At 43.6% G+C, this 144,179-nt stretch overlaps 4 protein-coding genes and 9 non-coding genes across 18 annotated transcripts; 3 read left to right on the top strand and 10 right to left on the bottom strand.

Moving 5' to 3' along the window:
* Positions 1 to 44: 44 nt before the first annotated feature.
* slc17a6a (solute carrier family 17 member 6a) lies at positions 45 to 21,926 on the top strand. Its single transcript, XM_014170322.3, has 11 exons — positions 45 to 725; positions 2,554 to 2,809; positions 3,389 to 3,507; positions 4,741 to 4,855; positions 12,793 to 12,967; positions 13,329 to 13,471; positions 13,565 to 13,714; positions 14,850 to 14,982; positions 17,997 to 18,107; positions 19,057 to 19,184; positions 19,452 to 21,926. The coding sequence occupies exons 1-11, from the start codon at positions 628 to 630 to the stop codon at positions 19,776 to 19,778; spliced, it is 1,755 nt and encodes a 584-aa protein (XP_014025797.1). The 5' UTR covers positions 45 to 627; the 3' UTR covers positions 19,779 to 21,926.
* A 20,103-nt stretch (positions 21,927 to 42,029) lies between these two features.
* Positions 42,030 to 43,740, bottom strand: LOC106584771 (FA complementation group F). Its single transcript, XM_014170323.3, has one exon. It carries the CDS (start codon positions 43,565 to 43,567, stop codon positions 42,500 to 42,502), a length of 1,068 nt encoding a protein of 355 aa, XP_014025798.1. The 5' UTR covers positions 43,568 to 43,740; the 3' UTR covers positions 42,030 to 42,499.
* Positions 43,741 to 43,862: 122 nt separating this feature from the next.
* Positions 43,863 to 103,454, top strand: LOC106584757 (growth arrest-specific protein 2). The gene is made up of 8 exons (XM_045706300.2): positions 43,863 to 44,399; positions 49,451 to 49,619; positions 66,732 to 66,874; positions 82,910 to 83,051; positions 85,721 to 85,784; positions 88,312 to 88,546; positions 91,349 to 91,456; positions 100,917 to 103,454. The coding sequence occupies exons 2-8, from the start codon at positions 49,475 to 49,477 to the stop codon at positions 101,091 to 101,093; spliced, it is 1,014 nt and encodes a 337-aa protein (XP_045562256.2). The 5' UTR covers positions 43,863 to 44,399; positions 49,451 to 49,474; the 3' UTR covers positions 101,094 to 103,454.
* trnat-ugu (transfer RNA threonine (anticodon UGU)) lies at positions 85,001 to 85,077 on the top strand. The gene has a single exon. It is a non-coding gene; the product is annotated as a tRNA-Thr (tRNA).
* A 1,738-nt stretch (positions 103,455 to 105,192) lies between the features above and the next one.
* On the bottom strand, positions 105,193 to 126,795 carry svip (small VCP interacting protein). 6 transcript variants are annotated; one of them, XM_082967824.1, is made up of 11 exons: positions 126,777 to 126,795; positions 126,337 to 126,400; positions 125,697 to 125,747; positions 122,953 to 124,023; positions 119,257 to 122,722; positions 118,656 to 118,744; positions 118,172 to 118,252; positions 117,735 to 117,810; positions 107,100 to 107,180; positions 106,671 to 106,739; positions 105,193 to 106,423 (listed from the first exon to the last, which is right to left on the bottom strand). In XM_082967824.1, exons 2-4 carry the CDS (start codon positions 126,397 to 126,399, stop codon positions 123,889 to 123,891), a joined length of 249 nt encoding a protein of 82 aa, XP_082823950.1. In that variant the 5' UTR covers position 126,400; positions 126,777 to 126,795; the 3' UTR covers positions 105,193 to 106,423; positions 106,671 to 106,739; positions 107,100 to 107,180; positions 117,735 to 117,810; positions 118,172 to 118,252; positions 118,656 to 118,744; positions 119,257 to 122,722; positions 122,953 to 123,888.
* Positions 106,518 to 106,606, bottom strand: LOC123729974 (small nucleolar RNA SNORD60). The gene has a single exon (XR_006761668.1). It is a non-coding gene; the product is annotated as a small nucleolar RNA SNORD60 (small nucleolar RNA).
* On the bottom strand, positions 106,939 to 107,008 carry LOC123729970 (small nucleolar RNA SNORD38). Its single transcript, XR_006761664.1, has one exon. It is a non-coding gene; the product is annotated as a small nucleolar RNA SNORD38 (small nucleolar RNA).
* Positions 107,405 to 107,493, bottom strand: LOC123729973 (small nucleolar RNA SNORD60). The gene has a single exon (XR_006761667.1). It is a non-coding gene; the product is annotated as a small nucleolar RNA SNORD60 (small nucleolar RNA).
* Positions 107,809 to 107,878, bottom strand: LOC123729971 (small nucleolar RNA SNORD38). The gene has a single exon (XR_006761665.1). It is a non-coding gene; the product is annotated as a small nucleolar RNA SNORD38 (small nucleolar RNA).
* On the bottom strand, positions 117,582 to 117,670 carry LOC123729975 (small nucleolar RNA SNORD60). Its single transcript, XR_006761669.1, has one exon. It is a non-coding gene; the product is annotated as a small nucleolar RNA SNORD60 (small nucleolar RNA).
* Positions 118,010 to 118,080, bottom strand: LOC123729969 (small nucleolar RNA SNORD38). The gene has a single exon (XR_006761663.2). It is a non-coding gene; the product is annotated as a small nucleolar RNA SNORD38 (small nucleolar RNA).
* Positions 118,501 to 118,589, bottom strand: LOC123729972 (small nucleolar RNA SNORD60). The gene has a single exon (XR_006761666.2). It is a non-coding gene; the product is annotated as a small nucleolar RNA SNORD60 (small nucleolar RNA).
* LOC123729968 (small nucleolar RNA SNORD38) lies at positions 118,865 to 118,934 on the bottom strand. The gene has a single exon (XR_006761662.1). It is a non-coding gene; the product is annotated as a small nucleolar RNA SNORD38 (small nucleolar RNA).
* Positions 126,796 to 144,179: the final 17,384 nt, after the last annotated feature.

Raw genomic sequence — 144,179 nt, 5'->3', positions numbered from 1 at the left:
GCATGTGTTGTGTATCGCGCGCCACGGAGCGGAGCTGTCGACAGGTACATGACACAGCTGACTGGGCGCGCGCAGCCGTTCGCTCTCCGTGGTGCTGAATGTTCTCCTAACCGCTACCTGCCTCACTGTAGATCGTCACGAAAGATAAGGGAGAGTGGAGCTTCTTCCGCTGGAAAATAGCCATACAATTTTGACCTTTTCCGCATAATCATCGACGTTGTTTCTCTCATGATCTTATCATATTATGGACACATTTCAAACGTTATCAAGAGGGTGATTTTATTTTTTTATTTTTTTATTTTAGCAATTGACTGGGATCTGTAGCCTACAAGATGGCACTGAATGGATGTACATTGCATAAGGCAAAGGAAGATTTATCAGACTGTTTTGTGACTGTGAAACCATACCATATCAGATTGGTCGCCTAATTCTGCAATATAATCGTTTTTTTTTTCTCAGCTCATTCAACACACCTGGCATTGGATGTCTAAACCTCGATTTTCTACCGAGAAAGAGGCACATCATTCGGATTCACATTTTACCGAATATGTTTAGCAATATTTCATATTTGAATTATTTATCGTAATATAAAAGAAATCGAGCAGAAATCAAGAAGAATTTGGAATCATGGAATCCGATCCCGAACCCGTTAAGCATCGGGCTTTCCCGCCCAGTAAAGAAGTGCTGAAGAATTTGGCAGGAAAGACCTTCGGCCATCTGTACAGGTAAAATAAGTAGCTGGAACCCTTCCCCCTTCTCTCTGTCTGCTTTTCACCTCGGATTACGCTAAAACAAATACAAAATAAAAAATAAAAAGCGTAAATAGGGAATTTAAATGTTAAAATCTATATCCATATGTAATGCAGGTGTGAATTGCTTCCTGTCTCATCCAGGCAATGAGAGAAAAAAAATCTCACTAACACCCAAACCCCATGAGAAATAAAATCTCACTTGCAAATTGGTTGCTGTGATTCTGGACTAAATTCAAAAGAGAAAAAAAAAACCACATATTTTTAGATTAATTATCAACAGGACAGGAAGTGGAAATGCACAATAATATCAGAGTGGTCGAATATTTAAGGATCAGATAGTTCCCGGGAGAGTGAGGGTTGTGTTTTAAATAATTAATGCATCAGAACGCGTCGTGACATAAGGGGTCGGCGATATCTGTTACGTTATATATTCATCAGTATTAACCAAGATCGATCTGTTAGATAGCAACTGTCATTCTTTGTGGTCGTGTAAAATGCGACACTGCATTGGAATCAGGGAATGGATTTTGATAGGAAAATTGTAGGCTACTCCGATGACGGAAAATACTCGATATATATATAGGCTACCATGGTGATCACATTACTTGTTTCTAAATTCAGGTTTTGATCGAATAATTTTAAAATGATAGAAAAACATGATCATTCTAAATTGTCAGGGTTTGAAACACGTGACTTTCCAAAAGCATTATTTAGGCTAATTAATTTCGTTTTTCGTGACTGAAAATAATGTGCTTTTCACTATAAAGATTGATGATTGATTGAAACAAATTTGTAAAACACATATACAATTGTAAGAGCTAATAAAAATGTTTTACATTGCATTTTATTAGCAATCTATTTTTTGAAACATCTATTTTTTTTCTGTCATGGTTTATTCATTATAGTGTTTCTATTCCCTGTGGTTGGAGGTGTTAACCATTCCACTGAATAGTAATGCCGTGATACATCACACAATACAATGTTGGCAGAAGACTCTTGGTTTTCCTATGCAATCTTATTTTATCACATCTGTCGAATTTAGTAGCCTATAATTTGTTATGATACGTCTTACATTTTAATCTAATAAAATGCAAAACTCGATCTTAATACATTTAATTGGTTATCTTACTGAGCTCTCAGTATACCGACACAGACAGTCTATATGTAGCATACATGTAAGTTCAGTGCTGTCTGTGTACTGCTGCAATGCGGTACGAAGGTCCTTTTATTGTATTCATTTAGCCAAGCTGTCGTTCTTAGAACAGGTGGAATTTAAACACTGAACGGAACATTGAACGGTAAAAATGTTATAGTTTCACAAATAACATCAGCATTCTAACTCTTGATTTGCACTTCAGAATACAATTACTACAAATTTCCATGCTATTTTAAATTATGTTTCAATATTTGAAGAACGAGTAAAAATATATATATATTTTTAAAGAAAAATATGAATAAAAGAGACAAACAGAAGGTGATTCAGTTTAATTTAGAGAATAAACACTTTTTTCACACCAATCCGAATGATCTTCCAGAATTTCCTTCAAAACATTCAAAATAAGTGCATATATCCTTATTCTTTACCTTATAATACAACGAAATGTCCCCACTTTCTCGCCGTAGCCATCATCTATCTGGTGTTAATTAGCTTAGCCTATAGGCCTATTCAATTTAAAAGCCAAACTGTTTGCCATGTAACTTTTAAATAAGCCTGATAATTACAAGAATAGACAAATATTTATTTTTTAAGGAAATACAGGATGTTATTAATAGTCCTACGGGTGCCTGTTTGGTCTAAAAGGGTGGTGGAGAAACGTCAGAAGACAGGTGAGGTGATCGAGTTAACGGAGGACGGACGGCCTTCGGAGCAGCAGGAGAAGAAACCGCCTTTATGTGACTGCACGTGCTTCGGCCTCCCTCGCCGTTACATCATCGCCATCATGAGCGGCCTCGGTTTCTGCATCTCCTTCGGTATCCGGTGTAACCTGGGCGTGGCTATCGTGGGCATGGTCAATAACAGTACCATACACAAGGACGGCAAGATCATCATCACAGAGGTGCCTGCCGTATTTTAGCTGCGTCCCAAATGACACCCTATTCCATACATAGTGAACTGGTTTTTACCAGAACCCTAGGGGCCCTCAAATGGAACACTACTTCCTATGGGACCTGGTCAAAAGCAGTGCACTATATAAGCGGTGAATTGGTTGCCAATAGGAATGGGAACGATATGACCCAGTCCCCCGCCCGCTCTTCTTCTGCATCTGAGATAGCAAAGGCACGATTTCAGTTGAATGAGTCATCCAACAAACAGACACCATAGCCCACATAAGCCCTGCAGTCATCACGACTTTTTATCATTAGACATAAAGTCTGCAAACTTAAATTAGCAAATGAATAGAGTTGGAATTCCAACTTTGATCCTTTTTCCCCATCCCTTTCTGTTGGCCCAAGCAACATTTTCTTGTTGAAATGGCCTTATAAGAATCCAAAGCCTGTATTAATACCTTTCACACAATTTTACTTGATAATGTTTATTTTCAGAAAAAAAAGAGGACAATCAGGACATTGTTATGCATATGGTTCATTAATAACTCATCTGGTGTTTCTATGTGTTATTGTTTGGTTATGGGAAGAAAGCGAAGTTCAACTGGGATCCAGAGACGGTGGGGATGATCCACGGTTCCTTCTTCTGGGGCTACATAGTCACTCAAATACCCGGAGGGTGGATATGCTCACGACTGGCAGCAAACAGGTAAATATCATCCCATTTTTTGGGGTATTTTAACCATATTAAATAGTATAACATGTATCTATACTGAAGTTTTCTTTGGGAAAAAAATAAAGTAGGCGTAACACAGTTAATATATTATATTATATTCCTTTCTGTTCTATTCTAGCTGCGCTGAAACTTCACCACAGTTCAGTTCTGTTACTTTTTTGGTTGACATCTACCTGTGAGATGTATAACCAGAGTCACACCGTTTCAGTTTAAAGCAGACACTTGTTAAATCCAGATGTATAACCAGAGTAACACCGTTTCAGTTTAAAGCAGACACTTGTTAAATCCAGATGTGTGTCAGACGGGTGGATTTAGCTGGTATCACGGAGGAGGACTCTGACCTCCCGCCAGATATTGGGGATTCTATTACCGGCTCGAGGCGTGCCTCCTCGTGCCTCCTCGTGATAATGAGCTCCCACGGGACTACCGTTTCGGATCTTTTTTTATTTTTTATTTTTAACTCGGTGGGAGGCATGGCAACGGGCACTAGTAATGCCAGACATGTTATTTGCGCTCAAGTGTTCACAGATAGGACGAGATAAAAATGAACAAATAGGCCTATCATTTTTATTTCCCAATTGTTGCTTTAAAATAAAAATGTTCGCGTTTCATTAGACAACATTATAGGCTATATACACAACCATACAAAATCATTCCTGTGGAAATAGGCGATATTCTATTCTATTCTGTAAATCGCCCTGGATAAGAGCGTCTGCTAAATGACTAAAATATCCATGTATTTTATTATATTCCTATCCACGTTGAGACAGGATTGAGATGATAAGAGATGGTTTAGTGTAATTCAGCAGGGACCGTCTCTAGTCTGTCCCAGCTGAGCGCCTTCTGCCGTAACAGACTGTCCTCACCTTGTCATTTCACCCCTAAACGAAGCTTCCGCTGAAATGAACACGTTTTATTTTGTTCTTTCTTTTCTCATATCTTGATTCTTTTTATGTTTTAAATGTCCAGCATGATAGTTAGAACACATAGAGAGAAAATATGATTATTTTAGCTGTACATGAAATATGAAAATAATGAAAGCATTTTGTTGAACATAATTCCATGTCGGTCCATGTACAGTATTTTATGTCCACTTTGGTTTACAGCACAGTATTCATTCAATTGATATGCTAGGGCCAGCTAATGTATGGGATTGTGATTGGATGGATTACAAATAGTATTTCCGTTGTTTCTCTTTGTTCGCAGAGTGTTTGGGCTAGCCATCTTCCTCACGTCCACCCTCAACATGCTCATCCCCTCCGCTGCCCGGGTGGACTATCGCTGCGTCATCTGTGTTCGGATACTACAAGGTCTGGTGGAGGTAAGACTGTGGGCTGCTGATTGGTTGGTTTGCTCCTATATCACACACGTTGTTTAACCTTCCATTGAGGTCAGAACACTTCTTTCCCGAGGGAGACCTTGTCATTAATTATGCATATCAGCATTAAAATAAACCAATAGGTGTGAGACCTTAATAACATGAGAAAGGTCCACAAGACACATCTACTGCTAACAAATCTGCCTTTTCTGCTTCTCGTTGTGCATCAGTATTATGGCAGTGTTTATTTCTAGACTTTTGGTGTTCATTCAAGATCATCACAGAGATCATAGGATTGGAATACCATATCACTAAAGCACTAGTGTAAGTGGAAGCATTATATCTGTGTACACAGTTACACAGAAAATGCATTTGAAAATATGTACACTTTAAAACTGCAGCGTCATTCTATCTGTGTACCTGCATTCAATGTACTGTATGCTGTTTTTGTGAGGAAGCTCTTAGACTCTGTCATGCCTGACCCTGAGCTTTAGAGAAAACAAGAAACATACCTGGGAAATGTGGGGGGAGAGGTGTAGGGTTGCTCACCTTTAAAGACAAATAAACTAAAGAAAGGAAACCCACGTGACGCCATCATCAAATCAAATCACACCAAATAGAGAAGGAAAAGGAGGATGTAGCAGCGGTGAAATACCACTATCAGACTGAAATACCACTATCAGACTGAAATACCACTATCAGACTGAAATACCACTATCAGACTGAAGGACCACTATCAGACTGAAATACCACTATCAGACTGAAATACCACTATCAGACTGAAATACCACTATCAGACTGAAATACCACTATCAGACTGAAATACCACTATCAGACTGAAATACCACTATCAGACTGAAATACCACTATCAGACTGAAGGACCACTATCAGACTGAAATACCACTATCAGACTGAAATACCACTATCAGACTGAAATACCACTATCAGACTGAAATACCACTATCAGACTGAAATACCACTATCAGACTGAAATACCGTTATCAGACTGAAATACCACTATCAGACTGAAATACCGCTATCAGACTGAAGGACCACTATCAGACTGAAATACGACTATCAGACTGAAATACCACTATCAGACTGAAATACCACTATCAGACTGAAATACCACTATCAGACTGAAATACCACTATCAGACTGAAGGACCACTATCAGACTGAAATACCACTATCAGACTGAAATACCACTATCAGACTGAAATACCACTATCAGACTGAAGGACCACTATCAGACTGAAATACCGCTATCATACTGAAGGACCACTATCAGACTGAAATACCACTATCAGACTGAAATACCGCTATCAGACTGAAGGACCACTATCAGACTGAAGGACCACTATCAGACTGAAGGACCACTATCAGACTGAAGGACCACTATCAGACTGAAATACCACTCTCAGACTGAAATACCACTATCAGACTGAAATACCGCTATCAGACTGAAGGACCACTATCAGACTGAAATACCACTATCAGACTGAAATACCACTATCAGACTGAAATACCACTATCAGACTGAAATACCACTATCAGACTGAAGGACCACTATCAGACTGAAATACCGCTATCAGACTGAAATACCGCTATCAGACTGAAATACCACTATCAGATTGAAATACCGCTATCAGACTGAAGGACCGCTATCAGACTGAAATACCACTATCAGACTGAAATACCACTATCAGACTGAAATACCACTATCAGACAGAAATACCACTATCAAACTGAAATACCGCTATCAGACTGAAATACCGTTATCAGACTGAAATACCACTATCAGACTGAAATACCGCTATCAGACTGAAGGACCACTATCAGACTGAAATACGACTATCAGACTGAAATACCACTATCAGACTGAAATACCACTATCAGACTGAAATACCGCTATCAGACTGAAGAACCGCTATCAGACTGAAATACCACTATCAGACTGAAATACCACTATCAGACTGAAATACCACTATCAGACTGAAATACCACTATCAGACTGAAATACCGCTATCAGACTGAAATACCGCTATCAGACTGAAATACCACTATCAGACTGAAATACCACTATCAGACTGAAGGACCACTATCAGACTGAAATACCGCTATCAGACTGAAATACCACTATCAGACTGAAATACCACTATCAGACTGAAATACCACTATCAGACAGAAATACCACTATCAGACTGAAATACCACTATCAGACTGAAATACCACTATCAGACTGAAATACCACTATCAGACTGAAGGACCACTATCAGACTGAAATACCGCTATCAGACTGAAATACCGCTATCAGACTGAAATACCGCTATCAGACTGAAATACCACTATCAGACTGAAGGACCGCTATCAGACTGAAATACCACTATCAGACTGAAATACCGCTATCAGACTGAAATACCACTATCAGACTGAAATACCACTATCAGACTGAAATACCGTTATCAGACTGAAACACCACTATCAGACTGAAATACCGCTATCAGACTGAAATACCGCTATCAGACTGAAATACCGCTATCAGACTGAAATACCACTATCAGACTGAAATACCGCTATCAGACTGAAATACCGCTATCAGACTGAAATACCGCTATCAGACTGAAATACCACTATCAGACTGAAATACCACTATCAGACTGAAATACCGCTATCAGACTGAAATACCGCTATCAGACTGAAATACCGCTATCAGACTGAAATACCGGTATCAGACTGAAATACCACTATCAGACTGAAATACCGCTATCAGACTGAAGGACCGCTATCAGACTGAAGAACCACTATCAGACTGAAATACCACTATCAGACTGAAGGACCACTATCAGACTGAAATACCACTATCAGACTGAAATACCACTATCAGACTGAAATACCACTATCAGACTGAAGGACCACTATCAGACTGAAATACCGCTATCAGACTGAAATACCGCTATCAGACTGAAATACCACTATCAGACTGAAAGACCACTATCAGACTGAAGGACCAGTATCAGACTGAAGGACCACTATCAGACTGAAGCACCGCTATCAGACTGAAGGACCACTATCAGACTGAAATACCACTATCAGACTGAAATACCGCTATCAGACTGAAGGACCGCTATCAGACTGAAGGACCGCTATCAGACTGAAATACCGCTATCAGACTGAAATACCACTATCAGACTGAAATACCACTATCAGACTGAAATACCGCTATCAGACTGAAATACTGCTATCAGACTGAAGGACCGCTATCAGACTGAAGGACCACTATCAGACTGAAATACCACTATCAGACTGAAATACCGCTATCAGACTGAAATACCACTATCAGACTGAAATACCACTATCAGACTGAAATACCACTATCAGACTGAAGGACCACTATCAGACTGAAATACCGCTATCAGACTGAAATACCACTATCAGACTGAAATACCGCTATCAGACTGAAATACCACTATCAGACTGAAGGACCGCTATCAGACTGAAATACCACTATCAGACTGAAATACCACTATCAGACTGAAATACCACTATCAGACTGAAATACCACTATCAGACTGAAATACCGCTATCAGACTGAAATACCGCTATCAGACTGAAGGACCACTATCAGACTGAAGGACCGCTATCAGACTGAAATACCACTATCAGACTGAAATACCACTATCAGACTGAAATACCGCTATCAGACTGAAGGACCGCTATCAGACTGAAGGACCGCTATCAGACTGAAATACCACTATCAGACTGAAATACCGCTATCAGACTGAAGGACCGCTATCAGACTGAAATACCACTATCAGACTGAAATACCGATATCAGTCTGAAGGACCACTATCAGACTGAAATACCACTATCAGACTGAAATACCGCTATCAGACTGAAATACCACTATCAGACTGAAATACCGATATCAGTCTGAAGGACCACTATCAGACTGAAATACCACTATCAGACTGAAGAACCACTATCAGACTGAAGGCCCACTATCAGACTGAAGGACCACTATCAGACTGAAGGACCACTATCAGACTGAAATACCACTATCAGACTGAAATACCACTATCAGACTGAAATACCGCTATCAGACTGAAATACCGCTATCAGACTGAAATACCACTATCAGACTGAAATACCACTATCAGACTGAAATACCACTATCAGACTGAAATACCACTATCAGACTGAAATACCACTATCAGACTGAAATACCGCTATCAGACTGAAATACCACTATCAGACTGAAATACCGATATCAGTCTGAAGGACCACTATCAGACTGAAATACCACTATCAGACTGAAGAACCACTATCAGACTGAAGGCCCACTATCAGACTGAAGGACCACTATCAGACTGAAGGACCACTATCAGACTGAAATACCACTATCAGACTGAAATACCACTATCAGACTGAAATACCGCTATCAGACTGAAATACCGCTATCAGACTGAAATACCACTATCAGACTGAAATACCACTATCAGACTGAAGGACCACTATCAGACTGAAGGACCACTATCAGACTGAAATACCACTATCAGACTGAAATACCACTATCAGACTGAAATACCACTATCAGACTGAAGGACCACTATCAGACTGAAATACCACTATCAGACTGAAGGACCACTATCAGACTGAAATACCACTATCAGACTGAAGAACCACTATCAGACTGAAGGACCACTATCAGACTGAAGGACCACTATCAGACTGAAATACCACTATCAGACTGAAATACCACTATCAGACTGAAGAACCACTATCAGACTGAAATACCGCTATCAGACTGAAATACCGCTATCAGACTGAAATACCACTATCAGACTGAAATACCACTATCAGACTGAAATACCACTATCAGACTGAAATACCACTATCAGACTGAAGGACCACTATCAGACTGAAGGACCACTATCAGACTGAAATACCACTATCAGACTGAAATACCACTATCAGACTGAAATACCACTATCAGACTGAAGGACCACTATCAGACTGAAATACCACTATCAGACTGAAATACCACTATCAGACTGAAATACCACTATCAGACTGAAATACCACTATCAGACTGAAATACCACTATCAGACTGAAGGACCACTATCAGACTGAAATACCGCTATCAGACTGAAATACCACTATCAGACTGAAGGTCATCTTTCCTTTATTATTTTTGTTCATTTTTTAATCCTCCTGTCCTATGAATAGAAGCCTCCTACCCTCCATCCTTCTATCTCTCCATCCCTCCATCTATCCATCCCTCCATCTATCCATCCCTCCATCTCTCTATCCCTCCATCTCTCCATCCTTCCATCTCTCCATCCCTCCATCTCTCTATCCCTCCATCTCTCCATCCTTCCATCTCTCCATCTCTCCATCCCTCCATCTCTCTATCCCTCCATCTCTCCATCCTTCCATCTCTCCATCCCTCCAGCTCTCCATCCCTCCATCCCTCTATCCCTCCAGCTCTCTATCCCTCATCCCTCTATCTCTCCATCCCTCCAGCTCTCTATCCATCCATTTCTCCATCTCTCCATCCCTCCATCCCTCCAGCTCTCCATCCCTCCATCTCTCCATCCCTCCAGCTCTCTATCCCTCCATCTCTCCATCCCTCCATCCCTCTATCTATCCATCCTTCCATCCCTCCATCCCTCCATCCCTCAATGGAGAAACAGAAGCAATCTGTGTCTGAGCTCCGTCCTCCCTTGTGCATCGACTTCTTACTGCAAATTAAACATTAGCATTTCAGGGTGACTCCCACAGCAAGCCCAAGCAATTTGTGTCTATCAATAGTTGATTGTGTGCCACTTAGTGAGTAATTGAAAATTTATGGGAGCAATTCTCTTTTTGTGGCGTAGTAGGATCGTTAGCTTGAATCTGCCCTGGCTGACTCAGTCTCAGGTCGTGTCTCAAATGGCGCCCTATTCCATATATAGTCTGAAATGGTACTCTATTCCATATATAGTCTCAAATGGCCCTCTATTCCATATATAGTCTCAAATGGCACCCTATTCCATATATAGTCTCAAATGGTACTCTATTCCATATATAGTCTCAAATGGTACTCTATTTCATATATAGTCTCAAATGGTACTCTATTCCATATATAGTCTCAAATGGCCCTCTATTCCAATGATAGTCTCAAATGGCACCCTATTCCATATATAGTCTCAAATGGCACCCTATTCCATATATAGTCTCAAATGGCACCCTATTCCGTATATAGTCTCAAATGGTACTCTATTCCATATATAGTCTCAAATGGCATTCTATTTCATATATAGTCTGTAATGGTACTCTATTTCATATATAGTCTCAAATGGCACCCTATTCCATATATATAGTCTCAAATGACACCTGATTCCATATATATATTATTCCCTAAGCAGTGCACTACTTTTGACCAGGGTCGAATAGGCTGCCATTTGACACAGCCGCAGTCCCACCTCAACCCATTTATCCAGAGTAGGAAAGTTCAGCTCAGATGTGTCGTGTCAGTTTGTTTTTGATAAGACATGATAATCTTGCTTGTATTTGACTAATGAGAAGAACTGGCTGCTCAGTTGTCAGTGCCCTTTACAAACACTGACTCATCCCAATCTGATTTATTACTGAATATTTGTTTGATGATATTAAATCCTATTTGGTTAAGTCATTTGGAAATTGTCTGCGTCATTTTAAGGTCAGGATATAAGAGGGAAATGAATGCAGGACTGAATTACATGACCCACTCTGTCAGTCGGTCGGTTTGTACGTTTCTCTGTCAGTCTGTCTGTTCAACAGACAGGTACAACGCTGTGTACTACTCCCTTCACAGAACAGCGCAAACTGGCTCTAACCAGAATAGAAAGAGGAGTGGGAGGCCCCGGTGCACAACTGAGCAAGAGGACAAGTACATTAGAGTGTCTAGTTTAAGAAACAGACGCCACACAAGTCCTCAACTGGCAGCTTCATTAAATAGTACCCGCAAAACAGCAGTCTCAATGTCAACAGTGAAGAGGCGGCTCCAGGATGCTGGCCTTCTAGGCAGAGTTGCAAAGGAAAAGCCATATCTCAGACTGACCAATAAAATGAAAAGATTAAGATGGGCAAAAGAACACATACACTGGACAGAGGAACTCTGCCTAGAAGGCCAGCATCCTGGAGTCGCCTCTTCACTGTTGACATTGAGACTGGTGTTTTGTGTGTACTATTTAATGAAGCTGCCAGTTGAGGACTTGTGAGGCGTCTGTTTCTCAAACTAGACACTCTAATGTACTTGTCCTCTTGCTCAGTTGTGCACCGGGGCCTCCCACTCCTCTTTCTATTCTGGTTAGTCAGGTTGCGCTGTTCTGTGAAGGGAGTAGTACACAGCGTTGTACCAGATCTTCAGTTTCTTGACAATTTCTCACATGGGATAGCCTTCCTTTCTCAGAACAAGAATAGACTGACGAGTTTCAGAAGAAAGTTAATTGTTTCTGGCCATTTTGAGCCTGTAATCGAACCCACAAATGCTGACGCTCCAGATACTCAACTAGTCTAAAGAAGGCCAGTTTTATTGCTTCTTTAATCAGAACTACAGTTTTCAGCTGTACTAACATAATTACAAAAGGGTTTTCTAATGATAAATTAGCCTTTTAAATGATACATTTGGATTAGCTAACACAACATGCCATTGGAACACAGGAGTGATGGTTGCTGATAATGGGTCTCTGTACGCCTATGTAGATATTCCATTAAAAATCTGCCATTTCCAGCTACAATAGTCATTAACAACATTAACAATGTCTACACTGTATTTCTGATCAATTTGATGTTATTTCAATGGACAATTTTTAAAATTTTCTTTCAAAACAAGGACATTTCTAAGTGACCCCAAACCTTTGAACAGTAGTGTATGTATAATATAATATATCATATACTATGTGTTCCTCCATAGGGAGTGACCTACCCAGCCTGTCATGGCATCTGGAGTAAGTGGGCCCCACCACTGGAGAGGAGCCGTCTGGCCACCACCTCATTCTGTGGATCATATGCTGGTGCCGTGATAGCCATGCCTCTGGCTGGGATCTTGGTCCAGTACTCTGGCTGGTCCTCCGTCTTCTATCTGTACGGTAGGTTCATCACCTGGAAAACAGTGGCACTTGTTACTGAGTGGACTATCCTGGCTAAATCACCGTCCATAGTTATTCTTAGAGTAGCTATATCTGTCCTAGGGGGATCCTTTTTGAGACAAGATTGTCTATTTGACTTTATTTGTGTCTGTTGACTAAAAAACTAAATCTGGAATAACCCATAAATATACATATACCTCATATTTTATGAATCAGATTTACAGTAATATAACTCTCTCTCTTTCTCACTCTCTCTTTCCTCTCTCTCTCTCTGTCTGTCTCTCTCTCTCTCTCTGTCTCTCTCTCTCTCTCTCTCTCTCTCTGCCTCTCTCTCTCTCTCTGTCTCTGTCTCTCGCTCTAGGCTGCTTTGGGATGTTCTGGTACATGTTCTGGATCCTGGTGTCCTATGAGAGCCCAGAGGTTCACCCCACCATCACCGCCGAGGAGAGACGTTACATCGAGGAGAGCATCGGAGAGGGTCAAGAACTATTCGGTCCTGCTAGCGTGAGTTCTCTTCCTTCTCCTCCTTCTCCTCCTCTTCTCCACCTATCCAACTAACTGACATGTGCTCTGCTATACACAACTATGGCTCTGCAGAAATACAAGACTCCATGGAGGAAGTTCTTCACCTCAATGCCCGTCTATGCTATCATCGTGGCCAACTTCTGCAGGAGCTGGACCTTTTACCTCCTCCTCATCAGCCAGCCGGCCTACTTCGAGGAGGTGTTCGGCTTCGAGATCAGCAAGGTAAAATGATGAGCCGTTCACTCACAATGCCAGCCAGGTGTGAATAGTTGGCTTGATTTGTGTAAGACGTAACCGGGACAAACAAAACTCATCAGACATTCTAATAAAAAAAAATATCCATTGTGTCAAATGCATTGTACATCACTTGTACGGGGCGTATCAATTGCTTTACTGAGTACCAGTGTTGGATTTCATTTCCATTTCGTAACATTGAGGGTAAAATGTCCTCTAGACACCAAACACAGACACATGCTGGTCTGCGTCCTAAATGGCATCCTATTGGCCCGGCTATCAAAAGTAGTGCACTACGTAGTAAATAGCGTTTCATTTTGGGATGCAGACCTGGCGTTTGAATTAGATCGTTGTTCCCAGGGAGAGTAGTGCCGATATAACTCAGGCTGGTCTGACAGGTGTAATAATTCAGATGCTGGGTGGATCGCTGGCCCTCTTGTGGATCAGGGTGTGAATTATAGCCTTGGTGTGATATTTGGAGTCAGGGGTGGTTAAAGCACGTAGGAAGATGTGTTCTGGGACAATCACTGTTTTTTTTAGGATATACATTTTTTGAGCTGTCATATTTGGGAGGATGGATTTAAGAGGTGTAGCTTGAAAGATGATATCTCTCTTTTCTCCTCCCTCCGCACCCTGCACCATTACTGTTATCATGATACGTCATGACATCATGATACGTCATGACATCATAATACATCATGACATCATGACATCATGACATTATGATACATCATGACATTATGATACATCATGACATCATGATACATGGGAACACGTCAAGGCCATGAATGACAAACTAATCTGCGTTTGAAAGATCTCAACACAGAACAACATAACAAGGAGAAATTGCGCACATGTTGGAAACAGACTTCTGAAATGAAATTTGACACATAATAAATATGTATCTAGATGGGCCATTTCATAGGTTGTCAGTTTTGGCATTGACTGCCATGTCGATGTTAATTACGGTCAACTTGAATGTTGAAATGTTAATGGTTTACTGTATGTGTTGTCAGGTGTGCATGCTGTCAGCACCTCCACACTTACTGAGGACCATCATCAAGCCCCTTAATGTTATTGTTAATGTTTGTATTTATGTTATTGTTGATGTTGATGTTGTCAGGTGGGCATGGTGTCGGCCCTGCCTCACTTGGTGATGACCATCATCGTGCCCATCGGAGGACAGCTGGCTGACTGGCTTCGCACCAGAAACATCCTGTCTACTACCACCGTCAGGAAGATCATGAACTGTGGAGGTGAGGGCTACATAAGGACTTCATAAGGACTTCATAAGGGCTACATAGGGATTTCAAAAGGGCTACATAGAAAACTTTGTAACACATTCATAATCTATACAGATCATCCTGTCAACTTCCACCGTCATGGTCTGGAAGATCATGAACTGTGGAGATAAGGATGAGCTACATCAAATTTCAAATCAAATCAAATTTATTTTTATATAGCCCTTCGTACATCAGCTGATATTCTCAAAGTGCTGTACAGAAACCCAGCCTAAAACCCCAAACAGCAAGCAAAGCATGTGAAAGAAGCACGGTGGCTAGGAAAAACTCCCTAGGAAAAACTCCCTAGAAAGGCCAAAAACCTAGGAAGAAACCTAGAGAGGAACCAGGCTATGAGGGGTGGCCAGTCCTCTTCTGGCTGTGCAGGGTGGATATTATAACAGAACATGGTCAAAATGTTAAAATGTTAAAATGTTCATAAATGACCAGCATGGTCAAATAATAATAATCATAGTAGTTGTCGAGGGTGCAACAAGCACGTCCGGTGAACAGGTCAGGGTTCCATAGCCGCAGGCAGAACAGTTGAAACTGGAGCAGCAGCACGGCCAGGTGGACTGGGGACAGCAAGGAGTCATCATACCAGGTAGTCCTGAGGCATGGTCCTAGGGCTCAGGTCCTCCGAGAGAAAGACAGAAAGAGAGAAAGAGAGAATTAGAGAGAGCATATTTAAATACACACAGGACACCGGATAAGACAAGAGAAATACTCCAGATGTAACAGACTGACCCTAGCCCCCCGACACATAAACTACTGCAGCATAAATACTGGAGGCTGAGACAGGAGGGATCAGAAGACACTGTGGCCCCATCCGATGATACCCCCGGACAGGGCCAAACAGGCAGGATATAACCCCACCCACTTTGCCAAAGCACAGCCCCCACACCACTAGAGGGATGTCTCCAACCACCAACTTACCGTCCTAAGACAAGGCCGAGTATAGCCCACAACGATCTCCGCCATGGCACAACCCAAGGGGGGGGGGGGGCGCCAACCCAGACAGGAAGACCACGTCAGTGACTCAACCCACTCAAGTGACGCACCCCTCCCATGGACGGCATGGAAGAACACCAGTAGGCCAGTGACTCAGCCTCTGTAAAAGGGTTAGAGGCAGAGAATCCCAGTGGAAAGAGGGGAACCGGCAAGGCAGAGACAGCAAGGGTGGTTGGTTGCTCCAGCCTTTCCGTTCACCTTCACACTCCTGGGCCAGACTATACTTAATCATAGGACCTACTGAAGAGATAAGTCTTCAGTAAAGACTTAAAGGTTGAGACTGAGTCTGCGTCTCTCACATTGGTAGGCAGACCATTCCATAAAAATGGAGCTCTATAGGAGAAAGCCCTACCTCCAGCCGTTTGCTTAGAAATTCTAGGGACAATTAGGAGGCCTGCGTCTTGTGACCGTAGCGTACGTGTAGGTATGTACGGCAGGACCAAATCGGAAAGATAGGTAGGAGCAAGCCCATGTAATGCTTTGTAGGTTAGCAGTAAAACCTTGAAATCAGCCCTTGCCTTAACAGGAAGCCAGTGTAGGGAGGCTAACACTGGAGTAATATGATCCAATTTTTTGGTTCTAGTCAGGACTTCATAAGGACTTCATAACACATGCATAACCTATACATAACACATTCCTAACCTGTTCATATCACATTGTAGACTGTAGGTCAACAAGGATAATAACTAGACTGTAGGTCACCAAGGATAATAACTAGACTGTAGGTCACCAAGGATAATAACTAGACTGTAGGTCACCAAGGATAATAACTAGACTGTAGGTCACCAAGGATAATAACTAGGCTGTAGGTCACCAAGGATAATAACTAGGCTGTAGGTCACCAAGGATAATAACTAGACTGTAGGTCACCAAGGATAATAACTAGACTGTAGGTCACCAAGGATAATAACTAGGCTGTAGGTCACCAAGGATAATAACTAGGCTGTAGGTCACCAAGGATAATAACTAGACTGTAGGTCACCAAGGATAATAACTAGACTGTAGGTCACCAAGGATAATAACTAGACTGTAGGTCACCAAGGATAATAACTAGGCTGTAGGTCACCAAGGATAATAACTAGGCTGTAGGTCACCAAGGATAATAACTAGACTGTAGGTCACCAAGGATAATAACTAGACTGTAGGTCACCAAGGATAATAACTAGGCTGTAGGTCACCAAGGATAATAACTAGGCTGTAGGTCACCAAGGATAATAACTAGACTGTAGGTCACCAAGGATAATAACTAGACTGTAGGTCACCAAGGATAATAACTAGGCTGTAGGTCACCAAGGATAATAACTGGGCTGTAGGTCACCAAGGATAATAACTAGACTGTAGGTCACCAAGGATAATAACTAGACTGTAGGTCACCAAGGATAATAACTAGGTTGTAGGTCACCAAGGATAATAACTAGGTTGTAGGTCACCAAGGATAATAACTAGGCTGTAGGTCACAAAGAAGCATACTAACTGTAATAGGGTTTTCCTTTCCTCTTGCTTGCACTGAGTTGGCAGATAGTGACTTGTTTTAAGAGGGTTTTTCACTTGCAAAGGTTGTGATATGAGGTTGTTTTACTATACCTACTGTAGTTGAATGCACTGATTGAAAGTCACTTTGGATAAAGTGTATCTGCTAAGTGACTAAAATGTATTGTTGTTGCCTGTGTGTATGTGTGTATGCCTGTGTGTATGTGTGTGTGTGTGAGAATGTATTGTTGTTGCCTGTGTGTATGTGTGTATGCCTGTGTGTATGTGTGTGTGTGTGAGAATGTATTGTTGTTGCCTGTGTGTATGTGTGTATGCCTGTGTGTATGTGTGTGTGTGTGAGAATGTATTGTTGTTGCCTGTGTGTATGTGTGTATGCCTGTGTGTATGTGTGTGTGTGTGAGAATGTATTGTTGTTGCCTGTGTGTATGTGTGTATGCCTGTGTGTATGTGTGTGTGTGTGAGAATGTATTGTTGTTGCCTGTGTGTAGGGTTTGGAATGGAGGCCACCTTGCTTCTTGTGGTCGGTTTCTCTCACACCAAGGGTGTGGCCATCTCCTTCCTGGTCATGGCTGTGGGCTTCAGTGGCTTCGCTATATCAGGTGAGGGGTAGAACATTTGAAAGATTTTGTAAACAATTAAATGTTCAAGTTGAACACTCTCTTTTAGGCCCGGGATTTAATCATGTTCCGAGCTTTGTCGGCTATGCACCTTTTAAAGGTAATATTTCGGCGTTCACTGTAATAAATAAATAAATAAAAGCCAACTTAAACAATTGCCTAATCAGTGTTATTCTGTGAGTTGAGTGGACAAGAATTTGTGCTAATGTGGTTAGTTTGTTTACTCAACAACCTCTGCTCGAGGTGAGCTAAACTTGAACAAGCTTGTTGAGTAAAATTACAAATTCATCTTTGCTCCAAACCACTCACTTCATTATCCTATTTCCCAGCATAGTCTATTGCAGGTTCATTTTCATAATTGCTTGTTTCAGTAAATGGCTTTCCCAGTTTATATGATTTAGGTAGTCTCAATAGTCAATCTTCCCTACTCCGGCAGTCATTCTCAATGCAGGTTGCGGATGATTAAAACTTAAAATTGTTGGAATTATACACGACTTTGCAAGCCAGCATAATGTTTCTTGCCGGTATGATATGGCCTCTAAAATAGGAGTTTCAGACCATTGTGTTAGGGTGTAACTGAACCCTCAAATAAAGGTATTCTGATATACTGTACAGTATATAATGTTGTGTCATAAACCTTTTAAATATAAAGATAACAACGCTACATATTCACTTGGACACTCGCTTGGTGAACGCTACAGGGCTGAAAGGCACTGAATACAACAACCATGTCTCTGTCACTTAACAAACACATTCAATGTGTAGTAACTATCATTTGCTCGAAAGGCACACTGTAAAATATGCAATTAATAAGGTCGAATAAATTATCTGGTTGAATTGTGTGTTCACTCAACCTAAAATTCTGATTTTAAATCACATATACTGACTGTTTATCTTCTTGACCGTTTTCATAAAACGATGTATTTTGTAGGTTTCAATGTGAACCACCTGGATATCGCCCCTCGCTATGCCAGTATCCTGATGGGTATATCTAACGGTGTGGGAACCCTGTCAGGGATGGTGTGCCCACTCATCGTGGGGGCCATGACCAAAAACAAGGTACACATTCTGTTTCAGGAAGCTAGTTCGTTTTTTGGAGGTGGGTATGTGGTTAACAGCTGGTGACTTAAATGTTCTACAAGTTCCAACTGGTTAACTACAATATACCACTATAATTGTTATGGTTTACCATATAGAGACAAAGTATGTTCCTTCACGCCAACAAAACTTTATGTTCAAGTTTATTTGTCTTGTTATAAACACATTTGAAATCTTACTCACCAGAGCTCCCATTTCCTGTGTTCTGGCATCACTTCCTGTCTCTAGACTCGAGAGGAGTGGCAGTGGGTGTTCCTCATCGCTGCCCTGGTTCACTACGGAGGGGTCATCTTCTACGGGATCTTTGCGTCGGGCGAGAAGCAGCCATGGGCCGACCCGGAGCTGACCAGCGACGAGAAGTGTGGCTTCATCGACGAGGACGAGCTGGCAGAGGAGACGGGTGACATCACACAGGGCTATAGTGGTGGCATGGCGGCAGTAGGCGCAGGGAAGAGTTACGGGGCCACTACAACTGGGCTCAACGGGGGCTGGGTGGCACCAGACAGCTGGGAGAATGTAGAGGAGGAACCAGCTGGACAGACCTGGGCAGATTGAGACTACTCATAGAACAGGGCCGTATGTATCAAGTGTATCAGAGCAGAAGTGCAGATTTTGGATCATGTTTTGCCTTTTATATCATAATGAATAATATTAGGTGGCTGATCCTAGATCAGCTATCCTACTCTGAGACGCTTGATACATACGGCCCCAGATATAATCATGTTATGGCAGCGGTTGGGGTGTTCTAGCCTGGTTTCTAATCTGTTTGTGCTGTCTTGCCAACGCCTACAATGACCATAGACCACTCCTACAATGACCACGGCACAAACAGATTTGGGACCAGGCTAGGGTAGTTCACCCACTAAAAGAGAGAGAGAGAGAGAGAGAGAGAGAGAGAAATGCCATTGTGGTTTGCACAAATTAGCATAAAAAAATTAGATACTGTATGTAAAATATTTACGTATATTGCGAAAAAATAAATAATAATAATAATAAAATCACGCGTTGGTTCCACACAAGCAGGTTAAAATATCAGTGTAAAATATATTTTCAGTTCATCGCAACGCAGTGCAATCTGTAATAGAGTGTGATTATAATCCCCATGTCGCCCATCTAGAGCCTTCGATCCTAGCAGTTTAAGGGCAACGGTAGGTCTAGTTATTATACCTTCAAGGCTCCCTAACCTCATAAAAATGTACTTGAAACAACAAACGAGCCAGATATTGTGAACGTCATAGGTCTATAAAACCCTTGTCTGAAATATCACTTTCTGATTGCACTGATACTGTAAGTATTAAAAAATAAAAATAAAAAAAATAAAAAATAGATATTATTATATTTCTTATCAATGGCGTTTTATGTACTTTATATATACTGTTTCTGTGAGACTATTGTGGATTTGGGTCGTCGATCTGTGTGACAAATTGATGTAAAAAGGCCATATTTTTCACGGACATAATCTTTTCAGGGAGTTGTATGATCCGCTTACAAAACAAAGTCTTGTTCTTGAGCAAGGCCTAAACAACTAAGGAAAAGACTTAAACTAAAGTGTGTGTGTGTGTGTGTGTGTGTGTGTGTGTGTGTGTGTGTGTGTGTGTGTGTGTGTGTGTGTGTGTGAGTGTGTGTGTGCGTGCGTGCGTGCGTGTGTGAAGTGTAAAACTCAGTGTAATATTTATATGTGCGTTGTTGCATGAATTTGCTCAAATAGATGTTTCTGATACAGCTTTTTCATAGCCACTGATAGTCCTCATCCCTTTCACTGCTTTATTTTGAAATAATATGTCTAGTACCATACCAGTGATAACATGGACTTTTATGTTCATATTATGGTATCCATGAGAGATTTAAAAATATATATATAATGATTGCACTATAAGCACAGAATTACACTAGAATGAACATTGGCACCCTGGCATCATGACTACAGGGCGGCCATCTTGGGCTGCTATTGTATTTCTACGTGTGAAGGAGAACTTTTCTCTCAAGGGCATCATTGATTGAGCAACTGTGTTTGATGTGCATTGCAATAATTCCCCCATGCAACGGTTGCTACTATCCATCCAGTTTCTGTTCCGTAAACTACTGTAACACTGGCTTGCTGTATCAAACTAGGTATTTTTTGGGGAGTTGTCATAAAGATAAAGGAGAATATAAAGTGTACGTTTATATGAAATAAATCGCTGCTGTTCTAGGTAAAAAAAAAAAGACCAATTACAACATTGCTTTATAATACAGAGAACAATTATAACATTTTTGCCAGACAAGAAAATCTGAAAATCGAAAACAATTGAATGTTTGTGTTGATCTAGATGTGTCTTCATTTCTTTCGTTGCCAACCTACAGTAAGTGGTCCTTTTTGAAAGTATATGGTATTTGTGTAATAACCCACTGAATTATCATGAATATTCATTGGCTTGAATGAATCTTCGTCAATGGGATGTCCTTTCTTTTCCTTATTGTTTGCTAAAAAGTAATAATAATAAATTCTCTGCAAGGGTGTTTAAAAATATATACAAATACTGAAAAAGTACTGACGAATGTTGCTATATTTGGGCTTTGAGTCCGACGTTTATGTATAAATTATAAATGTGTTTGTATGGCTTCTAATAATATCGTGTTTATTGGAGAGGTTTGCTGATGTCAAAAAAGTGTTATATATATAAATGCTGAAATCATTTTATAAAGAAATAACTACCTAAACAATGGCTTTATCCTTTCTTTTTCTTTCCGTCCATTACTTCCTGTGTTTTTCTCAGCGGGCAATAATGTTTGAAATGACATCATTATAATCAGATGAATATTAATTGGTTGAAATTGTTGTAAACTGGCTGTAATGACATCACTTCAACCAGCTTTGCCCGCTGGGTTAAAGCACTGAATGAAGCTTCAGAACCTTCTCAATAGCTCATCCCACAGAGCCGCTGACTGTCTAAGACACATTAGTCTGAGGGAAGACACATTAGTCTGAGGGAAGACACATTAGTCTGAGGGAAGACACCTTAGTCTGAGGGAAGACACATTAGTCTGAGGGAAGACACATTAGTCTGAGGGAAGACACATTAGTCTGAGGGAAGACATTAGTCTGAGGGAAGACACATTAGTCTGAGGGAAGACACCTTAGTCTGAGGGAAGACACATTAGTCTGAGGGAAGACACATTAGTCTGAGGGAAGACACCTTAGTCTGAGGGAAGACACATTAGTCTGAGGGAAGACACATTAGTCTGAGGGAAGACACATTAGTCTGAGGGAAGACACATTAGTCTGAGGGAAGACACATTAGTCTGAGGGAAGACATATTAGTCTGAGGGAAGACATTAGTCTGAGGGAAGACACATTAGTCTGAGGGAAGACACCTTAGTCTGAGGGAAGACACATTAGTCTGAGGGAAGACACATTAGTCTGAGGGAAGACATTAGTCTGAGGGAAAACATATTAGTCTGAGGAAAGACAGTCTGAGGGAAGACATTAGTCTGAGGGAAGACATATTAGTCTGAGGGAAGACATTAGTCTGAGGGAAGACATATTAGTCTGAGGGAAGACATTAGTCTGAGGGAAGACACATTAGTCTGAGGGAAGACACATTAGTCTGAGGGAAGACATATTAGTCTGAGGGAAGACATTAGTCTGAGGGAAGACATTAGTCTGAGGGAAGACATTAGTCTGAGGGAAGACACATTAGTCTGAGGGAAGACACATTAGTCTGAGGAAAGACATTAGTCTGAGGGAAGACATTAGTCTGAGGGAAGACATATTAGTCTGAGGGAAGACATTAGTCTGAGGGAAGACATATTAGTCTGAGGGAAGACATTAGTCTGAGGGAAGACACATTAGTCTGAGGGAAGACACATTAGTCTGAGGGAAGACATATTAGTCTGAGGGAAGACATATTAGTCTGAGGGAAGACATATTAGTCTGAGGGAAGACATATTAGTCTGAGGGAAGACATTAGTCTGAGGGAAGACATATTAGTCTGAGGGAAGACATTAGTCTGAGGGAAGACACATTAGTCTGAGGGAAGACACATTAGTCTAAGGGAAGACACATTAGTCTGAGGAAAGACACATTAGTCTGAGGGAAGACATTAGTCTGAGGGAAGACACATTAGTCTGAGGGAAGACATTAGTCTGAGGGAAGACACATTAGTCTGAGGGAAGACATATTAGTCTGAGGAAAGACATTAGTCTGAGGGAAGACACATTAGTCTGAGGGAAGACATTAGTCTGAGGGAAGACATATTAGTCTGAGGGAAGACATTAGTCTGAGGGAAGACACATTAGTCTGAGGGAAGACACATTAGTCTGAGGAAAGACAGTCTGAGGGAAGACACATTAGTCTGAGGGAAGACACATTAGTCTGAGGAAAGACATTAGTCTGAGGCAAGACATATTAGTCTGAGGGAAGACAGTCTGAGGGAAGACACATTAGTCTGAGGAAAGACAGTCTGAGGGAAGACACATTAGTCTGAGGGAAGACACATTAGTCTGAGGAAAGACATTAGTCTGAGGCAAGACATATTAGTCTGAGGGAAGACATATTAGTCTGAGGGAAGACATATTAGTCTGGCACTAAGACCACACTCAACAAGTTGTTTAAGCAAACAAGAAACGCTCATCTCGAGGTGGCGTTCCTAGTGACCAGTGATTTTAATGCAGGAAAACTGAAATCCGTCTTATCACATTTCCACCAGTATGCAACGACAGGTGAAAAACCTTTAGATCACCTTAACTCTACACACAGAGATACATTTTACATTTAACATTTTAGTCAGTTAGCAGACGCTCTTATCCAGAGCGACTTACAGTAGTGAATGCATACATTTCATAGATTTTTGTTTTTTCTGTGCTGGCCCCCCGTGGGAAGCGAACCCACAACCCTGGGGTTGCAAACACCATGCTCTACCTACTGAGCTACAGGGAAGGCGTAGAAAGCTCTCTGTCGCCCTCCATTTGGAAAATCTGATCATAACTTTATCATCCTGATTCCTCCTTACAAGCAAAAACTCAAACAGGAAGTACCAGTGACAATACGCTCAATACGGAATAGGTCAGATGAAGCGGATGCTAAGCTATGGGACTGTTTTGCTAGAGCAGACTGGAATATGTTCCGGGATTCATCCAATGGCATTGAGGAGTTTACCACATCAGTCACCGGTTTCATTAGTAAGTGCATCGATGACGTCATCCCCACAGTGACCGTACGTACGTATCCCAACCAGAAGCCATAGATTACAGGCAACATCCGCCCCGAGCTAAAGGCTAGAGCTCCTGCTTTCAAGGAGTGGGACACTAATCCTGGCGCTTATAAGAACTCCCACTACGCCCTCCGATGAACCATTAAACAGTGAATATAGGACTAAGATTGAATCCTACTACACCGGCTCTGACGCTCGTCGGATGTGGCAGGGCTTGTAAAATATCATAGATTACATAGGGAAACCCAACCAGGAGCTTCCCAGTGACGTGAGCCTGACAGACAAGCTAAATGCCTTCTGCGCTCGCTTCGAGTCAAGCAACACTGAACCATGCATGAGAGCACCAGCTGTTCCGGACAACTATGGGATCACGCTTTTCACAGCCGATGTGAGTAAGACCTTTAAACAGGTTAACATTCACAATGCTGAAGAGCCAGACGGATTACCAGGACACATACTCAGAGCATGCGCTGACCAGCTGGCAAGTGTCTTTGCTGATATTTTCAACCTCTCACTGACTCAGTCTGTAATACCTACATGTTCCAAGCAGACCACCATAGTCCCTGTGCCCAAGAACGCCTAGGTAACCTCAACACCAGGGCACCTTAGGGGTGCGTGCTTAATCTCCCCACCTCTCCCCTCCTGTACTCCCTGTTCACCCACCACTGCGTAGCCGTGCACCACTGTAACACCATCATTAAGTTTTCCGACAACACAACAGTGGTAGACCTGATCACCAACGACAATGAGACAGCCTATAGGGAGGAGGCCAGAGACCTGGCAGTATGGTGCCAGAACAACAACCTCTCCTTCAACTTCAGAAAGACAAATGAGCTGATTGTGGACTACAGGAAACGTGAGGACCAAGCACGCCCCCGTTGACATCGACAGGGCTTTAGTGGAGCGGATCGAGAGCTTCAAGTTCCTCTGTGTCCACATCACTAAGGACTTATCATGGTCCAAACACACCAACACAGTCGTAAGGAGGGGACGATAGTGCCTCTTACCCCCTCAGAAGGCCTAAAAGATTTGGCATTGGCCCTCAGATCTTCAAAAAGTTCTACAGCTGCACCATTGAGAGCATCTTGACTGGCTGCATCACCACTTGGTATGACACATGCTTGGCTTCCGACCACAAGGCGCTACAGAGGGTAGTGTGTACAGCCCAGTACGCCACTGGGGCCGAGCTCCCTGTCATCCAGGACCTCTCTATACCAGGCGGTGTCAGAGGAAGTCCCTGTCAAAGACTCCAGACTCCCAAGTCATAGACTGATCTCTCTGGTAATGCACCGCAAGCATTACCGATGCAGTCTGGAACCAACAGGGCACTGAACAGCTTCTACCCCAAGCCATAAGACTGCTAAATAATTAGCTAAATAGTTAACCAAATAGCTACCTGGAATATCTGCATTGACCCTTTTTGCATTTTCTTTGACTTATCACATACACTGCTGCTCTTCTTTATCTTTCACTTTATTCCTAATATGTACATATCTACCTCAATGACCTCGTACCCCTGCAAATCGACTCAGTACTGGATCCCGTTGTATATAGCCAAGTTATCTTTACTCATTGTGTATCAATTATTACTTTTATTATTACTTGTTTTACTTTTCTATTATTTCTCTATTTTCTTTCTCTCTGCATTGTTGGGAAAGGCCCGCGATTAAGCATTTCACTGTTAGTCTACACCTGTAGAAAGCATGTGACGAATACAATTGTATTGTATTTTATTTAATCAATCAGTCTCCTCCGTCTTCAGTTCCTCTCGTTGCTTGTTAGTGGATCAATGGAGGATTTTCCAGAGTGTAGAGTGGACAGGGGAGACTATTGACTGCTGGAGCTGGCACCAATGGAGAATTCTTCAGAGTGTAGAGTGGACAGGGGAGACTATTGACTCAGGGAGTGGTGGGCACTGGACAGCAATCTGAAAGTTATCTGGAGATTACATAACCTGTCATGTACCTTAAGTCTACTGTATGAAAACAATGAATAAAATAATACCTTATGTCTCCGACCTCAAACAGCATTTCTGAGACTGGCCAGAGGTCGATAAATCTATCATGTAACACCTCTGTAACAGACTGAACCGTTTGACCTGAACAAAGGACCTCGTGCTAATCAAACCTAAATGAATTACAGATCAGTAGATCATTTTTCAAACGTTGAGGTTTTCTCCTCTATCCACCAGTAACAACATAAGGTCAGATTTTTTTGCTACTCAACAAGAATGTATACATGGTTGCCCAGCTCTGTGAGATTGTAAGGCATAGATTGCATGATATGCACTAAGATAACTCTGGGGTTCTCAATTTGTATATTGCTTTAGATATCATCGAAATGTTTCAATGGCAATGGACCCTGTCTCATGGACCATATCTCTGTACAGAATGATTTGGCCTAGGACTATGGGAGAAGACACTGAGCTTTCTCCAGTAAGGAGCAGAGATAAACCTCCACCACAATACGCGCTGTGAAACCTATCCACGTGACGCTGTGAAACCTGTCTACCTGACGCTGTGAAACCTGTCTACCTGACACTGTGAAACCTGTCTACCTGACGCTGTGAAACCTGTCTACCTGACACTGTGAAACCTATCCACGAGACGCTGTGAAACCCGTCTACCTGACGCTGTGAAACCCGTCTACCTGACACTGTGAAACCTATCCACGAGACGCTGTGAAACCTGTCTACCTGACACTGTGAAACCTATCTACCTGACGCTGTGAAACCTGTCTACCTGACACTGTGAAACCTGTCTACCTGACACTGTGAAACCTGTCTACCTGACACTGTGAAACCTGTCTACCTGACACTGTGAAACCTGTCTACCTGACGCTGTGAAACCTGTCTACCTGACGCTGTGAAACCTGTCTACCTGACGCTGTGAAACCTGTCTACCTGACGCTGTGAAACCTGTCTACCTGACACTGTGAAACCTGTCTACCTGACACTGTGAAACCTGTCTACCTGACGCTGTGAAACCTGTCTACCTGACGCTGTGAAACCTGTCTACCTGACACTGTGAAACCTGTCTACCTGACGCTGTGAAACCTGTCTACCTGACACTGTGAAACCTATCCACGAGACGCTGTGAAACCCGTCTACCTGACGCTGTGAAACCTGTCTACCTGACACTGTGAAACCTATCCACGAGACGCTGTGAAACCTGTCTACCTGACACTGTGAAACCTATCTACCTGACGCTGTGAAACCTGTCTACCTGACACTGTGAAACCTGTCTACCTGACACTGTGAAACCTGTCTACCTGACACTGTGAAACCTGTCTACCTGACACTGTGAAACCTGTCTACCTGACACTGTGAAACCTGTCTACCTGACGCTGTGAAACCTGTCTACCTGACGCTGTGAAACCTGTCTACCTGACGCTGTGAAACCTGTCTACCTGACGCTGTGAAACCTGTCTACCTGACGCTGTGAAACCTGTCTACCTGACGCTGTGAAACCTGTCTACCTGACGCTGTGAAACCTGTCTACCTGACGCTGTGAAACCTGTCTACCTGACGCTGTGAATCCTGTCTACCTGATGCTGTGAAACCTGTCTACCTGACACTGTGAAACCTATCTACCTGACACTGTGAAACCTGTCTACCTGACGCTGTGAAACCTGTCTACCTGACGCTGTGAATCCTGTCTACCTGACGCTGTGAAACCTGTCTACCTGACACTGTGAAACCTATCTACCTGACGCTGTGAAACCTGTCTACCTGACACTGTGAAACCTGTCTATCTGACGCTGTGAAACCTGCTATATACAGGGGGTACCGGTACAGAGTCAATGTGGAGGCTATATACGGGGGGGGGGGGGTACCGGTACAGAGTCAATGTGGAGGCTATATACAGGGGGTACCGGTACAGAGTCAATGTGGAGGCTATATACGGGGGGGGGGGGGGGGGGGGGTACCGGTCCAGAGTCAATGTGGAGGCTATATACAGGGGGTACCGGTACAGAGTCAATGTAGAGGCTATATACGGGGGGGTACCGGTACAGAGTCAGTGTGGAGGCTATATACGGGGGGGGTACCGGTACAGAGTCAATGTGGAGGCTATATACAGGGGGTACCGGTACAGAGTCAATGTGGAGGCTATATACAGGGTATTACGGTACAGAGTCAATGTGGAGGCTATATACAGGGGGTACCGGTACAGAGTCAATGTGGAGGCTATATACAGGGTGTACCGGTACAGAGTCAATGTGGAGGCTATATACAGGGTGTTACGGTACAGAGTCAATGTGGAGGCTATATACAGGGGGTACCGGTACAGAGTCAATGTGGAGGCTATATACAGGGGGTACCGGTATAGAGTCAATGTGGAGGCTATATACAGGGGGGTACTGGTACAGAGTCAATGTGGAGGCTATATACAGGGTGTTACGGTACAGAGTCAATGTGGAGGCTATATACAGGGTGTTCCGGTACAGAGTCAATGTGGAGGCTATATACAGGGTGTTACGGTACAGAGTCAATGTGGAGGCTATATACAGGGGATACCGGTACAGAGTCAATGTGGAGGCTATATACAGGGTGTTACGGTACAGAGTCAATGTGGAGGCTATATACAGGGTGTTACGGTACAGAGTCAATGTGGAGGCTATATACAGGGTGTTACGGTACAGAGTCAATGTGCGGGGGTGTAACGGCTGTCTTTGGAGAGAGTGGACCAAGGCACAGCGTGGTTAGTGCTCATCATGAATTTATTAAAAGATCGAACACTTTAAACACAAAAAGCAAGAAACCGACAGCCAAACAGTTCTGTCAGGTGCAAAACACTAAACAGAAAATATCTACCCACAAACCCCAAAGGAAAAACAGGCTGCCTATGTATGAGTCCCAATCAGCAACAACAATCTACAGCTGTTCCTGATTGAGAGCCACACACGGCCAAACCAAAGAAACAAACCAACATAGAAAAATAAACATAGAACGCCCACCCATGTAACACCCTGGCCTAACCAAAATAGAGAACCAAAAACCCCTCTCTATGGCCAGGGCGTTACAGGGGGCACCGGTTCGTCGAGGTTATTGAGGTAATATGTACATGCAGGTAGAGTTATTAAAGTGACTATGCATAGATTATAAACAGATAGTAGCAGCAGCGTAAAAGGGGGGAGGCTTGGGGGGGGGGGGCAATGCATATAGTCTGGGAAGCCATTTGATTAGATGTTCAGTATTGTGTGTGTGGCTATGGGTTTGAATACTTTAAATATAGTCAGAGTATGTGTGTAAACGTTGTGCTTATTCATTAACTCATACATGTACTATTGTGTGTATGGTGGGGTGTGTGTGTGTGTGTATCACTAGAAATGAGCTGAGTATAGCCAGTGAGTGTCTGTTTGGACAGACAACAGCCTGTATACATCTATGGGGACAGCAGGTGCTAGTTGGGGTCCTCTGGGACGCCAAAGGAAGAAGGTCTAGAGTGACTATTTGATGCCAAGGGGTCTCCACTACACCCCTGGGACCCTGCCTGACTCTAATTATCCTCCTGATGCACACACACGCACGCACACACACACACACACACACACACACACACACACACACACATACGCACGCACACACACACACGCACACGCAGACGCAGACGCACACACACACACACACCCACACACACGCACACGCACACAAAACTCTCCAGATCAGAACTCATACATAACATAGGTTTGGACTGGCAAAACTGTAGAATGGTTTTTGGTCCCATAACCATATACCTCTCCCAACATATGAAAAAATAAATCATAATATTTGTTGTTAACACATTGATGTCTTCAGATCATAAGCTAGGAGTGGAAGCACTGCAGAACAGGTCTAAACCATAATGAAACCATACTTTATTTTTGGAAAATATCAATACAGTCAATTGAATGAATCGGTTGCTTATTTAGGTGGTATGTTTATCTGTCACATCATATAACGAAATACTTGTAATTAATTTTACTGCATATTTTGTTTGTCATGGTTTCATGCCTCCCGTAAAGTAAAATCCATTTGTAAAGATCCAGCCAGTGGTTTTTAATGACGACCCAGGCCTTCAGAGGCACTAACGCTGTAATTATTATGTTATTACACCCCAAAGCACTACATTACACCACCTCAGGACTATTAGAGTTACACAATGCCCCCTACCCCCTCTCCCCTACCCCCTACCCCTCTCCCCTACTCGTCTCCCCTACCCCTCTCCCCTACCCCTCTCCCCTACCCCTTCCCCCTACCCTTCCCCCCTACCCCTCTCCCCTACTCGTCTCCCCTACCCCTCTCCCCTACCCCTTCCCCCTACCCTTCTCCCCTACCCCCTACCCCTCTCCCCTACCCCTCTCTCCTACCCCCTACCCCTCTCCCCTACCCCTCTCCCCTACCCTTCTCCCCTACCCCCTACCCCTCTCCCCTACTCCTCCCACCTACCCCTCTCCCCTACCCCTTCCCCCTACCCTTCTCCCCTACCCTCTACCCCTCTCCTCCACCCCTCCAACTGTCATTGTCTTGTTAACGTGATATTTGCAACATCAGTCTGTCTGTCACATATCTCATCCACCCCTTTACTATAGTTGAGAGCGCCTCAAATTGAAGTCAAATAATTTTATAATTTGAAATCAATTCATTTGTTGTTGTTGTTGTATTAGATTTGTTAACAATCACTGGTATGTGTTTTTCAGATGGGCTGAGATTTGAACCAAACGCTTAATAACCATTTCCCTTTGCCTTATTGGTTTAAGTTACAAAGAAATGGTATGAAATCCAACACTGTGTTGTAATCTTGAGTATTTTTGCTTGAGATACTTATCATGACTTCACTGATGTAAATGAGAACTTGTTCTCAACTGGCCAACCTGGTTAAATAAAGGTGAAATAAAAATAAATAAAAAGATGTGATATGCAAATGAACCCCATTGCCATGCACTGTAACATATCTCCATCTTGGATCTAAGCTCTCCAGTCATCCATCTCCATCTTGGATCTAAGCTCTCCAGTAATCCATCTCCTTCTTGGATCCAAGCTCTCCAGTGATCGATCTCCATCTTGGATCTAGGCTCCCAACCTCCAATAATCTATCATTGCCATGCACTGTAACATATCTCCATCTTGGATCTAAGCTCTCCAGTAATCCATCTCCATCTTGGATCTAAACTCTCCAGTAATCCATCTCCATCTTGGATCTAAGCTCTCCAGTAATCCATCTCCATCTTGGATCTAGGCTACCAACCTCCAATAATTGATCTCCATCTTGGATCTAGGCTCCCAACCGCTTGCACACAGAAGCACTCCATACTCCGCAAGGCATACTGTGTCCTAAACTGAACCAATGTAATTATGTTCTGAGCAGGCAACATTTGGTGGTCTGGTGGGTTTTTCTGTTTCGTCTGTCTGATGCAGATCTAGGCCAACCGGTTGAAACAGACGAGGTCGGTCTACTGTTGTTGTTGTTGCGATTGGCATGTTAAGAGGGGTTTGGTCCTGATGGTGTTGCCTTCCTGCCTGAGTAGCCAACCCCACTGAGCAGCCGACCCCACTGAGCAGCCGACCCCACAGCACGACAGCATGAGAGCAGCTGACAACATGAGAGCAGCTGACAACATGAGAGCAGCTGACAACATGAGAGCAGCTGACAACATGAGAGCAGCTGACAACGTTAGAGCGAATCGGAAGGCAGCCACTATTGGATGCATCTTCTTCCTCTTCTTCATCATCTTCTTCTTCATCTTCTTCTTTTTTTATATGCTCAGGTTGTCCTTTAGGGGCAGTTGGGCTCTGAGCTTGACCCATCTGAGCAGATTTCTCTCTGTCTTGAGTTTTTGTACAAGGAAAAAGCTATAGACAAAAACTCATTCGACACTCTCTGAAAGCAATGTGAGCAAAGCATTGAAAGCGTTTGCCGAATATAAGGATGCAACCAATATTATTCATTAGGTCTCCATAGAAACCAGTGATGGAGTACAAGTCATATATTTATGACGTCATGTTATGATGCGTTCAGGCTCTGTGAACATTACCGATGCAGTAAGGCCTTATGACATCACAATAGGCTTGTTTTTCAGTCGACAGAAAGGGGAGAGCTGACGATCTGTTTGATTTTCAGTTACCCCAGAAACCAATCCACAGACCAGCATAAATTATTCACACACTTCCGAGATAATCATTTTATCCAAGGATTCAAAGTCCTCAGTCCCTCCCCCTCATCTTCACGATTTCCCAAAGTAGTATTTCTGCAACGACAGCAGCAGCTCACCAAGTCTGACTCTGGTGTAGAACATAACGCTGCAGTGGATACTATACATCATTAGATAGACTAATACCTCCTCATTTATATGGCTACGTACTACATGGCACCCTATGGGCCCTGGTCAAAAGTAGTCCACTAAATAGAGAATAGGGTGCCATTTAGGATGATACACCTCTGTATTCATGCTAGACCAGGTCTTAAGTTCAGTCTACAGATTGGTTGAGACTATGGAGGGACACAGGTGTGTTGTGGACCCTCTCTGCCCATCCAGTCTGACACTGAGCACACACACACACACACACACACACACACACACACACACACACACACACACACACACACAAAGAGAGGACCGTCTGGAGCAGCTTAGGCACGTGCCTGTCAAGGGGCCCAGGGACGTCCCTACACCCCGCACCCCCCCCACGGTGGGCTCTCTATTCAAACCACCAGATGGGGACTGGGGTTTAGTTTTAATGAATACTATCCTTCAACCCCCAACGTACACCCCTCTCACACCCCTCAACCCCCACCCCTCCTCACAGACGCCCCAAAGCATCTCTCGCAGCAATTTGTTTCCCAAATTGAAATCTGACCGAGAGAAACATTGCCTTCATTGATAATACATAACAATAGAATATATGAAAACATGATAGACCTCTAAGGGCTGATATATAAAATAGATACACTAAGTCTACACTGCCTCCCCAGAATGCATCTGTATATATATATATATATGGGACAAAAGATCCAAATCCCTAACCTCTGTGTATTTTATACACCGCAGATATCAAGGTTAGAACAACATCTCCACCAGACGTGATCCCATCTCTCTGTGAGGAAGAATAAAACCCTTAAATCGGATTGGTGTGAGATAACGATGACATCATCGTCAAACATCTCCTGTCTATTGAAAGTACTTGACAGTCGGCATCATGGTAAACACAGTGATTGTGTTCACAGCTTAATAGCACATATTACTCACAATGGTCCCGTGTGGCTCAGTTGGTAGAGCATGGTGTTTGCAATGCCAGGGTTGTGGGTTCGTTTCCCATGGGGGACCAGTACTGAGAAAAAATGTATGGAATGTATGCATTCACTACTGTAAGTCGCTCTGGATAAGAGCGTCTGCTAAATGACTAAAATGTAAATGTACAATAATACCTTTGTGTTGAAACTCCAGTTACATTGGAATTGAGGGAGAAAGGAGGGCTAGCCTAACGCATCACAATTGCACACCAGGAATGGAGATAACAGATTATGTTTAACGTGAGAGTATTGTGACTCCCAGAAGAAGTAATGTCAGCCTCTATTAAAGTAGACCTACTTAATAGTGTAGTAGTACTCGCTCTACCTCAGAACGCCATATGGCCACCACTTCATTATCACCACAGCTATGTAAGCGGCTGACGCTTGCAGGTTCTCCTTCTCACCTCTCTTCTTCACAATATTCATCTCTCGCACCCTCTCTCTTTCTCTCTCCATCTCTCTCTCATCCTCTCTCTCTTTCTTCCAATCTCTCTCTCTCCCTCTCCCCATCTCTCTCTTTCTCACTCCCTCTCCTCCTCTCTCTCTTTCTCACTCCCTCTCTCTCCCTCTCCATCTCACTCTCTCTCATCTCTCTCTCCTCCTCTCTCTCTTTCTTCCCATCTCTCTCTCTCCCTCTCTCCCCATCTCTCTCGTTCTCACCCCTCTCCCTCTCCATATCTCTCTCTTTCTCACTCCCTCTCTCTCCCTCTCCATCTCTCTCTCTCTCATCTCTCTCTCCTCCTCTCTCTCTTTCTTCCCATCTCTCTCTCTCCCTCTCTCCCCATCTCTCTCTTTCTCACCCCTCTCCCTCTCCATCTCTCTCTCTCTCTCTCCCTCCCTCCATCTCTCTCTCCTCCTCTCTCTCTTTCTTCCCATCTCTCTCTCTCCCTCTCTCCCCATCTCTCTCTTTCTCACTCCCTCGCTCTCTCATCTCTCTCTCTCCCTCTCTCCATCTCTTCTGCACAGTATAGCACATAGCTGACAGAACAAGGTAGCAGCCATGGTGATGATTAGTGTGTTGAAGAGGAGCTGTCTCTCTCTGATTCACACCAGGACACACACCAATGAAAGTGTGTAAGCCAAGGCCAAACATCACAGATTCACTGCCACACATTGGCTGCACTTATACAGGCAGCCCAATTGTGATTTTTTTTTCTCCACTAATTGGTCTTTTGACCGATCAGTTCAGCTCTTTTGCCAATTATTGGGCACAATATCAAAATGTGTCTGTCTATGTAAACACAGCCATTAACATCCATGTGTATAACAAGGGTTGGAAGTCAATAAGTTTCAGCCAGTGTATAAATTGAGCCAGCCTGGCTCAATTTATTTTGACTGCACATTTTTCCGTGTTGGAGATGAGTATTGTTTTGATTGCACTCGTTCCAGGGGGATGAGAGTTTTACAAACGTACATTATTTTACCCCTGTTTTTCAAAACGTTTGAGTTTTAAGCAGCTATATAAAAAATATATAATATAAAAAAAAGCAATATATATATTTACAAAAGAAAAGGGATATATATTTACAAAAAAAGGATATATATTTACAAAAAAAGGGATATATATATTTACAAAAAACGGATATATATATTTACAAAAAAAGGGGATATATATATTTACAAAAAAAAGGGGGATATATATATTTACAAAAAAAAGGGGATATATATATATTTACAAAAAAAGGGGGATATATATATTTACAAAAAAAAGGGGATATATATATTTACAAAAAAAGGGGATATATATATTTCCAAAAAATAAGTGGATGTCTTTGTCTTGTGTTTTATGATTGACAGCCAGTTTATATTGGAGAAAGCGACGCATTTAAGTAGCGATGCATTTAAGATAATTATGTTGTGAGATGGAAGTTGTTTTCTGTTAGTGGTGAGCAAACTTGTCCAACAAAAATATAGGATATATTTGTTGTCTTAAGGGGTTGGTGGCACCTCATTAGTCAGTATGTGTTACACCTGTGCTGGTTGCCGTCTTGTTAGCGGGAAGGTGTTTCACCTGTGCTGGTTGCCGTCTCGTTAGCGGGAAGGTGTTACACCTGTGCTGGCCCAGGGGCTATTTGAGAGTGGCTGGCCCAGTGCTCCGGTTGTCGTGATGCAGCTAGTTAACACATTTAGTTCTCTCTCCTTATTTTGATTTCGAGACAAACAATCCTTTATCGGATTTAATTTTGCGTCACCTTTTACTTTGCTTCCTCTCTTTTAAGTTTGGTGTGGGTTTTTCTTTTGTTTGCATCTTTGTGGGCAAATTTAATGGGCGCTCATAGTAGGTGTCTTTCAGGTCCCAGTTGTTGTTGCGATGGAACTTTCAGTGGACACCCCATGAGTGGCTTTTCAGAACCTTTCCTAAAAACCCACCTGTTTCATTTTGGTTGTTGTCAGTGACTCTTTGCTAGTTCCCCCTTCTGTTTGAGTGACAATTTTTGGTTTTCTTGCTGGGGAACGTAACAAAATATAGCAGTGAACTCAAAGACGACATATACGGATATCCCCAACATAACATCGAGATTGCAAAAATCAGCCTGTCCAATTGATTGTTCATAAATGACTTGTAAAGTGAGGAGCAGGTGAAAACGCTATAGGAAACACACTGGGTTTCTGTCACCAGCTCCGTACATATGTTCCTCATAAAGGTGTTAATAAATTGCTTGTGTAACCGCTGCTCCAGACTCACTGACCCTTGTCTCTTCCGTCTCGTCTCTTGCTTTTTCAGTGGCGTGTTCAACGAGCCATGGCCATGTTGCCGTTTCCCTCCACACCCCGCCGTGCCTGTCAGTAATCCGCTGGCTGTTATGTCACACACCAGCCATTGTTCTGGGTTTGATTGAAGAGGCCTGATCTGACTAATTGATCCCAGAGCAGCAGAGGTGATCTGACACACACATGGGAGGTGGGATTTGTGTGTGTGTCACGAGGGCCAGCCAACCAGCTGTGTAGAATCGAGGGTGGGGGCCCAGTTTAGCCTACTCGTGAGGAAGAGAAGGTACACTGCTGGCATGGTGTGTGTGTGTGTAAGAGGGAGAGAGAGAAGGCAAGGGGAGAGAAACAGTGAGATTATTTGAAGAATCTTTTCCATAAAGAATTTGCTTATATGCGGAATTCACATTTTCTACATAATTAAAGGTACATATCAGAAGAATGTTGGATCTTTCTGTTTCTGTCTTTCTCAGTGTCTCATGAAATGAAAGACTGATATACTGTACATGGTTTCCATGGAGACAAAACAGTAAACGATCCGGAAACAAGACAGACAGGTATATAAACTAAATTTATAGACAAAATGTGTAATAAACTACATAAATAAATATGAAACAAGGCATGATTGCTTATTAACATCACAAGCCTATGTGATCTTGTTCGGTGCTATAAACCTGGCCAGGGTGGCTATCAGTGTCGGTTTAAGATGAGGGAGGACATTTTATTTTTATTTTTATGAACATGGCCTTATTTTTATTACAGCATATTGGATGACTGTCATTCATATTCAATTCACCCAGTTCAATGTAACATAAATAGGTTTAGGGTACTAGCTGATACTCTAATTTTCCCTTCATCATGAAGTTGCTACAACCGAGCCTATGAATGAAAGTTTACAATGTAGGTGCACAGGTCGAGAGAAATTAGAGTAATCAAGGTGACAGACATTGACACATTCAATACCGCCTTGTACACTTCTCTGGTCTGCATCTAGCTGATCTAGGGTGGAATCATTAGTCCAACAGTTGCAAACAACAGTTTGGCTCCCAAGTGGCGCAGCGGTCTAAAGGCACTGCATCTCAGTGCTAGAGGCGTCACTACAGTCCCGGGTTTGAATCCAGGCTGTATCACATCCGGCTGTGATTGGGAGCCCCATAGGACGGCACACAATTGGCCCAGCATCGTCCAGGTTTAGACGGGGTAGACCGTCATTATAAATAAGAATTTCTTCTTAACTGACTTGTATGGATAAATTCAGGTCTGTTTATCCTCGTTTCGTTCCATTTGCTTCCGTTCAAGAAACATTTTTCAACAGAATCGGCAGAATGAATACACTCCTGATCACGCGTAAACACTTCACATTCATAGCGGCCACATACAAACAGCATGATCACTTTGATCGTTGTATAATTCCTTCTCGTATCTATGCACTCTCCTCCTCTCACCTTTTCCGTTCTCTTGTGGACACATCAGGCGAAAAAACCTTTCCAAGCCAAATCTTCATACCATAACCACTAACGGCTACATACAGCCTACATCGTTGTCACGATATTAGCTAACGTCATAGTCAACATAGCTAACGCGTTAGTAAACCTGATACAATCATGCAGTACAGTGTACAGTCAGCAAGCAGTTTAGCACTTACAGCTGTGGCAATAAATTAATAAAACCTAAAGCTTGTTAAGAGTTCCAGTTTTGGATAGCCGTAGCCACAAAGCATCTCTCTCTGTTTGAGCCGGGTGTTTGAGTAGGCTAAACTAGCTAGTTGCATTCGTTAGCTAAGTAAGTGAATGTGGGAAAAAAATACAACGAAATATAACTAGCTCTCTCTGTCTCTAACTTCTCCTTCATTTTTGAATGAATGAATTTGTTCAAAACTTTAACTATTGTCTTTCCCTTTGAGTCAACTACTTACCACATTTTATGTACTGCAGTTCTAGCAAGCTGTAGCTTATGCTTTCAGTACTAGATTCATTCTCTGATCCTTTGATTGGGTGGATAACATGTAAGTTCATGCTGCAAGAGCTCTGATAGGTTGTCATAATTACTGTGTAAGTCTATGGAAGAGGGTGAGAACAATGAGCCTCCTAGGTTTTGTATTGAAGTCAATGTCCCCAGAGGAGGACGGAAGCTAGCTGTCCTCTGGCTACACCATGGTGCTACCCTACAGAGTGCTGCTGAGGCCTTCATTGCAAAACAGTGTGTTTTAATCAATTATTTGGTGACGTGAACACATTTAGTAAAGTTTTATACTATACATATTTATGTTTCACAATTTTTATTTTTATGAAATTCACTAAGTAGGATGGTCCTGGCCTGCCTCCTCTGAGGAGCCTCCACCGGTGGCTATGAGGGCCTATGTGAGCCAGCCTGTGAGACAGTCTAATTGTTATTCAGTGTCACTCGAGTCGACAACCTGTCTTGCTACCCGTACTATCACAGAGAGTTAAGGAAATACATAATCCTAAATTCACTGACAATTTCCTTTATCATTTCGTTTAACATTGATTTGTGCTTTTGCACTGATTCAGCTATAACAACAGAAACATACATACATACATACATACATACATACATACATACATACATACATACATACATACATACATACATACATACATACATACCATATAAATATTGCACAATACATTTAGATTTTAGATTCCCACAAAATGTGAGACTGTTAAGGGTTTGTAATTAGATTTTCAAAAGGAGTTTACTAGTCGGGAGCTCAGACAATAAAACAGATGTACACTGAACAAAAATATAAATGCAACATGCAACAATTAAAAATATTTTACTGAGTTACAGTTTATAGAAGGAAATCAGTCAATTGAAATAAATAAATGAGGACCTAATCTATGGATTTCACATGACTGGGAATACAGATATGCATCTGTTGGTCACAGATATGGGGCGTGGATCAGAAAACCAGTCAGTATCTGGTGTGACCACCATTTGCCTCATTGAGCACAACACATCTCCTTTGCATAGAGTTGATCAGGCTGTTGATTGTGGCCTGTGGAATGTTGTCCCACTCCTCTTCGATGGCTGTGCGAAGTTGCTGGATATTGGCGGGAACTGGAACACGCTGTCGTACACACCGATCCAGAGCATCCCAAACATGCTCAATGGGTCGTGACATGTCTGGTGAGTAATCAAGCCATCGAAGAACTGGCACATTTTCAGCTTCCAGGAAATGTGTACAGATCCTTGTGACATGGGGCCGTACATTATCATGCTGAAACATGAGGTGATGGCGGCGAATGAATGGCACGACAAAGGGCCTCAGGATCTCGTCACGATATCTCTGTGCATTCAAATTACCATCGATAAAATGCAGTTGTGTTCGTTGTCCATAGCTTATGCCTGTCCATACCATAACCCCACCACCACCATGGGGCACAACGCTGACATCAACAAACCACATCTACACGATGGCATGCACACTGTCTGCCATATGCCCGGTAGAGTTGAAACTGGGATTCATCGCTTCTCCACACATGGTCTGCGGTTGTGAGGCCGGTTGGACATACTGCCAAATTCTCTAAAACAATGTTGTTTGCGGCTTATGGTAGATAAATTAACATTCAATTAGCTGGCAACATCTCTGGTGGACATTCCTGCCAGTCAGCATGCCAATTGCACACTCCCCCAAAACTTGAGACATCAGTGGCATTGTGTTGTGTGACAAAACTGCACATTTTAGCATGGCCTTTTATTGTCCCCAGCACAAGGTGCACCTGCGTAATGATCATGCATGCTATTTAATCAGTTTATTGATATACCACACCTGTCAGGTGGATGGATTGTCTTGGCAAAGGAGAAATGCTCACTAACAGGGATGTAAACACATTTCTGCACAACATTTTAGAGAAATAAGCTTTTGAGCATATGGAACATTTCTGGAATCTTTTATTTCAGCTGATGAAACATGGGACCAACACTTTGCATGTTGCGTTTATATTTTTGCTCAGTATATTTTCACACATCAGAACCTCTAGAATCATCAAAGACAGGATGACCTTAGAACCTCATCTTAGCTCTCTTCCTCCTCCTCCTCCTCCTCCTCTCCAAACTGCTCTGATAGTGAATGAGAGGCACGGGTCCTTGTGTCCCTGGGGACTCATTTGGAAGGCGCACAACATCCTCTCTCTCTGGCCTTCAGAGTTCAAGCAGTGGTTGCCTGGGCAACGTGTGACGCTACCATCTGTCACTCCTGCTCATTGAGATTTGGATTTCATTAACAAGCTCATTCTGATGTTGGACATACTGCCAAGCAGTAGAATCAGATTAAAATACACCTTATGGAAGAGCAGGGACTGTGAAGAGACACACATATGCACACAAGCACATTGTAATATTGTTGTTCGGTGGTATTGTACATTTTGTATTGTAGATATGTAGTTGTGTAATAATGTTATATGATGTACTGTTTTATATTTTGTTTAATATGTCATGTAAGCGTCTTGATGTGTTTGGAACCCAGGAAGTGTAGCTGCTGCCTTGGCAGGAACTAATGGGGATCCATAATAAACCCCAGGAAGAGTAGCTGCTGCCTTGGCAGGAACTAATGGGGATCCATAATAAACCCCAGGAAGAGTAGCTGCTGCCTTGGCAGGAACTAATGGGGATCCATAATAAACCCCAGGAAGAGTAGCTGCTGCCTTGGCAGGAACTAATGGGGATCCATAATAAACCCCAGGAAGAGTAGCTGCTGCCTTGGCAGGAACTAATGGGGATCCATAATAAACCCCAGGAAGAGTAGCTGCTGCCTTGGCAGGAACTAATGGGGATCCATAATAAACCCCAGGAAGAGTAGCTGCTGCCTTGGCAGGAACTAATGGGGATCCATAATAAACACCAGGAAGAGTAGCTGCTGCCTTGGCAGGAACTAATGGGGAGCCATAATAAATACAAATGTTTCAGTAGCTCGGTGTGTCCAAAAGAAAACAAAAGGGAGGTGACAGTATTATTGCACACTTGAAATAAAAACACATTTGTTTAATGAAAGTCCTCTTTATTCTGCTATTAATACAAACGTATATGAATGTATTGGCACAAAAACATATATCCTTTAACAAATATATTTAAATCAATTGTATCTAACGAGGCCAAACTTCCGCATTTGTCCAACGAACACTGACTGCCAATGACAGGATACTGATGAGGCTACACATGGCTTTGTTCTGCTCAAGAGAGTGGTAAATCCATTTCAATTCGCTTGTTGACAGCTTTCATTTTTATTTAAACTTTCCATACATGTTTGCCTATGGAGGAAGTGGTCAGAAAGTGACTTTTTGGACCTGAATGCCAAAACAGTCAGTAGACAAAAGGTGATCACAGTTGACCTATTCTGCAAACCCCACCGTACCATGAGACATCCATGTCTTCATTACTGGAAAAGATAAACGGTTCATTTAAAAGCTTACAAACAGGGTTGTCAAACTGTTTTACAGTTTATTTTTATTTATATATATATATATTTTTTTTTTTACCTTTAACGTCAATTATCTAAAAACAAGTGAACTCCGATTTTTTTTTTTTTTTCCATTTGTTGTGTCACTCTGTATTCAAGAGCATGTTGTGTCACTCTGTATTCAAGAGCATGTTGTGTCACTCTGTATTCAAGAGCATGTTGTGTCACTCTGTATTCAAGAGCATGTTGTGTCACTCTGTATTCAAGAGCATGTTGTGTCACTCTGTATTCAAGAGCATGTTGTGTCACTCTGTATTCAAGAGCATGTTGTGTCACTGTATTCAAGAGCACGTTGTGTCTCAACTGATGGCAACGGATTATGTTTTACATATTATTAGATCATTAATGTTTCAGGTAAAAAAAAAAGACCACCCCAAACACTCAGACCTTGTTCAGCTCAGAGAGGAGGTCACCCCAAACACTCAGACCTTGTTCAGCTCAGAGAGGAGGTCACCCCAAACACTCAGACCTTGTTCAGCTCAGAGAGGAGATCACCCCAAACACTCAGACCTTGTTCAGCTCAGAGAGGAGGTCACCCCAAACACTCAGACCTTGTTCAGCTCAGAGAGGAGGTCACCCCAAACACTCAGACCTTGTTCAGCTCAGAGAGGAGGTCACCCCAAACACTCAGACCTTGTTCAGCTCAGAGAGGAGGTCACCCCAAACACTCAGACCTCCAACATCAAAGTCCCCATCGGCAACCTTCAGCTCTGTCAGCTCTCTCTCAACGTCCTCCTTTGTTGACGGACAAGCCCCTAGTAGCGACCTATAATGGTCAGACAGGGTCTTGAACGACACCCCGTCGGTAGTATACATTTGAACCCACTCTCCTTCTCCTATGTCATACTCCAACTGTGACCCCCATTGCTTCAATATGTCACGGTAGGTCACTCTAAACCTCACAGACTGCTGGTAGAGGTCCATCAAAAGTCCAATAGGCAACGTGGAACACATATGCTGGAGTAAACTGTGGTGTTGCTGCAGCCAATCCAGGATAAAGTCGAATGAAACTCCTTCTGAAGCCATTTTTGTTGTTGCTGCCGTTTTGTTGTTTTTCCTTGACAGGAGAGCAGCAGCAACGACTCCTGAGAAGTTTTCATTTTCACCACAGGTTTGTAAGATGTTGTCCAATAACTTCTCTGCTAGGCCCACCTTGGACCCGCCAGTAGCTGGAGAGAGCAGGATATCCAATATCTCCATCAGTGTCATGCCTATCACGTCAGCATCAGGACCAGGAAAGGACGTACTGCGTTTCAAATAAATGGCGCTTAAGACTTTACGTGCTGATTTCACTTCTATGAGTTCAGTGCAATGACCGGTGGCGTCCTTATATTTACCTCCAGTCGTTCTGGAACAGGAAGTGTCGAAAAGTAGTTTGATGACTGAGCTCGGAACAGCGGCGTTGCTTAGTAACCCCATGAGCAGCAAGTGTTGACACTGCGACAGGTCAGAAAACGTGATGTCCGTATACCCCTGAAAAGTTGTTCGTAAACTTTCGTTTGTCACCTGTAGTTGTTTTTCCAATATGTCCCTGACGGTTGGATTTGCATGGAACCGTGTGTAGACGTGTTCGCAGTACTGAGCCCACTGGAAGGCTCTGTCCAGGGTTTGTTTGTCCCACCGCCGCACTATCTCTGTCTGCGACACGGCGAGTAGCTCCGTGGTCCGCTCCAAGTTCTTTACAACAGCCTCCATGTGACGCTGCGATCTGCTCTCAGAACATTTGCTAGTGAGTTTGAAAATGTTAAAAATGACGCCTGAAATTACTCCAAAGGTTGTTTGGAAAAGTGACTTTGGTGTTTTAAGCTACTTATTTTCTCCATGTCCTCTCCTCTCCCCCACCAGTTGATGTTGTGAAATGAACTTCCGGGTATGCGAGCGCGTCACAGTCACTTCAAAATAAAAGTTCTCAAGATAAAAGTTGTGTAAATCATAAAACCTAGCGAATAGAACAAATGTATTGTCCTTCGAGAAAATATTTATCCCATTTGAGTTTCACCATCTTTTTTTTTCCTGAATTGGCGATTATGTGTAGATTGTGCAAGAAGAACAAGTCCATCGACTCTTGTCACTTGTATTGGGTTATAGTGATTTATAATCGAGCAATTGCAATACATAAAATTGCACACTGGCTGGGCCAATTAATGCACTTCTGCTTCAGCATCCATCTAATTACAATCTTGCGCACGAACGAGTTTCTCAAATGTCAGATTAGAGAGAGAGGGAGAGGTGGAGGTGGAGAGAACGCAGCATAACATTCCCTCCCAGTCACTCCAGTGTGACTGATCAAAAACTCCCCTCCTATCGGCAGTGCAGCACTAGGCTCCACAACAAAAATATCATCGACAGAGTGAGAGACAGAGATATGCTATGCATTGCCCGAATCTACCCCGGGCAAATGTTTTCGGCAACAGAGCGGTGGGTAGATGAGAGATGGTGAAAAGCAGGCATACAGAACGCACGGAGGAGCAAAGACACTGTACGAGAGGACGGTGACAGTCCGGATAGAAGAGTTGCTTTGCAGAGGGTGAGTGGAAGATGCACCGGGACTGTTGATTGCATGCCTCTGATTGGTCTAGTAGTTTTTTTTTTTTGGTACGATTTATACTGTATGCTTTATCCGCAAATATATTATTGCGTTTGTTGTGAAGTTCTTACATATTTAGAATAAATCAGAATCAAATGATAAGATTTCAATCACTTATTCAACAATACTTCTATTGTTATTTCTGTAGATTAAAAAAAAAAGTTTTAGGAAAAAGCTTGATTATAGAAAGGATGGGCAACTCCAGTCCTCAGGGGCCTGATTGGTGAGGTCACACTTCTCCCCCAGCCGAAGTTAACACACCTCACTCCAATTCTGTTTAGAATGCAACACTCCAGTCCCATAAGCCATGGGTAGATGGCTACACAACTGTAGTCTTATTTCCAAGGTTGGTATGAGAGATATTCTTCTGTATAGTTTAAAGTAAAACTCAAAATATGCTCAATGTCAAATGTTTAGGTAGATTAATTGTTGACGTATGAGACCAAATAACATTTATCTACCAAGCTGCCTGTGTGGAGAATCTAGAGGAGAATCTATTCTTTATCTGCAGCCGAACCTTTTTAATGAAGTTCATATGAATAACTTCAAAAGTTTTATTTTATTATGCTGAATAGCTATGTTTAATTTCATTGGTTTATAGTGGGTGGTCATATTCCCATCTAACTGTTTTCAGACGTTTCTTATTTGTGTGTGTTTTAATGTCATTTTAAATTGGCTGAACATAGACTGTTGTGGTCGGGTTCATAAACTGTTGTGGTCGGGTTCATTTTATGAGTGACAAGAATAAAACCTGAAAATGCATACCCACTGGGCACAGAGGTCAATTCAACATCTATTCCACATTGGTTCAACGTAATTTCACTTGAAATAATGTGGAAACAACATTGATTCAACCAGTGTGTACCCAATGGGTAATGACATGAACACATGCACTGACATAAAAGAGACAAAAACACCCCCTAAAATGCATTTACATAAGCTCACAATCACAAACCTACCTTTTATGCTACTGTGAACTAACTGGGCATACTTCAGTAATAAAAGGCACTGTAGGCTTGTTAACAGAAGGAAAATATATTTGAACTTGTAATTGATTTATTTATAAATGGCTAATATATTTATCATTTTTGGACACATTGAAACCAAATATTTTATCAAGTTGCATACAATTACTATTATTAAAACTCGAATCCTTAGTTGCTACATTAATTTTTTGGACTTATGAGTTAATGATGTACACTACCGTTCAAAAGTTTGGGGTCACATAGAAATGTCCTTGTTTTTTAAAGAAAAGCAAATATCCTTTAAAATAACATCAAATTGATCAGAAATACAGTGTAGACATTGTTAATGTTGTAAATGACTATTGTAGCTGGAAACGGCTGATCTTTTTTATGGAATATCTACAGAGGCCCATTATCAGCAACCATCACTCCTGTGTTCCAATGGCACGTTGTGTTAGCTAATCCAAGTTTATCATTTTAAAAGGCTAATTGATCATTAGAAAACCCTTTTGCAATTATGTTAGCACTGCTGAAAACTGTTGTACTGATTAAAGAAGCAATAAAACTGGCCTTCTTTAGACTAGTTGAGTATCTGGAGCATCAGCATTTGTGGGTTCAATTACAAGCTCAAAATGGCCAGAAACAAAGACCTTTCTTCTGAAACTTGTCAGTCTATTCTTGTTCTGAGAAATTAAGGCTTTTCCATACGAGAAATTGTCAAGAAACTGAAGATCTGGTACAACGCTGTGTAACTGCTCCCTTCACAGAACAGCGCAAACTGGCTCTAACCAGAATAGAAAGAGGAGTGGGAGGCCCCGGTGCACAACTGAGCAAGAGGACAAGTACATTAGAGTGTCTAGTTTGAGAAACAGACGCCTCACAAGTCCTCAACTGGCAGCTTCATTAAATAGTACCCGCAAAACACCAGTCTCAATGTCAACAGTGAAGAGGCGACTCTGGGATGCTGGCCTTCTAGGCAGAGTTCCTCTGTCCAGTGTCTGTGTTCTTTTGCCCGTCTTAATCATTTCTTTTTATTGGCCAGTCTGAGATATGGCTTTTCCTCTGCAACTCTGCCTAGAAGGCCAGCATCTCGGAGTCGCCTCTTCACTGTTGACGTTGAGACTGGTGTTTTGCGGGTACTATTTAATGAAGATGCCAGTATAAATGCCTCATAAGCTTAGTTCATCGGTATCACCTCATCAGAAACCAAAATAGAAGCTTGTTTTACTCCAATGTTTGTAAACATTGTAAATGGTCAGTCCTTGCATCCATAGCTCTGTCAATTAATTTGAGAGTGGTTGCATTTCTCCAGGCCCATCCCTCAACATTTTACCGAAACAGAAGCAGGGTGACGCTTTATTGTTTCAAATAAAGATTCAAGCTTTATTCCAGCTCTGTTTTTGTGTGAAAAAGTTGTTTGGCGATGACCCTGGTGGACCTGTAATTTGGGCCAGGGCGCAGTGAGGGGTCAACCGAGACAGACTGGCATGTGTTGTTTTCCTAATTGAGTGACTCAGCAGCATTCTACAATTCCCCATACGGGGTTGTGTTATGGCTGCACTATCCAGGGTCATCTACAGGCCTCTGTGGGAACGACCGGTAGAGGAGGATGGGAAGGATGGGAAAGGGACCGGTAGAGGAGGATGGAAAGGGACCGGTAGAGGAGGATAGAAAGGGACCGGTAGAGGAGGATGGGAAGGGACCGGTAGAGGAGGATGGGAAGGGACCGGTAGAGGAGGATGGGAAGGGACCGGTAGAGGAGGATGGAAAGGGACCGGTAGAGGAGGATGGAAAGGGACCGGTAGAGGAGGATGGGAAGGGACCGGTAGAGGAGGATGGGAAGGGACCGGTAGAGGAGGATGGGAAGGGACCGGTAGAGGAGGATAGAAAGGGACCGGTAGAGGAGGATGGAAAGGGACCGGTAGAGGAGGATGGAAAGGGACCGGTAGAGGAGGATGGAAAGGGACCGGTAGAGGAGGATGGAAAGGGACCGGTAGAGGAGGATGGAAAGGGACCGGTAGAGGAGGATGGAAAGGGACCGGTAGAGGAGGATGGAAAGGGACCGGTAGAGGAGGATGGAAAGGGACCGGTAGAGGAGGATGGGAAGGGACCGGTAGAGGAGGATGGAAAGGGACCGGTAGAGGAGGATGGGAAAGGGACCGGTAGAGGAGGATGGGAAAGGGACCGGTAGAGGAGGATGGAAAGGGACCGGTAGAGGAGGATGGGAAAGGGACCGGTAGAGGAGGATGGAAAGGGACCGGTAGAGGAGGATAGAAAGGGACCGGTAGAGGAGGATGGAAAGGGACCGGTAGAGGAGGATGGAAAGGGACCGGTAGAGGAGGATGGAAAGGGACCGGTAGAGGAGGATGGAAAGGGACCGGTAGAGGAGGATGGAAAGGGACCGGTAGAGGAGGATGGAAAGGGACCGGTAGAGGAGGATGGGAAGGGACCGGTAGAGGAGGATGGGAAGGGACCGGTAGAGGAGGATGGAAAGGGACCGGTAGAGGAGGATGGGAAGGGACCGGTAGAGGAGGATGGGAAGGGACCGGTAGAGGAGGATGGGAAGGGACCGGTAGAGGAGGATGGGAAAGGGACCGGTAGAGGAGGATGGAAAGGGACCGGTAGAGGAGGATGGAAAGGGACCGGTAGAGGAGGATGGGAAAGGGACCGGTAGAGGAGGATGGAAAGGGACCGGTAGAGGAGGATGGAAAGGGACCGGTAGAGGAGGATGGAAAGGGACCGGTAGAGGAGGATGGAAAGGGACCGGTAGAGGAGGATGGAAAGGGACCGGTAGAGGAGGATGGAAAGGGACCGGTAGAGGAGGATGGAAAGGGACCGGTAGAGGAGGATGGAAAGGGACCGGTAGAGGAGGAAGGAAAGGGACCGGTAGAGGAGGATGGGAAAGGGACCGGTAGAGGAGGATGGGAAGGGACCGGTAGAGGAGGATGGGAAGGGACCGGTAGAGGAGGATGGGAAGGGACCGGTAGAGGAGGATGGAAAGGGACCGGTAGAGGAGGATGGAAAGGGACCGGTAGAGGAGGATGGAAAGGGACCGGTAGAGGAGGATGGGAAGGGACCGGTAGAGGAGGATGGAAAGGGACCGGTAGAGGAGGATGGAAAGGGACCGGTAGAGGAGGAAGGAAAGGGACCGGTAGAGGAGGATGGAAAGGGACCGGTAGAGGAGGATGGAAAGGGACCGGTAGAGGAGGATGGAAAGGGACCGGTAGAGGAGGAAGGAAAGGGACCGGTAGAGGAGGATGGAAAGGGACCGGTAGAGGAGGATGGGAAGGGACCGGTAGAGGAGGATGGAAAGGGACCGGTAGAGGAGTGGAAAGGGACCGGTAGAGGAGGATGGAAAGGGACCGGTAGAGGAGGATGGAAAGGGACCGGTAGAGGAGGATGGAAAGGGACCGGTAGAGGAGGATGGAAAGGGACCGGTAGAGGAGGATGGGAAAGGGACCGGTAGAGGAGGATGGAAAGGGACCGGTAGAGGAGGATGGAAAGGGACCGGTAGAGGAGGATGGAAAGGGACCGGTAGAGGAGGATGGGAAGGGACCGGTAGAGGAGGATGGAAAGGGACCGGTAGAGGAGGATGGAAAGGGACCGGTAGAGGAGGATGGAAAGGGACCGGTAGAGGAGGATGGAAAGGGACCGGTAGAGGAGGATGGAAAGGGACCGGTAGAGGAGGATGGAAAGGGACCGGTAGAGGAGGATGGAAAGGGACCGGTAGAGGAGGATGGGAAGGGACGGTAGAGGAGGATGGGAAGGGACCGGTAGAGGAGGATGGAAAGGGACCGGTAGAGGAGGATGGGAAGGGACCGGTAGAGGAGGATGGGAAGGGACCGGTAGAGGAGGATGGAAAGGGACCGGTAGAGGAGGATGGGAAGGGACGGTAGAGCAGGATGGAAAGGATATATGTGCAGCGGAAGGATGGATAGAAAGAATAAGAATCAGGAGACAGAGTTAGAGAGAGCAGGTCTGTGTCTTGTCTCAGTCTTTGACCCCTCTCCTCCTCTCCTTCTATAGGCCAGTGACGTGGAGGTAACCACGATGTGCAGCTCTCTGAGTCCCAAGCAGGTAATTGGCCCAGGCCTGACGGACATGCAGCAGTACAACCAATGGCTGACCAGCCGCCACGAAGCCAGCCTTCTGCCATTGAAAGAAGACCTGGCCCTGTGGCTCACCAACATACTGGGTAAGGATTGTGGGTTTGATTTCCGCTGGGGCCACCCATAAGAAAATGTATGCACTCACTGTTGTAAGTTGCTTTGGATAAAAGCATCTGCTAAATGAATGTATTATTATTATTATTATTATTATTGACCGCTATGGAGAGCCCTTGACAGGGACTCTAGACAGGACAGGGTCTCTAATCAGGGTCTCTAGACAGGGTCTTTAGACAGGACAGGGTCTCTAGACAGGACAGGGTCTCTAGACAGGACAGGGTCTCTAGACAGGATAGGGACTCTAGACAGGATAGGGACTCTAGACAGGACAGGGTCTCTAGACAGGGTCTCAAGACAGGATAGGGACTCTAACCAGGGTCTCTAACCAGGGTTTCAAGACAGGACAGGGTCTCTAATCAGGGTCTCTAATCAGGGTCTCTAGACAGGGTCTCTAGACAGGACAGGGTCTCTAGACAGGACAGGGTCTCTAGACAGGGTCTCTAGACAGGATAGGGACTCTAACCAGGGTCTCTAACCAGGGTTTCAAGACAGGACAGGGTCTCTAGACAGGACAGGGTCTCTAGACAGGACAGGGACTCTAACCAGGGTCTCTATCAGGGTCTCTAATCAGTGTCTCTAATCAGGGTCTCTAGACAGGACAGGGTCTCTAGACAGGGTCTCTAGACAGGACAGGGTCTCTAACCAGGGTCTCTAACCAGGGTCTCTAGACAGGGTCTCTAGACAGGACAGGGTCTCTAACCAGGGTCTCTAACCAGGGTCTCTAGACAGGGTCTCTAACCAGGGTCTCTAGACAGGGTCTCTAGACAGGACAGGGTCTCTCTAGACAGGGTCTCTAGACAGGACAGGGTCTCTAGACAGGGTCTCTAGACAGGACACAGTCTCTAGGCAGGGTCTCTAGACAGGACACAGTCTCTAGGCAGGGTCTCTAGACAGGGTCTCTAGACAGGACAGGGTCTCTCTAGACAGGGTCTCTAGACAGGACAGGGTCTCTCTAGACAGGGTCTCTAGACAGGACAGGGTCTCTAGACAGGGTCTCTAGACAGGACACAGTCTCTAGGCAGGGTCTCTAGACAGGACAGGGTCTCTAGGCAGGGTCTCTAGACAGGACAGGGTCTCTAGACAGGGTCTCTAACCAGGGTCTCTAGACAGGGTCTCTAGACAGGGTCTCTAGACAGGACACGGTCTCTAGGCAGGGTCTCTAGACAGGGTCCCCTCACACGTTCCCCGCAGCCGGACAACTTTCTCATGGCTTCTGGAGGGAAATGCTGTAGGAATGCTCAACCGGTGTCGCTGTTTGGGGTTTTAGGCTGGGTTTCTTTCTGTACAGCACTTTGAGATATCAGCTGATGTAAGAAGGGCTATAAAAATTGATTTGATTTGATTAATAAGCATCTGTGTTAAGTAAACATGTCAGATAGATGAAAGTGAAGAAAAAAAAGTCTGGTTCAGGCAGACCAGTTAATTAGTCTGCTGGCTGTTTCAGGCAGACCAGTTAGTCTGCTGGCTGTTTCAGGCAGACCAGTTAATTAGTCTGCAGGCTGTTTCAGGTAGACCAGTTAGTCTGCTGGCTGTTTCAGGCAGACCAGTTAGTTAGTCTGCAGGCTTTTTCAGGCAGACCAGTTAGTTAGTCTGCAGGCTGTTTCAGGCAGACCAGTTAGTTAGTCTGCAGGCTGTTTCAGGCAGACCAGTTAGTTAGTCTGCAGGCTGTTTCAGGCAGACCAGTTAGTTAGACTGCAGGCTGTTTCAGGCAGACCAGTTAGTTAGACTGCAGGCTGTTTCAGGCAGACCAGTTAGTTAGCCTGCAGGCTATTTCAGGCAGACCAGTTAGTTAGTCTGCAGGCTGTTTCAGGCAGACCAGTTAGTCTGCGGGCTGTTTCAGGCAGACCAGTTAGTTAGACTGCAGGCTGTTTCAGGCAGACCAGTTAGTTAGTCTGCAGGCTGTTTCAGGCAGACCAGTTAGTCTGCGGGCTGTTTCAGGCAGACCAGTTAGTCAGACTGCAGGCTTTTTCAGGCAGACCAGTTAGTTAGTCTGCAGGCTGTTTCAGGCAGACCAGTTAGTTAGTCTGCGGGCTGTTTCAGGCAGACCAGTTAGTTAGACTGCAGGCTGTTTCAGGCAGACCAGTTAGTTAGTCTGCAGGCTGTTTCAGGCAGACCAGTTAGTTAGACTGCAGGCTGTTTCAGGCAGACCAGTTAGTTAGACTGCAGGCTGTTTCAGGCAGACCAGTTAGTTAGCCTGCAGGCTATTTCAGGCAGACCAGTTAGTTAGTCTGCAGGCTGTTTCAGGCAGACCAGTTAGTTAGACTGCAGGCTGTTTCAGGCAGACCAGTTAGTTAGACTGCAGGCTGTTTCAGGCAGACCAGTTAGTTAGTCTGCGGGCTGTTTCAGGCAGACCAGTTAGTTAGTCTGCAGGCTTTTTCAGGCAGACCAGTTAGTTAGTCTGCAGGCTGTTTCAGGCAGACCAGTTAGTTAGTCTGCAGGCTGTTTCAGGCAGACCAGTTAGTTAGACTGCAGGCTGTTTCAGGCAGACCAGTTAGTTAGACTGCAGGCTGTTTCAGGCAGACCAGTTAGTTAGCCTGCAGGCTATTTCAGGCAGACCAGTTAGTTAGTCTGCAGGCTGTTTCAGGCAGACCAGTTAGTTAGACTGCAGGCTGTTTCAGGCAGACCAGTTAGTTAGTCTGCAGGCTGTTTCAGGCAGACCAGTTAGTTAGACTGCAGGCTGGTTCAGTCATGGGGTTGTGACTGAGCATAGTTCAGGAAGCAGTTTGATGTTGCTGTCTGATTTGCAAAGCCGTCCATAGCATATCCTATTCATACTGGTTGAAATACATGGACACATTGAACAGAAAACCATCTGTGTTACATCATAGTGTATACTAAGTTTCACCTTAAGGCGTATCTGAAATATTGTTTAAACATGCAAATTAGCTGATATCTCATTCCGGACACTGGATGAAGTCAGCCTAAATATTTTGTTTTCATTTTGTTTTAAGACACTGGACTTATACATAGCAGATTGTGACTTTCGGGAAATGGCAGTTAAAGACAAGTAAACTGAATTTAGATGACCAAACACCCATTTGGACCCAATCAACATCTATCTCTTCAAAGTAAGTTACAAGCTACATATTGTGCAGTTTGTAACATTCTCTATGAAATTAGCTGTATGTCCATGTTAAAGTGGTTACAATTAATGAATTGTACTATGATAAAGAAATGAAAATAGACTTTCACAGATTTTCATCAACTTTTTATTTGTACTTTTTGAAAATACTAATATTAATGGACCAAAATACCAATAAAAATCTGAAGATTTTGAAATGGATTAAACATTTTTTGTAGAGCTTGGTGCTTGCAATGCGAAGGTTGTGGGGTTCGATTCCCACAGGGACCAGTACGGAGAAAAATAGTGTGAAAATGTACTCACTGTAAGTGGCTCTGGAGCGGCTGGTAGCTTAGTGGTTAGAGCGTTGGGCCAGTAACCGAAAGGTTGCTAGATCGAATCCCCGAGCTGACAAGGTACAATTTGTCGTTCTGCCCCTGAACAAGGCTGTTAACCCACTGTTCCTAGGCCGTAATTGTAAATAAGGATTTGTTCTTAACTGACTTGCCTAGTTAAACAAAAGTGAAATAAAGAAATACAATTAAAATAAGAGCGTCTGCTAAATGACTCACTACTTACTGTAAGTGGCTCTGGATAAGAGAGTCTGCTAAATGACTCACTACTGTAAGTGGCTCTGGATAAGAGAGTCTGCTAAATGACTCACTACTGTAAGTGGCTCTGGATAAGAGAGTCTGCTAAATGACTCAGTACTGTAAGTGGCTCTGGATAAGAGAGTCTGCTAAATGACTCACTACTTACTGTAAGTGGCTCTAGATAAGAGCGTCTGCTAAATGACTCACTACTATAAGTGGCTCTGAATCAGAGCGTCTGCTAAATGACTCACTACTGTAAGTGGCTCTGAATCAGAGCGTCTGCTAAATGACTCACTACTGTAAGTGGCTCTGAATCAGAGCGTCTGCTAAATGACTCACTACTGTAAGTGGCTCTGAATCAGAGCGTCTGCTAACCCTGTGGTACCTGGTCTTAAACACTGGGGATGAACTGTGGAGTAAAGGCCTGTTTGCTGTCTGAGTTTAACGCGCAAATACCTTTTGTAGCCTATTCAGCTTCAGCCATTATTCATTATTCCCTTTAATTTGTATGGATTCTCCAGGGTCTTCCTGTTTTTCCTGTTGATCTGGAGGCCGTTAACAAACATTAACGAGGCTGGAATGGAGAGTGGGGTCACACACGCTTTGAAACCTTCTCCTCCTAATTGAATAATTGTTATTATTAGCATCTTTAGTTGCCTAATGTACGACGTACGATAGGAAGAAGTTCAGTTGTAGACTACTGTGTAATCCATCACTGTGGGAGTTGTTTTGCATGATAATTGTTCCGTATATCAGCAGCCTCCTTATTCCAGGAAGTGCATGTAATCAGTATATTATGTTTCATCCAATCTGACCCTATAGAAGACCCATCTACTTATCTGTCAGGCCATATCTGTTAGCTGTGTGTGTGTGTGTGTACGTCGGGCCCTATCTGTTAGCTGTGTGTGTGCGTGCACTTGTGTGTCAGGCCCTATCTGTTGGCATAGGGTAGCCAGCTGAGGTGTGGCTTCTCTGAGGTGTGGCTTCTCTGAGGTGTGGCTTCTCTGAGGTGTGGTTAGCCTGGGGGTGGTTAGCCTGGGGGTGGAGGGTGAGAGGAGACTAGAGTAAAAAGACACATCACACTGTTTATCTAGCTTTGCTTGTGGCGTGCTAGCCTTGTGGGGCGCTAGCCTTGTGGGGCGCTAGCCTTGTGGGGCGCTAGGCTTGTGGGGCGCTAGCCTTGTGGGGCGCTAGCCTTGTGGCGCTAGCCATTTGCAAATAGCCTTTTACTGTTGATGATATTTTCCTTCATGATTGACTACAATGCAGAATGTTCATCTGCAGGCTAGACGGCACAGTGCATAAAAAAAGAGTAATTTGTCTCTAAAAACTGTACATGTCAGATCCTCAATGAGAGAGGGGAAGGGGACTGAGAATAAGGCAGGAGTTTATAGAGGGTATTACCCTCTCTCTCTGTCTCTGTGTCTTTGTGTCTCTCTCTCTCTCTGTCTCTGTCTCTCTCTGCGTCTCTCTCTGTGCTCAATTACCACATTTGGAACTCATTAAAACTCTGGAACTCCTTCCTTTACCCAAAGAGATGAAGACAGAAATCCCCCTGGTTAGTTTTCCACAGTTAGACACCCCACTGCCACCTCCTATTGCGGTCAGAATGATCTAACTGAGAGGGAATGGTCGTCTGGACGCCAGTCAACTAGAAAGACCATATGTTGATCACTGTTCTATCTCTGCTGCACTGTGTGTGTGTGTTCTGTGTGGGAAGTGTGAGTGTTCTCTGTGAAGGATAACGAGGCGTTACTATGCAACATGCCAGCTCTGGCTTGTTCAAACTTTGTCTTTGTCTGCTCTTATGTTTTCAGATGTTGTAGGAACTATGGGCTACTATTAGATCAGTGGGCTACTATTCGAACAGTGGGCTACTATTAGAACTATAGAACTATGGGCTACTATTAGAACTATGGGCTAGTATTAGAACTATAGGCTACTATTAGAACTATGGGCTACTGTTAGAACTATGGGCTACTATTATAACTATGGGCTACTATTAGAAATATGGGCTACTATTAGAAATATGGGCTACTATTAGAACTATGGGCTACTATTAGAATTATATAACTATAGGCTACTATTAGAACTATAGAACTATGGGCTACTATTGGAACTATTGGCTACTATTAGAACTATAGGCTACTATTAGAACTATGGGCTACTGTTAGAACTATGGGCTACTGTTAGAACTATGGGCTACTGTTAGAACTATGGGCTACTGTTAGAACTATGGGCTACTATTGGAACTATGGGCTACTATTAGAACTATAGGCTACTATTAGAACTATAGAACTATAGGCTACCATTAGAACAATAGGGCACTATTATAACCATGGGCTACTTTAGGCTATTAGTAGAACTATGGGCTACTATTAGAACTCTAGGCTAGTATTAGAACTATGGGCTACTATTATAAATATGGGCTACTATTAGAATTATGGGCTACTATTAGAATTATATAACTATAGGCTACTATTAGAACTATAGGCTACTATTAGAACTATGGGTTACTATTTGAACTATGGGCTACTATTAGAACTATAGACCTATAGGCTACTAATAGAACTATGGGCTAATATTAGAACTATGGGCTACTATTAGAATTATATAACTATAGGCTACTTTTAGATCTATGGGCTACTATTAGAACTATAGAACTATAAGCTTCGATTAGAACTATAGGCTACTATTAGACCTATGGGTTACTATTAGAACTATGGGCTACTATTAGGACTATGGGCTACTATTAGAACTATGGGCTACTATTAGAACTATAGACCTATAGGCTACTGTTAGAACTGTGGGCTACTGTTAGAACTATGGGCTACTATTATAACTATGGGCTACTATTAGAACTATAGAACTATAGGCTACTATTAGACCTATGGGCTACTATTAGAACTATAGAACTATAGGCTACTATTAGAACTATGGGCTACTATTAGAACTATGCGCTACTATTAGAGCTATGGGCTACTATTAGAACTATAGGCTACTATTAGAACTATGGGCTACTATTAGAACTATGGGCTAGTTCTAACTATTATAACTATAGGCTGTTATTAGAACTATGGATTACTATTAGAACTTTGGGCTACTATTACAACTATAGTACTATAGGCTACTATTAGAACTCTAGGCTGCTATTAGAACTATGGGCTACTATTTCAACTATGGGCTACTATTAGAATTATATAGCTATAGGCTACTATTAGAACTATAGAACTATGGGCTACTATTGGAACTATTGGCTACTATTAGAACTATAGGCTACTATTAGAACTATGGGCTACTGTTAGAACTATGGGCTACTGTTAGAACTATGGGCTACTGTTAGAACTATGGGCTACTGTTAGAACTATGGGCTACTATTGGAACTATGGGCTACTATTAGAACTATAGGCTACTATTAGAACTATAGAACTATAGGCTACCATTAGAACAATAGGGCACTATTATAACCATGGGCTACTTTAGGCTATTAGTAGAACTATGGGCTACTATTAGAACTATGGGCTACTATTTGAACTATGGGCTACTATTAGAACTCTAGGCTAGTATTAGAACTATGGGCTACTATTATAAATATGGGCTACTATTAGAATTATGGGCTACTATTAGAATTATATAACTATAGGCTACTATTAGAACTATAGGCTACTATTAGAACTATGGGTTACTATTTGAACTATGGGCTACTATTAGAACTATAGACCTATAGGCTACTAATAGAACTATGGGCTAATATTAGAACTATGGGCTACTATTATAATTATATAACTATAGGCTACTTTTAGATCTATGGGCTACTATTAGAACTATAGAACTATAAGCTTCGATTAGAACTATAGGCTACTATTAGACCTATGGGTTACTATTAGAACTATGGGCTACTATTAGGACTATGGGCTACTATTAGAACTATGGGCTACTATTAGAACTATAGACCTATAGGCTACTGTTAGAACTGTGGGCTACTGTTAGAACTATGGGCTACTATTATAACTATGGGCTACTATTAGAACTATAGAACTATAGGCTACTATTAGACCTATAGGCTACTATTAGAACTATAGAACTATAGGCTACTATTAGAACTATGGGCTACTATTAGAACTATGCGCTACTATTAGAGCTATGGGCTACTATTAGAACTATAGGCTACTATTAGAACTGTGGGCTACTATTAGAACTATGGGCTAGTTCTAACTATTATAACTATAGGCTGTTATTAGAACTATGGATTACTATTAGAACTTTGGGCTACTATTACAACTATAGTACTATAGGCTACTATTAGAACTCTAGGCTGCTATTAGAACTATGGGCTACTATTTCAACTATGGGCTACTATTAGAATTATATAACTATAGGCTACTATTAGAACTATGGGCTACTATTAGAACTATAGAACTATAGGCTACTATTAGAACTATAGGCTACTATTATAACTATGGGCTACTATTAGAACTATGGGCTAGTTCTAACTATTATAACTATGGGCTACTATTAGAACTATAGAACTATAGGCTACTTTTAGAACTATAGCCTACTATTAGAACTATAGGCTACTATTAGAACTATGGGCTACTATTAGAACTATGGGCTACTATTAGAGCTATGGGTTACTATTAGAACTATGGGCTACTTTTAGAACTGTAGGCTACTATTAGAACTATGGGCCACTATTAGAACTGTTGGCCACTATTAGAACTATAGACCTATAGGCTACTGTTAGAACTATGGGCAACTGTTAGAACTATGGGCTACTGTTAGAACTATGGGCTACTATTGGAACTATGGGCTACTATTAGAACTATGGGCTACTATTAGAACTATAGGCTACTATTAGAACTATAGAACTATAGGCTACCATTAGAACAATAGGGCACTATTATAACCATGGGCTACTTTAGGCTATTAGTAGAACTATGGGCTACTATTAGAACTATGGGCTACTATTAGAACTATGGGCTACTATTTGAACTATGGGCTACTATTAGAACTCTAGGCTAGTATTAGAACTATGGGCTACTATTATAAATATGGGCTACTATTAGAACTATGGGCTACTATTTCAACTATGGGCTACTATTAGAATTATATAACTATAGGCTACTATTAGAACTATGGGCTACTATTAGAACTATATAACTATAGGCTACTATTAGAACTATGGGCTACTATTAGAACTATGGGCTACTATTAGAATTATATAACTATAGAACTATAAGCTTCTATTAGAACTATAGGCTACTATTAGACCTATGGGTTACTATTAGAACTATGGGCTACTATTAGGACTATGGGCTACTATTAGAACTATGGGCTACTATTAGAACTATGGGCTACTATTAGAACTATAGACCTATAGGCTACTGTTAGAACTATGGGCTACTATTAGAACTATGGGCTACTATTAAAACTATGGGCTACTATTAGAACTATAGAACTATAGGCTACTATTAGACCTATGGGCTACTATTAGAACTATAGAACTATAGGCTACTATTAGAACTATGGGCTACTATTAGAACTATGGGCTAGTTCTAACTATTATAACTATAGGCTGTTATTAGAACTATGGATTACTATTAGAACTTTGGGCTACTATTAGAACTATAGGCTACTATTAGAACTCTAGGCTGCTATTAGAACTATGGGCTACTATTTCAACTATGGGCTACTATTAGAATTATATAACTATAGGCTACTATTAGAACTATGGGCTACTATTAGAACTATACAACTATAGGCTACTATTAGAACTATAGGCTACTATTAGAACTATGGGCTAGTTCTAACTATTATAACTATGGGCTACTATTAGAACTATAGGCTACTTTTAGAACTATAGCCTACTATTAGAACTATAGGCTACTATTAGAACTATGGGCTACTATTAGAACTATGGGCTACTATTAGAACTATAGACCTATAGGCTACTGTTAGAACTGTGGGCTACTGTTAGAACTATGGGCTACTATTAGAACTATGGGCTACTATTAGAACTATAGAACTATAGGCTACTATTAGACCTATAGAACTATAGGCTACTATTAGACCTATGGGCTACTATTAGAACTATAGAACTATAGGCTACTATTAGAACTATGGGCTACTATTAGAACTATGCGCTACTATTAGAGCTACGGGCTACTATTAGAACTATAGGCTACTATTAGAACTATGGGCTACTATTAGAACTATGGGCTAGTTCTAACTATTATAACTATAGGCTGTTATTAGAACTATGGATTACTATTAGAACTTTGGGCTACTATTACAACTATAGTACTATAGGCTACTATTAGAACTCTAGGCTGCTATTAGAACTATGGGCTACTATTTCAACTATGGGCTACTATTAGAATTATATAACTATAGGCTACTATTAGAACTATGGGCTACTATTAGAACTATAGAACTATAGGCTACTATTAGAACTATAGGCTACTATTAGAACTATGGGCTACTATTAGAACTATGGGCTAGTTCTAACTATTATAACTATGGGCTACTATTAGAACTATAGAACTATAGGCTACTTTTAGAACTATAGCCTACTATTAGAACTATAGGCTACTATTAGAACTATGGGCTACTATTAGAACTATGGGCTACTATTAGAGCTATGGGTTACTATTAGAACTGTAGGCTACTATTAGAACTATGGGCCACTATTAGAACTGTGGGCCACTATTAGAACTATAGACCTATAGGCTACTGTTAGAACTATGGGCAACTGTTAGAACTATGGGCTACTGTTAGAACTATGGGCTACTATTGGAACTATGGGCTACTATTAGAACTATGGGCTACTATTAGAACTATAGGCTACTATTAGAACTATAGAACTATGGGCTACCATTAGAACAATAGGGCACTATTATAACCATGGGCTACTTTAGGCTATTAGTAGAACTATGGGCTACTATTAGAACTATGGGCTACTATTAGAACTATGGGCTACTATTTGAACTATGGGCTACTATTAGAACTCTAGGCTAGTATTAGAACTATGGGCTACTATTATAAATATGGGCTACTATTAGAATTATGGGCTACTATTAGAATTATATAACTATAGGCTACTATTAGAACTATAGGCTACTATTAGAACTATGGGTTACTATTTGAACTATGGGCTACTATTAGAACTATAGACCTATAGGCTACTAATAGAACTATGGGCTACTATTAGAACTATGGGCTACTATTAGAATTATATAACTATAGAACTATAAGCTTCTATTAGAACTATAGGCTACTATTAGACCTATGGGTTACTATTAGAACTATGGGCTACTATTAGGACTATGGGCTACTATTAGAACTATGGGCTACTATTAGAACTATGGGCTACTATTAGAACTATAGACCTATAGGCTACTGTTAGAAATATGGGCTACTATTAGAACTATGGGCTACTATTAGAACTATGGGCTACTATTAGAACTATAGAACTATAGGCTACTATTAGACCTATTGGCTACTATTAGAACTATAGAACTATAGGCTACTATTAGAACTATGGGCTACTATTAGAACTATGGGCTAGTTCTAACTATTATAACTATAGGCTGTTATTAGAACTATGGATTACTATTAGAACTTTGGGCTACTATTAGAACTATAGGCTACTATTAGAACTCTAGGCTGCTATTAGAACTATGGGCTACTATTTCAACTATGGGCTACTATTAGAATTATATAACTATAGGCTACTATTAGAACTATGGGCTACTATTAGAACTATACAACTATAGGCTACTATTAGAACTATAGGCTACTATTAGAACTATGGGCTACTATTAGAACTATGGGCTAGTTCTAACTATTATAACTATGGGCTACTATTAGAACTATAGAACTATAGGCTACTTTTAGAACTATAGCCTACTATTAGAACTATAGGCTACTATTAGAACTATGGGCTACTATTAGAACTATGGGCTACTATTAGAACTATGGGTTACTATTAGAACTATGGGCTACTTTTAGAACTGTAGGCTACTATTAGAACTATGGGCCACTATTAGAACTGTGGGCCACTATTAGAACTATAGACCTATAGGCTACTGTTAGAACTATGGGCAACTGTTAGAACTGTGGGGTACTGTTAGAACTATGCGCTACTATTAGAGCTATGGGCTACTTTTAGAACAAAAGGCTAGTTCTAACTATTAGAACTATAGGCTGTTATTAGAACTATGGATTACTATTAGAACTATGGGCTACTATTAGAACTATAGAACTATAGGCTACTATTAGAACTATGGGCTACTATTAGAACTATGGCCTACTATTAGGACTATGGGCTACTATTAGAATAATAGAACTATAGGCTACTATTAGAACTATGGGCTACTATTAGAACTATAGAACAATAGGCTACTATTAGAACTATAAGCTTCAATTAGAACTATGGGCTACTATTAGAACTGGGCTAGTTATAACTATTATAACTATAGGCTACTATTAGAACTATGGGCTACTATTAGAACTATGGGCTACTATTAGAACTATAGAACTATAGACTACTATTAGAACTATAGGCTACTATTATAACTATTAGGCTACTATTATAACTATTGGCTACTATTAGAACTATGGGCTACTATTAGAGCTATGGGCTACTATTAGAACAGAAGGCTAGTTCTAACTATTAGAACAAAAGGCTAGTTCTATCTATTAGAAATATGGGCTTCTATTAGAACTATGGGCTACTATTAGAACAATGGGCTACTATTAGAACAATGGGCTACTATTAGAACTATGGTCTAGTATTATGTCACACTTGTCGTAGTGATGAGACCAAAACGCAGCAGGGAAATGTATACTCATCTTCTTTAATATAAGGAAAGAAGGCAAACCCAAAATAAACATGTATACAAAAAGAAACACACCGACAATAAGCAGTCCTGTAAGGCTTGATGCTATACACGGAACAATCTCCCACAAATGACAAACACAAACACACCCTAATATATGGGACTCTCAATCAAAGGCAAATAGACAACACCTGCCTTCAACTGAGAGTCCCAACCCCAATTAACCAAACATAGAAACAGACACACTAGACTAAACATAGAATACATGAAAATCAAACAGTGCCCAAAAACCCCCGGAATACTTAAATCAAATGCCCTTCTAGAAAAACACCACCCTGAACCACATAAAACAAATACCCACTGCCACGTCCTGACCAAACTACAATAACAATTAACCCTTATACTGGCCAGGACGTGACATATTAGAACTACTGGCTACTATTAGAATTATATAACTATAGGCTACTATTAGAACTATGGGCTACTATTTCAACTATAGGACTATAGGCTACTATTAGAACTATAGGCTACTATTACAACTATGGGCTACTATTAGAACTATGGGCTACTCTTAGAACTATGGGCTAGTTCTAACTATTATAATTATAGGCTACTATTAGAACTATATAACTATTGGCTACTATTAGAACTATGGGCTACTGTTAGAACTATGGGCTACTATTGGGACTATGGGCTACTATTAGAACTACTATTAGAACAAAAGGCTAGTTCTAACTATTAGAACTATGGGCTAATATTAGAACTATGGGCTACTATTAGAACTATGGGCAACTATTACAACGTTGGGCTACTATTAGAACTATGGGCTACTGTTAGAACTATGGGCTACTGTTAGAACTACGGGCTACTATTAGAACAAAAGGCTAGTTCTAACTATTAGAACTATGGGCTACTATTAGAACTATGGGCTACTATTAGAACTATGGGCTACTTTTAGAACTATGGGCTAATATTAGAACTATGGGCTACTATTAGAACTATGGGCTACTGTTAGAACTATGGGCTACTGTTAGAACTATGGGCTACTGTTAGAACTATGGGCTACTATTAGAACTATGGGCTACTATTAGAACAAAAGGCTAGTTCTGACTATTAGAACTATGGGCTACTATTAGAACTATGGGCTACTATTAGAGCTATGGGCTACTATTAGAACTATGGGCTACTATTAGAACTATGGGCTACTGTTAGAACTATGGGCTACTGTTAGAACTATGGGCTACTATTGGGACTATGGGCTACTATTAGAACTACTATTAGAACAAAAGGCTAGTTCTAACTATTACAACTATGGGCTACTATTAGAACTATGGGCTACTATTAGAACTGCTATTAGAACAAAAGGCTAGTTCTAACTATTACAACTGTGGGCTACTATTAGAACTATGGGCTACTATTAGAACTATGGGCTACTATTAGAACTATGGGCTACTATTAGAACTATGGGCTACTGTTGGAACTATGGACTACTATTAGAACTATGGGCTACTATTAGAACAAAAGGCTAGTTCTAACTATTAGAACTATGGGCTACTATTAGAACTGTGGGCTACTATTAGAACTATAGCCTACTATTAGAACTATGGGCTACTATTAGAACTATGGGCTACTATTAGGACTATGGGCTACTATTAGAACTATAGGCTACTGTTAGAACTATGGGCTACTGTTAGAACTATGGGCTACTATTGGGACTATGGGCTACTATTAGAACTACTATTAGAACAAAAGGCTAGTTCTAACTATTAGAACTATGGGCTACTATTAGAACTATGGGCTACTATTAGAACTGCTATTAGAACAAAAGGCTAGTTCTAACTATTACAACTGTGGGCTACTATTAGAACTATGGGCTACTATTAGAACTATGGGCTACTATTAGAACTATGGGCTACTATTAGAACTATGGGCTACTGTTGGAACTATGGACTACTATTAGAACTATGGGCTACTATTAGAACAAAAGGCTAGTTCTAACTATTAGAACTATGGGCTACTATTAGAACTGTGGGCTACTATTAGAACTATAGCCTACTATTAGAACTATGGGCTACTATTAGAACTATGGGCTACTATTAGAACTATGGGCTACTATTAGAACTATAGGCTACTGTTAGAACTATGGGCTACTGTTAGAACTATGGGCTACTGTTAGAACTATGGGCTACTATTAGAACCATGGGCTACTATTAGAACTATAGGCTACTGTTAGAACTTTGGGCTACTGTTAGAACTATGGGCTACTGTTAGAACTATGGGCTACTATTAGAACCATGGGCTACTATTAGAACTATGGGCTACTATTAGAACTATGGGCTACTATTAGAACCATGGGCTACTATTAGAACTATAGGCTACTGTTAGAACTATGGGCTTCTGTTAGAACTATGGGCTACTGTTAGAACTATGGGCTACTGTTAGAACCATGGGCTACTATTAGAGCTATGGGCTACTATTAGAACTATGGGCTACTATTAGAACTATGGGCTACTATTAGAACTATGGGCTACTATTAGAACTATGGGCTACTGTTAGAACTATGGGCTACTATTAGAACTATGGGCTACTATTAGAACAAAAGGCTAGTTCTAACTATTAGAACTATGGGCTACTATTAGAACTATGGGCTACTATTAGAACTATAGGCTACTGTTAGAACTATGGGCTACTATTAGAACTGCTATTAGAACAAAAGGCTAGTTCTAACTATTACAACTGTGGGCTACTATTAGAACTATGGGCTACTATTAGAACTATGGGCTACTATTAGAACTATGGGCTACTATTAGAACTATGGGCTACTGTTGGAACTATGGACTACTATTAGAACTATGGGCTACTATTAGAACAAAAGGCTAGTTCTAACTATTAGAACTATTGGCTACTATTAGAACTGTGGGCTACTATTAGAACTATAGCCTACTATTAGAACTATGGGCTACTATTAGAACTATGGGCTACTATTAGAACTATGGGCTACTATTAGAACTATAGGCTACTGTTAGAACTATGGGCTACTGTTAGAACTATGGGCTACTGTTAGAACTATGGGCTACTATTAGAACCATGGGCTACTATTAGAACTATAGGCTACTGTTAGAACTTTGGGCTACTGTTAGAACTATGGGCTACTGTTAGAACTATGGGCAACTATTAGAACCATGGGCTACTATTAGAGCTATGGGCTACTATTAGAACTATGGGCTACTATTAGAACCATGGGCTACTATTAGAACTATAGGCTACTGTTAGAACTATGGGCTACTGTTAGAACTATGGGCTACTGTTAGAACTATGGGCTACTGTTAGAACCATGGGCTACTATTAGAGCTATGGGCTACTATAAGAACTATGGGCTACTATTAGAACTATGGGCTACTATTAGAACTATGGGCTACTATTAGAACTATGGGCTACTGTTAGAACTATGGGCTACTATTAGAACTATGGGCTACTATTAGAACAAAAGGCTAGTTCTAACTATTAGAACTATGGGCTACTATTAGAACTATGGGCTACTATTAGAACTATGGGCTACTATTAGAACTATAGGCTACTGTTAGAACTATGGGCTACTGTTAGATCTATGGGTTACTATTAGAACTCTGGGCTAGTTATAATTATTAGAACTACAGGCTACTATTAGAATTATGGGCTACTGTTTGAACTATAGGCTACTATTAGAACTATAAGTTACTATTAGAGCTATAGAACTATAGGCTACTATTAGAACTCCATAAACTATTAGGACCTCATTTAATAGGCCAATATATTAACTGCATGGCATACCAGCGATTCTCAATTATCTCTGTATTTTTTATTGAACTCAGGCTTTAGAATTTTGTGTACATATATTTAGAATTTAGTACACATATTACACAGTTGGCTTAACTCACTTTATTTTCTATGTCAATTTCTATCCTTTCATACAGTTTTAAGCAGAAGAACAAGAAGTTATGAGACTAGCGTCATGATGCAACATGATAGAATCACCACGAGGCAAGAAGGGAGAGGACAGGGGAGAGGAGAAGATCAGGGGAAAGGACAGGGAGGGGAGAGGAGGAGAGGACAGGTGACGAGGAGGACAGGGAGAGGACGGGGGGTGGACAGGACAGGGAGGGGAGAGTACAGGGAGGAGAGACGACAGGGACGGGACTCCCCTCCCTGTCCTCTCCCCTCTCTGTCCTTTCTCCTCCCTCTCCTCTCCCTTCCCTGTCCTGTCCTCTCCCCTGTCCTCTCCCCTATCCTCCTCTTCTCTTCTCCTGTCCTCTCCTCCTCTCCCCTCCCTGACCTCTCCTCCTCTCCTCTCCCTGTCGTCTCCCCTCCCTGTACTCTCCCCTCCCTGTCCTGTCCTTTCCCGTCCTCTCCCTGTCCTCCTCTTCACCTGTCCTCTCCTCCTCTCCCCACCCTGTCCTTTCCCCTGATCTTCTCCTCTCCCCTGTCCTCTCCCTTCTTGCCTCGTTAAATAAAGGTTAAATTCTCCTCTTCTCTTCTCCTCTCCTCTCCCCTGTCCTCCCCCATGTCCTTTCCCCTCCCTCCGTTGCCCTCCTCTCCTCTCCTCCCCAGGTCTGGAGATCACAGCAGAGAACTTCATGGAGCGTTTGGACAACGGCTTCCTGCTGTGCCAGCTGGCTGAGACACTACAGGAGAAGTTCAAGCAGAACCAAACCAAGAACCATGGAGAGGTGCCTGGCGCTGGCCACAGAAAGGTACTGGCTGGGAAACCTTCACCGCAGCAAGCTAGAACCAAGGCAGGGATCATATAGCCTGGTTCCCGTTGGCCCGTGTTCAAAAACAAGGGGGACCTGATCTTAGATCAGCACTGTTACTGAGAAACCTTTATAATACGGTCCCAGATCTGTTTGTGCTGTATTACCAACTCCTGTGGTTGGTTGGTTGGTTGGTTGGCATGACAAGACCGCACAGACAGATCTGAGACCAGACTAAGGATCATTGTGGGAAAAGGAGGATATCTAGTCAGTTAAATTCTACTGTATTATTATTGATTGTATGTTTGTTTTTTCCATGTGTAACTCTGTGTTGTTGTATGTGTCGAACTGCTTTGCTTTATCTTGGCCAGGTCGCAGTTGCAAATGAGAACTTGTTCTTAACTAGCCTACCTGGTTAAATAAAGAAAATACAACTGAATGCATTCAAACCGAAATGTGTCTTAATCGATATCATCAGCGCCCGGGGAGCAGTTGTTGTTGGGGGTTAACTGCCTTGATCAAGGGCAGAATGACTGATTCAAAAAAAAAAATCTTGGCACCTTGCCAGTTCGGGTATTCGAACCAACAACCTTTCGGTTACTGGCCCAACACTCTAACTGCTAGGCTGGAGGTAATCACCAGACTGATTTTGTTGTTGAGGATCGGGTTTTGCCCCATGCAGTGCTAATCATAATAATGACGTAGACTTGTCAGCAAAATACCCTCTCAGGTATATCTGGGAAATGTGAATTATTTTGTCTCGTTGTTTTTGTTGTCTTTGAATTCAATGCTACCACTGAATAAGTAAATATCTCATGGTCTTACTGCAACCATGGAATTATGACTCAGAATACCTAGCATTAGGCATCTCAAGGACTAAGAATTATTTTACATAGAATATTAGGAATGCCAAGTAACGCAACCCAACCCTGTATTCTGGCTGTTAAAACAACCTCTGAATTCCCCCAGATTGACAGACAGGATTTGACTTTAGAGGTGAAGAAAATCACCCCCACACCCCTCTAGGATTGTGTTATAATTTAGCCTATTTATGGTTCCACAGGAATCTGAAAACAGGCATAATATTAGTCTGTGGCTAGACAGATGGTCTCACATACATGCCGCATTTGAAAGAAACTGAAGTTATCAGTATTCCTACTTCAATGATAGCTGACTTCCTTCTTGTTAAGAAGGCATCTGTTGATTGGATGGTACAATGCTTTGATGTTTTCATATTAAGACAGTCTAATCACCAAATTGAGACTTGAAGACATCAGATTCCCAGTCATTTTGTGTTCTTAAAATGGATTTCCTAAGATATTCTAGCAAAGTCTGTTTCTGCAAGGTCTTTGGCATGTCATGCCATGGCTGTAGTGAGCTGTTGGTACAAGCTTTCCCCCTCTTGCGGCCCCATATTTGAGTAGAGGCCATGTGCACGATGTTGGACTGAGTAGCACTGTATGGGAAGGTACTGTATAGCTTGTTACACTGTATGGGAAGGTACTGTATAGCTTGTTACACTGTATAGGAAGGTACTGTATAGCTTGTTACACTGTATGGGAAGGTACTGTATAGCTTGTTACACTGTATGGGAAGGTACTGTATAGCTTGTTACACTGTATGGGAAGGTACTGTATAGCTTGTTAAACTGTATGGGAAGGTACTGTATAGCTTGTTACACTGTATGGGAAGGTACTGTATAGCTTGTTAAACTGTATGGGAAGGTACTGTATAGCTTGTTACACTGTATGGGAAGGTACTGTATAGCTTGTTACACTGTATGGGAAGGTACTGTATAGCTTGTTACACTGTATGGGAAGGTACTGTATAGCTTGTTACACTGTATAGGAAGGTACTGTATAGCTTGTTACACTGTATAGGAAGGTACTGTATAGCTTGTTACACTGTATGGGAAGGTACTGTATAGCTTGTTAAACTGTATGGGAAGATACTGTATAGCTTGTTACACTGTATGGGAAGGTACTGTATAGCTTGTTAAACGCTGACTGTGCTGTTTTATACGACCAGTCTAATGACAGAAACGGGTTGTTCACTTTGATAGAATCCTTGATGTTAAATACACCAAGCACTAAGTTTACCTTGTAAATTAAAGAGAATTTTTTGCTTGTTTTGGCCGTGAGCCCAACTGTAAAGTAATGTACCCGTCTCCATCCTGGGAACAGTGGGTTAACTGCCTTGTTCAGGGGGGCAGAACGACAGATTTTTACCATGTCAGTTTAGGGATTTGATCCAGCAACCTTTGGGTTGCTAGTCCAACACTCTAACCACTAGGCTACCTCCCGCCTCTACACTCTAACCACTAGGCTACCTCCCGCCTCTACACTCTAACCACTAGGCTACACTTTAACCACTAGGCTACCTCCCTCCTCTACACTCTAACCACTAGGCTACCTCCCGCCTCTACACTCTAACCACTGGGCTAACAGATGATATTCTGATTCTCTTGTGCCACGGCCCACTTTTGGTGCACCACACATCATGCCTGAAATCTAGTTTGCTGATCGGGTTTGTCAGCAGTTACGCTACCTAGCTACCTACCTACCTACTTACTTACTTCATGTCTATTACAACATAAGACCTCTCCACTTCTGTCCATCAAAAGCCTGTTAGCAGCCTGGCCCCAGTTCAGCCTGGTTTTCCTCAGCAGTGATGCTGACTGGCTGTGTCATTGGGACCTCATCGATTTTTAGAATGCGGCCAAGAAATCAGAAATAGAGAGGGATTGTGTGTGTGTGTGTGGGGGGGGGGGGATTGTGGGGGGAAGAGAGAGAGAGGGATTGTGGGGGAGAGAGAGAGAGAGAGAGAGAGAGAGAGAGAGAGAGAGAGAGAGAAATTGGTTGGGGAGAGAGAGAGAGAGAAATGGGTTGGAGAGAGAGAGAGGGAGAAATGGGTTGGAGAGAGAGAGAGAGAGAGAGAGAGGGAGATGGATGGAGGAGAGAAAGAGGGAGAGAGAGGGATGGATGGAGGAGAGAAAGAGGGAGAAATAGGTTGGAGAGAGAGAGAAAGAGAGAGAGAGAGAGAGAGAGAGAGAGGGAGAAATGGGTTGGGGAGAGAGAGGAAGAGAGAGAGAGACATAGATGGAAGAGAGAAAGAGGGAGAAATAGGTTGGAGAGAGGGAGATAGGGAGAAATGGGTTGGGGGAGAGAGAGAGAGATGGGTTGGGGAGAGAGAGAGTGAGAAATGGGTTGGGGAGAGAGAGAGGGATGGGTTGGGGAGAGAGAGAGGGAGAAATGGGTTGGGGAGAGAGAGAGGGATGGGTTGGGGAGAGAGAGAGAGGGATGGGTTGGGGAGAGAGAGAGAGAGAGGGAGAAATGGGTTGGGGGAGAGAGAGAGAGATGGGTTGGGGAGAGAGAGAGGGAAATAGGTTTGGGAGAGAGAGAGAGAGAGAGAGAGAGAGAGATGGATGGATGGAGAAGAGAAAGAGCGAGAAATAGGTTGGAGAGAGAAGAAGGCAACAAAACGGGTCATAGTGTCAATGTCAAATCTCTGAAAGCAATTCTGCATCACTAACTATAATGTTGTTCCACAGAAACTATGGATGTGAATAGATTCTTGAGGGCATTTAGCTTCAAAGTCAAAAACAAGGGAAACTGTTTTTGAGAAAGTTGATATATATATATATGGTAATAATTTTAATGCTTTCAGGCCCTAAGTGCTATTGCTGTTTAATTATACCATTGGGCTGGAGCGTTGCATTGCAATGCAATAATTTTACTGAGGGAATGACCAAGAGGGGCCAATCGGCTCTTTTGTTTTGCTTTGAGCGAGAGTTTCTCTGGGTTTGCTAGAAGACATCAGAGTGTTGCTGCTATCAGAACTGGGTTCAAATAGTATTTGAAATCATTTTGCTGGGCTTTATTGAGCTTGCCTGGCGCAATGGAACCAACGGAACCCTACGGAATAGAAGACTGTAAACCTTGACCCTCTGGCACTTCTGGCAGGGTAAAAGTATTGTCTGTTACAGAGCTGCTGGTGTGGGTCTCCTGATGCTGGTGTGGGTCTGTTACAGAGCTGCTGGTGTGGGTCTGTTACAGAGCTGGGGATGGTGGGTCTCCTGATGCTGGTGTGGGTCTGTTACAGAGCTGCTGGTGTGGGTCTGTTACAGAGCTGTTGATGGTGGGTCTCCTGATGCTGGTGTGGGTCTGTTACAGAGCTGGGGATGGTGGGTCTCCTGATGCTGGTGTGGGTCTGTTACAGAGCTGGGGATGGTGGGTCTCCTGATGCTGGTGTGGGTCTGTTACAGAGCTGCTGGTGTGGGTCTGTTACAGAGCTGGGGATGGTGGGTCTCCTGATGCTGGTGTGGGTCTGTTACAGAGCTGGGGATGGTGGGTCTCCTGATGCTGGTGTGGGTCTGTTACAGAGCTGGGGATGGTGGGTCTCCTGATGCTGGTGTGGGTCTGTTACAGAGCTGCTGGTGTGGGTCTCCTGATGCTGGTGTGGGTCTGTTACAGAGCTGCTGGTGTGGGTCTCCTGATGCTGGTGTGGGTCTGTTACAGAGCTGCTGGTGTGGGTCTGTTACAGAGCTGGGGATGGTGGGTCTCCTGATGCTGGTGTGGGTCTGTTACAGAGCTGTTGATGGTGGGTCTCCTGATGCTTTTGTGGGTCTGTTACAGAGCTGATGCTGGTGTGGGTCTGTTACAGAGCTGATGCTGGTGTGGGTCTGTTACAGAGCTGCTGGTGTGGGTCTCCTGATACTGGTGTGGGTCTGTTACAGAGCTGGGGATGGTGGGTCTCCTGATGCTGGTGTGGGTCTGTTACAGAGCTTTTGATGGTGGGTCTCCTGATGCTGGTGTGGGTCTGTTACAGAGCTGTTGATGGTGGGTCTCCTGATGCTGGTGTGGGTCTGTTACAGAGCTGCTGGTGTGGGTCTGTTACAGAGCTGGGGATGGTGGGTCTCCTGATGCTGGTATGTTACAGAGCTGATGCTGGTGTGGGTCTGTTACAGAGCTGGGGATGGTGGGTCTGTTACAGAGCTGCTTGTGTGGGGCTGTTACAGAGCTGCAGCTTACTGTTAATTTTGTTTGATAGTTTAATTCACTTTTGTTTTATCTATTTCACTTGTTTTGGCAATATAAACATGTTTCCCCATGCCAATAAAGCCCCTTTGAATTTAACTGAAACTAAATAAAGCCCTTATGAATTGACCGGAGAGAGGCAGGATGTGGAGAAGAGGAGAACGAGCTACTGAGACTCTGGAGAAAGTGGTATGGTGTTTCAGCTTGTCTGACCTGGAAACCTGTTCACTCTCCCTAAAAGAAGATAAGGGGAAAGTGAACCCATATTTATCTCTGAGCTCAATAGGTCATGTTTGTAGAGACTGGGCTTGAAAGATGGTCAGTCAGTTAGGCAGACTGTTACAGTATTACTTCTCAGGACTTATTACCTTTCCCATGTCTTTTTTTTCTTCCTACTCTCAGGTCTTACTAAGCAGGTTATTTCATGAGAGATTGAACATGGCACTCGCTGCTTAATATACCTGGGGCCAATTTCTCCACAATACTTTAGTCAATTAACAGACCTGCCAGCCGCAATGAAACCTACAGCCGGATTAATACACGCTCTTCCGTTTCAGTGGCTCCTGCGACGTGTTCTGACCAGCAACTGTCTACTCGCAGAGAAATTGAAAAATATTTGTTTCAAACTGATCATTGATCGCATGGTGCAAGAATGAATGCAATCAATTGATTATTGAATGTTATCGATAGACATAGCTTTGTAGAATTTAAATATACACCGGCTGCCTCCTGCTCAACGCTTAAACTCGGTAACAAATATTTTGAATGGCTCTCGCAGTTTGCGAATTATAGGTCTATTTGGGGCAAATCTCCCGGAATCTCCCATTCCGCTAAGAGTCGTTCACAATCTATTCCAGTTGCGCCTGCAACCAGACCTCGTTTTCAAAATGTATCAAAATATAATCTTATATATATGCCTAGCAATCACAAATGTACATTGTTTGAAGCACAGTTTTAGAAGTTTCAGTCACACTTGACAGCTCCGATAAGCCCCCCAAATGGTGAACTAGATGGTTTTTAGAATCATGATTTCTTCCAAGTTTTTTTGTTCATCGTTCATGGGTAGGGAGTCCTGCGTGCCCTTGGCATTACTGACTCAAATGAACAGAATGAGTCGAAAGATGAGTTATTTTGACTGAACGAGTCGAACAGATCAGATTCTGTAAAAACAGACAAACTTTCCATGAAAGTATTCAGACCCCTTTTAGAGTTTTTCCCACATTTTAAAACGTTACAGCCTTATACTAAAATTGATTAAATTAAATGTTCTAAACACAATAAATCAATCTACACACAATACCCCATAATAACAAAGCGAAAAACAAGTTTAGACATTTTTGCAAATGTATTTAAAAAAAAAAAAAAAAAAAACAGATACCTTATTTACATAAGTATTCAAACCATTTGCTATGACACTCAAAATTGAGCTCAGGTGAATCCTGTTTCCATTGATCATCCTTGAGATGTTTCTACAACTTGATTGGAGTCCACCTGTGGTAAATTCAATTGACTGGACATGATTTGGGAAGGCACACACCTCTCTATATAAGGTCCCACAGTTGACAGTGCGTGTCAGAGCAAAACCCAAGCCATGAGGTCGAAGGAATTGTCCGTAGAGTGCCGAGACAGGATTGTGTCGAGGTACAGATCTGGGGAAGGGTACGAAAAAATATCTGCAGCATTGAAGGTCCCCAAGAACACAGTGGCCTCCATCATTCTTAAATGGAAGAAGTTTGGAACCACCAAGACTCTTCCTAGAGCTGGCCACCCGGCCAAACTGAGCAATTGGGGGAGAAGGGCCTTGGTCAGTGAGGTGACCAAGAACCCGATGGTCACTCTGACAGAGCTCCAGAGTTCCTCTGTGGAGATGGGAGAACCTTCCAGAAGGACAACCATCTCTGCAGCACTCCACCAATCAGGCATTTATGGTAGAGTGGCCAGACGGAAGCCACTCCTCAGTAAAAGGCACATGAAAGCCTGCTTGGAGTTTGCCAAAAGGCCCCTAAAGGACTCAGACTATGATAAACAAGATTCTCTGGTCTGATGAAACCAAGATTGAACTCTTTGGCCTGAATGCCACAAACAGTGGTACAACAGTGGTGTGCGGAACGGCATCTCGGAACGCACAACTTGTCAATCTTTGTCATGGATGGGTTATTACAGCAGACGACCACACCAGGTTCCACTCCTATCAGCTAAAAACAAGAAGAAGTGGCTCCAGTGGACACGTCATCACCAACACTGGACAAATGAGGAGTGGAAAAACATTACCCGGTCTGACGAATACCAGTTCCTCTTACGTCATGCTGATGGCAGAGTCAGGATTTGACATAAACAGCATTAGTCCATGGAGCCATCCTACCTGGTACACAATGGTGTTGGGAATGTTTTTCCTGGCACACGTTAGGTCCCGTAATACCAGTTGAGCAGCAAACATTTCAGGTACCTTGTACAATCTATGCCCAAAGAATTCCGTTCTGGAGACAAAGGGGGATCCGAGCCGGTACTAAATAAAGTGCCATGAGCAATACATTAACAAAAGTATGTGGACAGCCGTTCGTCGAAAATCTCATTCCAAAATCGTAAGCATTAATATGGAGTTGGTCCCCCCTTTGCTGCTATAACAGCCTCCACTCTTCTGGGAAGGCTTTCCACTAGATGTTGGAACATTGCTGCGGGGACTTGCTTCCATTCAGCCACGAGCGTTAATGAGGTCGGCCACTGATGTTGGGCAATGGCTCGCATTTGGCGTTCCAATTCATCCCAAAGGTGTTCGATGGAGTTGAGGTCAGGGCTCGGTGCAGGCCAGTCAAGATCTTCCACACTGATCTCGACAAACCCTTTCTGTATGGACCTCACTTTTGTTCTGAAACAGGAAAGGGCCTTCCCCAAACTGTTGCCACAAAGTTGAAAGCCCAGAATCGTCTAGAATGTCATTGTATGCTGTAGCGTTAAAATTTCCCTTCACTGGAACTAAGGAACCTAGCCCGAACCATGAACAACAGCCCCTGACCATTATTCCTTCTCCACCAAACTTTACACCTTGCACTATGCATTCGGGCAGGTAGCTTTCTCCTGGCATACGCCAAACCCAGATTCATCCGTCAGACTGCCAGATGATGAAGCGTGATTCATCACTCCAGAGAATGCGTTTCCTTTGCGCCAGAGTCCAATGGCGGCGAGCTTTACACCACTCCAGCCGACGCTTGGCATTGCGCATGGTGATCGTATGCATATGTGCGGCTGCTCGGCCATGGAAACCATGGAAACCCATTTAATGAAGATCCCGATGAACAGTTCTTGTGCTGACGTTGCTTCCAGAGGCAGTTTGGAACTTGGTAGTGAGTGTTGCAACTGAGGACAGATGATCGGTGGTTCCGTTCTGTGAGCTTGTGTGGGACCTACCACTTCGTGGCTCAGCCGTTGTTGTTCCTAGACGTTTCCACTTCACAATAACAGCACTTACAGTTAACCAGGGAAGAAATTTGAAGAACTGACTTGTTAGAAATGTGGCATCCTATGACGGTGCCACGTTGAAAGTCACAGAGCTCTTCAGTAAGGCCATTCTACTGCCAATGTTTGTCTATGGAGATTGCATGGCTGTGTGGTGCTCAATTTTATACACCTGTCAGCAATGGGTAGGGCTGTAAAAGCCGAATCCACTAATTTGAAGGGGTGTCCACATACTTTTGTGTGTATATATAGTGTACTCACCGGACAGTTTATTAGGTACAGTAGTCTAGCACTACAATATTTTTTTATAAATATTTTTGGGTTATTTAATTGCACTTGGAGCTAGAAACATTAGGATTGCGCTGCTCTTGCAATGACATCTGTGTACGCGACCAGCTTTGATTTGATTGGCTGTCTCACACTTGTGTTCAACCCCATGGTTTTACCAACTTAAGCAGTTCATAAACGATTCATGAAGTGATCGATAGACTTCGTGGTCACTATTTTATTGTTTCCTAGCAGAATACTTCAAGATGTTTGCTTTCTAGACTTGGAATTATTGGTTCCCATCTCCCTTCACCCATGACGCTAACTATACAGGTTACAACCAGACAGGCGAGGAGGGTTCTGCAGGTGGTTACAGGAGAGGAGGGTTCTGCAGGTGGTTACAGGAGAGGAGGGTTCTGCAGGTGGTTACAGGAGAGGAGGGTTCTGCAGGTGGTTACAGGAGAGGAGGGTTCTGCAGGTGGTTACAGGAGAGGAGGGTTCTGCAGGTGGTTACAGGAGAGGAGGGTTCTGCAGGTGGTTACAGGAGAGGAGGGTTCTGCAGGTGGTTACAGGAGAGGAGGGTTCTGCAGGTGGTTACAGGAGAGGAGGGTTCTGCAGGTAGTTACAGGAGAGGAGGGTTCTGCAGGTGGTTACAGGAGAGGAGGGTTCTGCAGGTGGTTACAGGAGAGGAGGGTTCTGCAGGTGGTTACAGGAGAGGAGGGTTCTGCAGGTGGTTACAGGAGAGGAGGGTTCTGCAGGTGGTTACAGGAGAGGAGGGTTCTGCAGGTGGTTACAGGAGAGGAGGGTTCTGCAGGTGGTTACAGGAGAGGAGGGTTCTGCAGGTAGTTACAGGAGAGGAGGAGAGGAGGGTTCTGCAGGTAGTTACAGGAGAGGAGGAGAGGAGGGTTCTGCAGGTGGTTACAGGAGAGGAGGAGAGGAGGGTTCTGCAGGTAGTTACATGAGAGGAGGAGAGGAGGGTTCTGCAGGTAGTTACAGGAGAGGAGGAGAGGAGGGTTCTGCAGGTAGTTACAGGAGAGGAGGAGAGGAGGGTTCTGCAGGTAGTTACATGAGAGGAGGAGAGGAGGGTTCTGCAGGTGGTTACAGGAGAGGACGGTTCTGCAGGTAGTTACAGGAGATGAGACCTGAAACATGGGTTCAAATACTATTTGTTTTTGTTCAAATAAGCATTAAGCATTTGCTTTAGCCTTCCTGGAGTCCTTGATGGACGAGGTCTGCACTTTTGGGACTATTTCATTGATTCCATTAAGCCAGACAAATTCAATCAAGCACAAATATACTACTTGAAGATATGTTCAAATAGTATTTGAACCCAGGTTTGGTGGGGGGCTGCTGCCTGCATGTAGCCTGCAGTGTCATTTGATATTCAAATCAGACCATACCAGACCTGGTGGAGTAGTAGGCTAGCCATCCTCCCCTCCACCCCTCTCTACCAGACCAGACCTGGTGTAGTAGTAGGCTAGCCCTCCTCCCCTCCACCCCTCTCTACCAGACCAGACCAGACCTGGTGTAGTAGTAGGCTAGCCATCCTCCCCTCCATCCCTCTCTACCAGACCAGACCTGGTGTAGTAGTACGCTAGCCCTCCTCCCCTCTCTACCAGACCAGACCAGACCTGGTGGAGTAGTAGGCTAGCCCTCCTCCCCTCTCTACCAGACCAGACCTGGTGTAGTAGTAGGCTAGCCATCCTCCCCTCTCTACCAGACCAGACCTGGTATAGTAGTAGGCTAGCCATCCTCCCCTCCACCCCTCTCTACCAGACCAGACCAGACCTGGTGTAGTAGTAGGCTAGCCATCCTCCCCTCCACCCCTCTCTACCAGACCAGACCAGACCTGGTGTAGTAGTAGGCTAGCCCTCCTCCCCTCTCTACCAGACCAGACCTGGTGGAGTAGTAGGCTAGCCATCCTCCCCTCTCTACCAAACCAGACCTGGTGGAGTAGTAGGCTAGCCATCCTCCCCTCCATCCCTCTCTACCAGACCAGACCAGACCTGGTATAGTAGTAGGCTAGCCATCCTCCCCTCTCTACCAGACCAGACCTGGTGGAGTAGTAGGCTAGCCCTCCTCCCCTCCACCCCTCTCTACCAGACCAGACCTGGTGGAGTAGTAGGCTAGCCATCCTCCCCTCCATCCCTCTCTACCAGACCAGACCTGGTGGAGTAGTAGGCTAGCCCTCCTCCCCTCTCTACCAGACCAGACCTGGTATAGTAGTAGGCTAGCCATCCTCCCCTCTCTACCAGACCAGACCTGGTGGAGTAGTAGGCTAGCCATCCTCCCCTCTCTACCAGACCAGACCTGGTATAGTAGTAGGCTAGCCATCCTCCCCTCTCTACCAGACCAGACCTGGTGGAGTAGTAGGCTAGCCCTCCTCCCCTCTCTACCAGACCAGACCTGGTATAGTAGTAGGCTAGCCATCCTCCCCTCTCTACCAGACCAGACCTGGTGGAGTAGTAGGCTAGCCATCCTCCCCTCTCTACCAGACCAGACCTGGTATAGTAGTAGGCTAGCCATCCTCCCCTCTCTACCAGACCAGACCTGGTGGAGTAGTAGGCTAGCCATCCTCCCCTCCACCCCTCTCTACCAGACCAGACCTGGTGGAGTAGTAGGCTAGCCATCCTCCCCTCTCTACCAGACCAGACCTGGTATAGTAGTAGGCTAGCCATCCTCCCCTCCACCCCTCTCTACCAGACCAGACCTGGTGTAGTAGTAGGCTAGCCATCCTCCCCTCCACCCCTCTCTACCAGACCAGACCAGACCTGGTGTAGTAGTAGGCTAGCCATCCTCCCCTCTCTACCAGACCAGACCAGACCTGGTGTAGTAGTAGGCTAGCAATCCTCCCCTCTCTACCAGACCAGACCTGGTGTAGTAGTAGGCTAGCCATCCTCCCCTCCACCCCTCTCTACCAGACCAGACCTGGTGGAGTAGTAGGCTAGCCATCCTCCCCTCCATCCCGCTCTACCAGACCAGACCTGGTGGAGTAGTAGGCTAGCCCTCCTCCCCTCTCTACCAGACCAGACCTGGTATAGTAGTAGGCTAGCCATCCTCCCCTCTCTACCAGACCAGACCTGGTATAGTAGTAGGCTAGCCATCCTCCCCTCTCTACCAGACCAGACCTGGTATAGTAGTAGGCTAGCCATCCTCCCCTCTCTACCAGACCAGACCTGGTATAGTAGTAGGCTAGCCATCCTCCCCTCCACCCCTCTCTACCAGACCAGACCTGGTGTAGTAGTAGGCTAGCCATCCTCCCCTCCACCCCTCTCTACCAGACCAGACCTGGTGGAGTAGTAGGCTAGCCATCCTCCCCTCTCTACCAGACCAGACCTGGTATAGTAGTAGGCTAGCCATCCTCCCCTCCACCCCTCTCTACCAGACCAGACCAGACCTGGTGTAGTAGTAGGCTAGCCATCCTCCCCTCCACCCCTCTCTACCAGACCAGACCAGACCTGGTGTAGTAGTAGGCTAGCCCTCCTCCCCTCTCTACCAGACCAGACCTAGTGGAGTAGTAGGCTAGCCATCCTCCCCTCCATCCCTCTCTACCAGACCAGACCAGACCTGGTGTAGTAGCAGGCTAGCCATCCTCCCCTCCACCCCTCTCTACCAGACCAGACCTGGTGGAGTAGTAGGCTAGCCATCCTCCCCTCCATCCCTCTCTACCAGACCAGACCTGGTGGAGTAGTAGGCTAGCCCTCCTCCCCTCCATCCCGCTCTACCAGACCAGACCTGGTGGAGTAGTAGGCTAGCCATCCTCCCCTCCATCCCTCTCTACCAGACCAGACCTGGTGGAGTAGTAGGCTAGCCATCCTCCCCTCCATCCCGCTCTACCAGACCAGACCTGGTATAGTAGTAGGCTAGCCATCCTCCCCTCCATCCCTCTCTACCAGACCAGACCTGGTGGAGTAGTAGGCTAGCCATCCTCCCCTCCATCCCGCTCTACCAGACCAGACCTGGTATAGTAGTAGGCTAGCCCTCCTCCCCTCTCTACCAGACCAGACCTGGTATAGTAGTAGGCTAGCCATCCTCCCCTCCATCCCTCTCTACCAGACCAGACCTGGTGGAGTTGTGGCCTTGCCCTCTTCCCCTCCGCCTCTCCATCCGTCTCTCCCTTGCTCGGTTTCCCTCCCAGCCACCATCTACAACAAGAGCTGAAACCAGAGATGGAGAAGAGATCTGAAATCGGTGCAGACGGCAGATATACTAGGGGGTATATTCGGACTGAAACTGAGTTAAGAAGGAATGGCTTTTCTCTGAAAGGAGCAATGAAGCTCGATCAGATTCTGATGAGCCTGAGGGACTGCAGTATGTCATTTAGCTATGTGGTCACTGTCTGAAAGACTAGCTATGTGGTCACTGTCTGAAAATCTAGCTATGTGGTCACTGTCTGAAAGTCTAGCTATGTGGTCACTGTCTGAAAAACTAGCTATGTGGTCACTGTCTGAAAAACTAGCTATGTGGTCACTGTCTGAAAATCTAGCTATGTGGTCACTGTCTGAAAGTCTAGCTATGTGGTCACTGTCTGAAAAACTAGCTATGTGGTCACTGTCTGAAAAACTAGCTATGTGGTCACTGTCTGAAAGTCTAGCTATGTGGTCACTGTCTGAAAGACTAGCTATGTGGTCACTGTCTGAAAATCTAGCTATGTGGTCACTGTCTGAAAGTCTAGCTATGTGGTCACTGTCTGGAAAACTAGCTATGTGGTCACTGTCTGAAAGTCTAGCTATGTGGTCACTGTCTGAAAATTTTAACGCTTGTCCAGGTTATTGTCTATGCGTGGTGGACTGACTGGTGGGATGCAAAGCGAGAGATACAGATATCTCTAAGATCAGTCTGTTTGACTGGTGGGATGCAGAGAGAGAGAGAGATAAAGATATCTCTTAGATAATTCTTTGGGGAAGGATCATTACACTATGACGTCATAACGGATGACACACCCTTGCCGTTCTGTTAAGGATAGAATAGATACAGCTGAAGTTTACATACACCTTAGCCAAATACATTTAAACTCAGTATTTCACAATTCCTGACATTTAATCCTAGTAAAAATTCCCTGTTTTAGGTCAGTTAGGATCACCACTTTATTTTAAGAATGTGAAATGTCAGAATAATAGTAGAGAATGATTTAGTTCAGCTTTTCTTTCTTTCATCACATTCCCAGTGGGTCAGAAGTTTACATACACTCAATTAGTATTTGGTAGCATTGCCTTTAAATTGTTTAACTTGGGTCAAACGTTTCCGGTAGCATCCACAAGCTTCCCACAATAAATTGGGTGAATTTTGGCCCATTCCTCCAGACAGAGCTGGTGTAACTGAGTCAGGTTTGTAGGCCTCCTTGCTCGCATACGCTTTTTCAGTTATGCCCACAAATTTTATATGGGATTGAGGTCAGGGCTTTGTGATGACCACTCCAATACCTTGACTTTGTTGTCCTTAAGCCATTTTGCCACAACTTTGGAAGTATGCTTGGGGTCATTGTCCATTTGGAAGACCCATTTGCGACCAAGCTTTAACTTCCTGACTGATGTCTTGAGATGTTGCTTCAATATATCTACATAATTTTCCTACCTCATGATGCCATCTATTTTGTGAAGTGCACCAGTCCCTCCTGCAGCAAAGCACCCCCACACAACATGATGCTGCCACCCCCGTGCTTCACGGTTGGGATGGTGTTCTTCGGCTTGCAAGCCATCCCCTTTTTCCTCCAAATATAACGATTGTCATTATGGCCAAACAGTTGTATTTTTGTTTCATCAGACCAGAGGACATTTCTCCAAAAAGTACAATCTTTGTTCCCATGTGCAGTTGCAAACCGTAGTCTGGCTTTTTTATGGCGGTTTTGGAGCAATGGCTTCTTCCTTGCTGAGAGGCCTTTCAGGTTATGTCGATATAGGACTCATTTTACTGTGGATATAGATACTTTTGTTCCTGTTTCCTCCAGCATCTTCACAAGGTCCTTTGCTGTTGTTCTGGGATTGATTTGCACTTTTCGCACCAAAGTACTTTCATCTTTAGGAGACAGAACGCGTCTCCTTCCTGAGCGGTATGACGGCTGCGTGGTCCCATGGTGTTTATACTTGCGTACTATTGTTTGTACAGATGAACGTGGTACCTTCAGGCATTTGGAAATTGCTCCCAAGGATGAACCAGACTTGTAGAGGTCTACAATTGTTTTTCTGAGGTCTTGGCTGATTTCTTTTGATTTTCCCATGATGTCAAGCAAAGAGGCACTGAGTTTGAAGGTAGGCCTTGAAATACATCCACAGGTACACCTCCAATTGACTCAAATTATGTCAATTAGCCTATCAGAAGATTCTAAAGCCATGACCTAATTTTCTGGAATTTTCCATGCCGTTTTAAGGCACAGTCAACTTAGTGAATGTAAACTTCTGACCTACTGGAATTGTGATACGGTGAATTATAAGTGAAATAATCTGTCTGTAAACAATTGTTGGAAAAATTACTTGCGTCATGCACAAAGTAGATGTCCTAACCGGCTTTCTAAAACTATAGTTTGTTAAGAATACATTTGTGGAGTGGTTGAAAAACGAGTTTTAATGACTCCAACCTAAGTATATGCAAACTTCCGACTTCAACTGTACTTGGTTGGAACAGAAATGAATCTTCTGTCTTTCTCCCAACATAAGACACACATTGAGAAACACAGAGTCAGCACCACTGGATGAAGATCTAGTGGATGACCTGACAAACTTTTGTTTTGTAACCTTAACCTCTCTCCCTAACCTCTCTCCCTCTAACCTTAACCTCTCTCCCTCTAATCCTAACCTCTCTCCATCTAATCCTAACCTCTCGCCATCTAATCCTAACCTCTCTCCCTAACCTCTCTCCATCTAATCCTAATCTCTGTCCCTAACCTCTCTCCCTAACCTCTCTCCATCTAATCCTAACCTCTCTCCATCTAATCCTAACCTCTCGCCATCTAATCCTAACCTCTCTCCCTCTAATCCTAACCTCTCTCCCTCTAATCCTAACCTCTCTCCCTCTAATCCTAACCTCTCTCCCTAACCTCTCACCCTCTAATCCTAACCTCTCTCCCTCTAATCCTAACCTCTCGCCCTCTAATCCTAACCTCTCTCCCTCTAATCCCAACCTCTCTCCATCTAATCCTAACCTCTCTCCCTCTAATCCTAACCTCTCTCCATCTAATCCTAACCTCTCGCCCTCTAATCCTAACCTCTCTCCCTCTAATCCTAACCTCTCTCCCTCTAATCCTAACCTCTCTCCATCTAATCCTAACCTCTCTCTCTCTCAGGCCATCCCGTGTTGGAGGATCCCGTGTCGTGCCAGTGCTCCCTCCGGTTCCTTCTTTGCTAGGGACAACACAGCTAACTTCCTGACCTGGTGTCGTCAGGTGGGGGTGGGAGAGACCTGCCTGTTTGAGTCTGAGGGACTGGGTGAGTACAGATGCATGTCCATTTGCCTTAATGCTCTGTATTGATTATTTCAAGCTACAAGGCAACTGACCAAATCGCAGATCTCAGTTGCCTCTCATTAGGTTCTAGAACAATGCATCTGAACGTTTCCTGAATTCACTGAAGTGAAATGAAATTAACCTCAAACCTGGCGAGAAGAGTACATTTCCTCTGATCACAGTCGGTCAGGTTTCCCCCTCTCTCTCCACCCGTGTCCCCCTCCCTCTCTCCACCCCTGTCCCACTCTCTCCCCTCCTGTCCCACTCTCTCCCCACCCATCCCCCTCTCTCCCCACCCCTGTCCCACTCTCTCCCTACCCCTGTCCCACTCTCTCCCCACCCCTGTCCCACTCTCTCCCCACCCCTGTCCCACTCTCTCCCCACCCCTGTCCCACTCTCTCCCCAGTCCTGTCCCCCTCTCTCCCCAGTCCTGTCCCCCTCTCTCCCCAGTCCTGTCCCCCTCTCTCCCCAGTCCTGTCCCACTCTCTCCCCAGTCCTGTCCCACTCTCTCCCCAGTCCTGTCCCCCTCTCTCCCCAGTCCTGTCCCCCTCTCTCCCCAGTCCTGTTCCACTCTCTCCCCACCCTGTCCCACTCTCTCCCGACCCCTGTCCCACTCTCTCCCCACCCCTGTCCCCCTCTCTCCCTACCCCTGTCCCCCTCTCTCCCCACCCCTGTCCCACTCTCTCCCCAGTCCTGTCCCACTCTCTCCCCACCCATCCTCCTCTCTCCCCAGTCCTGTCCCACTCTCTCCCCAGTCCTGTCCCCCTCTCTCCCCAGTCCTGTCCCACTCTCTCCCCACCCATCCTCCTCTCTCCCCAGTCCTGTCCCACTCTCTCCCCACCCCTGTCCCACTCTCTCCCCACCCCTGTCCCCCTCTCTCCCCACCCCTGTCCCACTCTCTCCCCACCCCTGTCCCACTCTCTCCCCAGTCCTGTCCCACTCTCTCCCTACCCCTGTCCCACTCTCTCCCCAGTCCTGTCCCACTCTCTCCCCAGTCCTGTCCCACTCTCTCCCCAGTCCTGTCCCCCTCTCTCCCCAGTCCTGTCCTCCTCTCTTGGATGGCTGCAGATGAAATAGCCGAGAATATCGAATCGGCTGTTAGCACTGTTGTGACCAAACTACGCATGAAAGGTTCATTGATTAAGACCAGCTATCCCCTCCTCTCCATTCCTCTCCATTCCTCTCCATTCCTCTCCCTCTCTACACAAGCTCCTCTTCTGTTGTCCACAGACTCCATCCACAATAGCCTGACTTCACACAATACCCATTTGGACAGCAGACTGTCCTGAGACTCCTGTGACTGCCTTGGCTTACCAAATGACTTATATGAACTGTAATGTGTATTTTAAACAGTCGTTCACTGTACAGAACGTCCCAGGAAACACAGAGTAAGAGAAGACAGACAGTGGGGAGTTAGCTGGCTGGCTGGAGAGAGAATATTATGTAAATATTTCACTCAGTATGAGTTTCACTCAGTTGTACAGAGGGGAGTTTCGTGTTGCTCTCTTCTATGCTGTTAAAGTCTACGTCAGTTCCTAGGTTCTGCATTATGTGTCTATGTCCCAAATGGCACCCTATTCCCTATATAGTGCACTGCTTTGAATCAGAGCCCTATGGCATGGTCAAAAGTAGTGCCCTATATAGGGAATAGTGTTCCATTTGGAACACAAGTCTGAATTTAATGTGAAGATGATCTCAGATCATGTCTTGAAATATGCATGAGAATAAACCTGATTGATGTAGGCCACGTCAGCGGTAGAGGTGCAGACGATTCTCATGTTTTTTCTCTCTCTCCTGGTCGGTTTTCTGGCTGACGATTGGTTTATTCCTCTCTGTTTTCAACCCCAGCCAGCTACGCTCCTAGACATTTTATTATTCAGTGAAGAAAAAAAATCTGGATCATTTAGGACTAGAATGGAATAGAACTTCATTGTCCTTCCCTGTAGCTCAGTTGGTAGAGCATGGTGTTTGTAACGCCAGGGTTGTGGGTTCGATTCCCACGGGGGGCCAGCACAGAAAAAAATCAAATAAAAAAAGATGTTTAGAAATGAAATGTATGCATTCACTACTGTAAGTCGCTCTGGATAAGAGCGTCTGCTAAATGACGTAAATGTTGTCCACTGTGGTCACAACCACAGTGCGTTACAACAGGGTAGCTAACTGTCCTGTTCTTTCTCCTTCTGGCCTTCTTTTCCCTGTGATGGATTGAATAGTGTATCATCACGGTGTAGCTGTACGACAACAGGTTTGGAGAGCTATTGCTGCCATGATGCATGGTGTGCTGTGTCACACGTCATTATTCCCATCGATCCTCCCACTGTCTGTCACTGTGTTCGTGGAAATCTAGTTTTAGTCTAGAAATTCCTGTTTTGTCGATCTCCCCCCCCCCCCCCCCCAAAAACAATATTTCCTGTAGCTGTTTTAAGCCCCACACTCATGTTCACCTTAAGCTACCACACCAATATTAAAAAGGCAATCTTTAACAAACAACACTTCTCATTTCCTCTCATACCCATTGGCATGTGCGTATAGGAGTTTTAAACCACTTTAACACAGTTTCAATGAGATAATATTACCACCTGGTCAATTGAGATGTGTTGCAAGGAAGATCATTCACTTAATTAATTCATTTATATTGATTTCTCCTATTAGTTCTTCACAAACAGCCACGGGAAGTGTGTCTGTGTCTCCTCCAGCTGGGAAGGATAGCATCTCGGTAAGAAAGAATTGATGAGGGATTTTCCCTTTTTTATTAAAAATGATTCAATTAAAATGCCTTCAATATCAATTGAATTTGTATGTATGTGTAACGGCCGTCGTCAGAATTAGACCAAGGTGCAGCGGAGGATGTGTTCATCATTAGAATTTTAATTGAAAAAGAGAACGCTACAAAAATAAACAAAAGACGACAGCAAAACAGTCCTGTCAGGATTAACTCTACACAGAAAACAATCACCCACAAAAACCCAAAGGAAAACCAGGCTACTTATGTGTGACTCCCAATCAGCAACAACGAACTACAGCTGTGCCTGATTGGGATCCACACACGGCCCAAAACAAAGAAATACAAAAACATAGAAAAATTAACATAGAACGCCCACCCAATGTAACACCCTGGCCTAACCAAAATAAAGAACAAAAACCCCTCTCTATGGCCAGGGCGTTACAGTATGTTTATATATTATATACATGTGTATTAAAATAAAGTTTGATTATCCTTTTGATTACATCCTCTCAGAAATGATTATCCCTCAGTCTGTAAAAATATCAAATCTAAAGGAGTGAGGCAGTCCCACTCCTAAAATATATATTTTTTAAATTGGATTGAGAGAGTGATGAAATGGCAGTGGTATATATAATCTGTGTGCTGAAATGGCTGTGGGCCAGATTCAACCCCATGCTGCAGTGGTATATATAATCTGTGTGCTGAAATGGCAGTGGTATATATAATCTGTGTGCTGAAATGGGAGTGGGCCAGATTCAACCCCATGCTGCAGTGGTATATATAATCTGTGTGCTGAAATGGCAGTGGGCCAGATTCAACCCCATGCTGCAGTGGTATATATAATCTGTGTGCTGAAATGGCAGTGGGCCAGATTCAACCCCATGCTGCAGTGGTATATATAATCTGTGTGCTGAAATGGCTGTGGGCCAGATTCAACCCCATGCTGCAGTGGTATATATAATCTGTGTGCTGAAATGGCAGTGGGCCAGATTCAACCCCATGCTGCAGTGGTATATATAATCTGTGTGCTGAAATGGCAGTGGGCCAGATTCAACCCCATGCTGCAGTGGTATATATAATCTGTGTGCTGAAATGGCTGTGGGCCAGATTCAACCCCATGCTGCAGTGGTATATATAATCTGTGTGCTGAAATGGCTGTGGGCCAGATTCAACCCCATGCTGCAGTGGTATATATAATCTGTGTGCTGAAATGGCAGTGGGCCAGATTCAACCCCATGCTGCAGTGGTATATAGATCTAAAAGACAATGGCTTTGACTGCCAGACCACCCTAGGCCACTTTAAACCATTGCATTGTTGAATACTTGTTTTTGATTGGCTCGAAGGGCATTCTAGAGCGTAATTTTCCTATAACACACAGTATATTTTCACGGTAGAATTAAAAAGGCTATGGTTCTTAAATGTTCTATGTTTGAGCTGCTTTTGAAAAGCAAAAGTCAAATTGAAAATATTATTGGCATTGTTGTATTCGATTTTCGTAATAGCAAGCTATGACTGATGGTTTGGTTAGCCACACTAGCAAGTCGGTTTGGTTACCACGGCAACTACTGTAGCTTAACTTGTTAGCTACTTCAGTGGCTGTTGTACACATTTCTAGCGGAAAATGTGTTAAATTATAGCCATGGTATAAAAGAGATGGAAAATAATGCAACTCTGTGAAAGGTCATTTCTACTCAGCTGGTGCGTTGTGGAACACACCTTCCATGTTGTTTATTATTCTCTGCTGAGGAACACACCTTCCATGTTGTTTATTATTCTCTGCTGAGGAACACACCTTCCATGTTGTTTATTATTCTCTGCTGAGGAACACACCTTCCATGTTGTTTATTATTCTCTGCTGAGGAACACACCTTCCATGTTGTTAATTATTCTCTGCTGAGGAACACACCTTCCATGTTGTTAATTATTCTCTGCTGAGGAACACACCTTCCATGTTGTTTATTATTCTCTGCTGAGGAACACACCTTCCATGTTGTTTATTATTCTCTGCTGAGGAACACACCTTCCATGTTGTTTATTATTCTCTGCTGAGGAACACACCTTCCATGTTGTTTATTATTCTCTGCTGAGGAACACACCTTCCATGTTGTTTATTATTCTCTGCTGAGGAACACACCTTCCATGTTGTTTATTATTCTCTGCTGAGGAACACATCTTCCATGTTGTTTATTATTCTCTGCTGAGGAACACATCTTCCATGTTGTTTATTATTCTCTGCTGAGGAACACACCTTCCATGTTGTTTATTATTCTCTGCTGAGGCGTTGTGAAACACACCTTCCATGTTGTTTATTATTCTCTGCTGAGGAACACTCCTTCCATGTTGTTTATTATTCTCTGCTGAGGAACACACCTTCCATGTTGTTTATTATTCTCTGCTGAGGAACACTCCTTCCACGTTGTTAATGATTTTCCATAGAATGCGTAGCCCCTCGTTGATTATCCCTTAAGTAATGTATACCTTAATGTAAACTGATTTTCCCATTGTCTCTTTCTTTAGGTACAACGTGGAGCCTCCAGGGCTTATCAAGCTGGAGAAGGAGATAGAACAGGAGGAGTTAGCACCTCTACCTTCACCTGTCTCCCTCTCTCCATCCCCCTCATCCCCCTCTCCAACCCCCTCTCCATCCCCCTCTCCAAACCCCCCATTCCCCTCTCCAAACCCCCCATCCCCCTCTCCTACCAAGTGCTCGTCGTCTAGCCAGAAGAGCACAGGGAAGCTGTTGGATGATGCAGTGAGTTGGGTTGTAAAATTCCCTGAATTTCAAGAAATACTGAACTTTTCCATGGATATTTCTGGGAATTTCTGAGGATTACCAGTAATTTGTGGTGGTTTTAGACCCTTATTGACCTCCCTACTAATCTGGTGTTTAACTATAACAGAAATCTCCACAAGAATAGTAAACAAACAAGACACTTGACCAACTGGGGATATTGTGTTAGTCCCCACAAGGTGAAATGCTATTTCTAGAGGGTTAAGGGTTATGTTTAGAATGATGGTTAATGTTGTTGGAGGCCAGAGAGAGGTGCTGATTCAGGAGGTAGGCTGTTCCAGAGAGAGGTGCTGATTCAGGAAGTAGGCTGTTCCAGAGAGAGGTGCTGATTCAGGAGGTAGGCTGTTCCAGAGAGAGGTGCTGATTCTGGAGGTAGGCTGTTCACATGACTGTTACATGGAGCAGATATTTTCTGACAAGATGCTTATATACCAGCCCCTCATCACACCTTAACAGACCTTTTCTGAGGAGATGCTTCAATACCAGCCCCTCATCACACCTGAACAGCCTTGGATATCAGTGTAGGCTTGCTGTGGCGATATTGGGAAGTCTGGGTCACGTTAAACAGGCTGACTGTACCTGGCCTTCAGATAGCAGTCTGGGCCATGTTTACACGCTGACTGTACCTGGCCTTCAGATAGCAGTCTGGGTCATGTTTACACGCTGACTGTACCTGGCCTTCAGATAGGAGTCTGGGTCATGTTTACACGCAGACTGTACCTGGCCTTCAGATAGCAGTCTGGGTCATGTTTACACGCAGACTGTACCTGGCCTTCAGATAGCAGTCTGGGTCATGTTTACACGCTGACTGTACCTGGCCTTCAGATAGCAGTCTGGGTCATGTTTACACGCTGACTGTACCTGGCCTTCAGATAGCAGTCTGGGCCATGTTTACACGCAGACTGTACCTGGCCTTCAGATAGCAGTCTGGGTCATGTTTACACGCTGACTGTACCTGGCCTTCAGATAACAGGCCTACATAAGATGAGGATAGAGAGGTACTGCTCTGTATCAGCAGTCATGGCAGCCTTGCTGTGTGGAGGAGAAGGTGCTGTCTGTTTCCCCAGGGGTTCAGATGGTGCTATCTGTTTCCCCAGGGTTCCAGAAGGTGCTGTCTGTTTCCCCAGGGTTCCAGAAGGTGCTGTCTGTTTCCCCAGGGTTCCAGAAGGTGCTGTCTGTTTCCCCAGGGGTTCAGATGGTGCTATCTGTTTCCCCAGGGTTCCAGAAGGTGCTGTCTGTTTCCCCAGGGTTCCAGAAGGTGATGTCTGTTTCCCCAGGGGTTCAGATGGTGCTATCTGTTTCCCCAGGGTTCCAGAAGGTGCTGTCTGTTTCCCCAGGGTTCCAGAAGGTGCTGTCTGTTTCCCCAGGGTTCCAGAAGGTGCTGTCTGTTTCCCCAGGGGTTCAGATGGTGCTATCTGTTTCCCCAGGGTTCCAGAAGGTGCTGTCTGTTTCCCCAGGGTTCCAGAAGGTGCTGTCTGTTTCCCCAGGGTTCCAGAAGGTGCTGTCTGTTTCCCCAGGGTTCCAGAAGGTGCTGTCTGTTTCCCCAAGGGTTCAGAAGGTGCTGTCTGTTTCCCCAGGGTTCCAGAAGGTGCTGTCTGTTTCCCCAGGGTTCCAGAAGGTGCTGTCTGTTTCCCCAGGGTTCCAGAAGGTGCTGTCTGTTTCCCCAGGGTTCCAGAAGGTGCTATCTGTTTCCCCAGGGTTCCAGAAGGTGCTGTCTGTTTCCCTAGGGTTCAGAAGGTGCTGTCTGTTTCCTCAGGGGTTCAGAAGGTGCTGTCTGTTTCCCCAGGGTTCCAGAAGGTGCTGTCTGTTTCCCCAAGGGTTCAGAAGGTGCTGTCTGTTTCCCCAGGGTTCCAGAAGGTGCTGTCTGTTTCCCCAAGAGTTCAGAATGTGCTGTCTGTTTCCCTAGGGTTCAGAAGGTGCTGTCTGTTTCCTCAGGGGTTCAGAAGGTGCTGTCTGTTACCCCAGGGGTTCCAGAAGGTGCTCTCTGTTTCCCCAAGGGTTCAGAAGGTGCTGTCTGTTTCCCCAGGGTTCCAGAAGGTGCTGTCTGTTTCCCCAAGAGTTCAGAATGTGCTGTCTGTTTCCCCAGGGGTTCAGAAGGTGCTGTCTGTTTCCCCAGGGGTTCAGAAGGTGCTGTATGTTTCCCCAGGGGTTCAGAAGGTGCTGTCTGTTTCCCCAGGGGTTCAGAAGGTGCTGTCTGTTTCCCTAGGGGTCCAGAAGGTGCTGTCTGTTTCCCTAGGGGTCCAGAAGGTGCTGTCTGTTTCCCCAGGGGTCCAGAAGGTGCTGTCTGTTTCCCCAGGGGTTCAGAAGGTGCTGTCTGTTTCCCTAGGGGTCCAGAAGGTGCTGTCTGTTACCCCAGGGGTTCCAGAAGGTGCTGTCTGTTTCCCCAGGGTTCCAGAAGGTCCTGTCTGTTTCCCCAGGGTTCCAGAAGGTGCTGTCTGTTTCCCCAAGGGTTCAGAAGGTGCTGTCTGTTTCCCCAGGGGTTCAGAAGGTGCTGTCTGTTTCCCCAGGGGTCCAGAAGGTGCTGTCTGTTTCCCCAGGGGTTCAGAAGGTGCTGTCTGTTTCCCCAAGGGTCCAGAAGGTGCTGTCTGTTTCCCCAGGGGTTCAGAAGGTGCTGTCTGTTTCCACAGGGGTTCAGAAGGTGCTGTCTGTTTCCCCAGGGGTTCAGAAGGTGCTGTCTGTTTCCCTAGGGGTCCAGATATCTGTCCTGAAATGCGAATTTGTGTCTTCAAATCAAGTATTTTAAAGTGTGTGTGTGTGTGTCAGGTGAAGCATATCTCGGAGGACCCTCCCTGCAAGTGTTCCAATAAGTTCTGTGTGGAGAGACAGGCCCAGGGCCGCTACCGCTTTGGAGAGAAGATGCTATTCATCAGGGTGGGTGCAACACATCACACACACACCCCGTGTAGGATAGAATATGCTATTCACCAGTGTGGGTGACACCTCATTTTATAGCTTGTTACACAAGAACCTTGTTTTTGCTTGTTTAAAGGGGAACTCCACTTCCCTTTGGTATTTTTGTTGTTCTTTGTAGAGACGGTGTGAAATGGAGGGTTAACCACTGGACCAACCTCTGGAACAAGAACCTTGTTTTTCTAACATGATTTTCTAGTTCCGCACGGTTCAGCCACTTAGCTCGCAGGCAGCTGGACTTTAAATTGTGTGGACAGTGGGATCAAATCTGAAGCATTGAAATCTGATGTAAATGATTTACTGTAAGTGATTTACACTGGGGTTGTGTTGTTACATATTGCTGTGGATATTCCCATATGAAAAATACTACAGTTTACTATGGAATACTATAGTACTTACTATAGAATTCTATTGTAAACTGTAGTATACTATAGTATTTACTATATAATTATATTGTAAACTGTAGTATACTGTAGAATACTATACTACATACTGTAGTATCCCTCGATCATGTGTAGTACTTACTATAAAATGTACGTATTCTACAGTATAGACTTAATCTCGGGCTTAACAACACCATATCAATATATCCTCCAAACACCAGCTTCTCGGGCATTATCACCTAATTGTAGTATGCTGTAAAATACTACAATAAATACTACAGTATTATCCACACAAAAAAAACAGTAGTAAAATCTACAGTAATGTCCGCAAAAACACTACACTTTTCCCCTCCGTATCCTTACTTGTACCACTCGTAAGGGAGAAACCTACATGCCAAGTCTAGACCATATATTGTGTTCCCTATAGATATAGAAAAGAGCAGAAGCTCTGAACTCTCCTGGCAGAACCCAGACCTACCTACAGTTTATGGAACATTTTGCTATTTGTTTTTCTCCAGTTGCTTTCCTCAAGGAGAAAGCCCCCCACTTCTATGTCAAAGATATTAAAACCAAAATACTACAGTAATGTCCCCAAAAATCCTACAGTAATTACTAGAATATATTACAGTATGCAAAAACACTACTGTAAATATTACAGTATACTCCAATCCACAAAAACACTACATTAATTACCATAGTATATTGTATAGTATTTTTTTTCACTACATTATTTATACTAGTATTAACTGTAAATACTACAGTATGATATATTAAATGCTACAGTATTCACTGTAGTGTCTTTGTGGACTTCATTCAGTGAATACAATCAAATAAAATAAAATAAAAAACATATTTAACCTTTATTTAACTAGGCAAGTCAGTTAAGAACAAATTCTTATTTACAATGACAGCCTACACTGGCCAAACCCGGACGACGCTGGGCCAATTGTGCGGTACCCTATGGGACTCCCAATCACGGCCGGTTGTGATACAGCCTGGATTTGAACCAGGGTGTCTGTAGTGACACCTCTAGGACTGAGATGCAGTGCCTTAGACCACTGCACCACTCGGGAGCCCCAGCATATAAATATAGTAGACCTATAGTATAATATAATATTTGTTTATATGAGTTGACATGCCAGGTATGAATATGGATTGTACGCCGTCTACAGAATCTCTTACTTACTTAGGCCCATTGCTCCTTAGTGTCCTCAGGGACCATAGACCATCTATGACTACAGATGGCTGTTGAATGACTCATCCTATTCTGTCCCCATTGCAAACCCACTCTTTTCTCATTGTTCTGAGATTTGATGAGTCTGAATTTAATGAGTCTGGATTTTAGTTGACCCAATTTTTGCCCACAGACTTCGTTGTTTTTTGAACTGTCACTTTTTGTCCGGGTTTTATCCAGGCTGGATTATATGGGGTTTCAGTTCACCAACAATAAGGTTCTTTATCTCAATGTAAGGTCACAGGTCGTGTCCCAAATGGCACCCTATTCTCTCTATAGTGCACTACTTTAGACCAGATTCCCTGGTCAAAAACAGTGCACTAACTAAAAGGGTGCCATTTGGAACACTGCCACGTTCATACCGTTACAGTCACGGTGCACATTGCAGTGTGTTGATATTTGGACTGCCTGACTGTGGGATAACAGACGTCCATTGTCTCTGCTGGTAGCAGCTCCTCTGCTGCTGAGAGGCTTCATTTACTGGGGATGGTATTCCAACTATGTCTGTCTCTAGGCCAAGAGGCCAACCCATGGAGAGATATATAAAAAGGACTCCTCCTTGTATTGTCCCTGCTAAAACAGGTTCTATCCATCTAGTCAGCCAGGGTTGATGTGGTTCTGGTTCCCCCACTGTACTGGGAGAAGAGAGCCCTCAGGTTCAATCCAACAGGCTTGATAAATAGTCCATAGGGTTAGAAAAGATGCTTGAGGATAATGCTATTATTGTTGCCATGGTGCTAACAGCACTTATTAATAATCCTCCCCATTTACATAAAATAGTATTTTCTTATGTAGCTAAATAAATACTGTACCTCAAACAAACCTTACAAAAAGCACTGTGCACGAATGAAGTCTATTGACAAGTACAGATTGGTTGAGGGAGCATTGGTGCCCTTGGGATCTGTGGTTACTTGGCAACCTCCAGCCAGGATTCACACGTCTGAGAACGAGGATGCTGTGGAAGGAGGATCTGGACTGTAGTTCGAGATGTGCTGACAATCCACTCTAGAAAGACCCTCTACTGGTAGCCCAGCTTCTGGATGGACAACTCTGTAAGGATCACAACTGGAGAATAGGACAGGTTCCTAATGTTAGCCCGGTTTTCACCGGACATGGACCAGTGTTCAGCGTCTGAAATAAACCTTAGGGTCCGATTTAGTGCCCTCTACTGACAGATAGCTGAAATATACAGTGAACGTCAGTCCACTGATCATAACATGAACATCGCAAAATAAAAAAAGGATATACGAGGAGAAAAATATCCACCAAAATACCATCCAGTGTCTATCTATCTGGAAGCATGCTTTCCTCTTAGAAAATATGTTCTACTGTGCAAAATGTGAATACCCAGCATTCGCTGACTGCCTTTTGTACTATAGACAGTGTTTCTTTCAACCATACATGAGAGTTGCTGAGCAACCAAGGACAAGTCACAACCGAAGGCGAGAGTCTTGATTCTTCTTTGTCCATGACTGTTCATATTAGAACCCAAGAATGCACCTCTTAGATTCTAGAGCGTTGGATGGAATGGAACGTCTGTTACTGTGTGTTTTTATATGTGAGCTTCCTGCTAAACAATTCCAGCAGCTCATAGGTGTGACCCTCAACCTCTCACTCTAGGTTCTCACCACAGCGCTCTGCCTTCACTGAGAGGGAAGGTTTAATTAAAATTCCTGCAGTGTTAATGCCCTCTCCCTTTCTCGCTCTCTCTCTCCCCCTCTCTCTCTCCCTCCCCCCCCCTCTCTCTCCCTCCCTCTCTCTCTCCCCCTCTCTCTCTCCCTCCCCCTCTCTCTCTCCCCCTCTCTCTCTCCCTCCCCCTCTCTCTCCCTCCCCCTCCCCCCTCTCTCTCTCCCTCTCTCTCTCCCCCCCCCCTCCCCCCTCTCTCTCTCCCTCCCTCTCTCTCCCTCCCTCTCTCTCACCCTCCCCCTCTCTCTCACCCTCCCCCTCTCTCTCTCCACTCTGCCTCTTCTCTAATAAAATGCATTGCTGACAGGTCAGAAATATCATCCTTTGCTAGGAGAGAAATTAGTTTTCAGCCCACAGTCATCTGAAGACAAAATAAAAAGTGTTGTGGTGCAATGGAATCATGTCCTTCAGGAGAAAAGCCAAGGATGTTGGCTTATACAAAGCTGGCCCCTTATCCTCCAGCTAAAAAGCCAAGGATGTGGGCTTATACAAAGCTGGCCCCTTATCCTCCAGCTAAAAAGTCAAGGATGTTGGCTTATACAAAGCTGGCCCCTTATCCTCCAGCTAAAAAGCCAAGGGTGTGGGCTTATACAAAGCTGGCCCCTTATCCTCCAGCTAAAAAGCCAAGGATGTGGGCTTATACAAAGCTGGCCCCTTATCCTCCAGCTAAAAAGTCAAGGATGTTGGCTTATACAAAGCTGGCCCCTTATCCTCCAGCTAAAAAGCCAAGGGTGTGGGCTTATACAAAGCTGGCCCCTATCCTCCAGCTAAAAAGCCAAGGGTGTAGGCTGGGTGTAGTGTACAGTATATAGAAGAATGAATACCCTGTCCCTTGGCCTTCCACAAGCAGTCAGTCTGTGGAGACTGACCTTCTCAGCCCTTCTCGGTAAATGAATGTGTTGTACCTTTACTGAGGGGACTGACCAATCTGAAATGTTGAGATCACAGAAGGCCACCCCCAGGCTCCCCTCTCTCTGCTGGGTACAAATCTAGCTGGGGTCCCCCTGTCTCCCAGCACCATAGATTAATGATTGAAAAGGCCTCTGTACCAAAAGCCCATTATATTCCCTAGTCACAGAGCCTTGGGGACAATACTGTCATGATTGGAACCACTGCCCTGCCAATGGACTGTTGATTGATTCTGTTAAATGTTTGATGTTATTACATTATGCTGCTGGAGGCTTGACGGAGAGCAAGCTACATGCACTATCAATCAAATGTATTTATAAAGCCCTTGTTACATCAACCAATGTCACAAAGTGCTATACAGAAACCCAGCCGAAAACCCCAAACAGCAAGAGGGTTTAATTAAAATTCCTGCAGAGTAGTAACTCCCTCTGTCTCGCTCTCCCCCCCTCTCGCTCTCCTTTTCTCTCTCTCCTCTCCCCCCCTCCTCTCTCTCTCGCTCTCCCTTTCTCTCTCTCCACATCTACATGACCAAAAGTATGTGGACACCTGCACATAAAACATCTCATTCCAAAATCATGGGCATTAATATGGAGTTGGTCCCCCCTTTGCTGCTATAACAGCATTCACTCTTCTGGGAAGGCTTTCCACTAGATGTTGGAACATTGGTGTGGGGACTTGCTTCCATTCAGCCATGAGCATTAGTGAGGTCGGGCACTGATGTTGGGTGATTAGGCCTGACTCTTAGTCGGCATTCCAATTCATGCCAAAGACATTCGATGGGGTTGAGGTCAGGGCTCTGTGCAGGCCAGTCAAGTTCATCCACACCGATCTCAACAAACTATTTCTGTATGGACCTCGCTTTTGTGCTGAAACAGGAAAGAGCTTTCCCCAAACTGTTGCCACAAAGTTGAAAGCACAGAATCGTCTAGAATGTAATTGTATGGTGTAGCTTTAAGATTTCCCTCCACTGGAACTAAAGGGCCTAGCCAGAACCATGAAAAACAGCCCAGACCATTATTCCTCCTCCACCAAACTTTACAGTTGGCAATATGCATTCGGGCAGGTAGCATTCTCTTGGCATTCGCCAAACTCAGATTCATCTGTCGGACTGCCAGATGGTGAAGCGTGATTCATCATATCTGTAAATAGCCTGAAAATAACCTCACACTCAATGTCAACAAAACAAAGGAGATGATCGTGGACTTCAGGAAACAGCAGGGGGAGCGGCCCCCCGTCCACATCGACGGGACAGTAGTGGAGAGGGTGGAAAGTTTTAAGTTCCTCGGGCGTACACATCACGGACAAACTGAAATGGTCCACCCACACAGACAGCGTGGTGAAGAAGGCGCAGCAGCGCCTCTTCAACCTCAGGAGGCTGAAGAAATTCGGCTTGTCACCAAAAAACACTCACAAACCTTTACAGATGCACAATCGAGAGCATCCTGTCGGGCTGTATCACCGCCTGGTACGGCAACTGCTCAGCCCACAACCGTAAGGCTCTCCAGAGGGTAGTGAGGTCTGCACAACGCATCACCGGGGGCAAACTACCTGCCCTCCAGGACACCTACACCACCCGATGTCACAGGAAGGCCAAAAAGATCATCAAGGACAACAACCACCCGAGCCATTGCCTGTTCACCCCGCTATCATCCAGAAGGCGAGGTCAGTACAGGTGCATCAAAGCTGGGACAGAGAGACTGAAAAACAGCTTCTATCTCAAGGCCATCAGACTGTTAAACAGCCGTCACTAACGTTGAGTGGCTGCTGCCAACATACTGACTCAACTCTAGCCACTTTAATAATGAAAGAATTGATGTAATAAATGTATCACTAGCCACTTTAAACAATGCCACTTTATATAATGTTTACATACCCTACATTACTCATCTCATATGTATATACTGTACTCTATACCATCTACTGCATCTTGCCTATGCCGTTCGGCCATCGCTCATCCATATATTTATATGTACATATTCTTATTCATTCCTTTACACTTGTGTGTATAAGGTAGTTGTTGTGAAATTGTTAGGTTAGATTACTTGTTCGATATTACTGCACGGTCGGAACTAGAAGCACAAGCATTTCGCTACACTCGCATTAACATCTGCTAACCATGTGTATGTGACAAATAAGATTTAATTTGATTTAGCCCATCCAACTACCTCATCCCCATACTGTTATTTATTTATTTTGCTCCTTTGCACCCCAGTATCTCTACTTGCACATTCATCTTCTGCACATCTATCACTCCAGTGTTTAATTGCTAAATTGTAATTACTTCGCCACTACGGCCTATTTATTGCCTTACCTCCCTAATCTTACCTCATTTGCACACACTGTATATAGATTTTTTCCTATTGTGTTATTTATTGACTGTACGTTTGTTTATTCCACGTGTAACTCTGTTGTTTGTGTCACACTGCTTTGCTTTATCTTGGCCAGGTCGCAGTTGTAAATGAGAACTTGTTCTCAACTGGCCTACCTGGTTAAATAAAGGTGAAAAAAAAAAAAAAAAAAATACAGAGATTGCATTTCCACTGCTCCAGAGTCCAATGGCGGCGAGCTTTACACCACTCTAGCCAACGCTTGGCATTGCGCATGGTGATCTTAGGCTTGTATGCAGCTGCTCAACCATGGAAACCCATTTCATGAAGCTCCCGACGAACAGTTAGTGCTTACGTTGCTTCCAGATGCAGTTTGGAACTCGGCAGTGAGTGTTTTAACCGACAGACTATTTTTACACCCTATGCGTTTCAGCATTATGCGGTCCCATTCTGTGAGATTGTGTGGCCTACCATTTCGCAGCTGAGCTGTTGTTGCTCCTAGACGTTTCCACTTCACAATAACAGCCTTTACAGTTGATCGGGGCAGATGTAGCAGGGCAGAAATGTGACGAACTGACTTGTTAGAAAGGTGGCATTGTATGACGGCATGTCCACATACTTTTGTCTATATAGTGCATATGGGTGTGGGGAACACTCTCTTACCTTCTTCCTGTCAGACCTGATTAAGTGTACATTGTTGTGTTTGGCCTTCCCTGTAGCTCAGTTGGTAGAGCATGGTGTTTGCAACACCAGGGTTGTGGGTTCGATTCCCATGGGGGGCCAGAACAGAAAAAAAACAAATGTATGAAATGTATGCATTCACTACTGTAAGTCGCTCTGGATAAGAGCGTCTGCTAAATGACTAAAATGTAAATGTAAAAATGTGTTTGGCCATCAAGGCTAACAGTCAGCAACAATCAGCAGTGTGCCTGCACTGGGTCAAACTGGTACTTCCTGTCAGTGACACTCTAAATGTTTAGCTTCTGATTTGTTATCTTGTTGTTTATCACACCATTAGTAGAATGCATATGACCTGGGGTTCCCATCCAGTTAAAAACACAACGTATGAGGTTATGGACATTTATTCTTTTGTGTGTTTGGTTTTACTGTAGTAAAACAATGAAATCCAGACAAGTGGGGACATTTTTCCCGGTCCACACAAGGAAAAAGGCTATTTTAGGCTTTGGTTTTGGATGAGAATCAATTGTTTGGTTCCAACAACGATAGTAAAACAAATGTTTGTGTCTGATGACAATGGCAGCGTCTTTTTACTTCCCTCTCCTGCTATTTATTGGTGTGGCGTAAGAGGTTGCCATGGTACCCAACCCACCCAGAAAATGTGCAATATGTAGCAGGCAGCATGAGGTATTAAACAGTTGTAATTTAAATTAAACAGAATGTTGCTGTATAAAATGCAGCCCACGTTACAATGTATTGGTTAACCACAGCATGTTGATTTCTAGTTGAGTCATTTATTAGTGAAAAGGAATCCAACAATGCCATTGTTAATGATGTGCGAATATTGTACTAAACAAAAATATGAAAAGGAACATGCAACAATTAAAGATTTTACTGAGTTACATTTCATATAAGGAAATCAATCAATTTAAATAAATAAATTAGGCCCTAATCTATGGATTTCACATTATTGGGCAGGGGCGCAGTCATGGGTGGGCCTGGGAGGGCATAGCCACACCCACTTGGGAGACTGGCCCACCCACATTGGAGCAAGGTCCAGCCAATCAGAATGAGTTTTTCCCAACAAAAGGGCTTTATTTCAGACAGAAATACACCCTCAGTTTCATCAGCTGTCAAGGGTGGCTGGTCTCAGACGACCCCTCAGGGGGAGGGGCTGGATGTGGAGACCCTGGGTTGGCGTGGTTACACGTGGTCTGCGGTTGTGAGGCCGGTTGGACGTACTGCCAAATTCTCTAAAAGGATATATAATAGGAGGTTTATGGTAGAGAACTTAACATTCAATTCTCTGGCAACAGCTCTGGTGGACATTCCTGCAGTCAGCATACCAATTTGCACACTCCCTCAAAACTTGAGACATCTGTGGCATTGTGTTGTGTGACAAAACTGCACGTTTTAGTGGCCTTTTATTGTCCCCCGGCACAAAGTGCACCTGTGTAATGATCATGTTATTTTAATCAGCTTCTTAATATGCCAGATCTGTCAGGTGGATGGATTATCTTGGCATGGTAGAAATGCTCACTAACAGGGATGTAAACTAATTTGTGCACCAAACATTTGAGAGAAATAAGATTTCTGTGCGTATGGAACATTTCTAGGATCTTTTATTTCAGCTCATGAAACCAACACTTTACATGTTGTATTCATATTTTGTTCAGTGTAGTAGTACTAGCTGTGAAACATGGAATCAATACATGTTGTTTTGTTCAGTGTAGTAGTACTAGCTGTGAAACATGGAATCAATACATGTTGTATTCATATTTTGTTCAGTGTAGTAGTACTAGCTGTGAAACATGGAATCAATACATGTTGTATTCATATTTTGTTCAGTGTAGTAGTACTAGCTGTGGATTCTAGAGATTACCAACTAATACAAAAGGCCATTTCAAATCTGGACCTCAAAGCCAGTTCCATTGTGATTTTTATTCTTCCCCTCTAATCAAGGTCTGATTTAGACCTGGGACACCAAGTGAGTTCTATTAATAATCAGGTAGAACAGAAAATCAGCAGTACTCTAGACCTCTAGGATCTGATTTGAATACCCCTGTACTACACCATGAAATTATATTGTCAGCTAAAGATTATCCCAGTTTTTACATATGTTTGTTATTCGTCTTGCCTGGGATAAAGCAGAACACACATGTTAATTTGTGAACACTGAATGGACAATAATCTTCTTCTCCTAGATGCTACACAACAAGCATGTGATGGTGCGTGTGGGAGGAGGCTGGGAGACCTTTGAGAGCTACCTTCTGAAACACGACCCATGTCGGATGCTCCAGATCTCCAGAGTGGAGGGGAAGACCTCTCCCATGTACTCCATGTCCTCAGACGTGGCCGTACACTACCGCAGCAAGAAGTAAAGATGGCAGCACCCCACCGCAACAATAAGTAAAGATGGCCACACACCACCGCAGCAAGAAGTAAAGATGGCCACACACCACCGCAGCAAGAAGTAAAGATGGCCACACACCACCGCAGCAAGAAGTAAAGATGGCAGCACCCCACCGCAGCAAGAAGTAAAGATGGCCACACACCACCGCAGAAAGAAGTAAAGATGGCCACACACCACCGCAGCAAGAAGTAAAGATGGCCACACACCACCGCAGCAAGAAGTAAAGATGGCCACACACCACCGCAGCAAGAAGTAAAGATGGCCACACACCACCGCAGCAAGAAGTCTCCGTTACAGCACCAATTGGTGGATTTAAAAATACTCTGATCTTGTATATTATTTAGGGTTAGGAAAGTATTCTGAACAAAAATATAAAATGCAACATGCAACAATTTCAAAGATTTTGATGAGTTACAGTTTTATATAAGGAAATCAGTCAATTGAAATAAATGCATTGGGCCCTAATCTATGGATTTCACATGCCTGGGCAGGGGCTCAGCCATGGTTGGGAAGGGCATAGGCCCACCCACTTGGGAGCCAGGTCGACCCACTTGGGAGCCAGGCCCAGCCAATCAGAATGAATTTTTCCCCACAAAAGGGATTTATTACAGACAGAAATACTCCTCCACACAGCTCTGGTGGACATTCCTGCAGCCAGCATGCCAATTGCAATTTAATCAGCTTCTTGATATGCCACACCTGTCAGGTGGATGGATTATCTTGGCAAAGGAGAAATGCTCACTAACAGGGATGTAAACAAATTTGTGCACAACATTTGCGAGAAATAAGCTTCTTATGCGTATGGAACATTTCTGGGATCTTTTATTTCAGCTCGTGAAACATGAGACCAACACCTTTACATGTTGCATTTATATTTTTGTTCAGTTTATTTTGAATAATAAAAAAACTGTTTTGGATAACTTTTAGGCACAACATATATTGGTGAATCAAAAATAGTGATTAGATTCATCCTGAAAGTTGACATATTCAATTGTTGAAACCATGAAATATTGGAAAGTGAGAAATGTGTACAAGAGAGGTTGAACGGTAGTCTATATAGTAGTCTATAAATAAACCATAATCCCCACTCATCATGGAACTGTGATGACAACGGTCGTGAACCGTACGCCAGGCTAACCTGCTACGGTGTGGTCTTGAGTTCCATAATGATTCAATCAGGCTACATGTCCTAAATTACTGCACAACTGGCTAACACGTTAGGCTAATATGATCTATGATTATCAGGAACAACCACACCAACGTGACGGGAGGGGAGAACTAACGATGTAATGGAGTGATGCAAAATGTAATGAAGCTAACAGTAAAGTGACAGTTTATTTGGGTATTACCGTGGAGATCCTATGCAATTACTGTGTGAGAATAGTGTTAGTTCTATCGGGGAAAAGAAAGATGTTTCACTTAAGAACAGACTGGTTGCTCGACCTTATTGTTTCATAACGCGTAAAGAGGTGGTGGAGTTAAATCAAGGTTAGAATCTGTAGACTCACCTCTGCCACACCTTCATTTCTTTGATCTCCTCCCCAAAGGAATATCGGGTGAATAGCATGCTATTCTCATGCTTAACTTCAAGGTCAGAAAACGCATAAGAATCGGTATTTTTTTTTTTTAAAGGCAATTACTTGCCATTTACGCGCGGTCAGATAGGAATTCCCTCCATAAGGATTTAGTTATTTGGGATGTATGAATTTATAGATCGTTCCTTTGACGATAGCTAACTGGTGATGGTTACCTACTACCGGAGCGAGAAATTAAGACGTTCATGATGAGGCTGTGACTTCCTGTATCTGGTCTTGCATCTCTCCTAGATGATGTCGGCCACAGCAGTGCTTGAAGCGGAATAAAAAACTAAATGCTGGTACTCATTTTAGATGCCGGCGGCAGTTTGAGGTGCTGGAGTAGTTTAAAGATGAGCACCACCTCAACTCATGCAGTGATTGCATCTCTTCTAGATTATGTAAAGTACAAAACAGACGGTGGGCAGCAGGCTTGAGTTATCCATCACCTGACCTTGCTGTCACAAACGACTAGGGCCCTGTTTTGTTTCACGACAGTTGTTTGGGTGCAATAAATTAACTTAATTTCTGACATCAAATTCAACAAAAATGATGCAGGAATGCTAATCTTATGTTTCTAAAAAATTATTTCAGAACATTCTTGTGCTTCGAGGTGGAATGACCCATAAAATATTTTAACCATTTTAAATTTGACAGAAATGTGATTTATTGTTCTGTTAGAACAATCTATGCAATGATTGACTTTTTTTGCCTGGGATTGAGGCTGGAATGTGCTACTAAAAGCATGTTTGTTACCTTGGGTAGTTCGGTTGTCAGTGATTTTCTTTGTTAGTTCCCTTTGTGAGCGACATTGAGTTTGTCTTGTGGGAACGTAACAATTGAATGAATGCTAAAACAAAGTTTAAAGGGGTTCAAAGCCACTAGTAAGGGGTTGACACAGCATGGATGCAAACTGAAAGTTAGCAAAGCCACTAGTAAGGGGTTGACACAGCATGGATGTACACTGAAAGTTAGCAAAGACACTAGTAAGGGGTTGACACAGCATGGATGCAAACTGAAAGTTAGCAAAGCCACTAGTAAGGGGTTGACACAGCATGGATGCAAACTGAAAGTTGGCAAAGCCACTAGTAAGGGGTTGACACAGCATGGATGCAAACTGAAAGTTAGCAAAGCCACTAGTAAGGGGTTGACACAGCATGGATGCAAACTGAAAGTTAGCAAAGCCACTAGTAAGGGGTTGACACAGCATGGATGCACACAGCATGGATGCAAACTGAAAGTTGGCAAAGCCACTAGTAAGGGGTTCTAACAGACAGCCATCGCGGATGCACACCTAGGTTTGCCTCTGAAAAAACGAACTAAAAGGAAAACCCACAGCAATTTAGAATAGGTAGTAAGACTATGGAGCAAAACAAGCAGGGCAAACCAAAGCTCAGCCTTCTTTCAAATTTAAGTTGAACTCACACCTCAGCTGATGTAGTGCTCAAGTTCAACTGGAGCACTTGGCCAGCCAGTCCTAAGTAGCACCTGGGCCAACAGGTGAAACACCTTCCCACTGAGATGGCAACCAGCACAGTTGTAACAACTGACAGGGTGCACAGATTACCACCTTATGTGCTAAATGTCCAACCTAAAAATACATTAAAAAATGGAGGGAAAAACCTGTAACACGGCTGTAATAATGGGTATATTCTGAACTAGTGAGTGATAGTTGAATATGTTTGAATATGCAGCTACACTACAGAAGTCATGGCTAGAACACATTTTAAATGTAATACTTTCCTTCACAAGTACAGGCTTACCACATCCAGGGATTTAAACTGGGTTATTTTTGCCCACAATTATATCATAATGGAAGTCACCTGTTTCAAATGCTACATTACCATGTTATGTCCTAAATATGAACAGTTATGAATTTGTTCTACATTTGTCATTTAGCAGACTCATCTTAAAATAGCTAGGTGGGACAAAAATCTCACAGGCATAGAAAGACCATTTTTCCTCAGATATAGGGGGGGGGGGGGTTTACTTAAAATGCTGTTTGAAGAGGTACGGTTTGATGTTTTCAGAAGATGGGCAGGGACTCAGCTGTTCTAGTTTCAGGGGGAAGCTGGTTCCACATCGGGGTGCTGGGACAGAGAAGAGCTTGGACTGGGGAGCTGCCCTCCTGTAGGGCTGGGAGTGCCAAGAGATGGTAGAACAGAATGCTCAGGTTGGGTGTAGTGTTTGAGCATAGCAGTATGGAGGGCAGGTCATCTTGCTGTTCAGTACCCAAGTGACATGGTCAAACTTACTGCCTCCTTTTGGTAGTTTAACCCGACAACTTCATGGTATCTATTACACCTCATCCCCAGGAAAATTGCTAGAGCCAGCTGGTGGACATTTCCATTGTGATACTTTAGTGACCCCTACTGGTAAGTCAGTACTGCCAATGGCCACTATTACAGAGACAGTTTGTAGTGATCTGTCAGTTACAGAACTATGACCCAAACAGAAACTAGCATCCAATCACATTCACACAAACAAAGAGAAGACTTTAAAATAATACTTTATTGAATACCTTAACAGAACACAAGACCGAGGTCATCACACGAGACCATGCTGCTGACTGTAGGGACCATTTACAGGCAGGGTGAGAAAAGAAAATGTAAACAAAATAGTAATTAAAGTAATAAAACTACAGCCTACATAAATAAACACTATTGTGTGCCAAAATCCTGAAGTCCCCATTAAATGCCAGTCGCGCTGCCCTGTTCTGGGCCAACTAATTTGCCCGTGTCCTTTGTGGCACTTAACTGGACAGTAGTACAGGGCTGCAGTTCAAACAAAAGACTCTGCGAAAAACCCTCACCTTATGCCTTTAGAGGTTTACTGTCACCTCTTGGCAGGTGGTGCAAATTATTAGCCAAACAAGCGAAGCTTGCAACATAACACCCTCAGCCCTGGTTTTAGTAGTCAATTTACAAGCATAAGTAAAAACGAATGTAAATATGTTCTAAATTATACTACTAATGCACACAACTCGTAGTCATTTGGTTACCTTTCAGAAATTATAATACATTTCTTCAGAAGTTCCAGCTAGACAGGCTAACTGTAGTTAACTAATTAGCTAGCTAACATACAGTAGGTGTAAATTAGTAATTATACATTTAATTTAATTAGACATGCAATCATAATTGACGAGCCCATTTAAAAAAAACACAAGCTACCGGTGGCTAACAAGACAAATCGCAGGATGAACGAGTGATGAATTTCCAGGCAAGGCCATTTGATAATCATTCCTTCCTTGCCCTGCAAGTGTATACTCATCACGCAGCATTACAGGTTATAAGAAGTGTCCACTTAATGAGGGCTGAAGGGGTAGGGTGCGTCTTAAGTGTTTGGACTGCAGCCCAGGTCTGCTAAAACTAGGGCCTGTACGAATTGATTATCAAGCAACCAGAGCAGCGTTATCACAGAGACCTCATACGCCCCTAGCTACCGTTGAATCATTAAGTGTACCACTTCTGTGTACAATCCAGGGTTATACCAAACAGTCTAGTATCTTGAACTTGGCCAATCTCCACATTCATTACAAGATTTAGTTAATGATTTGGCCCAGATACAATGCTTAGTTTGATACAGAGCGCATATATTGGATAACACCAGCTGTGGGCAGTAACCACCCCTTCAACATGTTGGAAGTCGGTCAGCACCCTTCTGATTCTGAAAGACAACGCTCCAGAGAAACCACGGGAGGGGCTGCCCATCCCGTCTATGGAACCTGAAACAGAGGAACACGAGGTCAGCATAGATCCAAAACCTCACCTAGGCAACAGTTTGACAGTACTACAGTAACACCTATATAGTTAATAGCAGAACCTCAGAGTGGAGTTAGAATCAGAGGCTGTTACCAGCTCTCATACGAGGTGTCAGAAAAGTTATTTGAGTTGTGTCATCACTGGCTCTGCTGCTACTATACACCAACCACTAGAAGACAAAGTGTCTAGGCAGAACGAAGGGTTGTTTACCAGAGGGATGGTGGATCACTGCACATCACATGGTCTCAGATTGACCAACCAGAATGCAGCTTTGAGAGCCTGGTGGGAGAAAGACCAATCATATCAGGGATGCTAACTGGTAAGGGTCCAAAAAGACAATTAGCACAGAAACATGAAATATATTTATATATTCTTTTTAGCTAGACCAACATAGTGAGATATTTAGAGTGCTTCTATCAAAGGTCGGTAGTTATGTTATCCAGCCAACTAATTGGAGCATTTAAAAAAAAAACGGGTCTTTCTCAGAGTCACTAATATCGATCATTATCATTCAGTAGCAGAACTGGACAAAGTTATCTTCATAGAAAGACCAGCACCAACAGTCATAAAAGACCCCAGAAAAGTGAGTTTCATCACTGCCTCAAGAGTCCTAGTGTGCAAGTGGAGAGCCTGGTTTACCTGAGGAACAGGGTGGAGGACCGTTCACTGCAGGTCACATGGTCAGACTGACACCAGACTGCAGAACTGGGCACTTGACTCCTGGTGGGATTAAGGATTAAAAAAATCTGAATACCTCAGTCACTGCAACCGTCACATTTAACAAGGTAAGTAAATTACATTTGTTCTTATTTACATTCACTGCCTAACCCCATCAGGACAATTGTGCACAGCCCTATGGGACTCCCGTTGTGATAAAACCTAGAATCAAACCAGGATCTGTAGTGACAGACTACTACAGTAACACCTATATATAGTTAGTAGCAGAGCCTCAGAGTAGAGTTAGAATCAGAGGCTGTTACCAGCTCTCATACGAGGTGTCAGAAAAGTTATTTGAGTTGTGTCATCACTGGCTCTGCTGCTCAACCTGACCAGGTGTTATCAGGAAACAGATTGATTAACATCGGTTAATGAGACTCACCTGACGACGTGATGGCAGCCTCTATCATGGACTTCCTACAGCCCGCCTCTGTAGACCAGAACAGATCAGCCAGTTTAGCCTGCTGGTGCAATCAGAACCCCTGTTACCGACGAGACAAATGGTCGTTTAATTAAACTACATGATAAATTGTTTATCACCGGTAATTAAGGCTTTGGCGCGGTTCTATTAAGGCCGGGCGACTAGCTAACTAACAAGTTTGAAATAATATGCTTTGTAAAAACCCAGGTCTTTCTCAGAGTCACTAATATCGATCACCATCATTCAGTAGCAGAACTGGACAAAGATATCTTCACAGAAAGACCCAATATTATAATTCAAACGTTAAGCGGCATAAAAGAAAAATGGCGCATTATCGACCCACGTGATTTAGCTACTGTTAAGATTAAACGTTTAGCTAGCTTCGAAGTAACGTTATATTACATGCCAACCTGTTTAAGTTACTTTAAACATTAGCTAGTTATGGTAGCCACCTACCTAACTATACTTATTCCACTAAATTAATCATTGAAATAAACGAGAAATTGCTAGCCAAGTACTTCGTAACCCAGAACAGCTAAAGCAAACGAGGTGCAGCATAAAGTCCGTTAAGACCTAACTAGCTCTCAACAAGTCTGCAAATGATTACTCACCGAAAGTATATAGTCATTTTATGACGGATGCATTGTACTTGTTGTGCGGCTGCCAAATACAACTTAGTTTTATAACGACAGCCATAACTCTCCCCGACAGATTTCAAGATGCCAAACCGTGTCTTTGGTAGTGAAAGACTGAATGAGCGAAGAGCAGGGTATTTATAAGGCTTTTTCCTGTCTGGGGGTAGACCCACCGGCTAATCAGCCAATTATTCGTCTGTAGTTCTGAGCTACACAGGCTCCCGTAGGTTACACAGCATTATCTGTACTTCAATAACTACAAATCCCACGAACATTTTTTTAATGGTGAGCAACTTCAAGTACTGTTATGTTACCATCATGTCTAGTTCAGACGGTATTTACAGTGAAAGGTTTGTCCCTGACCATTTCTTATGTTTTATTGACGAAATAATGATGAATTCCTACTAAAGTCTTACCTAACGATTTCCATTATAAACACATTGGGATCCATTACTGACCACAGCACTGCTGAAAACAAAGCACTGTAACCTGATAAGTGATCATCACAGGAAGTACATTATGTTCCAAGATGGATGCAATGTAACTGATCCATTTTTTACCAAAAACCCACAGAGAAAATGTCTGTCCCTCAAAATGGCAAGAGCACTTAAAGAACTGAGTGAATCAAGTAAGAGTATAGAGAGGGAAATAACTCAAGTACAAACCAAGGCAGGTAAAAAAAAAGTGACATTTGAGAGAATTTGTGTCCAACATTTGTGGGATGTTTTATTTCAGCTCATGAAACATGGGACCAACACATTGCATGTTGCATTTATATTTTTGTTCATGTATACTTGACATAGCCCAGTCCTAATGTACATAATATATCATATTGTCTACACATTCTACCACAACAAGTTATTATTCTTATTTCTATGATACTCCTTTTTCATTGCTTGTTCTATTTTTGATTTGACGTTTGATTATTATTGATATCTGTACTGCACTGTTGAGGAGAGCTTGCAAGTAGGCATTTCACTCTACCGTTTATACCTGCTGTATCCTGTGTATGTGACAAATCAACTTTGATTTGATTCTCCCAGTAGGCTTCACTCTGTCTCAGTAAACTCCATTAATAAGAAGGCAGGGAGAGTGGCTGGCTGCTGAGACTGACTGGCCAGTGGCAGTATCCAGTATGATACTTAGCAGACACTTTCATCCTAAGTGACGTTTTATGGTACAGTGAGTGCATACAAAGGTATGTGTACAGGATCCCTGTGGGGAATGAACCCACAACCCCACCACAATCTAATCCAATCGAGCCACAAAGGACCACCATGTGTAGGCTATATAGGGCTGGTTTCCCAAACACAAATTAAGCCTAGTCCTGGACTAAAAAGCACTTTCAATGGAGATTCTCCAGGACTAGGCTTAATCTGGGTCCGGGAAACCAGCCCTTAGTGTAACAGTGTTGGCCTAGGCTATATGGTTGTCGTGAACACTTGTCAAAACCAGTCATACCTCTTTCTGTCTCTTCTCAGCTGCCTCTGCTAACATGCGTCTCCTCGTCTCCTGCGAATGGAGCAGAAGATGATGTTGAGTGTTTCAATCATAGAATTACATAGATAAGGGATTTATAGGATATCTGTGGTTTCACTGCTGGTCAAAAGTTTGGACACCAACTCATACATGGGTTTTTCTTTATTTTTACTATTTTCTACATTGTAGACTAATAGTGAAGACATCAAAACTATGAAATAACACATATGGAATCATGTACTAACCAAAAAAGTGTGTCACATATATTTTTAAATGCAAGCTTTTACAGAGGCAGTAGGATGGTTTGCCATGCTTCGCGCTGGTAGAAAGCCATCTTTACTTCTTGCTGCGGTGGGGTGCAGCCATCTTTACTTCTTGCTGCTGTGGGGTGCAGCCATCTTTACTTCTTGCTGCTGTGGGGTGCAGCCATCTTTACTTCTTGTTGCGGTGGTGTGCTGCACTCTTTACTTCTTTCTGAAGTGGAGTGCGGCCATCTTTACTTCTGGCTGCGGTGGTGTGCAGTCATCTTTACTTCTTGATGCGGTGGGATGCAGCCATCTTTACTTCTTGTTGCGGTGGGATGCAGCCATCTTTACTTCTTGCTGCGGTGGGGTGCTGCCATCTTTATTTCTTGCTGTGGTGGTGTGCAGCCATCTTTACTTCTTGCTGCGGTGGTGTGCAGCCATCTTTACTTCTTGCTGCGGTGGGGTGCAGCCATCTTTACTTCTTGCTGCGGTGGGGTGCTGCCATCTTTACTTCTTGCTGCGGTGGGGTGCTGCCATCTTTATTTCTTGCTGCGGTGGGGTGCAGCCATCTTTACTTCTTGCTGCGGTGGGGTGCTGCCATCTTTACTTCTTGCAGGCGGTAGTGTGCTGCCCTCTTTACTTCTTTCTGAAATGGAGTGCGGCCATCTTTCCTTCTGGCTGCGGTGGTGTGTAGTCATCTTTACTTCTTGATGCGGTGGGATGCAGCCATCTTTACTTCTTGTTGCGGTGGGATGCAGCCATCTTTACTTCTTGCTGCGGTGGGGTGCTGCCATCTTTATTTCTTGCTGCAGTGGTGTGCAGCCATCTTTACTTCTTGCTGCAGTGGTGTGCAGCCATCTTTACTTCTTGCTGCGGTGGGGTGCAGCCATCTTTACTTCTTGCTGCGGTGGTGTGCAGCCATCTTTACTTCTTGCTGCGGTGGGGTGCTGCCATCTTTACCTCTTGCAGGCGGTAGTGTGCGGCCACCACCAGGTAGCTGTCTGAGGTGAGGTCCTTGGTGTTGGAGGATCCCCTCCAGTCTGGAGATCTGGAGCATCCGACATGGGTCATGTTTCAGAAGGTAGCTCTCAAAGGTCTCCCAGCCTCCTCCCACACGCACCATCAGATCCTGGAGGTCTACAGTACTGCTGATTTTCTGTTCTACCTGATAATTAATAGAACTCACTTGGTGTCCCAGGTCTAAATCAGACCTTGATTAGAGGGGAATAATAAAAATAATAATGGAACTGGCTTTGAGATTTTCTGTTCTACCTGATAATTAACCAGTTAAACGTAACAAAAGGTAATCGATAATGTATCTGGACAGCAGCAAATAAAATCTCTGTGAGAGATGAAGCCTTTAGAGAGACAGAGATGAGTTGCTTCAACAGCTTCCTGTTTTGGTCTAGCTGTCTACAAGGACATTTAGTGAGAAAGGAACTGCCCTGTTCCATTATTTCTCCAAGCTGCTGGTAAAATTACCATATAAGCAAATTGCTGCTGTTGCCATCTGCTGCACTCTGAAGGAGATAGAGGATCAATAGTAATGCATTTAAAACTCCTGATTATACTGTGCGTTGATGATTTTCCACATTGCTCACCAATCAATCAATTTAATGTACTGTCTCACGAATCATTCAGTTTAATGTACTGTCTCTACCTGCTCACCAATCAATCACTTTAATGTACCATCTCTACCTGCTCACCAATCAATCAGCCTAGTGTAGTGTCTCTACCTGCTCAATGTCTCTCTGATGCATCCATTTGCAACATTTACCATTGGGCCCATATTGTGATAAGGATCTGGACTGCCCTAATTGCCATGATGGTTAGAAGCCCCTTTTACCTGGATACATTAACAATAAAGACATTAATAACAAGGCACATCAATGACCTTACTTCACTTTGACGGCTAAGTCTTTATATAATCTAACTCCTCTCAGGAGCTTGTTATCACCTGAAGGCATCATTTTGTTTGACTGATATTCGGTAGAGAACAGAAATCAGAGAAGTTAAGCATGTCCATCCTACATCCTGATATTACCAGGTTCTGACCACCAGATGGTGCTGTTCCTGCTATTAGGTGATTTTATTTTCAAGAAGCCCCCCCCCCCCCCCCCCCCCCACCTCAAAGTTTAAGGGTTAGCTCACCCAAATAAAACAAATTACATATTTGTTTCTTTACCCTGTAAGCTGTCTATGGACAAGGTATGACAGCAACCCATGCTTTGGTTTTGTAGGCCACTGATTCAAATGCTAACTTTTTAGGATATGTGGCACAAATCCAATGCAAGTCAATGATACCTACATTACCAGTTAAAAGTGTTCTACATTATAGAATAATAGTGAAGACATCAAAACTATGAAATCACACATATGGAATCATGTAGGAACCAAATAAGTATTTTTGGTTTGAGATTCTTCAAATAGCCACCGTTTGCCTTGATGACAGCTTTGCACACGCCTTGGCATTCTCTCAACCAGCTTCACCTGGAATGCTTTTCCAACAGTCTTGAATGAGTTCCATCATATGCTGAGCACTTGCTGGCTGCTTTTCCTTCACTCTGCGGTCCAACTCATCCCAAACCATCTTAATTGGGTTGAGGTGGAGTGATTGTAGAGGCCAGATCATCTGATGCAGCACTCCATCACTCTCCTTTTTGGTCAAATAGCCCTTACACAGCCTGGAGGTGTGTTGGATCATTGTCCTGTTGAAAAACAAATGATTGTCCCACTAAGCCCAAACCAGATGGGATGGTGTATCGCTGCAGAATGCTGTTGTAGCCATGCTGGTTAAGTGTGCATTGAATTCTAAATAAATCACAGACTGTGTCACCAGCAAAGCACCCCCACACCATAACACCTCCTCCATGCCTTACGGTGGGAAATACACATTGGGAGATCTGTTTACTAACACCGCATCTCACAAAGACATGGCTGTTGGAACAAAAAATCTCAAATTTGGACTACAGACCAAAGGACAGATTTCCACCGGTCTAATGTCCATTGCTCGTGTTTCTTGGCCCAAGCAAGTCTCTTCTTCTTATTGGTGTCCTTTAGTAGTGGTTTCTTTGAAGCAATTCGACCATGAATGCCTGATTCACGCAGTCTCCTCTGAACAGTTGATGTTGAGATGTGTCTGTTACTTGAACTCAGGGAAGCATTTATTTGGGCTGCAATTTCTGAGGCTGGTAACTCTAATGAACTTGTCCTCTGCAGCAGTGGTAACTCTGGGCCTTCCTATCCTGTGGTGGTCCTCATGAGAGCCAGTTTCATCATAGCGCTTGATGGTTTTTGCAACTGCACTTGAAGAAACCTTAAAAGTTCTTGAAATGTTCCGTATTGACTGACCTTCATGTGTCAAAGTAATGGACTAAAAAATATAAAAATATATTTCAAATTGTTTAACACTTTTTTGTTTAGTACCTGATTCCATGTGTTATTTCATAGTTTTGATGTGTCCACTATTATTCTACAATCTAGAACATAGTAAAAATAAAAACCCTTGTATGAGTCGGTGTCCAAACTTTTGACCGGTAGTGTATATTAGCATTTTCACACCTCATATCCAAATAATCTAAGCAACATCATGGATTTACACACATTTTTAGTTAGTTTACAATTTGCTTATAAAGTGTGAAAATGCTAATATAGGGTAGAACAAATAGGCCGTAATATGGTCTTTTTTTTTCCTGGAGTGACTTCCCCGGTGGTTTGACCCACGCACTGCTACTGATCCCATCCCAACGTGGATATAGTATCCGTTCTCTATGTCTGACAAGTAGTATTGAGCTGCGGCTTGGAGTATTGTTTCATGTAATATATTCCACGAATTGGGATTTTTTTTAACCTGTTAGGTTTGTGTGTTAGTTCAAGTAGAAAGAACATCGTTGTTGACTCACCCTACTTGCTGTGAAATGCCAATGCTGTGCTCTTTCATGTTGCCTTTGCCTAAATGGTCAATCACTCTGTCAAACAGTACATGTTTTCAACTTCTTGTCCTAGGCTACTTGGCTAAAGTACTTACACCAGGCCAGCTAGTGTACAATAGAATACCAGATCTAGCTACAAGTTGGACTTTCCATACGCTCATGCCAGGGCCACAATGTATGAATTGATTAGATCAGAAGCACCGTTATAATCGTTGACCAGTACAGCAAATTAGGTAAAACCACAAATCCTTTTGCTTTGACCAGAGCTACACCATAATGGTAATCAACTAAGTTAAATGCTACATTGTCATATTACAAGTTTTAATGTTATGAACAGCTATACATAATGGCGTTTATACATTCCTCCGTAATAAATTAATTTCTACAATGCACCAGTTCTTTCCAGCCATTAGTTCAGCTCAATTCTTGTTTGAAGACTAAAGGATTAGACTAATTTAGAACATTGTCTTTGATGGGAATGTCATTGTGATTGCTTCTGAGAACATTGTGTCAGTCTTTATTTTAACCACTGACAAGTGTCCATTTAACATTCCCAGGCAAATTGCTGGAGCAGGCTGCTGGACATACGATGTTGATATACTGCTCCAAAAAATAAAGGGAACACTTAAACAACACATCCTAGATCTGAATGAAAGAAATAATCTTATTAAATACTTTTTTCTTTACATAGTTGAATGTGTTGACAACAAAATCACACAAAAATAATCAATGGAAATCCAATTTATCAACCCATGGAGGTCTGGATTTGGAGTCACACTCAAAATTAAAGTGGAAAACCACACTACAGGCTGATCCAACGTTGATGTAATGTCCTTAAAACAAGTCCAAATGAGGCTCAGTAGTGTGTGTGGCCTCCAAGTGCCTGTATGACCTCCCTACAATGCCTGGGCATGCTCCTGATGAGGTGGCGGATGGTCTCCTGAGGGATCTCCTCCCAGACCTGGACTAAAGCATCCGCCAACTCCTGGACAGTCTGTGGTGCAACGTGGCGTTGGTGGATGGAGCGAGACATGATGTCCCAGATGTGCTCAATTGGATTCAGGTCTGGGGAACGGGCGGGCCAGTCCATAGCATCAATGCCTTCCTCTTGCAGGAACTGCTGACACACTCCAGCCACATGAGGTCTAGCATTGTCTTGCATTAGGAGGAACCCAGGGCCAACCGCACCAGCATATGGTCTCACAAGGGGTCTGAGGATCTCATCTCGGTACCTAATGGCAGTCAGGCTACCTCTGGCGAGCACATGGAGGGCTGTGCGGCCCCCCAAATAAATGCCACCCCACACCATGACTGACCCACCGCCAAACCGGTCATGCTGGAGGATGTTGCAGGCAGCAGAACGTTCTCCACGGCGTCTCCAGACTCTGTCACGTCTGTCACGTGCTCAGTGTGAACCTGCTTTCATCTGTGAAGAGCACAGGGCGCCAGTGTCGAATTTGCCAATCTTGGTGTTCTCTGGCAAATGCCAAACGTCCTGCACGGTGTTGGGCTGTAAGCACAACCCCCACCTGTGGACGTCGGGCCCTCATACCACCCTCATGGAGTCTGTTTCTGACCGTTTGAGCAGACACATGCACATTTGTGGCCTGCTGGATGTCATTTTGCAGGGCTCTGGCAGTGTTTCTCCTGCTCCTCCTTGCACAAAGGCGGAGGTAGCGGTCCTGCTGCTGGGTTGTTGCCCTCCTCCACGTCTCCTGATGTACTGGCCTGTCTCCTGGTAGCGCCTCCATGCTCTGGACACTACGCTGACAGACACAGCAAACCTTCTTGCCACAGCTCGCATTGATGTGCCATCCTGGATGAGCTGCACTACCTGAGCCACTTGTGTGGGTTGTAGACTCCGTCTCATGCTACCACTAGAGTGAAAGCACCGCCAGCATTCAAAAGTGACCAAAACATCAGCCAGGAAGCATAGGAACTGGTCTGTGGTGTCCACCTGCAGAACCACTCCTTTATTGGGGTGTCTTGCTAATTGCCTATAATTTCCACCTGTTGTCTATTCCATTTGCACAACAGCATGTGAAATTTATTGTCAATCAGTGTTGCTTCCTAAGTGGACAGTTTGATTTCACAGAAGTGTGATTGACTTGGAGTTACATTGTGTTGTTTAAGTGTTCCCTTTATTTTTTTGAGCAGTGTACTTCACTTATCCCTACTGATAAATCAGTACTGCCAATGGCCACTATTACAGATACTGCATGGATAGCAGTGATGGGTCATACAGGCAGAGTTGCATTAGAACTATAAACCAACCCAGTATCAATTTAATTCACACAAAATACCAGAACACGGTATAAAACTTTATTGACAAAAATATTCAAACTAAAACACCAGTCCTCACACTGGAGATCAACCATACTGTTGCTGACACCAGCTGTAGGGTACATTGAAATACATATTTTGTTAATGTAGTAGGCAAGTCAGTTAAGAACCAATTCTTATTTACATTGACGGCCTACACAGGCCAAACCCGGACGACGCTGGGCCAATTGCGCAATGCCCTAAGGGATTTCCAATCACGGCCAGTTGTGATACAGCCCAGAATCAAACCAGGGTGTCTAGTGAGGTCTCCAGTACTGAGATGCAGCGCCTTAGACCGCTGCGTCACTCAGTAGTTTATAGGTAGGGCAAGCAGAGGGAGGGGTGACGAGTACATTTTAAGGGATACTTTAGGCTTTTGACAACGAGGCTCTTTTGTCTACTTCCCGAGTCAGATGACCTCAATACCATTTATGTCTCTGCATCTAGTTTGAAGGAAGTAGCCAACTGGCGCAATTGTAAGTCAGCATTAGCAGATACAACAAAACATCTTCATTTTGCTAATGCTATTTAGCAATAGCTGGCTACTTCCTTTGAAACTGGATGCAGACCAAATGGATATCCATGAGGACATTGGACTCTGGGGAAGTAAATAAAAGGCCTCATAAAAAAACTGAAGTATTCCTTTAAGGGCCAGCAGTACTTCCCTGTTCTGGGCCAACTAATTTGCCTGTCCTTTGTGGCACTTTAACATATAACTGGGCAGTAGTGTGAAAACAGTATTTGTTTTGTGGCTCGACAAGCAGTGCTTTATCACAGACATCCCCATTTTAGCTACCGTTACAGCAATATGTTTTCACAACTTGCTAAATTGATAACATGTTAAGTTAATTGAATTGTCCCATATGCAATGCTTAATAAGGACTGAAGGGGTAGTTTGGACTGCAGCCCAGGTCTGCTAAAACTAGGGCCTGTACGAATTGATTATCAAGCAACCAGAGCAGCGTTATCAGACCTCACCCCCCCCCAGCTACCGTTGAATCTTTAAATGTACCATTTCAGTGTACAATCCAGGGTTACACAAAATAGTCTAGTATCTTGAACTTGGCCAATCTCTACATTCATTACAAGATTTAGCTAATGATTTGGCCCACATACAATGCTTAGTTTGATACAGAGCGCATATATTGGATAACACCAGCTGTGGGCAGTAACCACCCCTTCAACATGTTGGAAGTAGGTCAGCACCCTTCTGATTCTGAAAGACAACGCTCCAGAGAAACCACGGGAGGGGCTGCCCATCCCGTCTATGGAACCTGAAACAGAGGAACACGAGGTCAGCATAGATCCAAAACCTCACCTAGGCTACAGTTTGACAGTACTACAGTAACACCTATATATAGTTAGTAGCAGAACCTCAGAGTGGAGTTAGAATCAGAGGCTGTTACCAGCTCTCATACGAGGTGTCAGAAAAGTTAATTTAGTTTTGTCATCACTGGCTCTGCTGCTACTATACACCAACCACTAGAAGACAAAGTGTCTAGGCAGTACGAAGGGTTGTTTACCAGAGGACAGAGGGATGGTGGATCACTGCACATAACATGGTCTCAGATTGACCAACCAGAATGCAGCTTTGAGAGCCTGGTGGGAGAAAGACCAATCATATCAGGGATGCTAACTGGTAAGGGTCCAAAAAGACAATTAGCACAGAAACATGAAATATATTTATATATTCTTTTTAGCTAGACCAACATAGTGAGATATTTAGAGTGCTTCTATCAAAGGTCGGTAGTTATGTTATCCAGCCTACTAATTGGAGCATTTAAAAAAAAAACGGGTCTTTTCTCAGAGTCACTAATATCGATCATTATCATTCAGTAGCAGAACTGGACAAAGTTATCTTCATAGAAAGACCAGCACCAACAGTCATAAAAGACTCCAGAAAAGTGAGTTTCATCACTGCCTCAAGAGTCCTAGTGTGCAAGTGGAGAGCCTGGTTTACCTGAGGAACAGGGTGGAGGACCGTTCACTGCAGGTCACATGGTCAGACTGACACCAGACTGCAGCACTGGGCACTTGACTCCTGGTTGGATGAAGGTAAAAACATATATATATATATCAGGAGACCTCAGTCACTGCAATGGTCACATTTATTTAACTAGGGAAGTCAGTTAAGAACATTTTCATTGACTGCCTAACCCCATCAAACCCTAACCTCAACAGCCCAATTGTGCACAGCCCTATGGGACTCCGGTTGTGATAAAGCCTAGAATCAAACCAGGATCTCTAGTGACAGACTACTACAGTAACACCTATATATAGTTAGTAGCAGAGCCTCAGAGTAGAGTTAGAATCAGAGGCTGTTACCAGCTCTCATACGAGGTGTCAGAAAAGTTATTTGAGTTGTGTCATCACTGGTTCTGCTGCTCAACCTGACCAGGTGTTATCAGGAAACAGATTGATTAACATCGGTTAATGAGACTCACCTGACGACGTGATGGCAGCCTCTATCATGGACTTCCTACAGCCCGCCTCTGTAGACCAGAACAGATCAGCCTCAGTGCCATTAGAACCCCTGAAATACAACACCTGTTATTGACAAGACAAATGGTAGTTTGAGACACTTCATTTATCATGCAGTTAAATTAAAGCTAAGGTCAACTAGCTAACTAATATGAGTTATAAAACCCAGGTCTTTCTCAGAGTCACTAATATCGATCACTATCATTCAGTAGCAGAACTGGACAAAGATATCTTCACAGAAAGACCCAATATTATAATTAAAACGTTGTGCAGTGTACAAAAAAAAAAAGTTAACATCAGCGCACTATGGACCCACGTGGCACAAGCTAGGTTAATGTTAATTAGCGTTAAACCTTTAGTTAGCTTCGAAGTTTAGTTTACACCGGTTGGCATGTAATTTACTTTAAACATTAGCTAGTTAACATAAGTATTATTCCACTAAATTATTAATTGGAAGAGTCGTAAACCAAAATAGCTAACGTTAGCCATCTTGAAGCAAACTACGTGCAGAGAAAATAAATTACAAACTATGCTAACTCAATAAGTCTGCAAATCATTACTCACCAATTGTAGTTTATCATTTTATGACGGATGTATAATCTTTTCTGTCCGGATACCAAATATAACCTCGTTTTATAATGATAGCCATAATACTGCCGGCACCCTTCTCTAAATGTCTTGACTCAGCGAAAGAGCGAATAAGGGAAGAGCAGACTATTTATAGGGCTTTTTACTGGTCTGGCGTGTACGCCGCCTCATCAGCCAATTATTCGTCTGTAGTTCTGAGCTACAGAGGCTCCCGCAGGTCAGACAGAATGATCTGTACTTCAAGGACTACAAATCCCTTTATTTTTTTGGCGAGCAACTTCAAAAACTGTCATCATCATGTCTAGTTCAGACGGTATTTACAGTGAAGGGTTTGTCCCTGACCATTTCTTATGCTTTATTTTTTTTAAACCAAAGAGATACATTCCATTCGAATGGACGTCAAGAATTAAATATGTTTTTAATGATAATGCTGAATTCTTACTAAAGTCCTTCCTAACGATGTCCATCATAAACACATTGGGATCCATTACTGACCCCTAGAGCTTATTAGCAGTACTGCTAAAAACTATTTATTTTATTTTATTTATTTCACCTTTATTTAACCAGGTAGGCCAGTTGAGAACACATTCTCATTTACAACTGCGACCTGGCCAAGATAAAGCAAAGCAGTGCGACACAAACAACAACACAGAGTTACACGTGGAATAAACAAAAATACAGTCAATAATACAATAGAAAAAGAAAAAGTCTATATGCAGTGTGTGCAAATGAGGCAAGGGAGGTAGGCAAAAAATAGGCCGTAGTGGCAAAGTAATTGCAATTAAACACTGGAGTGATAGATGTGCAGAAGATTACTGTGCAGAAGATTAATGTGCAAGTAAAGATACTGGGGTGCAAAGGAGCAAAATAAATAAATAACAGTATGGGGATGAGGTAGTTGGATGGGCTATTTACAGATGGGCTATGTACAGGTGCAGTGATCTGTGAGCTGCTCTGACAGCTGGTGCTTAAAGTTAGTTAGGGAGATATGAGTCTCCAGCTTCAGTGATTTTTGCAGTTCGTTCCGGTCATTGACAGCAGAGAACTGGAAGGAAAGGCAGCCAAAGGAGGAATTGGCTTTGGGGGTGACCAATGAAATATACCTGCTGGAGCGCGTGCTACGGGTGGGTGCTGCCATGGTGACCAGTGAGCTGAGATAAGGCGGGGCTTTATCTAGCAAAGACTTGTAGATGACCTGGAGCCAGTGGGTTTGGCGACAAGTATGAAGCGAGGGCCAGCCAACGAGAGCATACAGGTCGCAGTGGCGGGCAGTATATGGGGCTTTGGTGACAAAATGGATGGCACTGTGATAGACTGCATCCAATTTGTTGAGTAGAGTGTTGGAGGCTATTTTGTAAATGACATCGCTGAAGTCAAGGATCGGTAGATTGGTAGGTTTTACGAGGGTATGTTTGGCAGCATGAGTGAAGGATGCTTTGTTGCGAAATAGGAAGCCGATTCTGGATTTAATTTTGGATTGGAGATGCTTAATGTGAGTCTGGAAGGAGAGTTTACAGTCTAACCAGACACCTAGGTATTTGTAGTTGTCCACATATTCTAAGTGGATGGGTAGGTGCGGGCAGCGATCGGTTGAAGAGCATGCAGTAAGTTTTACTTGCATTTAAGAGCAGTTGGAGGCCACGGAAGGAGAGTTGTATGGCATTGAAGCTCGTCTGGAGGTTAGTTAACACAGTGTCCAAAGAAGTGCCAAAAGTATACAGAATGGTGTCGTCTGCGTAGAGGTGGATCAGGGAATCACCCGCAGCAAGAGCGACATCATTGATGTATACAGAGAAGAGTCGGCCTGAGAATTGAACCATGTGGCACCCCCATAGAGACTGCCAGAGGTCCGGACAACAGGCCCTCTGATTTGACACACTAAACTCAGAGAAGTAGTTGGTGAACCAGGCGAGGCAGTCATTTGAGAAACCAAGGCTGTTGAGTCTGCTGATAAGAATGTGGTGATCAGGTTACAATGCACTGTAACCTGATAAGTGATTATCACATTCCAAGATGGATGCAATGTAACTGATCCCTTTTTACCAAAAACCCACAGAGAAAACATCAACAAGAGTCTTTTATTTCTACAAAATTACATTGGCGTGACTTCATGCCCCTGAAAATGGCAAGAGCACCTGAAGCAGTAAGGGAATAGGGAGGAAAAGCACTCGAGTACAAAGCAAGGCAGGTAAAAAGTCAATACTTCATCAAGTACACACTAGCGCCCTGCTAGTTCAGGCATGCTTCTTTCCTTCCATTTCAGTTAAGTTCTCATTGTCGTCGACAGGTAAGGCCAGTCGACAAAAATCGACTCAGTCCTATATGTTACCATCGTACCGACAGAATGCATAAACATTGTGTCATGTCGACAATATTCCAGTACATGCACAGGTTGAAATGGGAATACTCAAAATCTACGAGATACAGCCAACTACCCATACAACACGTCAATCCGTCAACAATTTTATTATATTAAATAAAGCAGAGATCAAGATAAACATCCTTCGTACATTACAAACCAATACTAAAGTGGAGCAAATAACTCCTATTGCACAGACAATAGGAAAACCAAAACCTAAAGTAAAATGTCAACTGAATAGATAGATAGTGTTGGTGCGTGAACTCTAAAACAGCATTCAAATGTGGTTCATAAGTAGTTATATAAAAATTTAGTTAATTTTCACACTGATATACAATAGAAAATGTTTTATGAATCATCTAGGCCTATGTTGAACATTAAGGACTTTGTAGCGTATATCATTTTTTAGGAGAAATCTATCATATAAACTGTCACAAGAATGAGAACATTCCGTAAAAAGTTTTAAATGTCAGAAAAAAATTACAAAAGCAGTAAGCAAAATTGTATAAAATCTGCAAAGTTGAAATGGCAGAGAAAAAGAGAGAGAGAGAAAAGGTGGAGAGAGCGAGAGAGAGAGAGAAGGGGGGAGAGAGAGAGCAGAGGACTAGTAGATGGAGAGAGAGAGAAGGGGGGAGAGAGAGAGCAGAGGACTAGTAGATGGAGAGAGAGAGAAGGGGGGAGAGAGTAGAGAAAGTGATTGGCAAGACGCCTGGTACAGTTTATAGATGTACTGTGAGTGTGTATACTGTATGCTACTCATAGCTGTGTCATAGTCACCCTGTCCGTTCCAAAGATCCATATCTCGTGTACATCTTGGCATTAGGAGAGGCATGTACTGCGCTGCACACGGCCAACATCGAGCAGCAGAATCTTTCTTTCTACCAAGGCGAAGCATGGCAAACTATCCTACTGCATCTGAAAAAGCTTGTATTTAAAATAAAACATTTTTAGAAGGACAGACAGCCCAAAAAGGCATTTTCAAGTCAACTGGTACCAATACTCTTCATGTTGTTGGCTGAACCTCAGTGTAGATTGAGACTTTCATAATCTCTCCATGTCCGTCGATCTTTAGCCCACCTGCCACTACAGACAGAAGGGGAAAAAAATGTGAATTCTTCTATTGAATAGGAATGACCACAGCAATTAACAGTATATTGCCTGTATGAAGTTCCTATTTTGTAGACATAAATATGTAAAATATTGTGACAACAACATTTCTACGGCTCCAACTGAGCATACATCAGCAGTTACAATGCATCTGTAACCCCTCCTCCAGACATCACCTAATCTGTATTCTAGATGAAAGGACCCACCTTCAGCCCTCCTCCTCCTCCAGACATCACCTAATCTGTGTTCTAGATGAAAGAACCCACCTTCAGCCCTCCTCCAGACATCACCTAATCTGTGTTCTAGATGAAAGGACCCACCTTCAGCCCTCCTCCTCCTCCAGACATCACCTAATCTGTGTTCTAGATGAAAGGACCAACCTTCAGCCCTCCTCCCCCTCCAGACATCACCTAATCTGTGTTCTAGATGAAAGGACCCACCTTCAGCCCTCCTCCTCCTCCAGACATCACCTAATCTGTGTTCTAGATGAAAGGACCCACCTTCAGCCCTCCTCCTCCTCCAGACATCACCTAATCTGTGTTCTAGATGAAAGGACCCACCTTCAGCCCTCCTCCTCCTCCAGACATCACCTAATCTGTGTTCTAGATGAAAGGATCCACCTTCAGCCCTCCTCCTCCTCCAGACATCACCTAATCTGTGTTCTAGATGAAAGGACCCACCTTCAGCCCTCCTCCTCCTCCAGACATCACCTAATCTGTGTTCTAGATGAAAGGACCCACCTTCAGCCCTCCTCCTCCTCCAGACATCACCTAATCTGTGTTCTAGATGAAAGGACCCACCTTCAGCCCTCCTCCTCCTCCAGACATCACCTAATCTGTGTTCTAGATGAAAGGACCCACCTTCAGCCCTCCTCCTCCTCCAGACATCACCTAATCTGTGTTCTAGATGAAAGGACCCACCTTCAGCCCTCCTCCTCCTCCAGGCATCACCTAATCTGTGTTCTAGATGAAAGGACCCACCTTCAGCCCTCCTCCTCCTCCAGACATCACCTAATCTGTGTTCTAGATGAAAGGACCCACCTTCAGCCCTCCTCCTCCTCCAGACATCACCTAATCTGTGTTCTAGATGAAAGGACCCACCTTCAGCCCTCCTCCTCCTCCAGACATCACCTAATCTGTGTTCTAGATGAAAGGACCCACCTTCAGCCCTCCTCCTCCTCCAGACGGAGACGTGGTCATCTCTTGTTTGTTCATCTCCTCCTGTTTCTTTTTCTTTCTCTCAACTGCTTCTGGGTTTTTGACGCCCCTGTAGGTTGTCTAAGAGGAGATGGGGAAGTCAGAATGGCAGCTGGGTAAAGACATTGGTTGTGTCTCAAATGGAAGGGTTGCAAAAATAATGCTGAGCTGGTGGTGGGGGGAGAAGGGGGGTGGTGGTGGGGAGGATGGTGGCGTGTGGGAGAAGTGGGGTGGTGGTGTGTGTCGGGGGGGAGAAGGGGGGGTGGGTGATGATGTGTGTGGGGGAGAAGGGGGGGGGGGGGTGGTGGGTGATGGTGTGTGGGAGAAGGGGGGTGGTGGTGGGTGATGGTGTTTGTGTGTGTGGGGGTGGGGGGGGGGGGGTGGAAGATGCCAGAGAATCCAAGAGATGAGCTCATACATTCTCCTCATACTCACCTGGGTGCTTTAATAGGCTGACGTGTTTTATTTATTTGGCTTGACTGAAGAATTTCTGTCACAGTAAAAAATGCCCACCAGTCTAGACATTGATTGATGAGACTTTAGTAGCCTTGCAACAAGGGTACAAACAACAAAGATTGGATTTCTTGGTTAAAGTCTCTAGTTATATAGGCTACCCTTTTCACACGATATAGCCGAATCGAGCCGAGCTGCAGTGTGCTGACCCGCTCACACAGCACATCTATCGTAGCTGCTGGAACTGTGCTGAAAAAGATTGGAGTCAGCACAGTAGGGTTTGGGTCAGAACAATAGTGTGAAAACGATTTAAAGGATAGGTCCACCGGTTTACCTTCTCTCTGCCTTCTCACAATTCACTTTATTACTTGTAAATAAGTCATACTTGACATGCATTTTTTGTTTATTTAACCTTTATTTAACTAGGCAAGTCAGTTAAGAACAAATTCTTATTTTACAATGACGGCCTAACCCCGCCGGCCAAACCCCCCCGGCCAAACCCGGACAACACTGGGCCAATTGTGTGCCGCCCTATGGGATTCCTGATCACGGCCGGTTGTGATACAGCCCAGGATCGAACCAGGGTCTGTAGTGACACCTCAAGCACTGAGATGCAGTGCCTTAGACCACTGCACCACTCGGGAGCCCAGTCCTAATGTATATAATATATCATATTGTCTACACATTCTACCACAACAAGTTATTATTCTTATTTCTATGATACTCCTTTTTCATTGCTTGTTCTATTTTTGATTTGACGTTTGATTATTATTGATATCTGTACTGCACTGTTGAGGAGAGCTTGCAAGTAGGCATTTCACTCTACCGTTTATACCTGCTGTATCCTGTGTATGTGACAAATCAACTTTGATTTGATTCTCCCAGTAGGCTTCACTCTGTCTCAGTAAACTCCATTAATAAGAAGGCAGGGAGAGTGGCTGGCTGCTGAGACTGACTGGCCAGTGGCAGTATCCAGTATGATACTTAGCAGACACTTTCATCCTAAGTGACGTTTTATGGTACAGTGAGTGCATACAAAGGTATGTGTACAGGATCCCTGTGGGGAATGAACCCACAACCCACCACACTCTAATCCAATCGAGCCACAAAGGACCACCATGTGTAGGCTATATAGGGCTGGTTTCCCAAACACAAATTAAGCCTAGTCCTGGAAAATATCCATTGAAAGTGCTTTTCAGTCCAGGGCTATGCTCAATCTGTGTCCAGGAAACCAGCCCTTAGTGTAACAGTGTAGGCCTAGGCTATATGGTTGTCGTGAACACTTGTCAAACCAGTCATACCTCTTTCTGTCTCTTCTCAGCTGCCTCTGCTAGCTGACGTCTTCTCGTCTCCTGTGAAGGAAGCAGAACATGATGCTGAGTGTTTCAATCATAGAATTACATAGATAAAGGATTTATTATCTATTTATTTATAGGATCTCTGTGGTTTCAATCTATTGGAAGAGGGTATGAGCATTACAATTATCATTCATATAACTTCCATAACACGGGGAGAGACGTTTTCAAAATAATGTATCTCAGAAGAATAATGTAACCAAGTTGACATGAACAAACAAATCTGGGACCAGGTTATGTTTGGTAACAGGAATGACAAGGAGGGGCATACTGGCACAAACAGACTGGTACCCAGGCTATACCCAGATAGGGGCGGGTCTGAAACTAGTTTGGTAAGGTAAACATGGAACAATAAAAAATGTGTAGTTAGCTCGCTAGCTATGTTTACTGTCAATAACCAATACTCCGGCACACCTAGATAGCATTTTGTTCAAAACAACGTTTCACTAGAACTAGTTAGGTCAACGTTGATCGAAGGACAGAAAACGGCACACCCAGAGTAGCTAGCAACTAAGCTAGCAACTAAGCTAGCTAATGAACATGTTATAATTAACAAGGATAGTTTGTAGTTTGCTAGCTAACTTACTGGGTCTGGTGTCGGTACCACGTCGTCTCCAGCTCCACCAAGGCACGGCAAGCACATCCCCATACTTGAGCAAGGCAATCAATTTGTTAGTGTCCGTTTTGAATGTTTGTTTGCTCGCTAGTTGACTAGAATAACAACAACTAAAAAATCTCACATACAGCTAGCAAAATTGCCTAGCTTCTCTTATATGCACATCGACGAAGCTCGCTAACTAGCCATTCCGCTTGTGCTAAATCTACGAGCCAACTACTAGCTACTAACTAAGCAGTTGTATTGCTAGCTAGCTAAATATTTATCCACGCTAACCTTTTGTTGAAACGACGCGTCATTTGTAAAACATTCACTTGAAAGACAGCGGAGAAAAAAAAAGATGACCTAGTAAACCAATGTAAACACAGAATATGGGCTATGTTCATGGACATACAAGAACTGGGACCGACCTCAACTTTGCGTTTGCGTTGGGTTGCACCCATAGAAACCGTTATCTGACGTTGCGATCTGAAACAACCCCTTTAGTCCGCCAGGCGTGATAGAAGCTGTGGTGTACACGACTGCCATCGTGTGGTGAGGAGTGGACGTTACCCCTTTATGTTACAGGTCGCACCTTTGCAGCGGTTGTGAGATCTGTTAATCTACGCAGTTATACTGCAAAACAAAAATTAAAATATGCCTGGAACGCAACCATTTCCATTGGGGCGGGTGTCCAGCAAATCAATTCAAACTAATGGAATAAGTAGTGGTTTCATTATCATAGCCAACAAACTACCCAATTTTCTATGTTTTTATCATAGGAGACTTTATTTAATATGTAAACAAATGAAATTATGTAGTCCTAGTTTCAAACCATAACCATGTTTTCCATAATGTGATCTAATGTTGCTCATGGAATGTCATTCCCTTGCTACATTATTTGGGAGCTAGAGAGGATGCACCATATAATTAGGAATTAGAATATGATCTCACCGAGTGCCATTCATGTAAAGTGTTTCCTTCAAATCAATAAAAATTGAGAAAAATAAAAATAAACACACTTTGCTGAACTATTGTACATGTTCTTTACAAGAGTATATCCTGGAAAATATGATATCATCAAATTCACAGCTATCCGTCTTAATGTGTGTAATTCATTTACATATAGATACAATCTAGATATATGTTTCCGACTCTTGTATAATGTATCCAAATAGTCCATAAAATTATACTATTTGCAATATAGGCTCACCTTTTGGTCATCTTGGATCAGTCTATCCCTGCTTGAATAGCATTTTCTACACAGAGTTCGCCATTCTCCCAATCAATATAATCAATAGCCGTTTTATTATAGCAATACTGTGAGAACCATAACCAATCGCATTTCAAACCCCACCCATGAATACAGCTAAACTTAACGTGTCAAAAGCCAGTGCGTTAGTCAGTGTGTCTGTTGGAAGAGAAGACAATGGTCCGACTCCGCTTCAAGGAGGCATATTTAATTTCATGTTTATCAGTTAGTTTAATAGTATTGTTGCATCCGAGGCACGGAGGATAACGGGAATCGCGCAATGGAAGTTCAAGTTCAGTTTAATTCCGTGGATCCCGGACTCGAACTTTCCTCAGCGGGGAATGGTAGGGCTAACACCAACTCCACTTTAAATAGTTTCTGTGCGGATTCATTTCCTAAGGGTTTATCTTTTGTTTATATTGGCATTGGGATTATATTTTAGATATAGCCTAATTGCTTTTCTGACATGGTCTAGGCCTACGTTTTTATAAAAAAAAATAAAAAAAACTCCCAAAAGCGAAGCGACTCTCAATAGAATCAACACGTTTCTATCTCAATCATAATCATGAATGAAAGGTTAACTTTACAGTCGCTTTAATGTCGATGCACTTCAGTTATTCCTGAGGCGAAACTGCGCGCAACTCTATAGGAATAGATTTGGGATTTTACGCACTAGGCTAATATGAATGTCAAAATATATTTCCAATATTGAAAAAAAAGATTTGCACATCATTTTTTAGGGGGGGACCATAAAAACAGTAATTACGAAATTGTCTACATATTTTCATCATATTTCTCCCCCTCAGAGATATTCATTAAATGCATTGAATTGCATAGCCTATCAAACAATGTAACACAGGTTACTAAAATGATATTCATATGAATAACTTTATTGACATAACTTCCAGTAGCCTACACAAAGAGGGTACAAAACATTAGGGACACCTGCGCTTTCCATCACATAGACTGACCAGGTGAAAGCTATGATCCCTTATTGATGTCACTTGTTAAATCCACTTCAATCAGTGTAGATGAAGGGAAGAGACAGGTTAAAGAAGGATTTTTAAGCCTTGAGACAATTGAGACATGGATTGTGGATGTGTGCCATTCAGAGGGTGAATGGGAAAGACAAAATATTTCAGTGCCTTTGAAAGGGGTATGGTAGTAGGTGCCAGGTGCACCGGTTTGAGCATGTCAAGAACTGCAACTCTGCTGGGTTTTTCACTTTCAACAGTTTCCCGTGTGTATCAAGAATGGTCCACCACCTAAAGGACATTCGGCCAACTTGACACAACTGTGGGAAGTATTGGAGTCAACATGGGCCAGCATCCCTGCGGAACGCTTTTGACACCTTATAGAGTCCATGCCCCGACGAATTGAGGCTGTTCTGAGGGCAAGAAGGCAGGGGACGGACGGACTAATAATAATAGTAACACTAATAATCAATAATAACACTAATACTCAATAATCATGTTTAATCAACATAATAGTCAAGAATAGGTTACTTCCAGAACCACTTGCTGGTGATGTTAATTTGACCAAAACGTGCATCTGTTGCATCATGGACACTAAAGTCATCATAACTAGCCTACTTTTCTTGTATGGTTAGCCTAATGTTTTTCTTACAGAGTTGGTAGTGGTTGTGTCCCATATTGAAAACAGTGGAATTGTGTCATCGTCATTCATCAGTTGGTCTCCACCAGGGACTTTTGTTACCCGTCATTGTGCCTTCTTGTGTTTGCTACAGTGCTTTTGTTAATTCAGGTGTTCATTTGTTTGCTACAGTGCTTTCTTCATTCGGGTCTTGAGAAAGGCCTCTGTGCTGAAACGTAGACATGAAACCGTCTCAACTATATCCCCCTCCTTATTTCGTCTATAGTATGTAACTATAGGGGATATTTTTACTGTGTGGCACTGATCTTTAGAATGTCATTCTTTATTATAAACTGGGTAGAAACGTATGATGCTTGGTTTGATTTGGTTTTGTCTGTTTATTAGGCCTTTCTTAAAACTTTTACACGCTCCAAACTTAACTCAGTTTGAAGCTATAAAGTTTGTTTCCTCTCAGTCTGGTGTGGTTGTTTTGAAAACAAAAATGTAAATCAATCAAATTAATTAATAAACCACCTTTTAAATCAGCAGTTGTCACAAACACACACAACCTAATTATGATATTGTACCGAATTATTGGCAAAACATCAGATGTGCTTGGTCACATCACCAATAATTGGGCAGAAGATCAGAATGGTTTAAGTGCAGCCATTAAGTCTCTTAAAGTCAAGAGGTCTGTTGTTTTGTTTTAATATATAATCAATGTTCCAGGAAGTCAGAGAGAAGTACCTGTAGTGCTCACCAATCGATCAGATTAATGTATCGTCTGTCTATCTACATATTGATAGTTTTTGGGCTAAAGTACTGTCTCTACCTGCTCACCAGCCAATCAGCCTAATGTACTGTCTCTACCTGCTCATCAATCAATCAGCCTAGTGTAGTGTCTCTACCTGCTCATCAATCAAGCAGCTTAATGTACTGTCTCTACCTGCTCACCAATCAATCAGTTTAATGTACTGTCTCTACCTGCTCAATGTCTCTCTGATGCATCCATTTGCAACATTTACCATTGGGCCCATATTGTGATAAGGATCTGGACTGCCCTAATTGCCATGATGATTAGAAGCCCATTTTACCTGGATACATTAACAATAAACACAATAACAAGGCACATCAATGACCTTACTTCACTTTGACGGCTAAGTCTTTATATAATCTAACTCCTCTCAGGAGCTTGTTATCACCTGAAGGCATCATTTTGTTGACTGATATTCGGTAGAGGAACACTGAGGTAACAGAAATCCCCATTAGAATCACAGACAGACAGAACACTGACAGAGCACTGACAGTCAGACAGAACACTGACAGTCAGACAGAATACTGACAGTCAGACAGAACACTGGCAGTCAGACAGAACACTGACAGTTAGACAGAATACTGACAGTCAGACAGAATACTGACAGTTAGACAGAACACTGACAGTTAGACAGAATACTGACAGTCAGACAGAACACTGACAGTTAGACAGAATACTGACAGTCAGACAGAACACTGACAGTTAGACAGAACACTGACAGTCAGACAGAACACTGACAGAACACTGACAGTCAGACAGAACACTGACAGTCAGACAGAACACTGACAGTCAGACAGAACACTGGCAGTCAGACAGAACACTGACAGTCAGACAGAATACTGACAGTCAGACAGAACACTGACAGTTAGACAGAACACAGACAGTTGGACAGAACACTGACAGTCAGACAGAACACTGACAGTCAGACAGAATACTGACAGTCAGACAGAATACTGACAGTTAGACAGAACACTGACAGTTAGACAGAATACTGACAGTCAGACAGAACACTGACAGTTAGACAGAATACTGACAGTCAGACAGAACACTGACAGTTAGACAGAACACTGACAGTCAGACAGAACACTGACAGAACACTGACAGTCAGACAGAACACTGACAGTCAGACAGAACACTGACAGTCAGACAGAACACTGGCAGTCAGACAGAACACTGACAGTCAGACAGAATACTGTCAGTCAGACAGAACACTGACAGTTAGACAGAACACAGACAGTTGGACAGAACACTGACAGTCAGGCAGAACACTGGCAGTCAGACAGAACACTGACAGTTCACTGACAGAACACTGGCAGTCAGACAGAACACTGACAGAACACTGACAGTCAGACAGAACACTGACAGTCAGACAGAATACTGACAGTTAGACAGAACACTGACAGAACTGGCAGTCAGACAGAACACTGGCAGTCAGACAGAACACTGACAGTTAGACAGAACACTGACAGTCAGACAGAACACTGACAGTCAGACAGAACACTGGCAGTCAGACAGAACACTGACAGAACACTGACAGTCAGACAGAACACTGACAGTCAGACAGAACACTGACAGTCAGACAGAACACTGACAGAACACTGACAGAACTGGAAGTCAGACAGAACACTGACAGTCAGACAGAATACTGACAGTTAGACAGAACACTGGCAGTCAGACAGAACACTGACAGTTAGACAGAACACTGACAGTCAGACATAACACTGACAGTCAGACAGAATACTGACAGTTAGACAGAACACTGACAGTCAGACATAACACTGACAGTCAGACAGAATACAGACAGTTAGACAGAACACTGACAGTCAGGCAGAACACTGGCAGTCAGACAGAACACTGACAGAACACTGACAGAACACTGGCAGTCAGACAGAACACTGACAGAACACTGACAGTCAGACAGAACACTGACAGTCAGACAGAATACTGACAGTTAGACAGAACACTGACAGAACTGGCAGTCAGACAAAACACTGACAGTCAGACAGAATACTGACAGTTAGACAGAACACTGACAGTTAGACAGAACACTGACAGTCAGACAGAACACTGACAGTTAGACAGAACACTGACAGAACACTGACAGTCAGACAGAACACTGACAGTCAGACAGAATACTGACAGTTAGACAGAACACTGACAGAACACTGACAGAACTGGAAGTCAGACAGAACACTGACAGTCAGACAGAATACTGACAGTTAGACAGAACACTGGCAGTCAGACAGAATACTGACAGTTAGACAGAACACTGACAGTCAGACATAACACTGACAGTCAGACAGAATACTGACAGTTAGACAGAACACTGACAGTCAGACATAACACTGGCAGTCAGACAGAATACTGGCAGTCAGACAGAACACTGACAGTTAGACAGAACACTGATTGAACACAGACAGAACACTGACAGTCTGACAGAACACTGACAGAACTCTGACAGAACGCTGACAGAACGCTGACAGAAGGCTGACAGAATGCTGACAGAACGCTGACAGAACGCTGACAGAACGCTGACAGACTGCTGACAGAATGCTGACAGACTGCTGACAGAACGCTGACAGACTGCTGACAGAACGCTGACAGAACGCTGACAGACTGCTGACAGAACACTTACAGAACACTGACAGACCGCTGACAGAACGCTGACAGAAGGCTGACAGAATGCTGACAGAACGCTGACAGACTGCTGACAGAACGCTGACAGAACGCTGACAGACTGCTGACAGAACGCTGACAGAACGCTGACAGAACGCTGACAGAAGGCTGACAGAACGCTGACAGAAGGCTGACAGAACGCTGACAGAATGCTGACAGAACGCTGACAGAACGCTGACAGAAGGCTGACAGAATGCTGACAGAACGCTGACAGAACGCTGACAGAACGCTGACAGAAGGCTGACAGAACGCTGACAGAACGCTGACAGAAGGCTGACAGAAGGCTGACAGAACGCTGACAGAAGGCTGACAGAAGGCTGACAGAAGGCTGAAAGAAGGCTGACAGAACGCTGACAGAACGCTGACAGAACGCTGACAGAAGGCTGACAGAACGCTGACAGAAGGCTGACAGAACGCTGACAGAACGCTGACAGAACGCTGACAGAAGGCTGACAGACTGCTGAATGTTCCAATTAATTCCGCTTCTCCTTCATATTGTAACTAGGTGTTACGCAACACTCTGGCTCTGGGCCTGCATCCTAAATGGCACACTATTCCCTCTCAAGGTTCCACTAGTCCGTACCGATCTAAGTAGATCCGCTTTCAGGTTTAATGCCCCAATTGTTGGAAAAACCTGCAGAACTGCTTTCATCTTGATCCCCTGGTGCTGCCAGGACAGTTTAACACTCCAGTATTAAATGTGTTGAATTAGAGTTGCAGTTGTTTTAATTGAATGAAGAGATTATTGTGGTTGTAATGTTTAAAGTTGTAATTTAAAAAAATGTATTTCGTTATCTTTGTTAGAGTGATAATTTTGTACTGTTGTATTGTTGTATTACTGTGTGCTCAGGGCCCCTTTAAAAATTAGACCCTGGTCTGAATGGATTTCCCCTGACAAAATAAATAAATATATATATAGTTCCAGTAAAAAGTTTGGATACACCTACTCATTCAAGGGTTTTTCTTTATTTTGACTATTTTGTACATCGTAAAATAATAGTGAAGACATCAGAACTATGAAATAACACACATGGAATCATGTAGTAACCAAAAAAGTGTTAAACAATTCAAAATATATTTAATATTTGAGATTCTTCAAAGTAGCCACCCTTTGCCTTGATGACAGCTTTGCACACTCTTGGCATTCTCTCAACCAGCTTTTTGTTATTATTAACTGACTTGCCTAGTTAAATAAAGATTAAAAAAATAAATAAAAATTCCATCGAAACTATGAAACATGTTGAAGAACAATCTGGCCTTAAATGGTCATGTACTCTTATAATCTCCACCCGGCACAGCCAGAAGAGGACTGGCCACCCCTCAGAGCCTGGTTCCTCTCTAGGTTTCTTCCTAGGTTCCTGCCTTTTCTAGGGAGTTTTTCCTAGCCACCGTGCTTCTACATCTACATCTGCACATCTACATCTGCATATATATATATATATATATATATATATTTACCCGTTTACCCAATATGGGGGATTGGAAATGATGCAGACATTTACATTGAAGAAGCCACAAAAATGACAAAATTATCTCTGTTAGCTACCTATAACCAGGACGGGCATTACAATTATTATTTAGGGAAACAATTATTGTGAACTATCTTATACTGTCCCTAACATCATTACCCCATAGCAACAGGAATAAATAAACACTGTCCCTACCCTTCCCCCACAAACTACTGCAAGCTCAGATGAAGTTAAGACTTGATGTGTGAATGCATATTGTGGTGGTTAATTTCTTTACTAACAAATGAGGAGAGACAAACTTATCACACAAGTCAGAGTTATGCTTAAACTAAATCTTTAATCACGTGTTAATAATGGAGCAGGTCAATACAACGCACACATATAAAGTGAATCGATTGAGTGCTCTAAGATAATGATGGCTGGTCGGTGATTCACGCCCAGATGATTTGTTGAGAGCCCCGAGACAAAAGTACAAAGGTATTTTATAGCCATGATACACCTCTTTCAACCTACATGACGAACAACAGATGTATAGAATGGGTCACAAGGTTAAGATTTGTATGAAAGATACCTATAATACATAGCAGACAGTATCTGCTGTGTCAACAGTTTTCATTGTATAGAGACCAGTGTCTGGCCCCCCAACTCCATACTGGAACCATGTCTCCCTGGTACGGTGTAGAACAGAAACATTAACTCATGCTCTGGAATGCTCTATAAGTTTTATCACCCAAAAGACATCGTAAATCACCTGTCAGTGTTAAATCTCTCAGAGGCCCATCCTCAGTAGAACACACACAGTAGTTAATACTCTATTCTTGTTGCATAATACTCTATTCTTGTTGCATAAAACAACCATTTGATGCAATAAAAGTATAATAACAATCTTGCAATTTTCCAGGATAATATACAGTTGTAGCTGTTTGAGAAGGCATGGAAACATGAGCAAGAATGGGGAGATTTGATTAACCAACATCATGTCCTAGCTGATGGAGCTCAGATACACCCCTTTCCCCTGAAACACGTTGTGACCATTTTCCCAAGCATCTCTGAGCAGTCACACCTTTTGATTATTTTGTGCCGCCAGGGCCACAATAATTCGCCCCCTATCTGATTGTCTGAGTGTGACCCCCCTCTCCATGGGTTACTGTAGCTAGTGTTGCCAGCACTGCCACTGCCTGGGAGGGGGTCTCCACTGGAATCCCCACCGGCTAGGTACAAAGTCGTCAAGATTCTCATTAGCAGCTTTGAGAAATTCCTTGTATATTATGCTCACCCACCCGGGGGCTTTGGCTAAGTTGGACCTACCCTGTCAGGCAGGCTCAAACCATTTTTCTTTTTCACTCACTTAACTCACCACACTTCTACAATCACAAAACACACACCCCATCTTCCAGCACAACCCCCCCCCCCCCCTATATACACCCTCACATACCCACATACTGTGTACACCCTCACATACCCACATACTGTATACACCCTCACATACCCACATACTGGGTACACCCTCACATACCCACATACTGTATACACCCACACATACCCACATACTGTATACACCCTCACATACCCACATACTGTGTACACCCTCACATACCCACATACTGTATACACCTCACATACACACATACTGTATACACCCTCACATACCCACATACTGTATACACCCTCACATACCCACATACTGTGAAGACCCTCACATACCCACATACTGTATACACCTCACATACCCACATACTGTGTACACCCTCACATACCCACATACTGTATACACCCTCACATGCCCACATACTGTGAACACCCTCACATACCCACATACTGTATACACCTCACATACCCACATACTGTGTACACCCTCACATACCCACATACTGTATACACCTCACATACCCACATACTGTGTACACCCTCACATACCCACATACTGTATACACCCTCACATACCCACATACTGTGCCTTCTATGTCCTCTGTTTGCTGTGTTTTTATCTCTACCATGTTGATTCCTGCCTAATTTCAGGCTTTTGAGTACTTTAAATCAAATCAAATTTATTTATAAAGCCCTTCTTACATCAGCTGATATCTCAAGGTGCTGTACAGAAACCCAGCCTAAAACCCCAAACAGCAAGCAATGCAGGTGTAGAAGCACGGTGGCTAGGAAAAACTCCCTAGAAAGGCCAGAACCTAGGAAGAAACCTAGAGAGGAACCAGGCTATGAGGGGTGGCCAGTCCTCTTCTGGCTGTGCCGGGTGGAGATTATAACAGAACATGGCCAAGATGTTCAAATGTTCATAGATGACCAGCAGGGTCAAATAATAATAATCACAGTGGTTGTCGAGGGTGCAACAGATCAGCAGCTCTGGAGTAAATGTCAGTTGGCTTTTCACAGCCGATCATTCAGAGTATCTCTACCGTTCCTGCTGTCTCTAGAGAGTTGAAAACAGCAGGTCTGGGACAGGTAGCACGTCCGGTGAACAGGCCAGGGTTCCATAGCCGCAGGCAGAACAGTTGAAACTGTAGCAGCAGCATGGCCAGGTGGACTGGGGACAGCAAGGAGTCATCAGGCCAGGCAGTCCTGAGGCATTGTCCTAGGGCTCAGGTCCTCAGAGAGAGAGAAGGATAGAAAGAAAGAAAGAAAGAAAGAAAGAAAGAAAGAAAGAAAGAAAGAAAGAAAGAAAGAAAGAAAAAAAGAGTGAAAGAAAGAGAGAAAGAGAGAGAGAATTAGAGAGAGCATACCTAAATTCACACAGGACACCGGATAAGACAGGAGAAATACTCCAGATATAACAGACTGACCCAAGCCCCCGACACATAAACTACTGCAGCATAAATACTGGAGGCTGAGAAAGGAGGGGTTGGGAGACACTGTGCCCGCGTCCAACGATACCCCGGACAGGGCCAAACTGGCAGGATATAACCCCACCCACTTTGCCAAAGCACAGCCCCCACACCACTAGAGGGATATCTCCAACCACCAACTTACCATCCTGAGACAAGGCCAAGTATAGCCCACAAAGATCTTCGCCACGGCACAACCCAAGGGGAGGCTCCAACCTAGACAGGAAGATCACGTCAGTGACTCAACCCACTCAAGTGACGCACCCCTCCAAGGGACGGCATGGAAGAGCACCAGTAAGCCAGTGACTCAGCCCCTGTAATAGGGTTAGAGGCAGAGAATCGCAGTGGAGAGAGGGGAACCGGCCAGGCAGAGACAGCAAGGGCGGTTCATTGCTCCAGTGCCTTTCCGTTCACCTTCACACTCCTGGGCCAGACTACACTCAATCATAGGACCTACTGAAGAGATGAGTCTTCAATAAAGACTTAAAAGTTGACACAGAGTCTGCGTCTCTCACATGGGTAGGCAGACCATTCCATAAAAATGGAGCTCTATAGGAGAAAGCGCTGCCTCCAGCTGTTTGCTTTGAAATTCTAGGGACTGTTAGGAGGCCTGCATCTTGTGACCGTAGCGTACGTGTAGGTATGTACGGCAGGACCAAATCTGAAAGATAGGTAGGTGCAAGCCCATGTAATGCTTTGTAGGTTAGCAGTAAAACCTTGAAATCAGCCCGTGCCTTAACAGGAAGCCAGTGTAGAGAGGCTAGCACTGGAGAAATATGATCACATTTTTTGGTTCTAGTCAAGATTATAGCAGCCGTGTTTAGCACTAACTGAAGTTTATTTAGTGCTTTATCTGGTTAGCTGGAAAGTAGGGCATTGCGGTAGTGAACCTAGAAGTGACAAAAACATGGATTCATTTTTCTGCATCATTTTTGGACAGAAAGTTTCTGATTTTTGCAATGTTACGTAGATGGAAAAAAGCTGTCCTTTAAACAGTCTTGATATGTTCATCAATAGAGAGATCATGGTCCAGAGTAAGGCCAAGGTCCTTCACAGTTTTATTTGAGATGACTGTACAACCATCAAGATTAATTGTCAGATTTAACAGAAGATCTCTTTGTTTCTTGGGGCCTAGAACAAGCATCTCTGTTTTGTCCGAGTTTAAAAGTAAAACATTTGCAGCCATCAACTTCCTTATGTCTGAAACACAGGCTTCCAGCGAGGGCAATTTTGGGGCTTCACCATGTTTCCTCGAAATGTACAGCTGTGTGTCATCCGCATAACATAGAAATGTAACATTATGTTTTCGAATGACATCCCCAAGAGGTAAAATATATAGTGAAAACAATAGTGGTCCTAAAACGGAACCTTGAGGAACACCGAAATTTACAGTTGATTTGTTAGAGGACAAACCATCCACAGAGACAAACTGATATCTTTCCGGCAGATAAGATCTAAACCAGGCCAGAACTTGTCCGTGTAGACCAATTTGGGTTTTACTTTAGTGTTCCAGTTCCTTCTATTTTAAAGATGTATTATTTATATAATGATCCGTTCTTTTAATTGTGTCTCTTATCTATTTATAAACACTATCAATAGAAAGTCGAATACTAATTATTTTACAACATTCCCTTTCTTGAATGGTAGAGTGTATTTGTGGGTTATTTCTTAATCAATTGTTGTATTTTATTGTTTTCCTGTTTTTTATTACATTCTCTACCATGGATAGTATTGTGTGTTCCATTATTCCATCCCTACCATGGATAGTAGTATTTTACACATTTAGATCATATTGCACTCACCACCAGGCCTTTCACAGAGGACTGGGTGTTTAATCTGCTCTGTGTTCACTTGTCTGGTTTCCTGGTGTTGTTGGCAAAGCTTTTGTGCAGTGACAGGAAACAATGCTTCGTGGGTGACAGTTTTCGATGTGTTCAGAGGGTCACTGGTTCGAGCCCAGGTTGAGGCAAGGAGAGGGATGGAAGCAACAATTCCATCCCATACATTCAGATACTGTCAAATCAGACTTGACATTAGGTCTGTGGCTGGAGCTGGGAGACAGACGGTATGTTGCCAGGGATGGTCTATGAGGTGGCCTGGTTTGTCATCCAGCTATCATGTTATTTATTTAACCTTTATTTAACTAGGCAAATCAGTTAAGAACAAATTCTTATTTACAATGACGGCCTAACCCCGGCCAACCCCTAATAATGATGAGGCGTCTAAATCTATTAGTGTACTGTAAAACTTCTAAATCTATTAGTGTACTGTAAAACTTCTAAATCTATTAGTGTACTGTAAAACTTCTAAATCTATTTGTGTACTGTAAATCTTGTCTCGAAATTGTACTTGCTAGTCTGCAATCGCATGCCTTAAAACAGCAACAATGTCACGTCCTGACCAGTAAAAGGGGTTATTTGTCATTGTAGTTTGGTCAGGGCGTGGCAGGGGGTGTTTGTTTTGGTTTAGGTTCTATGTTTTCTATTTCTATGTTGGGTTTTTGGTAGGACCTCCAATTAGAGGCAGCTGGTTGTCGTTGTCTCTAATTGGAGGCCATATTTAGTTGAGGTTTGTTTCACTTGTGTTTTGTGGGTGGTTATTTCCTGTATAGTCTGGGCACCTTAAGTTTGTGCACCTTATGGGACTGTTTTGTCTTTTGTTTAGTGTTATTTCTAATAAATTAAGAAGATGAGCACTTTACCCGCTGCGCCTTGGTCCAATCCTTACAACGCCTGTGACAAACAACAACGCTTACTTTGATTAGCTGAGTCAGGCAGTCAAGGAAGTAGTCATTAGAAGTGATCGTGGCTAATGTATTTAATTGTAAACCTACTAAATATTTGATCAGTGGGAAAAATTGCAGTACTTATTTATTCATGTATGCCACAAAGAGTTGCTTTTGAATGCCTGATTAAAAACCAGGACTCGTATTCACAAAGCATTTCACAGTAGGAATGCTGATCTAGGATCAGGTCCCCCCCCTCCCTGTCCGTATAATGATGAGCTAAAAGACATAACTGATCCTAGATCAGCTCTCCCACCTTCTGAGACACTTTGTGAATATGTGCCCTGATAAAACTAGGTCCCCATTGTCCACCATTAGTGTCAAGTATCATCAGCTTGTTATCAGCGTGCAGAGGGATTTTAATAGATGTTAAAAATGCATGAGGTCCAGCCCAGCAAGCCAGCAACATGAGAGGGAGAGAAAAGACCGGAGTAGCATTATTCTGATCTACTAAAGGTTTGATTTTCCAAAAATATTAGACTTAAACTTCAAACCACAAAGGGCTCAAAGATAAGTGCCCCCCCTCTCCCTTCTCTTTAAGATGTATAAGATTTAAAGGAGAGTATGTCCTTGTTAGGTTTGGGAATGTTTAAACTAACAAGAGGCGGCAGGGGCGACAGGTAGCCTAGTGGTTAGAGCGTTGGGCCAGTAACCGAAAGATTGTAAGATTGAATCCCCGAGCTGACATGGTAAACATCTGTCGTTCTGCCCCTGAAAAAGACAGTTAACCCACTGTTCCTAGGCCGTCATTGTAAATAAGAATTTGTTCTTAACTTACTTGCCTGGTTAAATAAAGAAAGAGCAATTCCTAAGTACCCTGAAGGACTGGAGCTCTTGGAAGCACAACAGTGTGAGTGTGTGTGTATAAACAATAGAGAACAAACCATCTGCCTTTGTTAAATGCTCAAAAGTTGATTGGTTTATTTATGCTGTGATACCTCCCTTCCAGGGTCATGTCTTCAGGAGTGGCAGCAGCCTCTGCTGGAGGAGAAGGAAGACTCAGGCCCAGGCTCCATAAGGACCAGGAGTGGCAGGCAGCCCCTGCTGCAGGAAGAAGGCCCAGAATCCATAAGGACCAGGGGAGGCAGGCAACTTGTCCTTCCCCAGCCACGGCCCTGTCTGAGCCACTCCTCATCCTGGAGTTCCTCCCTGGCTAGCAGCCTTCACACTGGAGACGCTGAGACAGATCACGACTCTGGTGAGTGAGTCGCTCATGCTGCACGTTAAACCTCTGACAACATATCTCTTGCATAAACCTCTCTCTGTGCTGGTCCAGGAAATGTTGGTTATCATTGTACAGAGACTAAGACTGGTGAGTTTCTCATAGATATCTGACTGTCACAGTGGGACTTGTCTCTTATCATTAGTGTTCTACAAGTTTTCCTCTGTAGCCAAAGCATAATACAGATATAGTCCAGGTATAGTCCAGATATAGTCCAGGTATAGTCCAAACATAGTCCAGACATAGTCCAGGTATAGTCCAGGTATAGTCCAGATAAAAAAAAAAGATAAAAAAGATATAGTCCAGGTTTAAGCATTGTCAAAGCATTGTCAGGTATGGGTTAACGTTGAGAATATGTAAAAAATGAAGTTAATTTGCATTTTGTTCATTTGAAATGCAAAGAAACACTCCCCTGGTCATTGGTTAACACAGGACATGAATACTGGTCATAGGTTAATATAGGACATGAATACTGGTCATAGGTTAATATAGGACATGAATACTGGTCATAGGTTAACACAAGACATGAATACTGTTATAGGTTAATGAATACAGGTCAACCATCAAAACATAATATTGTCTGATAGCCTAATGATGATGACTTTGTGATGTGGATGACAGTGAGACTATCCTTTTGTGTGTGTGTGTGTGTGTGTGTGTGTGTGTACAACACCCCCATCATCACCATCATCAGCACATCAGAGGTAGCTATCTGGACAGCAGCAAATCAAATCTCTGACAGAGATGACTTGCCTCAATAGCTTCCTGTTTTGGTCTAGCTGTCTACAAGGACATTTAGTGAGAAAGCTTCTGCCCTGTTCAATTATTTCTCCAAGCTGCTGGTAAAATTACCATATCAGCAAATAGCTGCTGTTTCTATCTGCTGCTGAGTGCTTTCTGAAGAGGTAGGGCGTCGATAGTAATGTATTTAAAACTCCTCATCATACTATGTGTGTTCGTCACGAGTGATGCTGTGTTCATGATTTTCTACTTTGAGGGTGATAAAGAGCGCCACCATGTGGTGGTCTCTGATAGAGGTGCCGGGTTTGGATTCTAGGTGCAGCTGTCCCAGAGTCCCAGTTAGAGGGCTGATAATGATAGAGGTGCCGAGTTTGGATTCTAGGTGCAGCTGTCCCAGAGTCCCAGTTAGAGGTCTGATAATGATAGAGGTGCCGGGTTTGGATTCTAGGTGCAGCTGTCCCAGAGTCCCAGTTAGAGGGCTGATAATGGCCCGCAGGAGACAGGGATACAGCATACACTTTATTACCACAGCAAACACACAGACACACACACACACACAGCAAACAGACAGACAGACACACACACACACAGCAAACAGATAGGCACACACATACCGAACAGACAGGCACACACACACACACACACACACACACACACACACACACACACACACACACACACACACACACACACACACACACACACACACACACACACACACACACACACACACACACACAGCAAACAGACAGACACACACAAACAGACAGGCACACACACACACACACACACACAGCAACCAAAGAAGGGGAGACTAGTAGTCGTGTTAGTGGTTGTCTGTAGTTAACAGGGAGAAATTAAGATCATGTATTACACAGCAGTAATAGCAGGCTAATGAACGATAATAATTCTAACAATGCTATGCTAGCAGTAGTACACAGCAGTAATAGCATGCTAATGAACAATAACAATTCTAACAATGCTATGCTAGCAGTAGTACAAAGCAGTAGTACACAGTGTAATGGGAGCTTAATAGAAGTATAGCAATACAGGCTATCAGTAGTAGCAGTAGCAAAATAGCAGCGCTATAGGCTATCCATAAAACAAATTCGATATAAGCAGCATCGGAATAACAGCAGTGATGGCTAAGCAGTAGCACATAGTGGCTAATAGCACTGGGCTAATAGGCAGAACATGGCACACAATAGTCACACTATGTACAGGGGCTAGCAGTATAGCATACTATATACAGGGCCAACTAGCATAGGCAACAGTGGTAAGCTAGCAGGAGGGACACTAACTGGAGTGTTGGTTGGGTTGCTGGTTCAGGCACCAGTGGCTGCTGGTCTGGCTTACAGTCTGCAGGTTGAGGTTGAGCAGGGTGGAGCAGCTCTGGCACTTGCTGGACTGGCTGCAGCACTGGGTAGCACTGGGCTGTCTGCAGCACTGGCAATGGCTCGACTGGCTCAGGTGCTGCTTGTGTTAGCACCGCGTTGGGTGCGGAGTGGATCTGGGCCGGCTGCTGGAACAACTTGTGTCCTCGGCAGGCTCGGGCACTGGCAGTCACTGGTCTGGCTGCACCACTGCTGTTGGGTTTGCTGACTGGAACGGCTCTGGCGACTGTTCGGCTGGCTCGAGGACTGGCGACGGGAGCTGGGAAGGCTGGGTTGGTTCCGGTGCCGGCCTGGGCATGTGAAGGGATGCCCGTTGTGGCATCGGTCTGGGTGGCAAGCTCCAACTCAAGCAGCTGCTGGGCGGACTGGCGAAATGGTTGGCTGGAGCTCAGGGTGCTGATCGGCCGAGGTGCTGGCGAGGGCACTGGCTGTTGCACTTCCTGGGGCACCGGTGGCCATTTAGTGTATGTGTTTCAGATCTATTACATGTTGGACCCCCTGTCTGTACCTGCTGTCTGGATCCCCTGTCTGGACCCCCTGTCTGGACCCGCTGTCTAGACCCACTGTCTAGACCCACTGTCTGGACCCCCTGTCTGGACCCCCTGTCTGTACCCGCTGTCTGGACCCCCTGTCTGGACCCCCTGTCTGGACCCGTTGTCTGGAACCCCTGTCTGTACCCGCTGTCTGGACCCCCTGTCTGGACCCCCTGTCTGTACCCCCTGTCTGTACCCGCTGTCTGGACCCGCTGTCTAGACCCACTGTCTGGACCCGCTTTCTGGACCCCTTGTCTGGACCCGTTGTCTGGACCCCTTGTCTGGACCCGCTGTCTGGACCCCTTGTCTGGACCCATTGTCTGGACCCACTGTCTGGACCCGCTGTCTGGACCCCTTGTCTGGACCCCCTGTCTGGACCCGCTGTCTGGACCGGCTGTCTAGACCCACTGTCTGGACCCGTTGTCTGGACCCCCTGTCTGGACCCGCTGTCTGGACCCGCTGTCTAGACCCGCTGTCTGGACCCGTTGTCTGGACCCGCTGTCTGGACCCGCTGTCTG

The sequence above is a fragment of the Salmo salar genome, chromosome 23, assembly GCF_965601325.2.
Source record: "Salmo salar chromosome 23, fSalSal1, whole genome shotgun sequence".
Lineage (NCBI taxonomy): Eukaryota > Metazoa > Chordata > Actinopteri > Salmoniformes > Salmonidae > Salmo > Salmo salar.
This window is presented reverse-complemented; position numbering and strand designations above follow the sequence as displayed.

Bases quoted from the DNA above. Each gene is read 5' to 3' on its own strand.
- slc17a6a (XM_014170322.3), top strand. From the start codon at position 628: ATGGAATCCGATCCCGAACCCGTTAAGCATCGGGCTTTCCCGCCCAGT. The intron at 12,968-13,328 runs GTAGGTTCATCA...CTCTCGCTCTAG, and splicing joins CTCCGTCTTCTATCTGTACG to GCTGCTTTGGGATGTTCTGG. The intron at 13,715-14,849 runs GTAAAATGATGA...TGATGTTGTCAG, and splicing joins TCGGCTTCGAGATCAGCAAG to GTGGGCATGGTGTCGGCCCT.
- LOC106584771 (XM_014170323.3), bottom strand. From the start codon at position 43,567: ATGGAGGCTGTTGTAAAGAACTTGGAGCGGACCACGGAGCTACTCGCC.
- LOC106584757 (XM_045706300.2), top strand. From the start codon at position 49,475: ATGTGCAGCTCTCTGAGTCCCAAGCAGGTAATTGGCCCAGGCCTGACG. The intron at 49,620-66,731 runs GTAAGGATTGTG...TCTCCTCCCCAG, and splicing joins GTGGCTCACCAACATACTGG to GTCTGGAGATCACAGCAGAG. The intron at 66,875-82,909 runs GTACTGGCTGGG...TCTCTCTCTCAG, and splicing joins CTGGCGCTGGCCACAGAAAG to GCCATCCCGTGTTGGAGGAT.
- svip (XM_082967822.1), bottom strand. From the start codon at position 126,758: ATGTCCATGAACATAGCCCATATTCTGTGTTTACATTGGTTTACTAGG. The intron at 126,401-126,642 runs GTTAGCGTGGAT...GCCTTGCTCAAG, and splicing joins ACGCGTCGTTTCAACAAAAG to TATGGGGATGTGCTTGCCGT. The intron at 124,024-125,696 runs GTATGACTGGTT...ATCTCCTCTTAG, and splicing joins CTGAGAAGAGACAGAAAGAG to ACAACCTACAGGGGCGTCAA.